This window comes from Leptonotus elevatus, chromosome 5, assembly GCF_054856555.1.
Source record: "Leptonotus elevatus isolate MCC_2025b chromosome 5, RoL_Lele_1.0, whole genome shotgun sequence".
NCBI classification, from domain to species: domain Eukaryota; kingdom Metazoa; phylum Chordata; class Actinopteri; order Syngnathiformes; family Syngnathidae; genus Leptonotus; species Leptonotus elevatus.
This window is the reverse complement of record NC_141243.1, coordinates 13,375,163-13,518,064: the sequence shown is the minus strand read 5'-3', so window position 1 is coordinate 13,518,064 and position 142,902 is coordinate 13,375,163. Positions and strand designations below refer to the sequence as shown.

At 39.5% G+C, this 142,902-nt stretch overlaps 10 protein-coding genes across 18 annotated transcripts in view; 3 read left to right on the top strand and 7 right to left on the bottom strand.

Annotated features, from left to right (window-relative positions):
• Positions 1–34,253, bottom strand: part of pcsk5b (proprotein convertase subtilisin/kexin type 5b) — an 85,562-nt gene extending 51,309 nt beyond the window's left edge. For both annotated transcript variants that reach the window (XM_086075972.1, XM_086075973.1), the window contains exons 1-9: positions 33,721–34,253; positions 25,323–25,427; positions 16,205–16,360; positions 13,589–13,732; positions 12,136–12,212; positions 8,801–8,889; positions 7,295–7,467; positions 3,067–3,279; positions 613–713 (exon numbers count right to left, since the gene is read on the bottom strand). In XM_086075972.1, coding sequence (XP_085932098.1) covers positions 613–713; positions 3,067–3,279; positions 7,295–7,467; positions 8,801–8,889; positions 12,136–12,212; positions 13,589–13,732; positions 16,205–16,360; positions 25,323–25,427; positions 33,721–33,885 — 1,223 coding nt within the window. In that variant the 5' untranslated portion in view covers positions 33,886–34,253. The remainder of the gene's footprint in view (positions 1–612; positions 714–3,066; positions 3,280–7,294; positions 7,468–8,800; positions 8,890–12,135; positions 12,213–13,588; positions 13,733–16,204; positions 16,361–25,322; positions 25,428–33,720) is intronic.
• A 4,629-nt stretch (positions 34,254–38,882) lies between these two features.
• On the bottom strand, positions 38,883–58,703 carry LOC147173756 (ubiquitin-associated protein 2-like). Of its 6 annotated transcripts, none has more exons than XM_086076350.1 (29): positions 58,619–58,703; positions 56,989–57,133; positions 55,687–55,764; positions 55,493–55,609; positions 55,244–55,403; positions 54,661–54,738; positions 52,479–52,539; positions 52,222–52,301; positions 51,528–51,592; positions 51,401–51,450; positions 51,124–51,307; positions 50,617–50,872; positions 50,228–50,365; positions 49,861–49,997; positions 49,031–49,260; positions 48,709–48,943; positions 48,350–48,389; positions 48,149–48,272; positions 47,583–47,640; positions 47,273–47,492; positions 45,957–46,048; positions 45,823–45,873; positions 45,653–45,731; positions 44,982–45,176; positions 44,726–44,899; positions 41,911–42,018; positions 41,534–41,607; positions 40,088–40,279; positions 38,883–39,567 (listed from the first exon to the last, which is right to left on the bottom strand). In XM_086076350.1, the coding sequence occupies exons 2-29, from the start codon at positions 57,088–57,090 to the stop codon at positions 39,472–39,474; spliced, it is 3,474 nt and encodes a 1,157-aa protein (XP_085932476.1). In that variant the 5' UTR covers positions 57,091–57,133; positions 58,619–58,703; the 3' UTR covers positions 38,883–39,471. The 6 variants fall into 6 exon arrangements, with proteins under 6 accessions (XP_085932476.1, XP_085932481.1, XP_085932478.1 ...); XM_086076355.1 differs by having other exon boundaries at positions 47,351–47,492; XM_086076352.1 differs by having other exon boundaries at positions 51,540–51,592.
• A 1,230-nt stretch (positions 58,704–59,933) lies between these two features.
• LOC147173754 (uncharacterized) lies at positions 59,934–76,198 on the bottom strand. Of its 2 annotated transcripts, none has more exons than XM_086075643.1 (14): positions 76,082–76,198; positions 69,970–70,061; positions 69,466–69,906; positions 68,534–68,696; positions 68,350–68,447; positions 67,378–67,590; positions 66,921–67,008; positions 66,677–66,798; positions 65,976–66,081; positions 65,606–65,677; positions 65,412–65,521; positions 62,529–64,439; positions 60,342–60,435; positions 59,934–60,255 (listed from the first exon to the last, which is right to left on the bottom strand). In XM_086075643.1, exons 1-14 carry the CDS (start codon positions 76,085–76,087, stop codon positions 60,109–60,111), a joined length of 3,663 nt encoding a protein of 1,220 aa, XP_085931769.1. In that variant the 5' UTR covers positions 76,088–76,198; the 3' UTR covers positions 59,934–60,108. The 2 variants fall into 2 exon arrangements, with proteins under 2 accessions (XP_085931769.1, XP_085931770.1); XM_086075644.1 differs by lacking the exon at positions 76,082–76,198 and adding an exon at positions 71,408–71,862.
• On the top strand, positions 71,625–74,514 carry LOC147173755 (Rieske domain-containing protein-like). 2 transcript variants are annotated; one of them, XM_086075650.1, is made up of 4 exons: positions 71,625–71,781; positions 73,176–73,406; positions 73,813–73,847; positions 73,928–74,514. In XM_086075650.1, the coding sequence occupies exons 2-4, from the start codon at positions 73,202–73,204 to the stop codon at positions 74,201–74,203; spliced, it is 516 nt and encodes a 171-aa protein (XP_085931776.1). In that variant the 5' UTR covers positions 71,625–71,781; positions 73,176–73,201; the 3' UTR covers positions 74,204–74,514. The 2 variants fall into 2 exon arrangements, with proteins under 2 accessions (XP_085931776.1, XP_085931775.1); XM_086075649.1 differs by lacking the exon at positions 71,625–71,781 and adding an exon at positions 71,933–72,131.
• gtf2h3 (general transcription factor IIH, polypeptide 3) lies at positions 75,454–82,377 on the top strand. The gene is made up of 13 exons (XM_086075646.1): positions 75,454–75,654; positions 75,737–75,816; positions 75,889–75,995; positions 76,102–76,244; positions 77,105–77,167; positions 78,267–78,296; positions 78,366–78,394; positions 78,487–78,561; positions 79,039–79,092; positions 79,701–79,769; positions 79,854–79,989; positions 80,652–80,688; positions 80,781–82,377. Exons 1-13 carry the CDS (start codon positions 75,645–75,647, stop codon positions 80,845–80,847), a joined length of 900 nt encoding a protein of 299 aa, XP_085931772.1. The 5' UTR covers positions 75,454–75,644; the 3' UTR covers positions 80,848–82,377.
• On the bottom strand, positions 80,992–82,900 carry psmd9 (proteasome 26S subunit, non-ATPase 9). Its single transcript, XM_086075648.1, has 6 exons — positions 82,731–82,900; positions 82,567–82,666; positions 81,564–81,757; positions 81,392–81,493; positions 81,133–81,221; positions 80,992–81,063 (listed from the first exon to the last, which is right to left on the bottom strand). The coding sequence occupies exons 1-6, from the start codon at positions 82,848–82,850 to the stop codon at positions 81,033–81,035; spliced, it is 636 nt and encodes a 211-aa protein (XP_085931774.1). The 5' UTR covers positions 82,851–82,900; the 3' UTR covers positions 80,992–81,032.
• Positions 82,901–83,297: 397 nt separating this feature from the next.
• LOC147173751 (rab5 GDP/GTP exchange factor-like) lies at positions 83,298–88,102 on the bottom strand. Its single transcript, XM_086075645.1, has 8 exons — positions 88,037–88,102; positions 87,045–87,227; positions 86,730–86,854; positions 86,387–86,538; positions 86,245–86,314; positions 85,176–85,311; positions 84,254–84,605; positions 83,298–84,121 (listed from the first exon to the last, which is right to left on the bottom strand). The coding sequence occupies exons 2-8, from the start codon at positions 87,197–87,199 to the stop codon at positions 83,735–83,737; spliced, it is 1,377 nt and encodes a 458-aa protein (XP_085931771.1). The 5' UTR covers positions 87,200–87,227; positions 88,037–88,102; the 3' UTR covers positions 83,298–83,734.
• A 795-nt stretch (positions 88,103–88,897) lies between these two features.
• LOC147173750 (melanopsin-A-like) lies at positions 88,898–100,390 on the bottom strand. The gene is made up of 9 exons (XM_086076180.1): positions 99,743–100,390; positions 96,164–96,297; positions 95,882–96,085; positions 94,910–95,081; positions 94,335–94,496; positions 92,476–92,583; positions 91,819–91,993; positions 90,655–90,795; positions 88,898–90,538 (listed from the first exon to the last, which is right to left on the bottom strand). The coding sequence occupies exons 1-9, from the start codon at positions 99,910–99,912 to the stop codon at positions 90,089–90,091; spliced, it is 1,716 nt and encodes a 571-aa protein (XP_085932306.1). The 5' UTR covers positions 99,913–100,390; the 3' UTR covers positions 88,898–90,088.
• Positions 100,391–109,749: 9,359 nt separating this feature from the next.
• On the bottom strand, positions 109,750–132,894 carry egflam (EGF-like, fibronectin type III and laminin G domains). The gene is made up of 25 exons (XM_086076898.1): positions 132,646–132,894; positions 130,278–130,387; positions 126,642–126,728; positions 126,228–126,254; positions 125,880–125,997; positions 125,657–125,792; positions 123,820–123,986; positions 120,694–120,806; positions 119,940–120,181; positions 119,699–119,868; positions 119,357–119,457; positions 119,161–119,261; positions 118,216–118,360; positions 117,751–117,940; positions 117,531–117,656; positions 116,859–117,102; positions 116,603–116,714; positions 116,389–116,505; positions 115,222–115,402; positions 114,830–114,853; positions 114,602–114,680; positions 113,589–113,732; positions 113,422–113,505; positions 111,653–111,756; positions 109,750–111,578 (listed from the first exon to the last, which is right to left on the bottom strand). Exons 1-25 carry the CDS (start codon positions 132,779–132,781, stop codon positions 111,427–111,429), a joined length of 3,210 nt encoding a protein of 1,069 aa, XP_085933024.1. The 5' UTR covers positions 132,782–132,894; the 3' UTR covers positions 109,750–111,426.
• A 3,731-nt stretch (positions 132,895–136,625) lies between these two features.
• LOC147173748 (glial cell line-derived neurotrophic factor-like) lies at positions 136,626–139,935 on the top strand. Its single transcript, XM_086076633.1, has 2 exons — positions 136,626–136,951; positions 138,124–139,935. The coding sequence occupies exons 1-2, from the start codon at positions 136,768–136,770 to the stop codon at positions 138,618–138,620; spliced, it is 681 nt and encodes a 226-aa protein (XP_085932759.1). The 5' UTR covers positions 136,626–136,767; the 3' UTR covers positions 138,621–139,935.
• Positions 139,936–142,902: the final 2,967 nt, after the last annotated feature.

Below are 142,902 nucleotides of genomic sequence, written 5' to 3'. Positions count from 1 at the left end.
TCCAGTCCCCAAGGGCCCCTATCCTGCATGGCGTCGATGTTTCCCTCCTCCAACAAACCTGATTACAATGATCAGATCATCAGCAAGATCCGCAGAAGCCTGATACGATAACAATCCTGACCATTTTAATCAGGTGTGTTGGAGGAGGGAAACATCTAAAACATGCAGGACAGGGACCCTCAAGGACCAGAGTTGGTGTCGAAGACGATGGCATATAATACTGCTAAGAATCAACTCCAGGGGACACTGACATTACCTTACGCTAACAAACAACAATAATGGAGAATGAGAGTTTCTTGTATTTACTTTGACATATTAGCTGTTTGTCATGGTAAGGAGAAATTTTATTTAAGGCAAGAATGAGGGAAACTGTGGAATATAAAATGCAGCCTAACATCCACTTTGTGACAACTTTTGAAAACAATTGAAATCAGTTGAATTGTGCAAGTGTGTGCCAAATGTACCGGACTTTAGGCGTTATTTGGACCAGGCATGGTTCAAATGGCTTGTTGTTCCACTCAAATGCATGCCATTACAAGCCCATGCAAGACTTCCCGACGTGTGTTCCGCAAAAGGAATGATGGGGAAGGGATGCAGTTAAGTGGATCTTACTTTGCTTCGAGGGCCAGAGCGATGATGGCGGCGGCCATTGGAGCTGAAGCCGACGTCCCGGTGTGACTGTCCGTGCAGCGGTGCCTCAGGTCTGTAGTGATCTGCATGGTGAGGGAGAGAAAGTGATTTACTTGGCCCCTCAAATTCTATCTTTGACCAAATGACTCAGAGTCAGTGATTTTCTACGCAAAAGTATTTTAAAGAATTTAGTACATAGGGATCAAGCCACAAATAGCTGAGAACCGTGAGTAAATGACCTTGCCCCACCCCACTAAATGTTTAGAATAGCTTCTGTTACCGTATTTATAATATAACACAAACAAATGATCCAAAAACAGTTTAATGTTATTTCAAACTTAGCATACATTACTCTGTGTAATTTGGCGAAGACCATTTCTTAACTTTTTCTGGTCCCGAGGCTGAACTTCGCTCCATCCCAACATATAAAGCTTGTCATCTAGTTGAGATCACTTCAACAACTGTCTTTGACATCAAACCATCCTATTTAATGCTGCGGCCAGACCAAACATGAGTTAAGCTTTTCTCTACATCTTAAGTCATTGGACTTTGCACAGATAGGCAAAAATCTGTGCTTGTTGACGACGCAAGTGGGGACAGGTACCCAAGACAGCCAACTTCCAATACAAGCCTGGACCAAGACAAAAAGTATAGGGAGAGGTGTGTCTAAAAAATGTCACGTTTTTGAGGTCCACATATATATGCGACATTTTCACATGTTTTGTCCACAGATTTGGAAAGGCTCAAAGTAATTTGTGTAACAAATAAAGCAATTCAGTAATCAGGTGTAGAAATGACAGGCACTTGTCATTTAGGGTCACCCTGTACAGCTACCAAGCTATTCTCTTCATTTTGTAGCTTTTCTCTTGGCTGCACTGCTTGCAATACTGCTTGAGGATGTTACGATTCACGGCAGGTCTTGGTCCTTAACCTCAGTGAAAAGGGAGGGTTCATTGTAGTTGGATCATGGCAAGCTTTGTCCAAATCATATGGACTTCTAGAGCGTGGCAGTCTGCGAGCCAAGAGAAAGTTTGGCCAGCTCCTCGTCTGAGCCCTCATCAAAGGACCTTTGCTGGACTGAAAAGTTGGAGGGATTATCCCAACACAAACACACAAGCACTAAAAATGTGCTGCAGCACAGAATGTGTTCAAGTCGATTAGAGTGACGCGCAAAAATGGCTCATTTGTACAAAGCAACCGGGTTACTGTGTGTGTCCACTGGTAGCGCCGATGCGAGGAATGTAGCAGGACGGTGCCAGACAAGGTAGCTAACATTGGCTAACTGGCACTTTTCATCCCAGTGGACCGCGGTTACGATGCGGTAGAAGTGGTTCAAGCCGAGTGAGGTACAAAATAACTTTTGGTCCAAAGCTTTTCAGTCCAAAGCTTTGAGCTACAATTAAAAAAAGTTTCAACATACAGTCCTTTTGAAACCAAATAAATTCAATCCACTTAAAGGTGAAAATGAGTCCAATAGTTTTGCTCATTTGAAAAGAAGATCCATTTTTTTCTGGTCAAAAAGCCATGGGTCCACTTCAAACTCCCATTATTTTTAATACAGAAATGCAATTTTGACAGGCAGCATGAATTCATTGTGATTCCTGGTGCAATATTGCCAAGTTGAATTTGTGTCAGTGCAGTTTCAATATTTACATTCTTTAACCACACAGAAGGCGGCAAGATCTTCACACCAGACCAAAATGTGTGTGTCAAGCCAACATACCACGTATTTCATAAAAAAAGACAAAAAAAGCAGTAAAAAAGGTCAAACGTCAACTTCAACCCATCATTCCATACCTTTAAGCAAAGAACAGCGACACCAAGGAAAACAAAGCGGACTACAAGATACCTACTAAATTATAGTCCTGGTAACTCCCAAGATAGGGCCCGACACTTCCTAAGTTTGTTATCAAACACCTTCAAAGGCATACTCTACATCCGCCCAAGTTAATACCCCCAATACCGCCTCGTAAGTTAGGGCCCCTGCTAACTACTAAGTTAAGGCTTCCGATGCCTCCTAAGTTAGGTCGCAGTTAGTCTTAGGGTCCTGATTTGTCCTCCAAAGTTAGGACACCCTAAACCTCATAAGTCAGGGCCCGATTCCCATAAAGTTGCGGCTTCCATACCTCCAAATCTTTGACACGATACATTTTAGGATAAAAAATAAGTGGCCCTGACACCGCTCAAGAGAGAGGTCCTGATACCACTTAAGTTTCTGTGTCAGTGCTGTTTGTAGAGACCCCAGAGAACAAGCGGACAAATGCCAGCTGTCAAGGATATTTGATAAACTTTTAAGGGACTTTAGCCCCTCGCATTCATTTGTAACTATACCTAGACCACCTTGTAGTGAGACTGATTGATTTGGTGTGCACTCGGATCCGACTAGATGGACTTCAAATTCCCTCATTACCCAACCATTCCAATGTTCCAGCTTACAATCTTCCGGTCGTAGTTCTCGCCGCTGCTATAGGTGGTGGTGAGCGTGGATGAGCACTCCTCCAGGTACCAGGGCTTGCGTCCGCTCTCCGCCGTGCTCGAGATGGAGATGGTGTAGATGGAGTTGGTGTAGCCATCGCACGAACAGTGGTCACGGCTTCGGCCGCCGTTGCCTGAGGCCCACACGAAGATAGAGCCCAGGCCCTTCCGCCCCTGCAAAGGGGAAGAAAGAAAAAAAAACACAGCATGCTTGCTTACCTTACTCATTGTAAGCTTTTTAGTTTAGAGTTGCTCAGAGTTACAGGCTCTATGGATCACAGTGATCAAGGAGAATAATTATCTTTATTTGTCATGTACACACATGTACGTGAAATTTGACCTGTGCATTTCATCCATCAAAGTAGTGGACACGGCAAACACACAGTTATTGGCACACACTGGTGCAGGGGAACACTTAAGCGCTCGGGGAGCAGTTTGGGGTATCGGTATCTTGCAAAGTGTCTTGAAAGTGAAAGATCAGACGAGCTCTCCGGAGGGATTTGGATGGGGGGGCATAATGTAGTGGGGTTTTAATTTGCTTTGCTTTGTTGTTGTCAGCGGGATGCATTTTTCATGCGGTCCGCAACTGCCACTGGCAAGATTTACTGTAGCTTTAACAAATAACTCAGCCGTAAGACTCAACAAAACATTTTATTGAGTCACCTCCAGAAGAAATGCTGCTCAAATAAAGTTCTTACGAGACAAAAAGAGTGACTGAGTAGCAGTGGTGGGAAGTAAAGAATAAATACCTGGCAATAGTAATTGAATAACATTTTATTTTTACAGCATAGTGTATCTTTTAGGGATAGACCGATTATTAGCCAGACCGATCATCAGCATTTTGAAAAATATCGGCATCAGCCTTTTAAAAAAAATTAGATGTGAAGGCCGATAATAGATCAATTTACAACTGTTATTTAAATGTTCATTTAACTTTATAAAATATGCTGCTGACCATGGAAACTCTCCTTCTGTTTTTGTTTGAAATTAACTAAGTGAAAATTTTGCATTTCAGATATTTGGAAATTTTGGAAAACTTAATTGACGGGAAAAAAAAAACTATAGGGACAGGAGCCATTTAATTGTTTAAATTACATACAAGTTCCCTGAACTTTTTGTTAGAATTTTAAAACAAAGATGCCTAACATAAAAAACAACAACATTTTGCAAATCTGAAAGATTGTTCAAGAAACATACAGTAATTTCTGGACTATAAGGCGCACCTGACTATTAGCCACGCTGGCTGGCTAAATTTGAGCAATACTCGAGTTTGTTACACATATAAGCCGCACCCGACTGTAACCCACAGGTGTTTTAATGTTACCGCACTGGGTTCCCGCTACTTTCTTTTCCATAATGATGCAAATTGTCTCGCTCTCGTTCTGTCTCTCTTACTGTAATTGGGCTTGCTTGGTTTGTTTTGCTCTGCCTGCCACTCTTGCGCTTCCTTTATACTGCGCCCCCTTGTGATCTGATGGATAAGCCGCACCTTTGTATTAGCCGCAGGGTCGAATGCAAGTGAAAAAAGTAGCGGCTTATAGTCCAGAAATCACTGTTATGCTTAGTGAAAATGCAAAATTCAGCATCTCAATAAATTAAGACTATTACACACAAAAAACTATCAAGATGATTTTTACAACAGAAATTAGGTAGGAATTGTTTCAATGAGTTTGTATCATTTGAGTTTCAATTGAATATACTTTATATCTAACTCACAAAATAAACCTACTTCTACAATATTCAGAGAGGCACCTGTATCCATGCATCTTCTAGACCCTGGATGCGTAGCTAACCAATTTTAGAGAACATACTGGTTTAGACAAATGAGCATTCACACCCAAGGACAAATAAAAGTCTTAAACGAACCTAACAGAGTGCATGTTGTTGGCATGTGGAAGGATAGCAGAAAAGAAAAAAAGATGGAGAAAACCCACGCAAGCACGGGGAGAACACGCAAACTCCACACAAGAAGCCCAGAGCGCAAATTCAAACTCCCAAGCACAGAACTAATATGTCCCCTTTAAGGTTTGTTTGCAGGATTTGGAAATAGAAATACTTAGCTAATGATTTTTTTCCCCCCACTTGTGTTAACACTGTAGGCAATTTTCAACATTTTTCCTTAATTTCCCTGTGAATAATACATGAATCTTAACGACAAGCTTTTGCATCTATTTTGCATTATTTATGATGCAAATAATATTCAAGATAGTCTCCATGTTTCATTTGAAATTCTCTTTTCAACTTTTATTCAAGAGTCTTAAAAGAAGATCAAGCATTTATACACTTTTCCTGTACAGCCAAGGTAGGAAATCGCTAGCCTGGAAACCAGATGCATCACTGTACCAGCAACTGAAGTCTCATCAAAACGCATTTGTGACATCAGAAAAGCGACTTGTGGGCATTTTGACCCAGTATAGTTGCCATAGTTGGAGAACAAATATGGCCAACCGTATAGCTATGGCTCCTTGCATAGGTGTCTTGACACACGTCTTTTGAAATACAGTGGTCCCTCGCTACTTCACAGTTCACTTATTGCGGAGTCACTACATTGTGGATTTGTATTTGGGTCCAAAATTCCTATATTACAGGGTTTATATCTTGAGTTGTACCGCACTATTTTACAGATTTTTCAGAGATTATTAAGAAAGTACATGTGGCTTGCCAAGCTCGGAAATTGCCCCAACTGTGCATGTTTTCACAAAGTAAATCCCGCAATCAACTATTTGGATGCATGGCAACATCAAAGGCAATGACTTTCACAACAGTAGGGCAGGAGAAGCCAGCGTCAAATTTTACACTTCTCACCAGGCATTCCCTTAGACACAGACGCCACCCTGCACCTGTTGCGGCGCTGGTATTACCAACAAAGATTGGAAAATTGCCTCGTTGACTTTGTCTGCAACTGAGCTAATTTTTAGATAGTTTGTACGGAAAGGGGCTAATGTGAGTCTGTAGCTTTTTTTTTTGTGGTAATTGAGCTTTTTACTGTACATTACAGACTGTAAAGTAAAATGAAAGTAATGTACCGTTAGTTGAATCAGTTTAATTAATACATTTATTTATTTATTCCTTTTGGGGGAGGGGGGGGGGATTTTGTGGTTTTGTATTATTTTGCCTTTTACATCTAGCATTTGTGAGGTTTTCCACCCTTTTCCTGTTTGTCAACATTGTAGCTGTACGAGCTTAAAAACAAGGAGAGAAGTTTCTGCCTTTTATGGCTTTAGCAAGCAGAGAACTGAAACTCCTGTTTGAGTCACACGTGCAGCTGCAAAGTCCAAAGGCTGCGACCCTTGTCAGGCATGTCTCAAACGACACAACAGCTTTGTCCAGTAAAATGTCCTTTTGCATTGTTGCAGAACTCCATGCTAGGCTCAAAAAGCCATTTCCGTTTAGAGTCAAGAGAATGGCAAGACATGAAGGTCTAAGACATCCGACAATGACCTTTGACACATTCTTCCAAGCTCAAGCTTCCACTAGCCAACTTTGTCAATGTGTGACATTTGACTTGTTCGCCTAAATCTCGACTAGAAGACTGTGTGACTTAAAAGCTGCTGGAATGCTCCTTAGCTCGTAATATTCAAAATTTTCAGGACAAATACGATTCTAAAGATGGACGTAAATACTCCTGGACCTCCATATCCTTTCCTCTGAGCTCTACAAGTGGCTTTTTCTTTGGCTTAAGTTTTTCCTCTCATAGAACCCTAAGTTTTTAATTTAAGATTTAGTTTTTTTGTCCGGACTTCTCAGTACAAGTGTCAAAATGAAGGACTGTACCCAGGATTATAAATGAATGCCTACCAACCTGCCAAATCTGGGTTTAAATTTGTTTTGGTGATTGTTGATAAAAACGTAATCAGCAGTTGGGCCGGTGATACATGAGGCAATCGTTTCCGTCAGATATGCTTAAATTGATGGATTCATCCAAAAATAACTGGTTAGCGTCTCGATTTAAACCAGGGGTGTCCAAACTTTGAAGGGCCAAATAAGGACATCATTCATTTAACACTAAACCAAAATCATCAGCGTAGATAAAGATATGTAAAGCTATAATATTATAACAGTTTTTTTTCTTTACATTCTCTAATATACAGCAAGTCTTTTTTGTGTGCATTTTTTGTAGTACCAGTGTAGCAGTCATCTTTTTGTATCATATTTTTCATGATTTGGTCTGGGAAAACCAGTTCCTCACCATGCGGATACCGTTCTCAAAAGCCTGCCTGGCCAGAGCTGCGGGTCCGTCCACTGTCTTGCCGTCATCATCGGGTCCCCAGCTGGCACTGTATATGTCAATATGCTGCGGCTGCAAGCTCAGAGACTTGGCCTCCACCATGTCCGTCACATCCCCGTCCAGCATGCGCACACCTGGTGCACAAACAAACACACCGCGAGGGATGAAATAGGTTACTAATGAAACATAACATTTTAGTTTGTATTAGGTCTTCCAATTTTCCCATTTATCTTCTTCTCCCATTGTGTGATGTTTTTAATTAGCAAGCAGAATCTCACTCAATAGAGCAGAGTAAAAGCACTGTTTCTTCTTAACAAATATGCAAGGTAAAAACTACAGTATACAATATTGCATTAAAACTACTCTACAAGTACATTTTGTCCAAAAAATTACTTGAATAACTGTAACTAAGCAAATGTAGCGTATTACTACCGAGCTCGAGTCAAGACTTATTGACTTTCTTGGCTAAAACTTATGAAATAGTCAACATTTTGCATTTCAACAACAAGAGATGCAACAAATCAATATCTAATGTCATCCCTCACCAAACAACTCACAAAAGCAGGTCAACTACATCAGCATCACAACATTAAGTTTCCTGTCCGCCATGCGTTTAAGTAAAAAGACAAAATACGGAGACCACTAAGAACTATGTGATCGTGACAATGTTAAAACAGCTGATGCTGACATAAAGGATCACACTACAGTGCTACTGATAACCTTCCGATGTCATTTTTTAGTGCCACTTTGTTGCTTTCTGTTGTTGACACTGTTGATAGCACTAAAAAAAATTAAAGACAGATTCCTTGCGCCAAAAACTGCACTACTTACTGTAGGTAAATTGTTATAATAGCTAATCTAACTTGCTATAACATATCATAAATAAAAATACATTTTAATTTTTGTTTATGGGTAAAGGTTTTTAACATGGTCAGCAGAGCAAAACAAGCAAAATGTTTAATCTAATAACAAAGAGGGCAATTTTCATTTATTTCACATTATACCATGTGAGTGCCTCTAAATGAGCCTCCCAAATACGTTTTTAGATTAAAGTAAAGAGGAACCAGGAGGATTGCAGATTTTTTTGCTGCATTATTTTGAATGACTACATTTTTGTTATGGATGTTTACAATACAACTTAATTCACCATTAGCCAGGTTAGCTACACGTTCATTTTTATTTCACAAAACACATACAAATGATTGTGACTATTATGCTGCTTGTTTCTGTTTTAGCACAAATTTCAGATTTTCGCAGGGGGTGGGGGGGAGGACAGACAGACAGATAAATAGATATTCGACTCGCTTAACCCAACTGAGGCATTGTTATAAAAATACTTATTTTGCTAACTACAACCGTGATATAAAATGGAAAATATCATACCTATCTGAATGTAAATTGCTGACATACCTCTGCTTAATGAACCAAATAGAAGATATAAATAGACGAAAACACAGATAAGCCCACCTCCTATCCTGGCGTTGTAGGCAATTCCCACAATACAGTGCGAGTTGTTTGCGGACGCAGCCACTTCTCCTGCACACCGCGTCCCGTGTCTGGGAAGAGACCACATGCAAGTTATTAGACCGACTAACACACGGCATGTCTCACCAGGGCAGCTGTGTCAAATGCACGAGTAGATACACATACACGCTAACATGTCAACACACACATACAACAGAATAACATTCCACCAGTCATTGCAGCAGTGACAATCGTCAAAAACCTTTAAAAAAAAACGGTACTTCCAGATACAAACAGACACACACAGCAGCATGGTTCAAATGTCAGAGTGCTCATCTCCCAACCCAAATTGTATACGTTCAATCCAGAGTGACTGTGACCATGTTGAAGTGTTCTTGAGCAAGATGCTGATTCCTGAGGTGCTCTTGATGCTGAGTGTGTCATCATTAGGTGAATGATGATAGAGTTAAAGTGCTCTGAGTACCTTTAAAGGTAGAAACATGCTGTACACGTAGTCCATTTACACACACTCAAACAAAGAGAGAGAGAGAGAGAGAGAGAGGGGGAGAGAAAGAGAGAGGACACACACACACACAGAGATGTGCACGTAACCACCCACACACACACACACACAAAGCCAATAATCAAACAAGTGCAACTCATAATTCAAAGAACTGATAAGTTGGGTGCTTGAGACTCATGATACAACTTGCATAAATGACGTCAATGGTGAACCAGCATCCTGAAACACATTGTGTTCCACCTTTGAGGTATTGCTTTATGCATGTGTGGCCTAAATATTTAAGGTTTCCCACATGTTGGCACTGATTTTTCCCATTTGAGCATCTGGGATGGAAGACATGACGTTGCACCCGAGCAAGGATGACGTTAGCCGAGCAGAGGTCGCTTTGATCATGCTGGCAGTCACGCGTTGACTCACTCGTGTCCACGGAGGGAAAAATGAACATAAAGCCTATTTTGAATGAAAGTTGAGCATTTTTGTAACAATTTTAAATCACTAGCAGTCCCCTTGGCGGAGCTTAATGAGCCAAACTGGCTTCAGTCGTCTTCCCTCACTTCATTTCACTTTACTAATCCATAAAATCTTCGGTCTGGCCGCCGTTCCGCTCTTTGTACTTTGCTCGTATTTTCCATTTTCCGCACATCTGCGTCTCACTTGTTTCGAGTGATGAAGCCAGAATAGAGTTGGGGCTGCCATAGATTTGCAGTCGGTGGAACAACAGGCACGCTCCCCTCACACCAGGTGACCTCACACTTATGCTTTGCTGTGTCATTCTGTCATCTTACAATATCTCAAGCCCATAAAAGAGGTGAAAAAAAATGACTTGGGGCAACTACAGTAAAGTCGTGGACAAAGTTTTTTTTGTCTAGGCACATTAAATATCACAGACATAAAATGAAATCAGGCTAATTAAAGTGGCATCTGTCCGCCGCATGTCTCTTTAAAAACACGTTTACACATACACACACATACAGTAAAGAATGGGCTGTGTCCAAATGTGCACACTATTGTGCACAAGCATGGGGTCACGCCATTTTGTAGGGGTGTCCAACTGGCAAAAAGAAAAAATGTAGTGCACTCAAAATTATCCACAATGCGCTTTGAAAAGTAGTGAACATCGATGGTCACTCAACCGGTTGTTATAGACCACAATGCATTGTGAGTATGAAAAAAAATGACGCAAGTGGTACATTATACACTACGTAAATAATTAATTCACTTTAATTGAAAATACGTACAACGAAGGAAATAAAAAATAAACGCATATAAAATTTGAGGTGGCACCCTAATTTCCGGGCACATCAAGTTTTAAAACCTTACCCTTTTAAAACCTTAAGTTAAATGTCACTTTTAACTGCAATTACGGTATTACATCTAGACAGAAACATGTCCCGTTATTCACAGAAAAAAACTCACCTACACTATTCATGTTTTCATGCAGTTTCTGAAATGTCCTAAGATACCACAAGAGGTTGTCAAAGCCCTGCCTAAATAGGAAAGTGGACCTGCGTGTATCACTAATGTTCTGGGACTGGTGTCACAAATCAAATACTAAATTTCAAACAGACTACAAACTGAGTTTTTTCCTTCAATGTGTGCCAGCAATCAATCACCCAGCATGTCGTTTGTTGCTTTGTTGATCACAAAAGATGAGGGAAAAGTTGTGGCAAGACAGCTCGCGGCTTCTTCATCATGACAACACACCAGTTTACAATGTCCCGATTATCAAACAATTCTTGGCCAAGAAGATCCGTGCTGAAACAATCCACTTACTTAACCTGTTTGTTCCCCTCATTCTCAAGCTCAAGGGGGTCTCAAGGGGACCCTTTTAGAAGACGAGGATGCCATAAACATGACTGTGAAAACAGCACAGCTGACGAGCCCGGAAGAATTGTGTAAAGCCCAGATTTAACTACTGTAATTAGTCGAGAATAACATATGCAATCGTATTATACGCACCCGCCCAAAATCGCCATTCAAAAGCTGATTTACTTTTGTACTTGTGTAGTAATTTGACAAATTTTTATTTCTCGTGTTCAGTCGTGTATTTTTGGTGTAAAGAGAAGTAAGTGCTCTTACCTTGCTAACAGTATCGACTGTCAACACTCGAGCCTTCCTCTGGGCTGTCAGCGTTTCCTGCTGGGGGACAAAGCCCTCTCGCGTGATGTCACAAAAACGAAGAAGAAAAAAAACTGATATGTGCCGAATGTCTCTGAAGATTACTGAGCAATATAAAAAAGTTGACGTGGCGAAAAAGACTCAATTTAGAAAATACTTCTAGCCGTGCGGGTAACCTACTTTTATGCACGACATCACGCAAGACTTGTTTGTTTTTGTTTGCGGCCATTTCCTTGTTCACCCCCACACCCTCCCACCTGTTACGGGACAAATCCACTCATGAGGCCGTCATGATTCTTGGTGAGCAGTGCCAGTTATGCTATATGAGTTTATAAAATTCGACATTACATATATTGGAATGAAAGTACACCCTTTTCTAAACCTATAGATACCAGTTAACCTTTACAATATGCTAAATTTCTATTTTGTGTATTTTCTCATGTAATAGTTCCTCACGACTTTTGAGCAAAAAAAAAAGTGTTTTTCTCGAAAAATTACAGTATTTATTTAGGTGCTTGTAAACATTGAGGACATCAATTTCTGTGGATATTTCACTATTTGCGGCAGGGCTTGGTTTGCTGTAAATGAGGGAGGTGTTAATTTTTCAATATGGTTACACACCGATTGGACTCCTGGCAATCGCTGCAGTTAAGAGTAATACATACAATGATTCAAAGTTTTTTTTTCATACTCTTACTTGTTCTCGTTGGTTGCGTCATAGCGTGGCATGGGATCCAAGTCATTACCGTTCACATCAAAGCTGGCTTGGTGGTCCTGGAGAAGAAGACACTGTTGTTAGGGTGAGGAAGAGGAAAAGAAGAATGAAAATGGGGAGGAGGAGAAGAAGAAGGAGAAGAATTGGGAAAAGGCGAACGAGAATAAGGACAAAATACTAGAGATGTTGTGACCAACAATCATCTGCACGTGTGCTGTCATAGAAAAAGGTAGAGTTTACGTCGGCATCAAACTAAAGCTCAGCCTTTAGCGTCAACACATTCAACAAAGAGTGTGAATCATTTTTGTCTCACCTACAGCCTCGGGCCAACAACTTCTAATCGGGCCTTTCAGTGTGAGTGTGTATGCGCATGTATTCGACATACCTCAACATGCACGTACAGCGTAACCGCAAACGCACACGAGGAGTCACACACCACATACCTGCACACCCACAAGTATGAAGATCGCAATGTAAGCTGGAAGTCACTGATTCAAAATAAAGCAATTTTACAACAAACTATGAATTTCTATGATTTGGGGACGCCAATAGACACAGTGTTGTTCTGAAGAGTTGTCATGTATCATAGAAGTGGGGTGAATGTCATGGGCACACAGACAAGTAAAACACAACATGTGCAGTGTATATACTGTATTGCTATCACTTGGCAGCACGTTGTGGCCGACTTGTATCCCGGAAATTTATATTTCAGCATGAAATCTTGTGTCAGAACTCTGCACCCTGCACGAATGTGAAGTGGAGTTCCGCTGCATCACACCAGCTCTTGCCCATGCCACAGGCATTAACAATACTATCACAGATGCTGGCTTTTGAACTTTGCGCTGATGGCAATCCCTATTTTTCTTATTTGGCCCACAGGACACAACGTCCACAATTTCCCAAAATAATTTGAAATGTGCACTCAGAACCCAGCACGCTTTCACACTTTTGCGTTAGTCCATCACAGATGAGCTTGGGCCCAGAGAAGCCAGGGGCGTTTATATGTTGTTGATATGGCTTTTGCTTTGCATGGAAGCGTTTTAAATCATATAGATTTAGCAACAAACAGCATTAACTGTCTTTTCTGAAGTGTCCCTGGGCCCACGGCAATAGTCATTACACAACGATGCCAGTTTTTGACACATGACAAGACCAAAAAAAAAAAAGATAAAAAGAAAAACAACAAATTGAATGACCTAATGAGAGCTCATACCTCTAAAAAAAAAAAATTCGACCTAATTTCCCCTTTTAAGGGCAGTGTTTATTCTTCTGAAGTGGATGATGCAAAGGGGGCGAAGCTCACTTGGTCACTTTCTGCACTAAATGTCCACACACACAAAGACGCGCGCGCACACACACACACACACACACACACACACACACACACACACACACACACACACACACACACACACTGGCATACATACACACTCACGTAGTTCTGAGCAAGGTCTGGGTGGTTGCGCTCGATGCCGTCGTCCAAGATGGTCACCACCACACCTTTGCCCGTGTAGCCCCGCTTCCATGCTCCCATGATATTCATGTCCGATTGGCAGTTGTGCACGTCATCATTGCAGTGCTGTAGCAGCCAAAATACGTAAAAAATTGTGTCAATGGTCAAATGAAGAAATAATCAGGCAAGTGAGGATAAGTGTATGGGACATGCCGCGGACCAAGGTTTGAATTAGGGCTGGCCAATTAATTGACATTTTAATATTTTTTGGCTTGTCAAGATCTTAAAAACATTATAATTGATAAACGATTAACGTGCTGACCAGTACAGGGTGTTTGAAGGTTACAGATGTTGTGACAGCACTATGACTGCACCACATTGCTTTTGCAGCAAACGTTACAAGCATGTAATTTTGCCCTCCCTGAGTGTGCTAAAACTCTTTCATGATACGCCAGATGGAGTTAATGAAAAATAAACACACAAGAAAAAGAATTACACACATTGTACATTTAACAAGACATGCTTCATTTTAAAAAGATCAATCGTCATTTTAAAAAGATCAATCGTCATTTTAAAAAGATCAATCGTCAGTGCTTATGTTAAGTAAATGTTAAATCTAGGGGTGCACCAATAATAACAAACCAATCTTTTCCAGCGATCTCATCTCCCTCCTCAGAGGTCTGAAAAAGTCAGCCACTGTCCTCTTTTGCTGAGATGACTAATAGGCTTTTCATTTTTATTTGAAAGAACTGCTTCATGTGCAGTTAAAGCAACAGTTTGTATTATTTCACAGATATTGTTTAATGTTTTCCAATAAAATAAGATTGGGACTGTGAAGGTATATGCTTTCTTATGAAAAAAAATTGAGATCGGCAGGTCAGACTTTTTAAAAGATCAGATATCGGTGATCGGCCAGAAAATTGTGATCGGTGAACCCCCAGTAAAATCACATTGGCATGCAAACAGGAAATTAGCATCAACTTCCGGGAATAATATTCCTGCAAACAACAAATATTCACATACATACATACATACAGCCGGGTAATATAACAATACTCAAAAGCCCTATTTGTATTTAATCTGTGAAAAATGAGTTATATTAATTTAGCTCAATCGCAACTTTCTTCTTTGACTTTTCTCATCTCATTGTATGCGTGTATTCATGCATACGAGGCCAATGCGTGCACAGCAAGAACAACCGGTAGTTAATATTATTTATCGGCTGGGGGGGGGGTTGGGGTTGCAATTATTTTAGTATATTCTTACCGGTATCTTATTTTACTCAATTTATTTTAAGGATTCAAGGAATTTTGTCGTACCAACACACATACACATATGGCAGATAATACGATATTTGAGGTCCCAGGTTAGCCAAATAAGCCTCAACACTTGTGAAAATAAAAATGTAATAGCAAAGTAAGATAAAACAAATAACGGTGTGGATAAAACAGAAGGAAAATGCAAGAGGCTTGAATTTCACACGATAACTACACGGCCATTTTTGCACATGTCAAAAAGAATAGAGTTTTCAAGAGTAAAGTGTTCAACGTGTAGGGATGAATGGGCATCAGGGTATGATGGTAGTTTTGGCAGTTGAATAGATATGTTTTTAAATCAATTCATAATTGTATTTATTAATTGTTATTTTAATATCAATGAAAATAATCGTGATTATTAATTTTTTATTTTCTAGTTTGAATGTGTGTTTGAATACTTCATGTTGAGGTCGCTCTTTCTTTCAGCATGTGGCTAAAAAAGCCAGAGAAAAAGAAAACTGCGGTACACCGAGATGTCAAGCAATCAGATGAGAGCGAACACACAAAATAGCACTTTCGAACACTGAGGTTTTGTGTGTGAGGTGTATTCAGTAGTTTTTAATCGTACCACATAATTTTTTTAATAAACTGATAAAGCGCATATGAACCACCCTTCTCAAAGTAAGCATCAAAATGTGTATGAAACGCCCCCCCCCCCCCCACCACCACCACCACACACACACACACACACACACACACACCTACACACACACACACACACACACACAATACAGTTCAGAGAATTCTGTTCAAAAGCCAGAAAAATATTAAAGTATATGGTCAAAGTATTAGCACTTATCTACACAACATCAACCATTGACAGAGCTGAGAAATACTAACGGCAGAGAAAGAGCAATGATCTGAAGGGGTGCGCAAACAACTTGCGATAAGCAGCTCAAATCTCTGCTGTGTCGATCTAAGCTGCCTTGTTTAAAACTGAAAAGAATACGGCATAGTTCTCTTTATTATTTCCTTCAGAATATTTGTGTACATTTCATCTGATTGTGTTTTTTGTAATATTTGAGTTTTTTTCAAATATTTTTGTATGTTTTATCATATCTGTTTTTAGGGAGGAAGTCCACCACCATCCTAGAGCGGATGGCGTTTGACTGTTCTATGCCCCAACTTATCTTTCATTCACAAAAAAAAAAAAAAATCCTTCAGCTCCTCTGACCCAGCACTAATCGGAGACCGAGAAACGACCTCAACTGAACTTTGACCTACAAACCAGCTTGACGGTTGACAAAGGGAAAAAAATGTTTGGGTGGCTTGACGTACTCACAATGTACCACATACTGCTCCACTTGGCGTCGTTGTAGAAGATGTTGTTGGGAAAGGTTGGGCTGCTGTGGGTGTGGCTGGACAGAGAGAGGGGCGGAGCCTGCTTGTAATCCCTCTTGATCCTCCTCTTCACCACCTGCTGCTGGATCCACTCCACCTGAAACATTCCATTAGAGTCCAAAGTCATCCAACAGCACGTTGTAAACCTCAGCTCAAGAAATGTATCTGTTCTGTAACTGTTTGCAAACCGAAACCTTTGCCAGCCAAGATAATGTTTCTCATCCAAATTATTGCAATGAATATGTTCTGGCCTCAGGATGAAGTTTTATTTAGCTTGTTTTTACAGCACAAAAAAAGAAGTGAAAAAACACAATATTTAGAAATAACAGCACATACATTAATTAGCTAACTGTTGCGCAACGTCATTTTTGCATATGGTACTTTATGCGTTGGGAACCTTATTGTATTGCATTGGGATGTGCTGGGCCGCTACTGGCAGCTATTATTATTAAATGTTGTGACCTTGGAGGCCGACTGATGTAATATATAGCAGATTAGGAGTATTTATATAAGACCTGGTCTAAGTGAAACCAAGACATGTCTGCCATCTACTGGTCAATTGTGACATTACAACTGAAAATGACAGTTGACCCCTACATACTCGCAATTCGTCGCCCACACATATTCACTGATTTTGTTTCAGAATTTAAAAAAAAAGTTATTTCAGTATCTGGATTTGTAAAAAAAAATACAAATAAAAACGTATCCTTTTGTATATAGAATATTTTTTCTCTTATTGAAAATTAATAAAGGGACCAAACAATTTAGTCGGGGTCACACACAGCCCAACATTTACCCATCCCTGGTTTACACATTTGTTTATTTGTTTTGAAACTAGCCGAGCCGCTATCGAGGGTGGGCTGTCCAGACCCATTTTTATTGTGTAGAAAGGGTTTGTCTTGCCAGGCTAAATCGACCCATATACTGTACCATATTTCATGTTGCCGAATGAAACAGGTTTCTAGGGCTGAGTTTTCAATGAATTCCAGGGGTGAAATTATTACACAGTCACAGGAAAAAAAAGGCAATTTTCCGTAACAGCATGACCACCATATGGTTTAAAATTCAGCCAGCCTAAAATTTTATATATTTTTAAATTTAGAGAATATTTTTAAAAAGAGGAACTTTTAAAACATTTTTATTACAACTTTTTTTTTTTTTCAAAATTAGTTTACCGGTAATTAAAATCTAAAATGTCCAGTAAATGTTATTTAAGTCTAGTTTGAATGACAGACATTTTTGCATTTCCATTATTTCCTAAAGGAAAACATGACAATACATCAAACCCAGAAGCTTGACGGGTTTTTTTTTATACTTTTTTCACCGTCTCTATTCACTCTCCGGAATTATGCCACGGTCGGCATCTAATGATGAAGGTGATGCAGAACTTTAGACCACAAAGAGAATAATTTCCAGGCAGCACAAGTAATTCTTCTTCCCGAACAATTTCTACGCGCATAAAAAGCTGGAGCGTTTTTCAACACGTCGATACGACTTGAGAGCGAGACTGACATAATGACTGCGGCGTGATTATCCGCTTTCATGCGCAGAAACAATTTGCCAGCTTCTCTGGAGGGTTGGGAGGCGGCGAGACGAGATAAAGCCGGGAGAAGAGGAGGCTTGAGGAGAATGAGTCCCTGGGGAGTCCAAGAAAAGAAGAGAAAAGACTCCAATGGAGTGAAAACAAATAGCTGGAGAAAGAGAATTGATTTTATAAATAAGGGTGACTTAATAACTCAATTGGGTAGCTCTCTACAGAGGCGTTCAGGTCTCTTCTATGTAGGAAAAAATGAAGACGAGGCCACCTGGGAGAGAACAAGAGTTGAATACCGACTCAGATAGTCATTATTAGCCTAATGCCGCTACGCTATATCTCTGCGTCTGCCTGAAAAACACAATAGTGTTCATTAAAATATGCTTGTCTACTTAAAACCACTGGTGTATGATTGCAATTTGCATACATTAGCATTTAAATTCCATCCGTGCCATAACTCCGGGGGGACAGTGAAGGCGTCGTTGCTTTATCAGCACACAGTAAAGACGAACACGACTGCCACAAACCCGCTTCGACAGCACCTCACATCTATTCTCAGTAGTTTTCATTTGTGTGAATGCTGTAGTGTTTGCTTATTTCGCAATGCCTCTTGAGACTTTGCTAAGCAACATTAACTTTTATACATGCAAATAAAAGTAAAATGATTTTTGGGGCCAGAAATCCTTTGTGTTTATAGGCTACAATTGCTCCACCATGACGGAGGTCAGGTACACTTGTCTAGTGGCATTACAAATGGCGGGTAAAATAAAGCATGGCACTTTGTGATGGGGACAATAACCAATTAGGCGGTCTCGGACGTTGTGGAGTTTTGATATTAGAGTTTTGTGTTTCCTGGTGACTCATCAAACAAGTGTTTCTCAATTTAGCGTCACCCATATGTCTAGTATACATGGTTCAAATTGGGTAGCAATTGGGGGTTGGGGGGGACGAGTTTGTTTCAGAGGGAACTCTGAAAATAGCCAAAACGATTCTAAACCAAAATGTGTCACAGTGTGCATAACATATAGCTTTTCACTAGTGGCCAACCGTCGGCAAATAGTTTTGCTTCGATTTGAAAATTTTGTTACATGGCTCAAATTCGGTAGCAACTGGACAGAATCTCTGCAAAAAGTTGAACGTTGGACCATGGACCCCTTTAAAAGTCCAAAATTACCCTAAAATGGGCACTTCAACAAACAAACAAAAATTGGAAGACTTCGTCTTCACAGGCATTGGGTCTACTCATACCCCCCCCCCCCAAAAAAAAACCATTCATGTGGCCATGTAAACCTGGCTTTGGGAACTCAATGTTCTATTAAAGAAAGAAAGAAAGAAAGAAAGAAAGAAAGAAAGAAAGAAAGAAAGAAAGAAAGAAAGAAAGAAAGAAAGAAAGAAAGAAAAGACTCAATGTTCATTGGTGGGGCGCAAAAGTTGGGCTGGTCCTATGTTGCAATGCTCCACAGTGGTGCCTCTTGACTTAAACCTTTTATTTTTTGCCTTGTGTTGCAAGGCAAAATTTGACGTACGATCGAGCATCAGATATGCTGCCGCTTGAGCGAAGTGAAAAGGAGCATTCACAGGAATGCAGACTGCCCCTAAGTGGCTTTTTCTTTTTTTTTATGATTGTTTTTCAGTATCCCACTAAAATATGAGGAGCGTGTCGTATCTTTTTTTACTCAGGTGCTAGTTATTTACACGGCTCTAGAACATGACATTTTTGGTACACTACACAGTTGCTTTTTTTTGTAAAGCCCTTATCTATGGCATCTAATCGCAACAGAGTTGGAAAAAGGAAACACTAACATTGTGGCACATGAATGTGACCAGATGGATGCCATTATCATTATTTTGCTCCCAAGCACTAACAAAGTCAGTTTGGATAAACTTAAACTTTTCAAACAGTTTTGAGCTTTTAATTGACAATAATTTTGTGCTGTACAGGACATTGCTTTAAAAACAAATATTGCATTGGGTGTTCTTAAGGGTTAAAAAAATATACTTTGATCGATGTAACGGACAATCAACTCCTACAGACGACCCTGGCCCCCTAATTAGTTTGTTAAATTGTGCTTCCACTGTATTCTACTGCTGGGTCATACAGACAGGTTAACACAGGGGTGTCAAACGCACGAGATGATCTTGTAAGGTAAAAAAAATGAGTAATGTCGGACGACCAAAATCAAAACGTATAAATTTGTAATTTCATAAGCAACCCTCAGATGAGCAATGCAACTTGTACACAGAATTGACCTGGATGTCATTATTTTACACACAAGTGCAACCTTAAGTTACAGTTTGTTGGAAAAATAAATAAAAACATAGACCAACATAAAACAAACATAAACGTGCTGAATATGACACGCATTCAGCTACTGGTAACACAAATACATATGACATGGATTAACGTCCTATAACTTCATTAAATGCGCCACACAATGCATTCTGGGAACAATCTCTCTGCAAAACAGGTAAATATAACACGCCCGGAACTCATATGGGCCAAGTGTTGCTGCCTGCATTTGCATATGTGTTGTTTTTTGGAACAATATATTAACAGTTGAGCCCCGCTATTTAGAGCTGGCCTGCACATCTCCGTATAACTGATGCCAATTGTTTTTAAGTTATATACCATGATTTTACTGGTCTGGCCCACATGAAGAAAAAACATTTTCCTTCATGTGGCCCCTGAGCTAATACCAGTTTGCCCCCCCCCCCCCCCAACTGCAAATTCATACCAATACTAATGATAATTATAAATAAATAAATTCTAAACAATAAGAAATAATTTGTGAGGTAGCTCAATTCTGTTGCTGCTCAGAAGAGTGGCTTTGCACTTTTCAACAAAGATTTCAGCACAGTTGAATCAATTTTCTGGATGATCTACCGCAGACAAAAACCTTCCACTGTATCGGATGCCAATGACACGCTTTGTTCCCCCCGATAAAAGTCGTCACTTATAGCAATGTGGATACGTCAAATTATGTCCAAATGCATACAAAAAGACAATATCGTGCTCCGCTTCTACCAGAGTATCATCACCCCTTTGTTGGCTTGCCAGAATGTGAGACACAGGTGTTGGGCACACTCCATTCTGTTTAGTTTTACTCCAGCAATGACTTTCTGCTTGGCCAGCTCGCATTCACTCTAATTTTCTCATCTTTAATTTGTTTGGGAGCTTGTTTGTGTAGTCTCAAAGACCCCCACCCCGCACAACACCCCACACACACATACACTTCCACCTCCTCCCACACAGACTGTACGATTGCAGGTGGTTCGCCTGGGTCAGTAACCACAGGGGAAAGTGGGGAAGAGTTCAAACCAGAGCAAATAAGGACAAATTGATCCACTGGTGTTTTCGTGATTGAGTTTTTATCATTTTACTCACAACCTTTCGGTTGCCTGTTATTCGTATGCAAAGATTCCTGATGAACATTCTTTCCACGTTTGATCATCGCATTTAGTTTGATTAAAAATGAAATTAAAGTAGTTTGCATTCAGTGCTTGCATTATGACAAAAGTAGAGGTGGGGGGATTCAAGTGCAGACCACGTAGTACCGCGCTTAGATGGCTTTTGGTCTCGTCGACTCAAACCCTCCGAGACGCAAATGTCCTCCGGCAACAAACACCAGTCGCATTTTTTTTTTTTACCCTCCACAAAGCTGAATGTGCACAGACTTTAAAAAGGGGGTAGTGCCACCAAGAGATAATGACCACAAACTGTTGGTTACAATTAATCTGATCATGCAATAAATGCATTGCAATTTAATGAAACAACATTTGATTAACACTAAACCAAAACATGCAGCCATTTAAGATCACTTTATTTCACCAATTAAAAAAAAGAAAAAGAAGAAGCTTACTTTCAGTCATTTAGCCAGAAAACATGAATTAATTAAACATTAATGGTGGCGGTTCAAGATCCTGAAACCCCTTTCACATTGACCATCTTTTTACTGCAACACTGTCCTGTGTTTACCGTAAGACTAAACATGGCAACATATTGTAATAATGGAGGGGTGCAGAGCTGGCAGAGGCATCAACGCTGTGCTTAAAGCCTGCCGACTGCCGCACACTGCTGTGCTCGATCCGCGTAATTTTCTCACAAGACCTTTAGGCGAATATCTAACATGTTTGATCCATTTCATCTCATGGTCAAAAAAAAAAAACTCACTGTGTGAGTAAGCACGACTTGTGCAGTTTCCAATCAAAACACATACACCAATCAAATGATTTGAAAAAGGAAGCACCCTGCAAAGTTATCAGCGATCACATATTGAGAAGATAAATTTGTCCGTAGGTGGCGTGCGCCCAGGCAAGCTTTTTGGAACCATCTCTGTGGTTTTTCTTCTTCTTCTTCTTCCTTTTATAGTTGTCTCGGCGTTTGATTCTCAGTTTTGCTATTGAATGTGTATTAATGAGGCGCAAAATACAAATGTTGACCCACAAACCGCAATGTGAAAAGCTTATTTCAAGCCTTGCATTTATGTATAGCTACATCTATGATGTAGTATTTGTAAACACAAAAACAAACAGGCTTGGGGAGTAACGGAATACATGTACCGTCGTTACGTAATCAGATTACAATTTATTTTAACTATTCTGTTACAGGAAAATAGATGTAATCAGATTACATTTATTAAAAATGGGGATTATTTTGAGGGATTACAATTTCTACGATGAGATAGAGAGTGAGGGCGAGAGCGACGGAGAGAGCGCGTGTGCGCGAGAGGAACCGTTGCTACTGGAGCTGTAGCCAACATGTCGGGGAGGTGAGGACGAACTGACTAGTCGTGTCCTCCACACACGAGCAGTTTAAAAAAGCTTCACAGACAGAAAAAGCTTACTGTCGGAGCGAAGGTTTGAGCTGAGAGTCCAGCGGCATGCTACACGCTGCAGCTTTTTGAAAGCCTACAACCATAATATGAGTTACACCTTCCGAACAAATCTTCCTCCCACCAATTCACTATTTAAACATCATACACAACAACCTGTCACATTACTACTTAGTGCAATTCCTCAGCGTCATTAAATGAAGGTAAAAATCTATACTCATCAACACAGAAATGCTCTTTGACCCGAAAGAGGCATGTAACGTCGGTGTTAAACCCATGCCATAAAGTGACATGTTGTCAAGGTAACCAGGGGCGTACCGCTGTACAGTTTATGTGTTGCAACAAGTTGACGGCGGCACTACGCCCCATCTGACTCATTTACACACAGAGTGAGATGTCATAGCGGCGTAGCAGACTAGCCCTCGAGCTGATCCCACAGATTAGCCAGACATCGCCCGCCTAACCACTCGGCACGCCACCTTCCCTTTATTTGGCTTAATCCAGCCCTCAGCCCTCGCAGCCGCCATCGCACACAATGGAAACGAACAGAGTGCCTTGAAATGAGCCACATGGCTGTGGTGATGCAGTGTTGTTACACCATAAGGTGTTGATCAAAATGCTATTGTTCATCTAGCCAATTATGATAACCACCACCGGGCATGCTCAAAGCACATTTTAACAACTTGAAATAAGCCATTAAGTCAAGAAACCTATGGTATTGCGGTACCGTATTATTAACTGCTGAACGAGTTCATAACTTAAACAAGGTACCGCAATACTACGGTCGTTTCCCACACCATGTAAGACACAAGTCCTAAAGTTGGGGGCTAAAGTCTTACTCCAGTCGAGTCATGTGACTCAAATTCCCCGTCTCCTATATATTGGTAACAATAATACATCACAATGACGACAGTACATGGAAATTAGAGAGCCACATCTTTGCTTTTCAACAGACAGAAAAGAGCCTTGATATTTAATCCTAGTGTATCAATATCATATCGCATCAGACAGCGATAAAATCAATATGAAATATCGAGCAGAGTGTTGATATTCAGTTTACCTTCGAGGAACATAAATGAACTGTACCATCAAAACATACCTCACAAAAACATCAGCAAATTTCAGTCAAATTACAGCACATTTTCACAACAGCATCCACATTTTCACTCCGAAGGAAATATTCCACAGAAGCTCATTAAAAAACAGCCACACTCATGATGATGATAGCATCTATGAATGCAGAGGATGTCGGGATGAGCATAAATGAAAAAGTTTAGCAGTCGTTGGGAACACTTCTAGTTGGTCACTGTGCATTTCAATGAAGTCGATAACTCTCTGGTTAATCAGCCTTGCACGATGTATTGTCGTTGACAAAGGCGGTGGGCACAGGAGCAGTGTGGCGTTTGGGCTCCGCCAATAATGAAGTCAGGGTATGCCGCATGACCTGCTGCAGCACTCTGAGGTTTAATTCCAAGTGAATTAAAGGATTTATGGAATAGGTGGGAAACGAGTCAAACTTAAACACACCTATTTTAGGACTTGGGTCTTGCTTTGCTAAGATATATAGAAGACTTGACCTGAACTCTGACCTGGTATTCATGAGACTCAACTTGAACTATATGGCAAGTCTCGCCCATTTACGGTTGAAAATAGATAGATAGCGTACCTTTTGTTTTGTTTAGAAACAAAAATAATTTTTTTGTGTGGAGTGCACATAAACAAAATATTTCAGACGTAGCATTGGTTTCAAAGTATTATTATTGTTAATACTGTACCTTATTTCGTTTATCTGACAGTTGTGGTAGTCTTTCGACTTTTCCCAATCTGCCACAACAGCAAAGAAATGCCAAAAAAGAAGAAGTTAGTTGCATACAAAGTACCCAGGGTACAGCAATATTTTTTACTGTGTTATATTTTTAGCCAATGTTTTTATTTTATTTTAATATGCGTGTATTTTCCATGTAATATTTGTACATTTTTGTCAGATGTTTATTTGATATTTCTTTCTATTTTTTAAAATAGGCTATTGTTTTTTCTTGACTGTCTTTTTTTGTATTTTTAATCTAATTTGTCTTTTGTATTATAATTCTAACATTTCAGTTTTTCTGATACGTTTGTCTAAATATTTGTCAGTTTTTAATACTTGTTGTATAAAGTTGTATATTTCTAAAATGTGATTTCCTCCCCTCCCAATACATAGTATGTATTTTCTAATGTTTGGATATTTATGTTATTTGTGTTTTCAACTGTATTTTTTTTTTATCTTATATTTTAGTTTTTTGTCAAATATTTCAAATCCTTTTCAAATATTTTGTGCATTTTTAGTTCAAATTAGTCTTTTTGTGTGATATTTGTTTTTTTTTCTGTATGTATATATTTTGTTGTTAATACTTTAGCACTGGACATTGACATTGATACTTAACAGATTTGTGTGCAATCTTTACGATAGATGAACATAATAATGGTTTAATCGATTGTCATTTAATCTAAAAGTCTTGGGACTAAAAGGGGAGCACGAGGGAGCAGCAGAGCCTTCAGGCTCAAATACGTTTGCTGCCTAAAGATGAGGTAAACTGCTAACAGAAAGTTTTGCAACAACTCCGTTCCCACCACAGCAAAAGTCTCATCAACATCAAAACAACACAGGCGTGAAAAGAGCATTTTGAGATCAATCCGAAAGACAACGTACTTACCTTGGGCTCCATGGAGATGAAACTGTGGCGACCACGACTGGACAAAGTGGACCTCTTAATGGTACGACTATGAAAGAAGTGGTAGTGGTCTTTCAAATCCCCAATCTGCAAAGAGCACAAAACGACAGTTAAAACAACACAAAAACGGCTGTCCTGCAGAAATGCTAAGATTAGCAAGAATCAAGGTTGTTTGGGGGGAGCAAATAAGTCATAGAAACATAACCTACAAACATGGACATGTATCAGTATGTGAACGACAGGGTCTATATGCAATAACATAATTAGACTTTTTATCAGTTTTCTCCTATTTGACGGAGGCGATTGTCTTAAGTAGATGATACGCTTTGGTGATTAGTCTATTATTTGGGGATGAAGACTATTGGTATGTGAGAAAATATAAAAAGAAAAGAAGACCAAAAAGTTGTATGCTTGCTTTCTTTCTTTTATTTATTCCAGACACATCAAAAACCACATGAAAAAAAAAAAAGAAGCGACACATACAGTCGTGATCAAAAGTTTACACACACTTGTAAAGGACATAATTGTCATAGCTCACCTGAGCTTCCAGTTATTTCTACAACTCAGATTTTTGTCTGATAGAGTAATTGGAACGGATACTAGTCACAAAAAAGATTCATGAATTTTTGTTCTTTTATGATTTTATTCGGGTTTAACAGAAAAAGTAAGAAAATCTGTTGGGTCAAAAATATACATACAACAGCAATGCTCATTTTTGGTTACATGTCTCTTGGCCATGTTCACTTCAATTAGGTGCTTTAATAGCCATCCACAAGCTTCTGGTAATCTTCTGCTTGAATCTTTGACCACTCCTTGACAGAATTGGTGCAGTTCAGTTAAATTTGTCTGCTTGCTGACAGGGCCCTTCTTTAGCATTGTCCACATGTTCTCAATGGGGTTTATTAAGTCAGGACTTTGGGAAGGCCATTCTAAAGCCTTAATTCTAGCTTAATTTAGCCATTTCATTACCGCTTTTGATGTGTGTTTGGCTCATTGTGCTGCTGGAACACCCAACAGTGCCCAAAACCCAAACTTTGAGGTGATGATTTTTGAAAGAAAAAAAAAAAAGGAAGTTAATCCTCCTCCTTTATTGTCCCATTTATCCTGTGTAAAGCACCAGTTCTACGGGCAGCAAAACAGCCCCACAGCATAACTACGAGCACCACCGTGCTTGACGGTAGGCATGGTGTTCTTTGGGTTAAGGCCTCACCTTTTCTCCTCCAAACTTATTGCTGGGCTTTGTGGCGGGCAAACAGCTCATTTTTTGTTTTGTCTGACCACAGAACTTTCCTCCAGAAGGGCTTATCTTTGCCCATATGATCAGCAGCAATTTTCAGTCGAGCCCTAAGGTGCTGCTTTTGGAGCAAGAGCTTCCTTCTCGCACGGCAGCCTCCCAGTCCATGGTGATGCTAAAACACGCTTGACTGTGGACACTGACGGCTGTATTCCAGCAGCTTCTAATTCATGGCAAATCTGCGTTTGGTGGTTCTTGGTTGACTCTTCCCCCTTCTGACCAATTTTTTTCTCAGCAACAGGTGAAAGCTTGCATTTTCTTCCTGATCATGGCAGTGATAAACAGTGCCATGCACTTTATATTTGCAAACAATTGCTTACACTGTTGGTCTTGGGACCTGCAGCTGCTTTGAAATGGCTCCAAGCAACTTTCCTCACTTGTTCAAGTCAATGATTTGTGTTTTCAGATCACAGCTGTATCAATTAATACACCTCCTACACATACGTCCTTTAACCGTACCTGAAAAGCGGTATGAAGAAGTACAACTTGCGGATTCCTATTTTCTACTATTCTAGCATTCATTGATTACCAATAATAATAATAATGATGATGATGATGCTGATTCCTCTGAGTCTTGTAAATGAATGCTACAAACAACATGTTTTTGTTTTAAACATAAATACACACACACACTCCAAGTACCATAAGATTTATTTGTGCTAACTACCTGTTAATTTACCCCGTATTTACATCCCTGACTATACTTATTGAAAATACTCAGTTTCTTAAACAGACTCATACTTCGACAATGGACAACGCTTGAACTAATCTCTAACAACAATAATAGTAAACAGTGGCAGGGAGTAGGGGGATGTGAAGTGGAGGCCAGCTGCTCGCAAGGTGATTCGTTTTAATAATTGATAAAGACCACACAATCCCTCACATGATCAGAGCGTCATGGCTGCCAAGGCTCCCGTCGTGTGTCACTTATCCGAGGCCAGCCCCACACCACACAGTCCATAAGATCAACTTTCGGCTGGTACACCACACGGGTTTTTGAATTAACTATGACAAAGCTGCAACAACATTTATGTATTATGATGGGGTGGTAACATCTCATGCAAATGAGCCACTGCTCACCGTACCTACCACTTCTGCAGGGCCAACATGGAACCTGGGGGGTCTTGCCAAAAGCATTAAATATATATAAAAATTTGTGCCAAACTGCAAGTGTGTGGCGGTCGACTGTATATTAAAATTTTATAAAAACTTTTTTGTAATAAACATTAGGGAGCTATTCATATGTTAGTTTCCATTTAACTTTAAGACATGCAGCAGTGGTTGGTCATTTGCAATATTTGGTGGCAATGGGCCAAAACCTCTTATCTCCAAATCTGGTCAATTTAATATTTTTTTTTACAGACATATTAATCAGTCCCCATGTGCCACAGTTATATATATATTTTTTATACTTATTATTAAGCAATCCACAGTGTTGTAAATGGCTTTTTGCTCTCACCATGCAACGTTAATGACTTCTTCTTTTTTTCTGAAAAGTGATGATTTTGAACATTGTGCACGAGGATTCTGCATATTGCCAGTGATATGTATATAAAAATGAGGAACAGTATCTATGTATCATTGAGTCAAAAACATAACATAATATTAATCGAAAATCTTCACTGATTGGTATATTTACAGGGTCTGATTCTGTGACATACGGTATATGCCAGCTTCCTTTTTCCCCCAAAATAAATGATCTGTAAGTCATTATTTTTAATGTTGTAAAAATATATTAAAGGTCATACATGGTTTGGGGTATTTTAACAATTTAATCTAATAACAAGGCCAATACCAAAACAAAGGTTATTAGGGGCTTCTATTATTGGCAAATTTTTAATTTTAGATACAAATAAAAACAGCCTGTAACAAAGGTTTAATGATGGTCAATGGTTGCAGTTTGACTTTGAAATATGTGATTATGGTCAAACTTCATCTTACTACACACTTCAGGAATTTAGTGTCCCTAAACTAAAACAAACAGTAGGTCTTATTCAAATTCTGTAATAATAGCTTCAAGTTTAAGCCATTTTGAGCTGTTTATCTCTCAAAGTGTTTCTGTACTGAGCCACAGAGGCAAAGCCTGACTCTTTGCTTACTTGGAAGTTGGAACCATGACACAACTATCACCACTGGGAAGTCAATCACGTGCTGTCGTGCTGATACTGGATTATGCGTCACTTTGATCATAATCCTGTAATTGCAAAAAGAGCTCTTTTTGGTTTTACCACCCGCTGGGTATATTTAAATGAGGCTTTCCGAGTCGGAGCAACAAGTCGGTGATTTGCCTGAACTAGTGCGCTGACACTTTAAATACCTATTTGCCTTTACATTTTTTTGAACATACAGTACTGTATGTCCATTTTTAATGAACATACAGTACTGTGACCGTCATAGCTACACTGTCTACTGGGATTTGGCGATTAGAGAAAAAAGTAATCATGATTATCTTAGATTGATATTGAAATCATAATCATGATTAATAAAAACTATTATTCATTGACTTAGTATTTATTCAATCACCAAAATTAATAAGAAGGTGTGTAACAAAAAAACGTTTCAACCAAAAAATCTTATTTTAATTTAAAGGATGCTGGTGCATCGAACCAAACTGAATCATATCATTCCACTATGAAATTGAGATGCGTATTGAATCGTCTTTTATTTATTTATCCTGTCCAACTGAGCCGTACACCATATTTAATAAGCGAAGTGTGCATCTCGACTGCACGGTGCATTATGGGTAGCGGCGTGGTGCATTGTGGGTAGGCTAAACTACCATACGGTCATTGTAAATTAAATGGATCCAATGGAATGAGCTCTGAATTTTGAAAGTTTCAACCCCTGGAAAGTTTCTGTTTTTTTATTTAATGTATTTTAAAGACTTCGGGGGTTGACTTGCAAGGTTAAAGGTGTACAGTTACGCAAAGACTGTCACCACTCTAATCTCCGCCCTTTAAATGACGGTTAGTTGGTAGCCTTGTTTTTTTTTTTTTTCACACATGCGCAGACGTAATGCGCAATTCGCTTATGAATCATAATCGCCCTGAATCGAACCATTCTACTTTAAAATTACATGGATGACGTAATAAAGGCAATAAATGTTACACTTGTCAGGCGAGTTCAATAAACTGAGTCTATGCAGTGTGCATGGTTTCTGAAACAGTATGAATTTGTGTGTGTGAGGGTTGACTTAAGACGCCTTACCCCTTGGACGCTTCTGAGGTTACCAGTGTTTGTGACATTTTTGTTTGGTGGAGGGTTTTCTAATGTGAAATTCAGTTTGCGCCTTGGCTCAATAAAGATTGGGAAACACTGCTCTATTGGACCCAGGTGCCAGGAGTGCATGAAGAGCAGGCATGACAAACCACCAAATCTAATTGTCAAGAGTATTTGGGAAAACAACCACTTAGCATGGTTTCCTCCGGCTGCAAGCAGATCTTGTCCATGGACCCCCTCCCCCACACCCACTATTCCCCAAGACCCTCATCCATCTCCAAGCACTTCAAAAACAACACTTTGAAGAGACATTGTGTCTGTCAGCTGATTTAGACTCCATTTGAGCCACTAATGTTTGGGAAGGGGGTTCCACGCATAAGAGGATCACCCAGAATTTCCCAACAAGGTGCTCACTTCTCTGGATGCCAACCCCTTTCATACATCCATCATCCCTTATTCTTTAACTGCCAGATCCTTGTGTGCTGCCTCACCCTTACAGTTCTGTCATGGAGGCCATATGGTCTTCCTGTCACCATTTCCCATCCAGACCCCACAAGCACCACCGCGTCACTCACATCTTGCTTCCCGGCACAACTTCAAGGTCTATTCTTCAAGACCTCCGTTCAGTGAGCATCACAGGTTAACTCTTGACCCCCAGGTGTTAATCCATACACATCCATCATCCATGGACCACCCAATTTTGCTACAGCTCTTTTATACTTTTAAACTAGTGCCAAAGGCAGAATATTTGCGGGATGGCTTTGTCCCCCCATTCCAAGATAGTTTCTACTGAACACCGACGTGAAAAATGTGTGGCAAATCCCATCTTTAACAGGTTAGGCTTGATTCTCAATTTTGTTTTTGTTTTTATAGAGGAAATCTGGGGGGCTTTTTCTGTACAAAATACAGCTTTATTTATTTCTGAAGAAAATAATTCTGGAATTTACATGTAAAACAATACTCAAAATTATAAAAAAAAATATTTTTAGGTTCCAAAATCTCAATGTCCTAAAGATTACAGAATTGTGGGGAAAATAAGTTGCTTTCATTAGATTGCATTTTTTGCAACAACAAAAAAAACTAAAACTAAAAAAACTATTACCATAAGATAGTTCTTAAAAAAAAAAAACTTTTATTTAAAAAATGTCATTTAAAAAAAAAATTAAGTAGCATAAAGCTCATGTATGATTACAACTTTGTGCATGAAAAAATTACTCAAAAATATTTGTACAAAATGATGACATTTTATCTCAAACATATGTTTCTCATGAAATTAAGACATTGGAAAAATCTATTTTTTTGTGTTGCAGTCCTTGATGCTACATTCCACACTGCAAACAAGGCGAACATTGGCTGACAACCTCGATTGATACGTCTTAAGTCGTGATCCATTAGCGCCACTCCAACCTTGGAGGATTCCATGGGGGTGGAAGTCAAAATACAACCTCGAGTTAGACACCCCCAGCCCACATACACCAGGAAGTGAAGTAAAATGGTCAACTATGAGGTGTCGATATCCAATGAACACAACATATTGACATGGAAATGAGGGCGAATGGATTAGGGGTGGTGGTACACTCCACAGGGGAATTCCTATGGTGAGCTAGATGAATGGGGGTATGGGTGAGTGAGTGGTGGTGTTGGGGGGGGGGGGGGGCTCTACACGTTTAGTTCCCGTCAAAGAGAGGGGGATAAACGAGAACATTAAGGCTCTTCTCTCTGGGGAGTGTAGTGGGTGGGCGGGCCGGGCAAAGAGGAAGAGCGGAGGCAATGAGTGGTGGGTTCAATAGCTGTTGACTAGGCTACCACACAACAACCTGTCAGAATGCCCCCCCCCCCCCCCTTCATGCCGGCAAGTGCGGGCTTGAACTATATTTTGGTGTGAGGAGTATGTGTGAGGTCCACGCTGGAAGGGGTGTATATCTTTACCCCCACCCCCCACAAAAGGCTCTTTAACTGTGTCCAAACATGTCACCCCCCCCCCCCCCACACACACACACACACCCCAGCCCAACACCACCACTGTCTATGCAAAGATCTTGTTTATGGATGTATGCCTCATTGTGGTCTTTACTGACAATAGTACACATGAAGGAGGAAATGCACTGCAGGTCTCGTTCCAAATGAACCTTGAAAAGTGTGAACGTGACCATCTTGTTGGAAATAATGACCCATTTTGAAATGAGAGCAAATTGTTCATTTTACGCCAGCCCAAGTAAATTGAAGGAAGCCACGTTTAAGACTTTGATGACATTTTGAAGCTACTTTGTCCTATTTAAGAAACCAAATGTCGTCATGTTGCAAATAACTAAGCCCATAACAGAAGCGAGCAAAATAATCAATATCTCTATCATTAGGTATCAATCGTTCACATGTTGAAAATATTGAGGAAAAATGGAGTGCAATGCTTGGATGTAACCAGTCTAAACTAGTTTGCTGTCTAAACAAGTAATTGCAAGGTCAGCTGTGGGATAATGAAATAGGTCCAGTCAACAACACAATATGACATGACTTGACCTTGCAGCAATACTACAATATTATCATTTGTAATTTGTAATTTGACAAAATACAAACATTAACGAGTGGCAGATCCTCAGAAGGTGTCAATGTCAATGTACCACTGTATTCTTATAAGATTGATGTTTTTTAACAACTTTTTATCTTGGAAAAAAGCTCAATGATAAATGTGGAGCTGCCTTTGCTTGGATGTAGCTCAACCACGGACCTACAGTACAATGGATTCACAATGCCGCCTACTCACCGTAGCAAGAAGGGAAGCCACCATCTTGCGTTGCCACTAGCTAAACTTGACTAAGTCAGTTGATTTCACCACAGTATTTTGCAAAAAAAACCACCATGCGTGGCGTACAGTTGTACCAGTACGTCTGGAAAAAGCGCTACATATACATTACATTGGCAAACAGTGAAGTTCGTTGTTCGAGAGGCTCTTGTTACTCCATACAGGGATCCTGGTGTAATTTACGCAATGATAACAGTGCTTTCAGCAAAAAAAACTACAAAAGTTGTCATTAACAGTGGCAATGCAAGATGGCTACCCTCTAGCTACATCTGCAAGAGACCAACTGAGTCCATCACTTGTCCGACCATGCCATCGCTTGGATGGAGCTAAACTGTTTATGTTCTTCTTCATCTGAAATTTTTTTTGTGAGTGACTCTACAATGTCTCTGCAGGTCACAGTGAGGTAGTGCACTCATTTTACCTGCAAATCAACAATTGAGATTGCTTATTGACAATTCTGAGCTTACGTCACAGGACAAAATGGCGGTCTTACTCGGTGAAATGACGTTCCCCGCTCAATGAAAAGCAGTGGGCTTTGGAATATTGTAATTTGATTTGTGACTATTATTTGATTTCAAAACGTGGTTATTTGATTTCAAAACGTGGTTATTTGAACAGGCAATAGCAATACAATCCGCCATTTGTTTTCACCATATAAAGAAAGCATTTGCATTGCGTTATATTGGGGAAATATCAGAATTGCCCGGATGTTCGGAATGGTTCTCTCCTTTTCTACCTTGACACCTGTGGGATAATAGCCCACTTTTAGTAATAAAATGTGTTGGGGGGGGGGGGGGGGGTCCCCTCAGTCTCAGTCTGAAGTGCCCCATGAAGCTTTAGTCGATAGGCGTCTCACCGGTGTGTGAAAAGAGCCAAGCACATGAGAATTCTCCCGGCCCTGGGAGGCAGAAGCACCTGTTGTGCGGTCCGGCTCCGTCCCACCACGCGCTTAAGCGAACTTTTCGTCGGTTCAAAAAACATTTGGACTAGTTTTGGTTTGTGGTCTTGCCTCCGTCACACTTTGACAACTTGGTACGACCGAAGCAAAGGAGAGGAATGTCGCCTACCTGTCCCATGTTTCTGTAGCCGTATTTCTCCGCTATCCGCTCGGCCACCGCGGCCCCACCGGCTATCCTGACCGCCCAGTGGTTGGTGTAAATCCGTGCGTGGCAAGGCGACGGCGGCGTGAGGAAGCCGAAGCTGAGCGCCAGGACGCACAGCAGACGGACCATCTTCCCCCCGCTAACTTTTCTTTTCTCCTCCTCCTTCTTTTTCTTCCACCCCCCCCCAAAAAAAACAACTAACTTCGGTCGAGCGCGGATCTCATGGACGACTGAAGCGGGAGAAGGACCGAGGAAGGGACCGAGAGTAGTGGTGGTCGTGGGAAGTTCCCCTTTCACCTCAAAGCTCTTATAATGTCCACATGGGAGAGTTGGAAGTTTACTCCTGGGGTAACGGTAGTAGATTGAGGCTCCTCCGAAGCGGTTGGCTCCACGAGCACTCCCCGGAGATAAGTGTCCACACGGCGGCTCCTCGATAACGACTAACTAGCTGGAGCAGCCTGGTCGGCGGAGCACCAGACTGGAGCAGAGAGTCCAAGCCAAGTGGTGGTGGGGTTGTGTGGCGGGGGTGGGGGTGGGGGTGGGGGTGGGGGTGGGGGTGGTGGTGGCGGAGGTTATCCTACCGCTGCGCCGCCGGGTCCTAAAGAGAGTTGTGTTAAAGGCCGACACAACAACAGAGTAGCGAGGGGCTGTGGTGTCCTGGAGGGGATAAGGGAGTCAATCCGGGCCACTTGAAAGGTCTTTATAATTACAAACAAAAAAAAAGGCGCAGTTTTTTTGTTTTTTTTTATAAATAAGAAACCACCACATTCAAAGAACAACAACCTGTAAGAGACAGAAGGCGTGAATTGTTACCTCATGAAGAGGAGACTGAAGGGGGAAAACGCCCAGAAAAAAACATAGGACAGACCTAGGTCGCAATTAATATCTAATGTGAACGATTATGCACAAACATTTTTATTTCACAACAACAACAAATCTGAATTGAGCATTAAGACCAGCAGTACACAGCAAATTCTGAAGGGTTAAATTGAGTTAAAAATCTAGTGTTGATTATTTCGAGTCACTGGGTGTTATTTGAACACTCACAGTGAAGAAAAGGCTTATGGGTGGTGTTATTTCAGCGAGTCAAGCTAATTGACTCCAGGCTGAGTTACCTTATGCATCCAGACTCTTTTCTCCTGCAAGGCAGCTACGTTTTTTCCCTGGATTTTAATGACAACTCTGGGTCTGGACTATTTGGTTTTATAAGGCAAGGATAAAATGATAAAATGAGACTGTGTATGAACCGAGCCATATTTTCAATGGCAACGGGTCTGGACTTCTGGCAAACCTTTTACTTACACATTTACGTGCAGAATGTGGCTTGGCATTATTTGGCTGAAATAAACAGAGATGTCCCTGAAAAAGATGTCTCTTTGGCATCATAATAATCCAAAATCTGGATGGATTTATTGGGAGCCAACATACCCTCATATCATAGATGCTGTTTGAAAAAAAAAATAATAATAATTTGCACTGATGGCAATCCTGATGGTCCTTTACCTATTTGGACACAAAAACAATTAAACATGTGGACTCGTCAGGCCGCATTTCAATTTTTCACTTTGCATCAGCCCAGGTAGTGTTTGGGCCCAGAGAAGCTGCAATCCTGAGCCCACGTGGTAATATCCTCATAATGCCGGTTAATGCAGACCGCCTCTGGCGTCGAAGGTCACAGACATTCAATGTTAGTTTTTGGCCTTGCCACTTACATGCAGACATCACTCCATATTTGTTTTAATCTTTTGATAAAATTATTGACCGCAGATGATAAGATCCCCAAATTCCTTGCAATTGTAAGTTGAGAAATATTGCTGCTAAACTGCTCATGCAGTTCTTCACAAAGTGTTGAACATCACCTCACCCTTACTTGTCAACAACTGTGCCTTTCAGAGATGCTGCTTTTATACAGTCATGACATCTACCTGTTTCCAATTAAACTGTTCACCTGTGGAATGTTCCAAACACTTGTTTTTTTTGTTTAGTATTTCTCAACTTTACCAGTCTTTAATTGCCCTTTTTTTGTCTCAGCATTCCAAATGAGGAAATATTTGCCGAAAAAACGTGAATCAGTTTGAACATTAAATATTTTGTATTTGCAGAATATTCAATTGAATGAAAACTGAAAGGATTAGCAAATTATTGTATTCTGTTTTGTACGTTTTACACAACATCCCAACACCATTGTAATTGCAGTTTGTACCACACCCATTTTGATACCTTTGCACAAAACCCCAAAACAAAATTCTCTAGTACTTTCCATCTTTTATTAACTTGCATAGGGCTTGTACAGAAAAGAAAAACAAAGAGTTTTCATAAGCCACAGCTTTGCTAATGTTTTGAACTAACGGTAAACAAATAAATAAATAAATAAACCAAAAATAGCAAATAGACAACTGAAAGAAAAAACACTATACCTTTATGCGTATTTTTTATTAAAGATTTTGTTTTAGGCTAGCACAAGACATAACACTTTTCTATAAATAAACAGTTTTGTTACTCTCCATCATAAAAAAAACAAAAAACTTATTTAGTCATCTACGTAACGAGCCTATTTTGACCATGAAATAAAACAAACACAGGCCAAACAATAAGTTAGGTTCATTGAAAACGAAATTGTCCAAAGCTGTGAATGTTTTTGAGAATGTATGTTTATCCGCCCTGTGATTAGCTGGCAACCAGTCCTGGGTTTACCTTGACTTTCACCCAAATCCAAAGGGGGATAAACTCCAGATCACTGATCACCCATGACCCTGATGATAAGTGATAGAAAATATATAGATATATAATAAATATAAGTGATAGACAAGTGATAGAAAATGGCTGGACGGATTGTTGCCAAGTCACTTGTTGCTAGGCCAAGTTCAGAGGGCTCATGCATAACTGCCCCATAAACTAAAAGAAAAAGGCTTATGCCAGACATGCACACTTGGAATGACAACCAAGCGGCCTCTGGAAGAGGAAGCCAGACAGTGAGTGAGTAAGTGGGAGAGAAGTGGGAGAGTATTGGGGCACTGGGTGGGAATTGACCCCTACGGTCTTCGTGAAATGCGTGTACCACGAAACACTCATACTACAGTACCGTATCGGAAAGAAAGGAAAAACAGAGCCACCTGCTGGATGTGATTGAGCACCACAGGTGCAACTCTTGGGCTTTTTGGATTGCTAAGTCAGTCTGTCAGCCAGTTCCTTGTTATTAAGTCAGTCTGTTTGTTTGTTTAGTTTTTTTGTTACATGGGGTCTGATTTAATAAGATCACAAATAGCGGGTGCTAAATTGTGTGTACTCTCACTCTACAGGAGCCGATTTACACCTGTAAAAAGAGGTGGAAATTCCATATATAATTTAATAAATCAATCGCTCCAATATTTTTGTGAAAGCCAGTAGCTGCATAAAAGCAAAGTTTGTTTTATTTGACCCATCGTGAGCGCATGGGAATTCAATCTTTTTTATATATGTTTTGCCTATCGAGCAGACGAAATCCTGCATGTGCTCAGTTGCACATAAATTTAGGTGAGCGATTAAGTTTGTGCATGATTGGGCATGCGCAACCCTTAAGTAAATCAGACTCTTCGGTTATTCAGCCAGTAGGTAGCATTGGGGCCAAATAGAGGAGTGACCCTTCACAACCAGCAGATAAAGCTGTGGTGAAAAACATGTTGGTGTTTTGCATTTGGCAGCAATGAGTAATGAGCACTATCGCCACCCACAGGACTGGAATGAGATTATCTGCTCAAAATTGTTTGATGCTTCTGTTTTGTTTGTTTATTTTTTTAATTCTGCGGTTATCATCCTCCATCTTTTCCAAGACAGGTATACTTTTGTGGTGGCATTACACACACCCGCGCGCACGCACACCAAACATCTTGATGAGACGTGCTGCTGAATGTGAGCCTTGTCAGTGGGCTGCTTTATATTGACACACATACCAGAGCAGAGCGAGCTCAACTATGACCTCCACCTTACACAACACTCAACTAAATTGCACACATTCCCCCTCCCACCCCCAAGTCACCACTATCTTCATCTGCTAAAAAGCTAAATAGTTTTAAAAATACCAGAATGGATTCTTTGATGGATGCTTGCCTAACTGAGGTTTTGGGAATTGTTCCCCCAATAATACAGAGCAATCAAGTAAGGGTCAATCATTTTAGAAACTAATGCTAACATATCACTAGTTTGACCCTATTAGTGAAGGTGCGGCTGGCCCAATCGTCCATGAATGGGGGTGGGGCACACTCCCCCCGCCTTTCATATGTCATTTAAAATATTGCCTGTAGTTACTAAAGGCTTCATTACTTTTTCCATTCAGCGTCTTAAAGGGGATCATGTTCCAATTTTGAGGTTTTTTTTGCTGCATATTTACTCTAGATGTTATGTCCAAATACACCCCACCACCCCCACCCCAGGTCACAGCTGACTAAACGCTGTCATTGTGGAATGTGCCAACTATTATCCGACCATTCACCGTTGAGTGACATTTTTGTCACCCTCCTGTCCCAAAAAGCTGGAAGGAAAGACTTATAATTGCATGCTAATTGCAGCTCAGTTCCTCCAGCCAATGAATACGACAAGCGTGTCAGGCACTATACTCCCATTCCAGGATGGAGATAAAAGGAAATACAGGATTTTTTTTATATTTTTTTTTTACACACCGAGGCCTACAAAAGCAGACTAAAATAGACCCCACCACCCAAATCCTCCAATAGACGAGAACCCAGTGAACCCTAAGAAAATGTCAATAAACACTGAGGGACATTCCTGTGCCGCTTGGGGGCAATAACAGGGCGCATCATGGGCTGTCATCTAGTGGTGACAAGCTTATATTACAAACTAGAATTAAAAGAGTCAAGCAACATATACGGCAATAAACCATCATGCAATTTGCGTTTTCATTTTTGTCTGGGTCTCAAAAATGTGTTTGCATAGAATAATTCCGCCAAAACCAATAGGGACCTCTAAGCAGTCGCTGCTCAAGCCCTTAAAAAAATAAAAACTTGCAGTAACACCCTTTGTCAGTTATAAGCATGCACTATCAAAGCATTACCTCAAACAGCAGCTCACTTCGTTAGACCATCCTAAGGATTAACGTTAATAAAGACCATCTTTTAAGGACATGAGTCGAGTTAAACTTTCAACATCTCAGAACCTTTATTTGGAGGGCAATGAGGATTAAAATTAAATTAAAATATAAAATTTGGGTGGGCGGGTTGCGTCTTGACAAGAGGGGGGGAGCTTACAAAATGAAAAGTGGGGTAGTTTTGTGTGTGTATAATTCATATGTGTAAATATAAAAAAAGTAAAATAAAGAGAATCGCAGTAGTTTTAGTGAAGCCCCTCGCCCCCACCAGAACAGTCCTCATGTGTCAATCAGTGCTGTCGTTCGGCTTGTTTTTCCTGTAACTTTCTTCTCTTCCTGCAGTGTTCAAACTTAACCCAAATAAATTGTCCTTCAATATAATGCAGCTACCACATCATCAAGTTCTACTATTTCATATACAGTATATATCTATATTTATATAAATACATAAATATCTTACACGAGCAACCAATTTGGAGGCGGGAGGAGGAAGAGAACTATTATGAGGACATATGGAGGTGGGGGCGAGGCCAGGGCCTGTATGGTTGCTTGACATTCCTTTTTGTTCCTTTTTAGCACACAAGGGATGGGCAGGGGTTTGGGTTATTGAGGGTGTGGTGTTTTAGAAGCAATCCTCAGTTGCCCCAATAGGGGGAGCTGCCGTAACTGGACTTGCTGCCTTGGCTTTTCTGCTGCATGCTGCTTGACTGATTGCGCTGACCCGGACCGCCCTGGAAAGGGAGACAAACCACACCACTTCATGAGTCACTTACTTCCTTCCTTAAGTGGTCCCAATTGAGTGTCTGAAGAAGAGTGGGGAAAAAAAACTGAAGCCCACAACCATAGTTGATATATTTCTGCTAATAGTGGTTTTAAAAGACACCTGGTCCAAATTCAACACACAAGGGTGAATGGGAGCAAACAAAAGCCATCCAATGCCATATATTGTAGTACATGTATGTCCTGAAATAAAGTCTCTGCTTTAAGAGAAGCTGCAAAATATACCGGCATGTAAATAAAAACAATGATTTGCAAACCCTTTTAAATCTATATCAAATTTAATACACTACAAAGAGAAGATAGTTAATGTTCTAACTGATGACGATTGTGGGTTTTTTTTAGTTTTTTTTATTTGATGCCTGAAACATGTTCCAAAAAAAGCTTTCAATTGCAATTGGTTTGTTTTTGTTTACAATTTCACATAAGGTCCCAAATTACATTGGAATTGGGATTTGTGCTACTTGGCATTACCTGTGTGTCCTGTGTGAGGTGGTGATGTAGCAGCTGCGAATGGGGCTGCTGATGTGGGGGCAAAATGTGCAGGAAGGGGGCTGGCGCGTAGCCCGGTGCACCCCCGGGGTTCATGGGTCCTGCGCCACCCAGGGCCGAGGGTAGGCTGAAGGGCGGTGGCGTCCCCGTGTGGAAGCCCTGCTTGTCAAACGACTGGTTTCAAAAAAGGAGAAGACAAAAAAAACAATTTAACAAAAGAGGTCCATTTGTTGTGACACTGAATGTTCTTGTTTTGAAACGTTCTGGGCTCCTTTTTTCCCATGCTATGAGTTGCACAGTAACATATGTTGATCTTTACATAGCCAACATGATATATATATATATTTTTTTTTTAGACAGCAATATAGGTATACAGTACTACAGTAACTCCCCGCATATTTGCATTTTTATCTTGTGGATCATATCCCCAGCAATTCGCTCAAAAACTCAAGACAGTATTTGCTGTTTTCATAATCTTTCTAAAGCACAGAAAGCTGTCCCTAAATCCCTGTCGTACTAGGAATTGGTGTCAAAGAAGTATGTTTAAGTAATACATCGACCTATCAACAACTTTTATATGTAGAGGAGCAAAGTTTTGCTTGGGTTGTTAGTGTAAGTTACAAAGTCTTTGCCACATGTACACGCAGCACCTATGGCGCACATTTGTTCCCCCGAAGACCAAATCACATGAAAGCCATTTACTTTGAGGGGGAATGCTGTAAAATTAGTTTTCCATGATGGGAGAGTTTTGGGTTCATCATCCGTAGTATATTTATACTCTAAGCTTAAAGCGACCATGTAGAATTTTTGGCCACTAGTGGTGAGTTAATAGAATGCAATGACCTAAGTTCGAAGCACGCGCACTACGACGCCTCACACTTCACAAGCCTATCAACAATTACTACGTTCGCCAAGTTCTTACTCCGGTATCCGTAGCAGAAAGATGGCGGCGAAACATGTCAGCCTTCTGTAAGGTGAGACGTGACCGATGTAATATAATGGTGATTACTAGGTTACATAAATACTATGATTATATGAAAACATGCACGTCGATGTAATAGAACACTTTTCCTGCATATTATGTAATTAGTGTTTTTTAAATTGAACATTGAAAATGAATGTTTAAAAAAAATCTACACACTGTCACTTTAACGTATGCAAATGTGCTTTAATTTTTTCTTCTTCAACCATCACGTATTCCCGTGCTATTTGCGGGGCGTGGCCCTGCTGCAAATGCCGAAATACTGCAGAGAAAGTGAGAAGAGGCGCAAAGGATTTCTTAAATATCAGCTAAAGGTCTCCCGATTGCAGATTTTCACCTATTGCAGGTGGCTCTGGTAGGCATCACCCGCAATAAATGGGTGTTCACTGTATTACTACAATATCCTCGAGAAAATGCTTGCTAAAAGTGAAGTAGTGAGAAGTCACCTGTGTTTTGCTGTAAATGGACGCACTCATGTCAGGTACTCCTCCACCGCTGCCCGATCCGGACATTCCAGGTGCTGAGAGGAAAAGGGAAAGTGACAGGTGTTACAAATGGGAACATCAGTGCCACGCGTATGCATAGTCAATAAGTAAATAAGGTGTTGGGAGGGGTAGTTCGCAGGTAAAAGGTCAGCCAGTAGGAAGATGCGGATTAATGAAGTTGAGGCACTGCACAAGCAGGAAGCAGACTGCTTTACTGACGTGAATGGAGTGCAAACACACACACACACAGCATCCTCTTGCGTGTTTTTTTTTTTAAACCCCACTGACTTGATATGTGTGTGTATGTGTGCGCGCACGTGCATAGTTGGCGCATGTACCTTTCCCAGGGCCGCTGCCCGCCGACTTGGCGACTTGAGACTGGGCAGAGCCTCCGTACCCTCCCTTATTGTACTCCCCAGCGTGGGCTTGAGACAGGTCATCAAAGGCTGAAGGAGGAAGACGAAGTAAAGAAAAAGAAGAAGAGCAGATAGGACAGATGAGGTGGAGAGAAGGTGAAGAGGGCGGGGAGAAAGGCAGTAAGGTAACCTGACTACAATGGCAGCTGTGTCTATATTGAGGCGACCTCTGCAAAGGGGTGGTGCGTGGCGGTGATGATGTGTTGGGGGCGTTGAGCTATTCATGCAGTACAAGCCTAACAGACACGCGCACACAAAAAAAAGGCCCAACTCCCAACAACCCACACACACAGTGTGTACAACGTTAACCTTGCATAATCAATAGAAGGCAACCAGACTAAAATCCGTCCAGTTGCCTTCCATTCAACTTCACTGAAACACACCGAAATTGGTCATTCTTCACATTTGACCTACCTGCAGTAAATACACCCAAGTTGTGTTGCTCATGGACAAAATAATAAAAATAATAATAATAATAAAAGAGCCTAAAGTCCATCTACTCCAACACCTTGGGCGACATCTTGTTCAAATAGTCCATCTTGGTGTCAGTCAACATGTTTTGATGATATTTTTTACAATTAGTGTAAAAAGCAGTTGGGCACTATTAAGACAATATTTATAACGTGTACTCAACTTAATTAAAAAAAAAAAGGGGGGGGGGGGGAGAAACTGTCAAATCCACCATAAAAAACATTAACTGATGCAGCACATATCATGGTTGACCTCGATTATTTTCAAGTCAAATTGTCATATTCATAAAACCAATGTCTGAGATAGTTTTATAGTCAACTAGTATATTAAAGGTACTGAACGGAGAATATTACATTTTGAATTGCTACTGCCACCTGCTGACGAAAAATGAAACTGCACATACCGTTCTTCACGTACACACCACACACACGTCACATCCGCAAACAGGGCGCGGGAAATTCTAACCCGAATCCAGTCTGAAAACTATTGACCGGAGGTTTACAGGAGTACCCATTGTGAACAGCTAAGGTGTTAATCTACTAATTAGAAGGCATTTCAGTCATAAATGGTCAAATAAAAAGCTTACTGTAAAATAACTCTGTAAACTTTAGTTATTTTTGGGAAAAAGTTCCATATTGCAGCTTTAAGGAAAGAACTAAACCCCCCAAAAAAAAGAAAGGTCAACTTTATCCAGTCAACCTTTTTATTCAAACAGGAATAACAAAAACGGTGGCGCAATTGTAATGTCTCACGAGATAGTTAGCTGTCATACAAGTGTAAAAATTGAACAGTGCCTAATGTTAACAAAAAAACGATTACCCGTTTACGCATTGACATATGGTCCTGAAAATAAAGACTTAATGATTTTTAGGAAAGGAGAATTGTGACTTTTCTGACAGATATTGCGATTGATTCAACTCACAATTTTCTTCAAATCAAGCTTCAGCTCTATATTCACTATGCACAGTAAATATGACAAAGTATATCATACCATCAAAACAAAAACTATTATAATATAGCAAGGACACTAAATAGGCGGTGTGAGGGAGGCAGTCTTAAGTTTGTAAAATATTTCTATAAAGCAAGACCTACTGCTTGCCATCATACATGTATAAAATATGCAAATATATGTACAGTAATAGTAAGTAAAAAAACCAAAAACTTAAATGTTGTACATGTTCTTTGTACATAAATATTTTTGTCAGCAACTTAACTGCTTCAAACAGGGTTTAAGCAATACCTGAAATTCATATTGTATAAATTGAATTGCTTCACAATGGTGAGTGTCAAGTGTGAAAATCATAAATTAAAAAATAAATACATACAATTATTTATAAATGGTTATTTAAATGCGAAAGGCAAATATTTCCTGTTAAAGGGGTCAGAAGTTTTCATGTAAATATGGCATTTATGTAATCAATTTAAAGCTATAGTGATTAAAAAGAAAAGAAAAGAAAGAACGTGTACATCTTTAACCTCAGTACCTTGTGGTGCAAAATCGTGCAAACACAGTTATTGACCTTTTAAGCGCCTGGTCTTGGCTGACGTCAGCCATGAATTGACTAATTCACATCCGGTTTACAAGCGTGTTTATTATGTAGTTGTTTTATCTCAACATCTTTATTAATTGTAATACTTTTTGCTGTTCATAGCTGATTGTTCTCCCGTTTTAGCCAAACTTCTGCAAAAAGTGTAATGTACATCTAAGCACTTATTGTATTCTTTCGTGCCTCTACATTTCACATTAGTTGAGCAATTAGCGTCTCCATTCCCTCATGTTCACTTGTTGCATGCTTGCTTGGGCTACTCATTGTCCACCTTTAATGATAGCACTACTTGTTAGAATTATATCTTATTTTCCACAACAGAGGTGAGGATTAGTTACTTTAAGGAGATGATCCACACTGCGAAGCTCATAGCTGCCGCCCATAGACATTGTGCAGAGCAAGTTAGCTTAGTGCCTAGCATCGCAAGCAGCTGGTAAAGCAGGGACTCGGGGAACGGAAAACTGCGTGATGTGGATACAATGTTTGTTTTTTAAACCAGCTGGGAACTGATTGGTTAGTGTGACCTGTCCATGAGTAGCATGGCAATTCTGATTGTGAGCTTGGGTGAGGTTACAGCGCTTCAAAAATCTGCAGCTTTGGCGATCACGAAACCTCGTCTGAAATGACGATTTCAACTCCAAAACGCTAAATTGGTCAACCCCAGTGAATATTGCGGAAAACAAGTTTAGTACAAGTTTGTCCTGTGTTGTGCGTCTTACCTGTGCCATATGCATGCTGTCCATAGGTGGGCTGATGCTGTTGGTGGTGGTACTGATTGGAAGGGTTGGCCAGGCCGATGGTGGCCTGCTTGGCCGAAGTCGGAGGCACAAAGACAGTGGGGCCGTATTGGAAGGCTGAGGGGACGCCAGGCATGCCCGCGTAATACGGCAGACCTGACACACAAACAAAACATGGCTTAGTGTAAAAACAAAACAAAAATCAATGTTGATTATGAAGCATGTCAGCTATATGTACCAGCGTATCCATAGCCAGGTGGTAGCGGGGGGTTGAGAAAGGCCTGGTTCTGGTTCTGCTGGCCCTGGCTCTGGCCTTGCCCCTGCGTACCGGCCTGCGGCGCCTGCTGGGCCTGCGACTGAACACATCCTGTAGACAGGCTGGTGGGCGGAGCTGGGGACGAAGAGTCATTCCTGCCAAACTTCGTCGCCTCACCTGGACGAGTGGAGAGCACAATACTTTGTTGAGCTAGTTAAGCCCTGTTTGCAAACTGTGGGTACATTTACACAGCGAGAAAAGGTGAAAGACTCCCCTATGTAACTTCAAGGCCTTACTGGTATACCATTTGGACAATTTTATTGAGGTGTATTACATTTATCTCAGGAGATATTTCCCAGCCAGACACATCGCGAAACGCTAACATCAACAATATAGACACCATTGTACCGTTCTGCCAGCATTCCATAAACATCTGTAGCTGTGGCTCTATTTTCCCCCCACATCCAAGGACATTGCATTAAGTATACTGCTAAAACAAATTATTACTGCCCAAAAAAAAAAAAAAAAAGTACAAGAATGAAGAACCTTGAGGGAACACTAGTTGCTGTTGCCAGGATGCTACCACATAGTGCCAAGCGCTGTCTTATAGAACGTCATCCAGACTGACTTACACCTAACCCACCACCACTTACCCGAATAAGGATTGGTGGCCAGGCCGTCTCTTCCGGGCATAGTTGCCGTAGTACCAGGGAATGCTACACCATAGTAGTCCTGCATAGATGGAGAGAACCTGGCTGTAATGCAATTGTCAGCATGCAATAGAACCTTTAAATGATCATATGCGCTCTCTAATGAGACTCACAATAGGAAGGCGAGACTGCAACATCTGCAGGTCCTCGTAACCATAGATCTGCTATTGGGATTAACATACATGACAAGATCAACACATTTGTCTCATTTTTATACATCTGTATTTGACATGTACTGTATTTTTACCGGGTAGGCAGGAAGCAAGCCACCAGGGCCCATGATGTACTGACTGGCCAGGAGAGGGGGTACTCCTTGGGCCAAGTTGGGGGGAGTTTTACCTGGAGGGGAGAAAATGCTGTCAAATCAAAATCACATTGAGTTTCAAACCATTATACACTATATTTACATATTTTTAAATGAAGGTTAACACCAATTTTCCGCAAATAAACGCACATTTTTTCCCGCGCATCAGAAAGTGTGTAATAACTAGTTATCCGGATTAATGGACATTATTGTTCAACAATCTTCAACTACAGAGATCATTTGAACACGGTTGCAAGCCAAAATAGCGGCACCTACAGCCCACATCAACAACCTGTCAGATGAATTAAAGTATTTAAGCATACAACTCAAGTTCACTGGGCAACATAATGCTGACCCTTACATTATGCAGAGCTGGCGTAGCAACATGGCCACTTCACAATAATGTATGTTTCATGTATTGATATTTGTTCCGCCCAGTCTAGCTTAGTTGTCCACATTTCTCCATAATAGTCTGTTTTACAGCCAGGTTTAATGGTCACCTAACAGATGACTCCTAACTGTGGTTGATTAAACTGTCGCCATTCAGTAATCTGCATTTGTGCGGCTCACTATTCAATTCAACCATCGGCGTTTTTTGTGTTCTTTTTTGAAAAGCCCTTGTTACCACCGAAGCCGAAGCGAAGCAAGTACGGCGAACCACGATATTGAGGTAGACATATACCAACCCCACCACCAGGAGGTAAAAATGCATGATAGAGAGCATACAGATTTTTTCCTTTTAGTTTTCACACTCACATGCGCTTTAAACACATTCAAAATGAGCAGTTTAAACAATATAAACGACTGTACGCAGTATAATGCTTGTACATGCGTCAAAGAAGTGTGTTGAAGTGTTACATCTTGACGAAGATAGGTTTCGCACGTTGAGGAGCTAAGGTTAGCCGCCTTGGTTATTAGTGGAAGTTACAGAGAGTGTTCACTGCATGTTCATGTACAGGCAAAATGATTTTTTCAAAATAACACAATATTTGTAAGGCTGTTAACCTGAAGGGAAATGTAATACGAGTTTGAAATAAGTGTTTCGGGATCAGTTTTTTTTCATAAACATTTTCAGGAGTCATTAATTCCTCGCAGTTCGTTGCTATTTGTGGCAGGACTCAGACCCTACTGTACTGTTCTGAGAATAACAGTATAACAAGTACAACTATACAGCTGCCCCCTTTTCTGAAGAATAAAACAAGCGATAGAAGGCATGCTTTTCACTTCTAGTCAGCAGTTCAGTTTTTTGGCGTGCTTACCAGCGGTGGTGCTGAGTAGCAGCGCGCTGCGGCTATTTGCAGCTGAAAGAGAACCATTTGTGCCGTTCTGGGTCAGACCTGGCGCTCCGGTCAGGTGTGTAGCACTGTTGGTGTTCGAACTGGTGACAGACAGTGGGGCTGAAGAAGTTGCATTGTGGGGCAGGCTGGACGGCGCAGAGAAGGGGTGGAGATTGCCACCAACGCTCTCCTCATTACTTGTCTAAGGAAAACAAAGTCAAAGAAAGAATGAGGCCAAGTCTTCTATAAACGATTTTCTCTTTTAAATCAGTGGGAGGACATCCACACTTACTGGCAGAGATGAGCTTGTGGTGTGGGTCAGTCCAGATGAATGAGAACCGCTCACGTGGCTGGAATGCAAATAACACGCATTAAAATTTCCCAGCTTTTCATTTAAACTTCTTGTCTAGTAATCTGGTATCATCAATACTTTAGCTCATAGCAAGCATTTAAACCACAACAGAAGGTGAAGGCAAAGAGGTGATGAAAACCTTAGAATTTTAACATATGTTTTGGGGTTATGAATGATGCTCAAAGTATAGCGCAGTGGTGTAAGAATACTCCACACAGCAGCCTTATTAAATATTAATCGATGTTTTTTTTTTTATATTCCAGTCCATTGTAAACCGAGGACTCCCTGTATTTCCCACTTGAAAAACTGACCAAGGCTACGTTCACACTGCAGGCCAATGCGACCCAGATCGGATTTTTTTGCCCAACTGACCTGTATCTGACTTTTTTTCAGGGAGGCACGATAATATCGGTGGCCGATAATTATAGGCAATTATCGACGAATTTTACATCAAACAGACAAACCAGATAAAAAAATGTGCCGATAATTTAAGTGAGCCTCTCTACCTGTTGAGTGAAGGAATGGGCACTGTGTGGGTGGTGGTAGCTGCGGGAGAAAGAGCGTGGTGGGCGAGGCCGCTGTCACTCATTATAGGAGACTCCGTTCTCATAGTTCTCTGTGACGGTGCAGCTAAAATGAAAATACAAAAAATACATTTGAGATTTTGATCGTGTGAATTTGACAGCAGTTTGGAGTCACAAACTTACCATCCTGTGTGCTTTGCGCCTTCATGCCACAGTAACCATTCTATTAGAAAAAGAATAAATAATTTAAGAAGAAAAAAAAACATCACTCAAGGATGCATTTTCTCATAACATGTTGAAAGCTGTTGGCCATTTACATTTAGAATAATTGTTACACAAGTTAATTGCAACTGCTGCCATGTAGTCAAAGAGCATTTATTGTTGTTCTGTCACTATACACCGATGGCATTAGTAGATGGAAAAAAAGACTAATCTGTAGTAAATAATTTTCAGACTAATTAAGTGAAACTAAACAATTACCCACGGCACACTAATGTGCCACAACACATTACATACATTGGGTATCACCGCTCCAACATTACCGTGAGGGGGGCTACAGAAGGTGGGCTCTCTTTACTATGAGAGAAAGCCAGGTGGGGAGGCAGTGATCTGGGTACGCCACTCTCCACACGTTTTCCAGGGGCCGACACTGTGGAGGAGGGTGGGACAGCCGCACCGGGTAGGACCAGGGAAGGGGAGGCCGTTGCGCTGGGTAAGCCCAAGGATGGAGAGGGGAAAACAGAATCTGGCATGGTGGGTATGTTGCTCATGTGTTCGCTGTTGGGATAACGAAGAGGGAATATTTCTCAATAAAAAAGGTAGATATTTAAAAAGTCCACATGCATGCAGTTACGTCACACTCACCTCATAGATGCAGGTTTGGAAAAACTCTGCGGTTGCTGTGCCGGCGTGGCAGTAACGGGGACAGACATTGCTGTCACTGCTGGAGGTGCCAACGGTGCTTGCTCCCGGGTTGACTCCTTTGGGGCTACGTCAATGGCGCCCGCCTCTGAACCAAAGTCCAGCGCGCCGAACTGGACATTAAAGCCAGAGACGTCAGACAAGCCCGGCATCTCCACTGCTGACGAGGGAATCTGATGATAAGGAAGAAGTCTAGTGTTAACATACATTTAAGTTACAAGTTAAATTTAACAGATGCCGTAGATCTCGATGCATTTTAGTGGCGACAATATAAATTTGAAATGTTTCTTATGGTCTCTAGATAGTTTGTGGAGTTTGACAATTCTTTACTCACAACTGCCACCTCTGGCCTAAAGCGTAACTACAGCCTCTATGTCAAGCTCGTGCACTGTGCGTGCTCGAATATCTTTTTTTTCTTTCTTTTTCTCAGAGTCTGAGCTGGAGTTTAGGCTATGCTCAAAGCCAGCCTCTAGTTTGTTTTTTCCAGTTTTCAAACAGGGATCACTCTATTAGTAACTTACTTGTACAAGAGGATACTCAGTTTTTGACAAGCATTCCATTCCTACAGCAACAAGGTAATCCAAATTAGAAAATTGGAGCGCACCATAGTCTATCGCCAACCTATTCTAAAGGAGTAGTTAAGTCCTAATTAGAGTAAATAAATCAGATGATCACAAATATCCATATGCAAACGTATCAAGATCCAATGCAAACAAAAAAACTAACCATTATGACACTAGTCGAAGACAACCATAGCATTTATATTGGGGCACCTTGGATGGGGGAGGAACTCTGCGCTTCTGTGTCTTGAGCTGTCGCATGGGAGGTTCTGTGATAGGAGAGTCCCCGCCAGGCAGCTTCATTCCTGGAGAGGCTCCATCTCTTACAGGCAGGACTGCCGACTCGTGACCTTAAGTATAGTGGAAAAATCTAACCAACTGCAATTTTTCCAACATACTGTGATTATGATTTGTTTCAGTAAGTTGTTTTCACTATTTGGGGAGGGGGGGTTTAAAAATATAAACTGCAGCTTTGACTATCACAAAATCATGCTGAGATCACAAATTCACTCCCAAAACGATAAATCGTTCAGCCCTAGTGGGTAGAACAGAAGAGTGTGTAGAGGACAGACAATTATACCTGGTGGTGTGGGCACTTGTGGGCCATGTGAATGGGACAGAACAAGAGGCTCCGTGGTGGGAAGGATGGAAGATTGTTGGTGCCTGTGTGCTAGCTGGCTGAGCACCGCGGAGGGTTCTGGTTGAATCTTCATTTCCACTACGGCAAAAATGAAAAATTTTAAAAGGAGATATGCATGGTAACCCTAACCCTACCACATGCATAATCTGTCATGTTCCTGACATTTGGGAAAACGGGCAGTCCAAATATTTACTTGGTTGCGTAATTCCACACATTAAGAGTGGGAGAGCACTATAGACAACTATTTGTATACAAGTTATTAAATATTTGAACATTTTACATAACATCCCCATTAAAGAGAAAATAAACTACTTTGTTTACTAACTTACTGTGTAGGCCTGTTATAGGTCCGTTGTCCAATCTCTGAGGTTTAATTTCAACAGAGGGCGAGGGAGCGGCTGCAGGGCTCGGTACCGCGGGCGGTACCACATCTTTGGAAACACTACCGGCGATGGCCGCGGGAGCGGCCGGGATTTGACTCGCTCTCTGACCAAGCCGAGGCCCGTTGAGCTGATCTGCTGTCCTGGCATCCAGTACGGGTGCCGGCTTGGGTGTGTTAAGAGACCCAAAACCCGGGCCTGAAGACTGAAAAAAATAAAAATAAAAATAAAATGTGAATTGGTGCGGTGCCGTGTTTGAGAAATGTTGCAATGTTGGAAGGACATTTTGAGCATTCACCAGATTAAACTGTTTTATAAACATCATTGAGCTGAGAATAAACACACACCTACTTTTGGCCCACAACCGTGTACAATTAAAAATATATATATTTATTTTAAAATCAACAACTATGGCATGCAGCAGTGCTGGTTAGCTGATGGCATGCTCATATGTACCAGTGCAGCGTGCGCGTAGGTGGTGCTAGCAGAGGCAGCGTGGGCGTAGCTGTGCGTGGTCGTGCGCCCATTATGGTGAGAGTTGGTGAAGACCAAGCTTTGGCCCAGATCCTCGGCAGAGGGCCCGTCGACCAGGTCTGACTCCACAGACACTCCCTTTGGAAGGAGGCCTGACAGGTCCACACTGGGGGGAAATAAATAAGCGTGTGGGGGGGGGGGGGGGGATTATTCAAATGAAACAATGTTCTAAATGGTGTATATCAGTAAAGGGGCTCACTTGTGGTTTCCCGGAGTGGAAGAGGAAGTGAACACTTTGGTCTCAGATAACTGAGAATGAGCAGATAAAAAAAAAAGTCAACTAAATTATGAAAAACCTCTAATCCAATCGTTGCCATGATCATGACCTGCCTACTCACGTCTTCGTTCCAGTCTTCTGTAGTCCAATCTTCTGGGTTGCCTCCCCACGTTGCTGGAAAAACAGCAGAAGCCATGTCAATGATGCAAAGCTGGAATAAATTCACTTATTAACAGCAACTGCCGCACTTCACGAACAGAAACGCAATTATTTTGGTAGCAATTGTATGCAGTCCATTCATGTACAGTGCAACTCATGTAACACGACTCAATCAAATGCTTATTTTCCCAGGACTGCATTGCAAGTTGGTAAATTCAAGGTAGACAGATGTCACAAAAATGGCAGTAAAGGTATTTAGTTTAGTTCAGATTGCTGAATGAGTTATTCCCATTGCATTTCTTAATATTTACATTTTCAAGCACTTTTTGATGCGGTATAAATCTAAAGGTGACATTTATCATTTTTTTCACAATTTAAAAATACTTCCCAGGTGTCAAAGTCTTTTACATTCTTTTGTAGTCAAAAACAGCAACACCTGTTTTGGGGCCAGCGCGCCGTTGGAAAATTTGCCAATTTCACTTTTCTGGTCAAATAATTTTTTTTTTTTTTCACGACAAATTATGTCTTTGTTCAGCTATCTATGGCTGGTAGTTATTGTGACAGGCAGAAAAATGTAATGCATTTCAACAAGCCTCTGTAGCTTTCAATGAATGAGCTCTGTTCAGGTCTGTCATGTTCCTTACTGGATGCTTCAGCAGTTTCGTTGGCATCGCCCTCCCAATTCTCGTGGCGACCGGCAGCACAGTCCGCAGGATTGAAGGTGCTGAGAGAGGAAGCAGGTAGACGTGACTAAATGGACGAAATTACCGCTAATAAGCTAAATTTCAAGAATAGGTTCAGAAAGTTTTTTCTCCACATGGTTAGGATTGAGATATGTGCTTGTAATAAACATCACCACCTTTGTCAGCTTTCATACGTGCTGAGCACAAGTTGTCCTTACCCCATAGCCTGGGAGATCCTTGTGCCGGCAGCTGCTCTTCCGCGACCCCGGCCGCCTGCCCCTGAGAGCATACAGAATGTACCATGAGAGGTTTTTAAACACAGGTTTCAGAGCTGTTATTTGGGAAGTTGATTAACATATTCCAAAAACATGCATTATTGGTTGATTGAAGACTAACTTGTCTGTGGGTATGATTGTGAATGGTTGGTGACAGTCGTTATATATGCACTGTGATTGGCAAGTGAACAGTTCAGTGTGTATGTACCCCGCCTCGCACCAATCAGTCATAACAGGCTCCACCACACCCATGACCCGTAAGTGAGGATAAGGAGAATGAATGGATGGATGAAAGTATTTTATCCGTTTATCCAGAGTTAATTTTATTTTTTTTTATTTTTAGCAGCTTTCATAATTACAAGTCCTTGTTGCCAAGCAGTGTTATACACCAATAAAGCCGCAAACGTGGAGCTAGGTTTTAAAAAGAGTCAGTGATGTCAACTTATGTACTTTCCTGCTATATTTACTTTGCATACAAATGAATATTTTTTTTAAAAAAGCAACGAGCGACTCATTCCTGCTGAGAAACATAAAATGGCTAGACATTTTCTTACATCGTTTTCATATGACAAGGAGCCCAAGTGAACGAGTGAGTGGTACAGAAAATCTAGACATTGCAAACACTGATTTAGGCACATGTTGGAAACTTAACCTCACATGTGCTTGATATTTTGCAGAGGTTGCTTTGCCTCACCTGTAGGGACGTAACGATATCCAAACATCACAATACCATATCACGATACGATAATTATCACAATATTGTGGGGAGGTTGGCGATACAAAAAAGGTCACAATATTGTTAAAAATAAATAAATAAAAGAAAGAAAAATAGCCCATACTAAAAAAAATTATATATTCTTTATTCTAAATTATTTATTCTATTATTTCTGAGGAAGTTCATGCAAGTTAACATATAGGACAAGCTTTTTGTTATCAGGAGAAATAAAGCAAATCACGGGGGTGGGGGTACAAAACTTGGTTTAAATGTCAGCAAAGGAGTTGTGCTTTCAAAAAATACAATAAAAAAAATAGCGTAACTACCAAACGATGACCATAAATTTACAGCAAACAGACGTTTCACACACGTTTCCATACAGATTTAGGCAAGCTCTGGATAGAAGGCAGCCCTGTTAGCAGTGCCCCCTTTTACTCTATGGGTGGCAGCTGCAAGACCTAAGCACTGCACAAATGCCGAGTGATGAAATATTTCACGGGCTTGCCGACACAAATAGATGGTGGTTGAGATGACACAATCCAGCTAAAGAAGAAAAGGCCATCAAAGGTGGGATATTTCCATCATTTGACCACATCTCAGTTATAAAGACTTTCCTGCATTTTTTCAATGACTTTTGTGTATAACGACATGAAATAGGAGGACAACTCTGCAATTTTTCCCCTACAGAGTCAGTCTCAGGTCCGTAACAGAGACAAAGCATCACAGAAGTGTGAAGTCGTCTCATCTGTCCAGTAACTTTGTATGTCACGCCAGACATTTAAAACAGTAAGTATCTCGCTTATTGTCCACGTCACTGTTCTGTATAAACAGCACCAACGGCAGAAGTCAAAGTTGACATGGTCATTTCCGACCTTGAAGTATCAGAAAGACTGCATGGCTACCTTATGTTGGGAACTGGCAGAAAGGCAGAATAACACCTGACAACTCACTTCTCTCGCCCTGTTTGGATGCCATGTCGTGCTGTGAAAGCACCTAAAGCTGTAACAGAATGCCAAGCAGGGATCTGTGTAGAAGTCATGTGCAGACAATTTACTGTTTTTGTTACACCAATTGGATGTCCATGGTGAGTCTGCAAATTAATAGCATCACGCAATGATGCAAAGGTTCCCCTTGATTTATGCTAACGGCACAAACCAAAAAGTCTCATCAGTTATGCTTTGGTTCAGACTGAAATATCGCATTGCCCCACGCGTCTCATGTGCATTTGTTAGTACGAGATCAACAGGGGTGATGCTTCGAGCAAGTTTGAATATCGGCAGTCAATCTGGTGGCCAGTGCCTCAACTACTGGCTTGTACCAGTTCGCACAAACTACATCGATTTTGAAATTGCGGCGCCAGAAATGCTCAACTTGCATTTGGTCTGACCACAGTACTAGAATGTTGGTTACCTCTGCCTCGTCCTCTGCGTCCACGGTCTCCCCCCCTCTCTCCAGGCACCACCTCAAAGCCATTCTCCTCGGCACGACCTGGAAGCCAACAGTTCAAGGGTACGGGATGAGCAAGATGTCCACCCCACCCTCCAAAACACCATCATGGACGCGCACAATATTGTAAGACGACCACACGTCAAGGTCTACTGGACAAGCCAAGTCTCTGCATTACATACTGTTTTTCGTGCAACAATACAACATTGAAACTTCGCGTTTCGGTAAGTGCGGTTTGGTTCGAAGGGCTTAGCACAAAATAAAATAAAATGAAATGGTGTGCTGAGTACTGTTGTTTATGTGTGGGAAAACAGCATCTATGAGTATGTGTAAAATCATCCCAGTTATAAGTTGTTGTTTTTTTTAACATTCTTTGATACTGCTTTTTTGAGTAGCAACAGAGGTCCAAAACAGTTAACTTGCTGGAGTGTGAACAGTGGCATCTATGAACACTCCTCCACATGTTAAAGTTAAACACATTCAAACTTTTAGACAAACTCACCAGCTATCATTAAAATAAGTGTTTGACTCCATCGCTGGCTTTTACCTTCGCGGCCTCTGCTGATTCCGCGGCCTCTCCTGTTGGGGCCGCCTCGCCCGCGACTAGCCTCCCGTTCGCCTCCCTTCTTCTCGCGGCTCTCCTTTACCTCTGAGGCGCCTCCCTCTTTCCCAAGGCTCCGCTTCTTCCCAACAGTCTCCCAGGAGTTCTGATCACACATGCAAAAAATAAATAAAATAAATCCAACGATGTGTGAGCCAAACAAGTAGAAAGACGACAACTAAACAGGATACGGACTCTCACTGTGTCAGAGGTGCTCTCCAGTAGGAAATTGATGGCTCTGTTGACATCTTCATTGCAGTCGTGAAGGGCGACCATGCACTCGTCTTGAGTCTTGCCAGTGACCTCAATCAGCTGTGCACGTGGAAAGTACATGGTGTCATCAATAACACTCCAAGCAAAATAAAGCAAACAACCAATAGAAACAACACCTGTTTGACTTTGTCCTCAAAGACTGCGTCATTTTTGTCGTAGATCATCTGAGCCAAACGGATCTGTTCTGCTGTTGCCTGGTATGCACAAAGACTTCAGTGAGAAACAGCAACAAGCACCAATGCACAATATCAACTCAACTAAATATTCCAATACAAAAGATTCAACAAAGATTTTACAAAATACGAAGAGAACAGTGGATCCACTTAAGTGAAACAATCCAAAATATGGAGTTCCATGGGTCAAACAGCCGCAACGTGGCGCCAACTACTGGACTTAATTTTCATTTAGTTATAAATATCGGAAATGGTTTACACATTCAGTCTTAGGGATGTGCAATTAATCGAAATTCAACAACAATTAATTATTACACAAAAGTTTTACGTCAACACACTTTCGAGCGCTACTGAATGATAAACTGTCTTTTACTTTTGATTGGTAGAGTATTTTGATTTATCACAAAGATAAAGAGTCCGCTCTCATGGGGGAATAAAGAAATCAGATAACCACGGAAAAGATGAAATTCCAAGCATTTGGACAATTTTGAAAAAATAAAAAGGTATCCAAATGATGAATCAATTTAAAAAATAATTGTCGATTAAATTGATAATCAATTAATTGTCGATTGTTAATGATTACTTTTGTATTAAATTAAATGTACTTTTTCTAAGTTTATTATGACATTTACTGTTAATATTTCAGAAAAAGATCAGTTTTCCAAAATAAAAGCAGATGCCTGTAAAGCCTTATTTTGATTAAACAAAAGATAAGCATTCTGCTTTCCCGAAGGACTATAGAAATAACAGCATATTTATTGTTGAGGATGAAAACAAGAGGAACTGAGCAATTTTGCACTATTTTTCTTGCACAAGAATACTATGGATGACTGTCAATATTTACGCGGTTTTGTGTTTGCCATGTTTGTTATTATTTTGATATGTTATTTGCGATGACAAATAAATATTGAATCGAGTTAAACATAATGGCTGTACACCAGACCAAGGGAAATTCACTAACACTGCAGTACATACAGTAATTACACTTAAAACATTTCCTTCACATTCACTTTTAGTATTGTTTTTATACAATAAAGTGCTACTTTTCTTAAAAACATACCATTTGTGTTTTTTGGAGAGCCAGAACGTTTTGACGGCATTTTCGATCATATTTGACAAAAGAGTAATAGAGTTACAAGCTTGGTCATTAAACTTGTGAGTCAAAGTACCACTACATTTGGATTTATTTTTAAGTCAAACTAACCATTTCCCATCTGCCCAAAAATGCATACAGCAACCACCCACCTGTATGTGTTTCTGTGGCTGTGTGGTTTGTGTGGTGGTGGTTGTGGGCAGCGTTCTGTCCCGAGTCCCCCGGGTTTGATTGCTGACCAAAGAAGTCATCATATACAGTATATACAAAACAATGTATGTACAAAATAGAAAAAATCTGGAAACGGAAAGAGACAAAGGAAAAATCATCAGCCTCCTGGAAAAAACAGCAACGAGATCAACAATAATGACAAGTCAAAAGCACAGTACATCATTACAATTAAATTAACTCATTTTTGTTTTATGCATCAGTACAGAAAACGTCAACCAGGAGTAACCAAAACAGCTCGAAGCTTGGCTCAATTTTCAAAATGATTGGTGCGTTGTACTCAGGATGAAATGGCTATTCCAACCAGACCCTGGATTTTGACAGTCATTTTGGGAAATTCTTGCTAATTGGAGAGCAATAAAGTGAGCACCGACGCTAACGAAAACGTAAAAACTCATGTTAATATATTTGTGGGAGTTGAAGTGTGTGAGAAAGGAAAAATATATTTTCGCCTATTGTAGGTGGATCTGGAACACCCATGATAACCTCGGGTTCACTGTTTATACATACCAACAAGAGTCCATTTTACATATCATGTCCCCTAAAAGTAAATATGCAAGGGGACTGGTGGGTTGGAGTATACCATGTAAGTGTATAACTCCATCTGTCACCCACCTACCTCTTAGAGTTAAATATAGAACTCCAGAGGGGACAGTTGAGGTGTCATCTTACAAACACCCCCTCCACACTCTCACCCACACAAAAACACGACCACTGACCAGCAACTAAGCAATTGCATAATACAAATAAATACATAAATTACATTTTAATTCGACGTGTATTAGCAGCGACGTATTGGGCATAAAGTTGACAAAATGGTCGCCTGGCAGAATACATTCGACATTAAACAAAGCACAAATTATGTCAGGAGACAGTTAGATACGGCATCATGTTAACACTTATTAATAGTAGTATTCGGTTAATGTATGTAAAGGAAGCTCGTTTATTAGCAAATTGGAGCCGCATCGGGCTAATGCCAACGTTAGCTTAGCTTAGCATTTAGCTGCCACTCCGTCTTTGTTTCGTGCGTGAGACTCTCACACGATACCCCGTCCATATCAAACTGCAGAGTAGCGATAAAACCCACACTTTCGTCGATAATAATCCAATTTTGCGCGAAGTAATCACTTTTGGGAGGGAATTTAACAACAAAACAACCTTTTTGAGACAAGTGCGTCAAGAACTCGCTTATTGTCAACGCCGCGAGACTGGAGTCGATGGAAGCTAACACAAGCGGCGAGCTAACAAGCGTGACCAAAGACAGTCCCTTCCACTTTATAAATGTGGTTGAAACACCTCACAGCGAATGTGAAAGGTATTCGTTGGAGATATGTTGAGAATAACACCTTAATATAACACATTTCGGGAGAATGCCCCAAACGGCCTGCTCACAGTCAGAATAAAACATAGGCTTGGTTTACGTTTTATCTAGAGGGTAAATGACAGATAACACAAGAGGTCTTCGGTCACGGTCGCTTCCCTCAAACTAAAGCTTGAAGCGCTAACACTATTACAAAAAAAATAATAATCTTCTCTCCGTGTCTTTTTCCTTACCTGCTAACACGCTCCGCACAGCCCAGCAGCAGCAGAAGTCACGTGACCCACGCGCCGTTGTTCCGTTGTGAAAAGCTCTTCCGTTTTTTTTCTCTCCATATTGCTTTATTGATCACAGTGCAAGTTAACACGAAGCGAGTGCTTTCCCCACCAATCAGGCAGCAGCCGTGTGGATCACATGGTTCCACCGACAGACAAAAACAAAACATAAAAAAATCTGCGTGCCAGTAGCTTTATTTGATTTATAAAGTAAATACATAAATCAATTAGCACATTTAAATATTTAAGTGTATTAATTCTTTTTTATATGAAAAGTAGCGATATAAAAAAGAACAATTCCCGTTTAAATGTGTCATCTTATGTAAATTAACATTTAAATGGACTTTTCTGTAATTAGATTTGTCAGAAAAATCATCGTGTAAGGCCAAAATGATTCACTTACCCTTCTAAATAATTTAAATAAAGTATTACAATTACTTACCACCACAGGTAAAGTTTGGTGGCGGTAGGATTATGGTGTGGGGTTGTTTTTTAATGAGCTGAGTTTGGCTCAAGATAAATGAATCATTGAATGCTTTTGCCCATAATTGTTATATTTGAGGTGAATTATGATGATTATAAGCTGTAGTGTTATATAGCACCTTTATTTAGTTCTCTTTCAAAGTAGCAGTGTACGTCAATCTTCACACATCAAACAAATACACATTCCGGAGCACCTATCTTTGTGGGGCCCTCCCATTGACATAATGCATTTCCTAGCCCCTTCCCCTAACCCCAACCATCACAAATGATTGTCTAACCCCAACCCTTACTTTAACCCCAACCATAACACATTTCAAACCTAAACTCTAAAACCAAATCTTGACCTTCAAAAAGAGGTCTAAGTTTGTGGGCCCACAACTCTGTAAAATCCCAGAATATGGGCCCCAACACACCAGGCCTGCCAAAAACATTTATATATATTTTTTTAGATTTAGCACCCAAAGTTGTACATTTCACCTAGATCTAGGTGCTTAAACTAACAAGAAGTCAGACACTTTGATTTTACTATGGATTTTTGCACCATTTTTTTTGCCATTTATAGAGGTCATATTTTAATGAACTCCTCCTAGAGAACTTAGCCGATCATCTTCAAACTTGTTTCATCTAAAGATGCTTGATGCAAAAAGACTGTTTTTGAGGGTGTACACCTGGACGAATGTATGTGCCAATACCCAGATGTGGCCAGGCGTGTGACGGCCCTTCACATAATCTCGCAGCTCTAGCTTTGATTACAATTTATTCCTCATGAGGTAAAAACATAAAACCACAATCATGAATTTAAATTGTACGTCGATTTTATTAATTTGAGTAAAACCAGCCATACAATCAAACATTAAATTATTAAACAAAATGTGGAACATCGTAAATTTTAAATAAAGATGTGAGTTTTATTTCTGCGTGAAAAATGTAAACACTCACTTATGACCCTGCTTTATTCAAGCCGCTGCTTAACAACTGTGTGACTCTTGTTTGTGCTCGGGCTCAGAAAAGGAGTTTGTCATACGATATAAGCGAAGCTTGGATCTCATGCTGCGCAGACACTGAGCATTCCGATCCAGGATATCCTCCAGCTTGTCCACATATTCCACAAATGCCTATTAAAAAAAGCAGGAAGTCCACCATAGTTGAATTACATTACATAGATCTACAATGCAGTAAAAAGCAGAATTTTAACTCTGACCATATGAGGTTGCTTGCATAGAAGCGTCTGCTCCTCATGCAGTAACGGCTCCATCTTCCTCAGTTTTTCCCAGTGGGCCTGGATGACACGCCATCTTGAAAAGAAGTTTGGAATGTTGTACAGTGTTTTACACAAACATAGGCAATAATTTTAGCATTACAGGACTGAAGCACCAACCATTCAAAAGTAGGGAAGGGTGGGGGGTATTAATTACTTATACTTTGAGACCTGTTTTTTTTTTGTTTGTTTTTGGGAATGCTGAAGCATTCACTGCAAAAAGGACTGTAGAAAATTAAGAAAAAATATATAGTAAAAATAAGAAAATTATTACTTCAAATAAGCAAAATTATCTGCCAACAGAACAAGAAAATTGTACTTAAATTTACATGTAAGATTTAGAAAAATAAGAAAATAATACTAGGCCCATATTAACCACTGCGGTCTTGAAAATAATATTTTCAGACTAAAAACCAGTCATGTTTTTTCAAGCTGTAATAAATAGAACTATTTTCTTAAAATACATGAGTTGAGGTTTTTTTTTACACTTGGATAACTTAGCCTGAGTGTCAAGCAGATAACAGGTCCCATTTTCTTTGTCATGACCTAGCCAGGAATTGAACCCACAACCTTCAAGGTTGAGGGAAGGCACTCTACCACTAGACCACTGAGATGGTACTGAGAGAAGGAAAAATTAGCTTAGTAGATATAACGAAATGAACCATATTGCACTCGTCTGATTGTTTTCATACTTGTATTTTTTTTTCCATTTATCTTATTACTAGATTATGCAAAATCTTAAAATAAGAAAACTCATGAAACCCCAGTTCAGAGTCTTTGATGTTGGTTAGTTGTCCTCTTAAAATGTGGGAAATGCTTGTTTTAATCCTCACAGTACTTAAAACTGTCTGTTAACACTCAATGACAAGACTGCTTGATCAAATAAGATAATTAAGTAATAAGTATCTTAAAATAAGCACAATGATCTTGCCTGACAATTTCATTTTAAGTAAAAATAACTTTGTCAAATCAAAATAAGCAAATTTAGGTTCAATTTAAGAAATTATATCTTACTTAAGATTTTAGTTTTTGCAGTGTATTTCCGATTTACACCGTTAAAATTTCAAGTTGCTTAAAAAAATCATGCGGGGTATATATATATTGTCTGATTTCACATTATTTACATCATTGGCACAATTTAACGCTAAATAGCAACTTTTCCCCATTCATTTTCAATGGGACTAACATTAAACTTTTTCTAAGTACCACTGTCCACGCCCACTTCCATGCATACAATTGATCAGCATTGCCAGGCATCTGATACTGCTCGGTGGCGCAGTTGGTAAAGTGCATTGTCCAATAACCAGGGGGTTGCAGGTTTGAATCCCACCTCCGAAAGTACATTACAAATATATCCATGGCAATTATGCTAAGTGATATACATGCATACCAACTATCAGGAAATGGATTATAATTTCACTGAAATGATTAAATGCGTGTTAGCATTCAGCATCAGACGACACTTTTCAAAATAAATACGCCATTAGCCATGAATTTCAACAAGTCAAGTTAGGTCAGTCCTTAGAGCAACTGGCTCATACCACAGAGAACCTGGGTTCAAACCCCGCTTGGACCACCTTTTAGTACATTCGATGGTTTGATACCAACTCACTATCATATCAGGAAATGGATTATAATTTCTCTGAAATTATTAAATCCCACTTTAGACAGATTGCAGTTAAAGTTTTCTTTTTTATTAATTTGTCATTTAACTACAATTAAAAATTTGTAATTTTCACGCAATTTATCTTTCAATTTACTTCATAAGCACAATGCACATGCATTCAAATCTTAGCATTCATTTTTTTCAGCATTCCCATGTAATTTCTGCAGAAATGTCACTTTGTCTAGTTAAAAATCATGTTGATAGTGTTTTAATTTAAAGTCCTACAGAAGCATAACAAGTTTGTCTTCAAAAATGGCCCGTCCTTTGTTTTCTTTTGGCCAATTTGGCATTAAAGACTGTAGGCCGGAGGCCCAATGTGGTTGGAACAAAACAAAAACTATCCAACACAATGTCAGAGCATGTCATCTGAAGTGTGTAAGTGTTATCACTATTAACCACCTTTGTACGTGCAAAGAAATATTACCCATCTCCCGATTTTGAACACAGTTTGTCATGTTACTTACTTGGCATGATCCATTGTTAGGGAAAACTCTGGGTTGCAGGGACTTTCTTTACAGTGCAACTCTACTGGATCATCCATTTGGAGTTTACAAGATTTGCATGGGTGTTCTGGTCCTGGTGTGGCCCGACTGGTCCGAAGATTTGGTGTGGTGGTGTCACTTTTATTCAAAGACGGTGACATGGCGTTCTTTGGTGCACATGAGGTTTCACGCGTCAGCTCCGTAAAATTTGCTGCGTCAGAAGTGGGCGACCAGAGATCCTCTGGTAGGCAGAGGTTTGCGTCCTCATCGTTTCTATGTGTGAGATGTTCTAAATTGTAATTATTAGCCAATTTGGTGTCAGAAAATGGAAACCAAAGGTCTTTTGGGACACAGAGGTCTGAGTCTTCCTCCTTTGCATTCATGAAATGATCCTTTATTATGCACTCATTGGTCAATTTGGTGTTAGAGGTGGGAGACCAGAGGTAACATTCTCGATGTTTAGACTTTGCATGTGGGATTTGCCCCTTCATTGTGCACTCCAATTTTGTGTCAGAAGTGGGAGACTGGATATTCATTGGGAGGCAGATCTCCGCGTCATCCTTTGCGTGTGTGAGATGGTCCCGTTTGCACTTACTAGTCAATTTGGCGTCAACAGTAGTTGATCTAAAGTACATTTTCTCATCTTTATTTTTTGCATGTGTGAGCTGCTCTTTTGTGTACTTTTTTGCCAATTTGCTGGCAGAAGTGGGAGACTGGAAATCCTGTGGGTGGCATAAGCCAGAATCCTCATCCTTTGCGTGGGTTAGCTCCTTTGTGTATTTTTTGGCCAACTTGGTGTCACAAGTAGAAGACTGGAAGTTGAATTGTCTGTCTTTATTTTTTGCATATGTGAGTGGCTCCTTTTTTCTCCCAAATGGACAGAGGTGGCTGTTGGCCCGATCTCCTTGAACCAGTAAGGCTGTGGCGGCCTCAGGTTGGCAGATGCTTGAGGCATCATCCTTAGATGTTTTTGCTTTATCTTCTGGATGCTTGTGTACCTGAGTAGGATTTTTCAACAGTCCAGGTTGCTTTTTCCTTTCCTGTAAGGTTCGGACTAAGAATGGATGGACAGATTGTGCTTCCTGATGTAGCGGTTCAACCGGCGGGGAGCTGCAGAGTGTCCTGTGGACCGACATTAAACAGTCCGTCCACAGCCCGTCGAGCGATGGGTCCATTTCCAGCGAGTCCTCTCCGTTCTCTCCGGTGTTGAAGGACACGTCTCCATCCAGCGCGGGGTCAGCCTGTTGTAAATTAGTCAGCCACCTCATCTCTGCCCTCTGCGGTGCGTCTTCTCTGAACGATTCACTGCTTCCGACCCCGCTGTCGTACACGGGTGGCGTGCTTTTCGTACCGGGACGGGCAGAAACCGCGAGATGGCTGGTGGATGATGCGGAGGAGCGGAGGGATCGGTGGCCGTAGGAAGGCGGCGAGACGGAGAAGGGCTTGAACATTTGCAGCTGCCGGTGATAATGTCGCAGGTGCTGCTGCATCTCCTTGTCCACCGTTACATCTTCTCTACTTTCTTCTGTTGACTCTTCCACGTTCTCATTTTGGCTTCCTTCACTCGGCCCTTCCTTACACGACATGCTGAAGCGCCCATTTTCTTTGTCGCAACCGTGCCCTCCATCGCCCATTTCCTGGGAGTTCCTTGCGTTGCTCAGTCTGACCCCGTGTTTGCCTCGTGCAGCTCTTTCGTCCGCATCTCTGCTTGGCGCGGAACAGTTGACGGGACACCCCGCGGGTTTCTTCGGGGTGGGTGAAACGGCGGCAAAAGACGCTCTGGGTGTCGTTATCTTTGTGTTCTTTGGGGGATTCTTCCCAGCGGCACTGCCTTTGGAAGGCGGTGTGGCTTTGCAATCTTGTCCTGCGCCGCGACCCCTCAACTCTTTCACACTGTGGAAAATAAAGCACACAGTAATTCTATAGAGTAAATTTGACTCTATTAAGAGTGAATTTGACTCTAATTAGAGTGAGACCAAAATGACTCAATTTTAGAGTAATATTTACAGAGAGTGAAATAAAGAATTTAAAAAAAAGTCACTCAATGGTTAAGAAACAAACTCACAACCTTCGCCTTGAGAGAGAAATCACCTGAGCTATGCCCCTCCTGCTGTTTGCTTATATCTAAGAGGAGACCAAAAACATCAAAGATTCCATCTAACACGAGCGATATACTAACACACAGCAGGAGGTGCGTCACTTAGAAATGTCATGCTTTGCTTGGTCTGTGGTATAGTTTCAGTTGAAACCAGTGGTTCTCAACCTAGTCCTCAAGTACCCCCTTATCCAGCTTGTTCTCCAGGTCTCCAACAGCCAACACAGGTGTTTCAAACAATCAGCTAATCAGCAAGCTCTGTATGAGGCCTGATAACGATCCTCATATGTGTTGGCTGAAGGATTAATTACTCATGTTGTTTTGTAATTCACAGCAGGGATCAGGATAATTATAAGACATTATGAATAGCACGCCATGAAGTTTGTATAGTTGATTTGATCACGTGTCATAAAAAGCCACAGTTCCCAACATACTTATTTTTATACAAATAGTTTTATACAAATATGGCCAAGATGTTCACCCCCCCCCCCCCCCCCCCCCCTTGAAACTCTATGTCTCCAGACTAGGTCACGTCTTATCATAACAGTTGGCACGAAAAACTAAGCTTCAAGCAGACATGTTGGGGGAATTTCAGGGCTTGTTCTTTGACATACTCCTATAACAATTGGACTAATGTTGACAAATGTTTCCTTTATTTAATTCAGTTTCCTTTTTTTAACCAGGTTAGGGTTAATTGAGATTAATAATCTCTTTTCCAAGAGTGTCCTGGACTCACACAAATAACATAATTTGCCATTATGAACACTTACCGATCGGCATATCTCAGTGTGTTCAGAGTGTGCTCTGTGGCCACGTTACCGGGTGAAATGTTGGCAATCATGCAAGTCATGGAGTTGCCAACAAATGAATCTTTCAGGACCTTAGCGCAAAAAAAAAAAAAAACCTCAAGAGTTTAGCGTAATGTAAACAACATTACAGAAAGGCTGCAATGAGGTCTGAGTACCTGTGTGAGTTTACTTTGTCTGAAAGGTGTGTGCCGCTGCTCTTGATCAAGGGAGCGGATACATTCTTTAAGCTGAGGGAGGGAAAATCACAAAATTATTTCAGGTCTCCCGCTTCTGATGCCAAAATTGTCTAAAAGGCACACACAGGAACACCTAAACCTGCAACAGATGAGGACACAGACTTTCCCCTTCCATCCCCCACTTTTGATGCCAAAATTGCCCAATAAGTCATACAACAAAGGAGAATCCAACAAATGCAAAGGAAATAGAGGAGCATTGGACACATGCCAAGGATCAGGAGGGCTCTCTGGAACGTCTGAGGCCAAATTGGCCAATAAGTACATAAATCAGTGTGCTGTTGTATCTTACAGCCAACAGACTCTGGTTGATCTCAGCTCCCTCCATACGAGTCTGCCAGTCCGTTGCTGTGGTGTCCGATGCCCGCTCACTTCCCGCCAAGTCGATGAACCACATTCTTAAAGAAACAGTATTAGTACACTTGTTATGTGTTTCATAAGTAAAATGTATGCAGTATGTACACTCAACAAAAATATAAACGCAACACTTCTGTTTTTGCTCCCATTTTTTATGAAATGAACTCATAAAACTAAAACTTTTTTCAGAAAACATTATGAGTGCACAGGTGTGCCTTAGACTGCCCACAATAAACGACCACTCTGAAAGGTGCAGTTTTGTCAGTCAGTCCCTGACTGTTTTTTTTTGAGTCCCCAGACCCCCCTCTACTCCAATAAAACAAAACTGCACCTTTCAGAGTGGCCTTTTATCGTGAACAGTCTAAGGCACACTTTATGGTGTCTAATCAGCATCTTGATATGGCATACCTGTGAGGTGGGATGAATTATTTTGGCAAAGGAGAATTCCTCACTATCACAGATTTAGACTTTTTGGTTTGTGAATAATATTGGAGAGAAATGGTGATATTGCGTATGTGGAAGAAGTTTTCGATTTTTGAGTTCATCTCATAAAAAATGGGAGCAAAAACAAAAGTGTTGCATTTATATTTGTTGTTGATATAGATAAAAGTCTGACAGTTCAATGTAGCGGGTCACCTGCCAATGATGTACTGGTTGGGGGATCTGAGCTGAATCTGAAGCAAAGCGTGGGACCTAGACGACAGCGGATTGACACCACTGACCCTTTTTGTGCGTGCCGCTAAACCCTGCGAAATCACCTTGATACACAAAATAATAAATAAATAAATAAATAAAAAGGGACAAATATGGCATTATTCTATACAGTAGATACAGAAAGACCCTCATTTGTCTTAATAGTCAGAGGCAGTTGTTTACCGACCTTCAGCAGCGAGTTGACTGATTCCACTCTGACATCACAAAGTCCTGCAATGTGCACCACACTGTTGCCATCCTCCCTCACAAACAATCTAAAAAAAGATCAAAAGAAGAGTGAGAACATTATAGAGTTACACCCATCCTATCACAGTGCTATGATTACAGTAAAAAACAATTGTACCTCCCACTTTTGATGCCAAATTGGCCATTATACAGAAGTAAAATTCACACAACCAAAGAATGACATTCCACCATTCTACCCCTTTAAAGACGTACGGTTTTGCCACTTCTCAAGACAAATTGGCCAACAAATATATTTTAAAAATAGCTGCATCTTGCATCATGAAAACACGCGGACTGAGAATTCTGTCACCAAAGGGACCTCTGCTTTTCCGCCTCTGACGCCAAGGTGGCCAAGAAGTAATATCCCATTTTCAGCTATGCAAAAAAACAAAGAGCACCTTTTCCTATTGTTGAGCAAGTCGTAGACCTGACGACAGTAGATCTCACAGAAGCTGACGTACACCAGCATTGGGCTGCGCGTTGCCGACAGGTGGGCAAAGATATCCTGGACCGCCAGCACATATAACCCCGCTTCTCCGGGAGTGGAACCCATCATGGTATGCGTTTTGCCTGCACCCGTCTGGCCAAATGCAAAGCAAGTGGCTTTGCCCCTAAATATACACATACAATTTGTCTAATTAGTACCATTAAATACTGGAAGTCAACCTTAAATATTTCTTAGATATGTGACCTCACTAGTCTAAACTTAGTTGACATTCTGATAAATATTACATTTGTGGAATATGAGTTATGAAGCAAAGTCCGGCAGTTTTTAATCAATATCAGAAGGAGGCCATTTTGCCACTTGCTGTCAAATGAAGATGACATCGAAGTTGCTCAGTTCTCCGGCAACAACTAATCACAGCTCATGGCTTCAGAAAACAGATGAGCTGCGATTGGTCATTGCGGGAGCCTTGAGCAACTTTGATGGAATCTTCAGTTGACAGCAAGTGACAATATGGCCGCTCTCTGAGATGGATAAAAACGGCTGGATTTTGCTTCTTAACTCATATTCCATTAACGCAATATTATACCGTATTTAGACTAGTGGGACTGCATAGAATATATTATTGTCAAAAATATTAGGGGGTTGACTTCCCCTTTAAAAAATGCTTCTTTTTTTTTTTTACTATAACAGCCCAGATCAGTAAATATTGCTCAAAATTCTGGCTGGAGGGAGCCCTTTAAAATGTTTAATGAAATAAAATAAAAACATTATGCAAAAAAACCCAATGATAATAATAATAATAATAATAATAATAATAATAATAATAATAATAATAATAATAATAATAATAATAATAATAGACTGGGGAAAAAAAGGTGAATTGATAAATGAAAGGAAACAAGTGGACAATTTGACACCTTACCCATCAAGCAAGTGCTGCACCAGAGGATATGCCGTTTTCTTATATACTTCCTCATTGGAATGATAATCTCCAAAAACTTGGTCAAAGTAGAATGGGTGCTACAAAACAAATCAGACAATGAAAAATAAGCGTTATGGAGATAATCTCATTATGGTTTCAAAACGAAAATTTTGAATTGTTGTACCTGTAGAATGTATTGGGTAAGATCCACGGCTTCTTTGCCTTCTTCCACAATCACGCACTCTGCGCTGGGTGTTATCACCACATCCGCCTCACCCTTCCTTCTCTCGGCCTGTGTCAGAGGTCGTTTCCTCACGCAAACGGTGATCCTCGGCCCATGGGTTTGCCTACGAACGAGAGTCCAAATGAAAGAAAATTGAAGCAACGACAATGAAATGTTGCCATCATTTCCCAACTGTTTATTACTCCTGATGCATGTTTGGTACTAGAGTGGCTCAAATTATCGTAGACAACTTCCATGTATGTTTTTCACACTTGGCCAATAAAGACAATTCTGATTTGGTGTGCCATCCATTTTAACATCTGACGTCAATAATTCATTTGAACGATTTCTATTAGTTTAAATTTTTTTTCCACTTTTGTTAACAAGAGTATGAAAACCTAAAAAAAAAAAAGATTATACATTTAGAACAGATATAAAATTTGTGATAAATTGTGAGTTAACTAGTGAAGTCATGCAATTAATTACGAAAAATTTTCATCGCCTGACACCCCTAATTTTGAATAATCTTTTCTTTTTTCTTTTTTTAAAAAAGTAATTTTAATTAATTTATTTTTTTCTTTTTAATAATTTTTTCTTTCCTTTTTTATTTAAAGAAAATATTGTTAAAAATTACGGGTGTAATTAAAAAAATAATAATAATTAATCGTATGACTTCACTAGTTAACTCCCGATTAATCACACATTTTATATCTGTTTTTAATGTACAATAAAAAAAATCTAGGTTTTCATACTCTTGTTAACAAAAGAGGGAAAAATGTTAAACTAATAGAAATAGTTCAAATGAATTTTTGACGTCTATAGCCGTCAATTGCAATGAATGAGTTAAGCATAACTGGAAGGACATTCACTGGACTGTACAATCATTCACTCACTTTTTTGCAGAAACTGCCTGAAGAGGAAGCCCGTAGTTGTACCCTGGTTTTCTCTTAGCTTCATAAACAGGCATTGGATGGTTTGCTTTATCTGTGCACCTCTTGGCTGCAGCTCTGGGTCTCGGGCGCAGGTGGTTGTGATGGTGGGACGCAGCATTCCTCTGGGGTGGTAGTGTGGAGTACGTATTATACATGGCTAATCGTTTAGTAATATCTGGCCTGGCTCTGTGGGTGCTGTACTGCGCAGGACGCTTGTGGGATGTGTCCTGGTCATCTGCCTCTTCTTCAAGTCTCACCCCCTCCTTCTCCAGCGTATTGACGAGATGGACCAGCTTGAAGAGGCGGCTTTTATCTTCCGCCGTGTGGATCTCCAGGAGGGGCAGATCCTCAGAAGTGAGGGTTACGAGATGGGCCGTGTGGCGGATCCCCATAGAGGTGAAGCTGAAAAGTACATGGAGGAATGAGGGATGCAGTCCGAGTTCGGGTTTAAGATCTTGTAGTTACCGCTCATGAAGACGCTGAAGGCCCACCATCTTGAGGCACTCAAACAGGCTCAGTGTCATGATTGGATGGTCTCCCACTTGTCTCCACAGACCCTGGTGGGAGCCAATCACTCATGTTTGTGATCAATTATGCATTGAAACTTGAAATCAACACGATAATACAAATTCCCCACATTTTCGCGGTTCATGATTCACAAATTAACCTATTCGCACCTCAACTTCAGGAAAAGCGTTGTATGTCGGGGAGGAGGCAAGTTTAGCCTGGGTTATTAGCTGAAGAAGGGGGAAAATTGTTGCCGCCTGAGAATATCCAGGCACACTCATGCACACTATCATCTAGTTTCATCCCTCCCACACGTCGTAAACACACGGTCATTTAAATACACTTTTTGACCTCAGGGAACCTGTGCTCATTGAATCTCATTTAAGACGCCCACATTGTCATCACAAAACTACTGAGGTGCAAAACAAAGCGCAAGACACAATTATATTAGGAATGAGGTTGTAACATATCAAAATATAGAAAAAGTATAACAATATAACCATAACCAGTTGCTCAGGGCCAGCAAGGACCTCTCTGCTAGCATAAACAAACTAAAAGTAGCACAAACATACATTTACAACCTAAATTCTAATATTTGTTCCATACAATTACAGTACATTATACTTATAACAGTATATTCTCTTCATGTTATATCCTTTCTCATGGCTAAACTTCCAGTACATGCATGTTTGTAGATTTTTGTCCAATCAGATGTCAGTCTCTGTGTAGAGATAGCATTGTCAATCTAATTTCGCCAGGGATTTAAAAATCTGTAGTGTTGGACAATGTTCTTTAAAGTTTAAACTCAATTAGCAATGGCACTGTTTCATTAACCAATCAGATTTCACACTCATCCTTCCTCACAAGGTCAGCTTTTTGTTCTGGTGACTTGATCATTTTTATCCTCTGATTTGTTGGTCAGAGCAAAACTTGTTAGTCAATTTGGACGAGCAAGACACATTTGCATTGATCTGAACACGTTGGTTAGTTAGTTGGTTGATTGGTTAGTTAGTTAATTCTCTCGCGTTATTAAATAAATACTGATCCTGATCCACTCCCGAAGAATGTACGTGCCACAGCGCAGAGTCGTGATAGTGGCGGTATTAAGAGTTTAATTAAATCGGGTAAATCTCCAACTCGCTTAAATCCCAAGATCCGTCTCAAGATCCAGGTTCAAATGCACAGACCGCCACTGATTGAGAATAGACTGTGCAAGCGCATAAATAAACATTATAATAAAAAAACATGCATGCAATTAATGGACCATATTTAAATGCATTTACCCAATTGAAAATCACAAAATTGAGACCCTATTTCCCCGACCGTGACCCTGTCATTTTAGCAAATTTTTAGTTTTGTAAAGTCACACATATAAAACGCAAATAAATAAACTTACCAGTGTGAGTTCCGTTTAAACACAAGATGCACATTGAAGAAGGCCGAAGAAAAAAGTGTGAGCACGTTTCTGAAGTCCGATGATGTTTGAAAAGTGCACTGGACGCCACAGAGGGGCGTCGTGATATGCGAGCCTTCTGACTCAAAAACGAATTAACGGTGCTAATTTGTTGCTAGCACAGGATTAAAAGACACATTATAAGTGGTTCCCTTGTGACAATTAACGTTGACATGTATCGCTATGTCCGCACACTTCACTTGGGTCTCCATGGCGACGGCTGCCGCGGATGAGCACGAAAAAGATGATAATCCAATAAAACAAGATTAGATCAATCAGTCACGAAGTTTTAAGGGATGTGGACCGGAACGATTAATGTAAATATTGTGATTATTATTGATACTCAGAGCGTTTATAAGCAGTACTATACTGTTCTATCAAAGCACAGTAGCGCTCAATGTTTTGCTTTTAATAAATACGGAAATTAAATATCTGCCGAGGTTGATTCGTGTTTTATACGGACGGTAATAGAAGTGACACAATCTCCTAGCCATTCTCGGAGTTATATATAATTTTCATATGTAATATTTCACATTTTATTTGATATGTAAATCCATGGCGGCATTAAGTGTCCAGGTTATTTTTTAGACGTCCGTGGGCGATTGACGGTGTTTTACAGGGGGATAGTATTAGTGGTAACACACAACATGCTGAGCATCGTTAGCAGGTTGTGCTAATTTTTATCGGTTGTGGCAGTTATATTTTTGTAAAACTGAAAATATTGTCAATATACTGTGTATATACACAACTCAATAGACATGTATTGTAACCTTTAATATACAAACCGAAAGTAGACACGGTGTTAGATGTCAAGTTAGCGTGGAGTTTATGCTAAAGTTACAGTTTGACACTAACTCAACTGTTTGTTACCGTTCATGGTGATAAAGTGACTGTATGCTTGAGCAACTCTATTCGTGGCCACATACGAGAGCATTACATTTTGCACTAACTTGTTTTAAACAAGCGGCTTTAGAGAGGGGTTATATTTTATTTATAAATGTTTATTTCATTGAGGTTATGAATTTAGGTTTGGATTCCTCTTCAGCTTTCACCTCATTCTTGTACTAGGCATAGGTTCCATCAACAGCATAGTTTTACTTAATTCACCAACATTCATTCTGCCTTACTTTGTCATCTTTCCCCAGTGTACATTTAACATATTTTTGTAGCTTCGTTCACCAGCCGCCATATAGTGCTTATTCACAAACAGCCCTCTCTTCATCTTCTGTCGCTTCTTTCACCACATTTGGTTTAATTTTACCAGCATAGCTCTTTTTTTTCCGCATTGGATAATCTTCCTATTAGTTGACTTCTTATGGGAGAATAGTTTTCCCTTTTCCAGCCTAGCTTTATCCCCATCTTTTGTCACCTTCTTTCATCAACACAGCTTCCTTTTCATCTTTCTGTAGCCTCTTCATTGTTCTCCATTGCTTTTCACATTCTGCTAGCATAGTTTCCCGTTTTTTTGTACTGTCCTGTTACGGCACTTTCTTATGCCGTCAGTTTCCCCCCCTTTTTTTTTTAATTTTCCAGCGTAGCTTTTGCTTCATCTTTCGCCAATTTATTTCACCAGCATATTATCGTCCACTTCACCATTCTTGAGCTTCTTTCGCCAGCATATTGCCTCTATTTGTACATTTTTGCTAGTTTTAATGGTAAATGCACCAGTAAGGATGACCTATGACCTTTAATGATTCTTTTTTTTGAACAGAAATGCCCCTCTAGCAAGTAACCAACATGTCCTTCGAGGAGAAAACTTGGCAGATCTCGTCCTCCTCATCTGCTCCTCTATCTACTCCTCCAACCCCTTCCTCTCACTTCGTCGGGAAACGTGATGACATCATCAGATGCGGCCGTGTGACCAAGCTGGTGAATGGATGTCGGGATGTCCTAGTTGTGTACCACCAGGGGGAATTCCATGCGATGGACATGCGTTGTTACCGTAAGAAAGAGTCTTTCAGATGAATACAAGAACTTTTCTAGGTTATTTTTCATCTCACGGCTGCTTCTTTCACCAATATAGTTAATTCTTTCTCCGGCGTAGCTTATTTATCAACTTTCAGCAGCTTCTTTTGCAACTATAGTTTCTACTTTTGCCAGGATAGTTTTGTCTTCATCATTCTGCCGCTTCTTTCAGCAGCATGGCTTCCTCGCCATCACTTCAGCTTTACTTTCTCTGGCAGAGCTTACTCTTCATCTTTCAGCAGCTTCTTTTGCCATCAAAGTTTCCCCCTCTTTAAACAGCATAGCTTTCTCTTGATCTCTTTGTAAACCATAAATAATTGTACGCTGTGTTAAATTATGAAGGAAAAAAAGCGAGCTAACATGAATTGCTTTTGTGTCTACAGATGCAGGCGGTGCTTTAGAACAAGGAGACATTGAGGTGCGCTTTTAAACATCTGCATTTTGTAGTTAGTTGTGATCAATATTACATCTCAGCCTCACATCATATTTATCCATCAGGAGTTCAACGGGCGCGTGTGCATTGTCTGTCCATGGCACAAGTACAAGATCACGCTGTTGGAAGGCGAGGGACTGTACCAAGCCGTGGACAACCCCACCGTCAAACCTCTGAGAACTCACTGGCGCTCCAAGGGCGTCAAACAGAGGGTCCACAAAGTCACTGAAGTGAATGAGGACATATATATTACACTAAACGACTCCAAAGAGGCTGTTGAGTCTGATTACTACCAAACTGACGCATACAGGACCAATTTATGCATCAAAAAAGTCCACTGACAAGAAAATATTGCGTGTGTTTGTATGTACATTATGTCTGCAGAGTATCATGTGACGTGCTATTTTATGGCTGCGAAGTGATTCACAATAATCAAGTCAAATCATTATTTAATGAGTACAGTGGATCTCTGCTATTTGCATGGGATAGAGACTGGGCTGTATATTTTGAAAATATACCTGCAAATCCACGTTCCAAATCATGAGTATGCGGCAGTCCACTAACTCAAATGCTTTGTTAGCAAGCAATTACCGTGTTAGATACAATGAATGAACAGGTCATGAAGTAATAAAACAATTTTTTTGTAAACCCATCCATCCATTCTGTACACTTCTTACGCTATTTGGGTCGCAGGGTGTTGGAGCTGATTCAAGCTGACTTTGAGCCAAATAAGAACTGGTCGCCAGGCAGTCGCACGCAATAGAGACAGGCAACCATTCAGACTCGCATTCAGACCAAATTCAGGCGAATGTGCCACTACACCATCAGAAACTATTTTGAATAAATACAATCATAAAATATAATGAAATTTATAAATCAGACTTGCAATAAATTATTACAAAAATATGTATTTCTTATGTTTCATTTCATCACACCATCTAGTTTTGGCACAAACAATCTTCCATACTTATGGAAATGGCATTAAATAAAAAGGTCAATGGGACATGTGTACAGTAGTGTCATGAAATTAATAATTAAATAGGTAGAAGATAATATTGAATATATTCCACAGCTTGATTAAGTAGTGGAACATTTTATAAATTGTGTATTTAATTAGCGTTATATTTCTAGCACAAACATGCATATAATATAAAGTATTCATTAAAATGCCATGAAATAATGAAAAATGTCATGATTTTCGCTTATATCACAACTAAATGCACACCCTTACAAATTATTTCACATTTTAATAAACTTTAATTTGATATGTTAATGAGTTTTAATTATCTATTTAACTGATATCGTATTTATTTAACGTTGGCACAAACAACCAGCAATATAAATTGCATTAAATAATTAAAAATAGCCATTAAACTGATTTAAAAAAAAACACAATAATTTTGGATACAAAAATATACATTGTTAAAGGTGAGTACTAGTTTGACGGTTGATATTTTTATGCCGTCTTCAATGGCGGTTCCACCACAAATAATATAATGGTATGAGTCGTCGTCGTTTTAAAAGCAAAACTACTCCGTGCGATAGGTGGCAGCAGCGCGCCATTTAACTGTCAAAGAACACAGATAAGACAAAAGAAGAGGCAGAAGCGTCATAACATGCGACAAGAGTTAATAATATTACGCTAAATGCACACAAATCAGATTTCACAAATTTATTTTAGCACGTGCATTCTCACTTAGACTTCCTTATTCTTCGGTTTTTGTAGCTACTGATGAAATATGGACGATAAATCAGGATAAAACTTAACATCGAGCCATCGTGATGGCAACAGGTTCGTTTTGATTGGGGACCAGAATGACTGACTTTTCATGTTTTCTGTTAATGATGTGTAATCCCCCCACCCCTCCCTGCAGAAGAGGAAATCAGCTTGTTGGTCATCGTCGTGGACGTTAACCCGATATGGTGGGGCCAGCAATCCCAGCGTGAGCCGCAGGTTCGAGAACGATGACACCAAACCTAACAATTATAATGATATTCCTAATAAAGTGTTTTCGTGTGGCCCTAGTTCACACTGTCCAACTGTATGGATGCTGTTATGGTGATGGCGAACTCTCACGTGGCCATGAGCAGGAATAACAAGCTGGCCATCATCGCCAGCCACTGTCAAGACAGGTCACACATCTATCTATCGATCTATCCAGCTAATCTAATTTTTTCTTGATTTGATAGAAACGATTTGTATATGAATACATACTCACTGTCATGCATTTTGCTTCAGTCACTTCCTGTATCCCAGTAAGAGTCAGCCAGGCAGCGATGGCACCCCAGACGAAGTGTGCTCGAGTGGTGACGGCAAGTACGAACTGCTGTCCTTCGCCAACGGCATCATAGCTGAACAGATCAGAAACTTGATGTCCAACAGTAGGTCAACATCATTACTAAATAATGATTTCATTCAAATGTGTTATACATTAATTTAATAAAAAAAAAAAAATGCTTACATTAATGCTTGACAACAAACAGTTCTTAGATTAAACGCAAATATATTGTAGTAAAAAGTCAAGTACAACTGAATTGCATTTAACAAATAGACTGTTGTCGATTTTTAAAAAAGGTAAAATGAACATTTATTCAATTGATTATACCACTAGAGGAAGCCCAAGTACTATTAGTACCACATTTTGAGACCAACAAAATTTGGCCCAACAAACCCCATTCAGAAGCAGGTACTAAGACAGAAGCCAAGCTTTTTTTGATTGAAAGCTTGATAATTATTTCGTGTCTCGTGAAAAAAGTGGTGTGTGGGCATATTTGTTGCTGATCCCAGCATTAATTATTCTTTTGACAAATGAACAACCTTTTAGGGGCATCAACGTACACCTAAATGCATCTTTTTTCTTTTTTTACAAGCCCTTGTTTCCAGGTTAAAATGCATGGATTTTACGGGTCCTCAACAGGACTCAGTCGTGCTGTGCCACCTGGAACGTTAGAAAAATAAATCTGCCCTGATACCAGTTTTACATTTTACCCATCAAAGCAAAATTAGTTGGATATATCTATCTTGACAGGAACCACAAAAAGAAGTCTCAAGTACCCATGCACGGAATTGTTTAGGAAGTCAGCCATTTTGGAAGAATATCAGGGCTAGGAAATTTGTCTAAATGAGCCTAAGTGGGGCATTGCATCACAGTTTGACGATCATTTTGAGGAGTCGCAATGAAAGAGGGGGGCACAGGGGGCTTTAATGGCTTCATTGTATTTTGTGTATGTTCACTTTGCAGTTGAGGTGACGGGAGGTTCCACGGACACTTTGCTGGCCGGATCCCTCGCCAAAGCTCTGTGCTGTATCCTTCACCTGCAATCTGCACGTTTGCTATTAGGACTATGACACTCAGGGGGGAAAAACAAACTGATTAAGTATATCCAAGGTACTTAATCATTTTGACAAATTATAAAGCACTAGAAATTGATTGCCCTGCGATTGGCTGGCAACCAGTACAGGGTGTACCCCGCCTACTGCCCGAAGCCAGCTGGGATAGGCTCCAGCAACCCCGCGACCCTTGTGAGGACAAGCGGTACAGAAAATGGATGGATGGATGGACTAGAAATTGATTAAATAATACATTAATATTATTACACATAAAAAGTAAGCACATATTGACAAACTAGAAAATAGGAATGAAACAGTACAATAAAATAAAAACAGACAATTTGAAAAAAAAACCTATAGAAAATGGATGCAATGCAAAATGTAATAAGACACATTAATATTTTTGGGGGAGAAAATATATATCATGAAATAATTTAAATAAAATAATACAATATAAGCCAAAACATCAGTAATATTTATATTTTTTGGTGGGGCAAACTACAAAATCATACAAATAGAAAAATAAACGTCATACAACAAAGAATAGTAATATAAAATATTATACTAATGAAATAATGTAAATTAAGAACAGACATTTTCAAAAAACAAAATGTGCAAACTAAGTCAAGTTGAGAAACTAGAAAATCGAAAATATTGATAGTAATGAAAGAATATAATATAAAATATAGATTTGTTTACAAACATACTGTATATAAATATAAACAATACGATGGAAGAGAAATTAATAATTAATTTAAAAAAAATAAACAAATTATACCAATTAATAAATACTATGAATAAAATAGAAACAGACACTTTGACAGACTTAAAATAATCCAAACAAAATCATACAATATCAAAACAGACAGTACATTTTAAAATAATTTTGACTAACTGTAAGAGAATATAAATGAAACAATACAGTATAAAATAAAAGGACAGGAAAAACGTCCGTCTAAATGAAAAAAAACTTTTTTAAATTTAATAATAAAAATACTATATAAAATATGAAAACACTAATTGCATAATCTTTCCTTTTTTCAGCCATTAATTTCTTAATGATTTCAACTCAGATATCAACAGAGTCTCAAAGGAACTTGAAGGTACTTTTATTTATGACTATTGTATTCATAAATTATTTTGCATGAGTAATATTTGTTATGTTTTTTCAGTGGGACAGGAGGTCAAGTCTCGAATTTTGGTAAACTTTGTTTTTTTTAAAAACATATCTACCTGTAAAATGAATCTTGTTCTTATTCATTGAAATCGGAATGGACCTAATGTGCTTGATAGGTGATAAAGGCAGCGGACGACTGCGCCCTGCAGTACATGAACTTCATGAATGTGATCTTTGCCGCCCAGAAGCAGGTCAGAACATGATTCATTTGTTTCATCTTACCATATTTGGGATGATTAGGATATTGTTTTTATTATTTATTTCCCAACAAGTGTGTTTGTTGGTTATGTCTGTGATGTTTGTTTTATGTGTTGTGATGGATTGTATTCGCTTTGTTAAAATAGTCTTTTTTTTAGTTTGTCAGATTGTCTTTGTCTTGTGTTTTTATTTGAAAGAAAAGGAGACAAATTGTTAAAATAGGAATGTGCACGTGTTTAAAGTATATATGTGTATGTCTTTCGTTATTATATTGGAGTTGGGTAATATTGATAGATGGCTTTGGAACGTCAGGTTTACCTGTTTGTTCATCAATCTGTATTTCATTTTCTTTTTGGTCATTTTTTAACTGCAAAATATTATTATTTTATATATATAATATATATATTTTTAAAAACAGCTCAACATATTTTATTAACACTTTGCAATGTTTATTTTTTATTTCAAAACAGAGCATCCTGATAGATGCGTGCGTGCTGGAGTCAGACTCGGGGCTCCTACAGCAAGTACTGTCTAATATTTTTATTACACACACTCACCTAATATTAACATTCACTGCCATTAACGACTATAGACGTCAAACATTCATTTGAACTATTTCTATTAGTTGACATTTTTTCCCCACTTCTGTTAACAAGAGTATGAAAACCTAGAAAAAAATATTGTACATTTAGAACAGATATCAAATTTTTGATTAATCGTGAGTCATGCGATTAATTAAAATACATTTTTTTTTATTGCCTGACGCCCCTAATTTTTAACACCCCCCAAAAAACGATTATAAAAAATAAAATAAAAATTCATACTCTTGTTAACAAAAGTGGGAATTTTTTTTTTAACTAATACAAATAGTTTAAAAAAAATTGTTTACATTTATAGGCGTCAATGGCAGTGAATGAGTTAATGAAACACAAATGAGCAGAAAACTGATGAGAAATGCATATATCTACCACAAAAAAAAACTGGATTAAAATATTTTTACCAATATTACTTGAAAAGATTATGGCCATTACTTAATACCGTACGTAGTAAGGGTAACAAAAATATGAAATGCTAGTTCACATACTGTAGGGGGCAAACTTGATTGTTCTTTGTCTCCTTTCTGAACCGACAGGCTTGCGATATAACTGGAGGCTTGTACCTGAAGATCCCCCAGAAGGCGGCCCTGGCTCAGTACCTGCTGGTGACCGCCGCCACTCAATGCATTGATAGTGAATACACACGTTTGTTGGTAATTGACATCAATGTGTTGGACTTTACGGCACAGTGGGTGTTCCTGCCTGACGGTGAGCAGCGTTCACAGCTGCTGCTGCCACCGCCAGCCCATGTGGACTACAGGGCAGCGTGCTTCTGCCACCGCAACCTCATCCAGATTGGTTACGTCTGCTCCGTCTGCCTGTCAAGTAAGTGCTTGCGTTCATTGCATACTTACAATAACAAGTCTTGTTTTTAAGAAAAAAAAGTGACAAGAATAAGATTTTTTTCCCCCTCCAGAAAAAAACACAATTTAATGGTCATATTTGTTTCCCCCCATTAAAAAAAAAAAAAAGGCTTAACACGAGTCAGATTTTTTCAACATTACTCAACTTTATTGAAGCCATTTTTAAAGTACAATATTGACAATGGCCATTTTTTCCAGACCAAATGTAGAGAATGATGTGAAACCCACCACCCCACCCCCAGTAATAAAATCTTATTGGTTCAAAACTGAAGTAATAATATAAGAATATTCCAAGAAAAAAAGTTGGAATATGCAAATAAAGTTGCCTTTGTGGAAAATAGTCTGAACATCTTCGAATAAAGTTGTATTAAACATCTAACTGCAGACTTTTTTTAAGGGGAAAAAAAATAAATTGCATGAGAATAGTGTTTTTTTTTCTTCTTTTTCTTCATGAAAAATTACTATTTTAACAGAAAAGTATTTGTTTTTTTATGGGGGGGGGGGGGCTTGTTGCCCTAAGTTCTATTTATTACATTTAGTATACAGCAGCATTTTTTATAGTTAAGAAAAGTCTTTAGTATTCATTTTCATTTTATACTTGTGCTACTTCTTTTTCCACCACAGTATTCTGCAACTTTAGCCCCATCTGTACAACCTGCGAGTAAGTAAAAAAAACAACAACCTTTTTATCACATTTATACTTTTAAATATATATTTTTTTGTACTGAATATTTGTATGTGTGTGTTTTGTAGGACGGCTTTCAAAATCCCGCTCCCGCAAATGGTCAAAGGCAAAAAGAAAAAATTCAAAGCATCATGATATTTATTTGTATTACCTCTGCAGCCAAATTATTCTTGTATAAAACAATTGTTTAAACCTTTACAATTAAATTTTTGGGATAATGCTTATACAGAAAAGATTTTTTTTTTCAAATGTAGAAACTAAAAAAAAACATACAATGTCTGAATCTGAAAAGTCTTTATTCACATGAAGGTCATTGGAGTTCACGGTGGCGGCATGGGCACAATCTTACAGCTGGCAAGAAAACAATGAGAATGTGTAACCAGCCATTGTACAAATGCATTTGTGTTGTTATGGACTTACCCCATCAGACCTTGGCCAGACCATCGCTGCGGAGTCAAGCTAATGTGGGCTTTCTGACCTCCGCGGACCACCGTCACTCGTAGCGGCTTCTACCAAAAAAATTAACATATTGGCAAAAATCCCTTTTTTTACAGTTGGCATAAATGGTGGCCATGTTATCTCGTCGGGGTGGCTGTGTTAGCATGTTTGGGTAGACTTGTCACATTAAGTCAGCCATCTTAGCTTCTTGACATGTTGAGACGTCCATCTTGAGTCTTACCCCTTCGCTGTGCTGCACTACAGAGGCAATGTTGTGGAGATTTTGGAAGTTGCCTGTGTTAACGGAACCAAACCCGATGACTTCATCTCCCACTTTGAGGCCCTTTTGCAAAAAGACAAGAAGTCAAGAAAGGCTCTCAAATATCAGAGCCAAAATGTCTCCCGGCACTCACGGCTACGGAGGCGGGAGAACCCTGCGTGACGGCATCCACCCGCGCAAAGGCGGGCGGGAGCGTGTCCTGGTACTCCATGGCCTCCTCGAAAGCTTCCGTCTGGTCGTGCTGCCGCTTGGCTTTCTCCCGAGCGTGCAGCCTGTGCAAGGCATCCTCGATCTCCAACATGATGGCCTTGTGGTCGTTCTGCAGGCCTGCCACCACAATCGAGATATGCGAAAATATCTATTACTGTAGAGCTTGCGACGTATACAGGTGAAGCTCTTACTGCACTGAACGCCAGGAGTTTTCAAAGGATGAGTAGTTTTATTTTGGTTCAGCTTAATTAGTAATGTGTAAGTGTTTTATATTTCTGTACTTTTGCTAGGATTTGTAAAAAAAAGTATTTACTTAACAGTTCAGCATTAGATTTTTGTAAATAATTCTAATGTTTAAACATTTTCTTCCCGTGTACTTTTTACTCTAAGAATGTAGCACAGTATTTGTCTAAATTTGAGGACAAGCGGTTAAGAAAATGGATGCTAAATTTTTTTTGACAGTATTTGGTTTTTTCCATCTAAGCAGGTAAATATCTCTAATGTTTTTATATTTTTTTTCTAGTGCCAAACTTGTATTTTAATTCTTTAAGATTATACTTTATAATACTGTACTTTTGTATATCTTACATGTAATATTTGGGTGTAATTTTTCGAGGGACGTTTTTGTCTAATATTTGTGTCTAATTACACCCCAAAATACTGTTTGAGTACCGTCTTTGTTTCGTGTAAAGACTGGAACTTTCAAATCTGCATAATTAAAATAAAATAATAGTCAAGTATTTGTCTGTTTTTGAAAAAAAAAAAAGAAGTAGTTCCCCATTTTTAAAATGAACATTTAGTTTTGTATCCGTGATCATTTTGCTGACTAGTGAACTTGTTTTGGTATGCCTAATGACGTGTCCAGTGAGCTACCATTGCGTCGCCACGTAGAAAGGGCTAGAAAGAAAACACGCTGAGCTACTTACATGAAATATTGTGTCTTGCGGTTCTAATCTGGTACAAATTGACGTCGGCTCTCGGGTAGCCTTCTGCGTCCACTAAGGGACCATCAAGTCCAACGCCTTGCTGTAAAAACAAGAACTTCAAGACACAAACACTGCACAACATGAGCGACTGGCTCTAAACTTACATCTTCCAGGACGTCGTAGTACGCTTTAATTTGCTCTTCAATGTCATCTTTCTTTTTAATAAGGTTTTTAACATCATCCATGAACGTCTCTGGATTGTTTTCGTTTGTTGTCATCTTCATGGTGACTTCCTGGTTGTGTACAGCACATTCGTGTCCGGGCGGATATTCTTATCAAGGCGGAACTGTCTTCTTACGGTATCGTCGACTTGTGTGTGTTGCACCGCATTGTGTCCGGTTGGATTTATAACTAGACGCGGATTTTTATTTTATTTTAATTAATATACATATTTGTTCGTTGACTTGATTAGCATTCAATATATTTGATTTATATAACACTTTTCAAGGGACCTACACAAAATATTGTAACTTTTCTGGCTCTGAGTGAGGCCCAAGAAGGGTTACTGATGTGATGCTAAAAAGATAATAGATAGGCCTACATGGACAAAATAACATTTCAGATTAAACCCGAGCTAAAATCAGGGCGTGTGTTTGTGTGAGTAAAAAAATCAGAATAAATAAATAAATATCAAAATAAAATCTGTTCTGAAATATTTCTTAACAAGGGGGTCATGAAACAAATCACATCAAATTTAATATCGAATTTATGACAAAGCCCAACCTTTTTGATTATTATGCAAACCCTTCAAAAGCAAAAATATGCATGTAAACAGTGCAATTATACGTGCAATAAGAGGTTGCTTAGTTATTTCACGTGCCCATACAGCAGTATTGCAGACCAACATAGATTTTTTATAAAGTCCTCCTTTTTATATACAGTATTATAAATTCTTTTTTTGGGAAAAACAATCAAAGTGCTACGTTATCACAGTTGCTCCTAATCACAGAATGGATGTAAAACTTTCTTCATTTTGCACACATTAATAGCAAACAAGTGTAAACGATTCACATGTACAAAGTGGAAGCACAACCTGTGCCTTTGTGATCAAGTGTTAAAGTTAGTGCAGAAGGCTTAAAGATAAAACAAGTACCTTCAGGGATCGGGATTAACAGTCTGTATCGGGAGGCCCCGCATTTTGATCCGTTAGTACCAGCTGCTCTATGACAGCTGAATTCGAGGAAGATGATGCTGATGAAGAGAGCTCCGTCACTTCCGCTTGCACCAAGGCCAGTTGGGACGTGGCTTGGTCTATCTGGGCGTGAACTGCCTGCACCCACGTCCGCAGATCCACATTGAGGGCGCCCACGCCGAGGTCCAGCCGCTCCTGCCGCAACGTCAGCTCGTCCAGCAGGTGGCGCGTCTCAGAAGACGCCTCACGCAGCCCGTCTCCCGCCACCGGGGCCCGCCGACGCCGCATGTAGCCCTCGAACTCCTCCGGGCTCAGGTTGAGCGAGGGGCCGTCTAGTTTTTCGATGAAGGCCACCGCGCAGGACTGGAAGCAAATGATAGCAACGGGGTCATTTGAGAAAGGGTAAAAGTACTCACAGTCTGTATTTGTGGAGGAGTACAAATACTTCTGTAAAAAAAATACTCTGGTAAAAGCAGAAATTCTGATTCAACTTACCAGGTTGGTGAAATAGTAGCCACTCTCTCCGGCCATGAGGCTGTGCGGGAGGCCAAAGCGAATGACGTATTGCATGTTGGAGTGCAGGCGAGGCGGGTTGGCCTTGAGCACCACGTACACCAGGGCGGACAGGAAGTCGTCGGCGTTGGCCGGCTCGCTGTTGGAAACTGAGAGCGCCTCGAAGACGTGCTGGCTGCACTTGGACACGCACACCAGCTTGTCCTGAGGAGCCCGCTTGGCGTCCATCTCGATAATGGCCGTTATAGCGGGAAGAAAGGGGTCGCCCGTGACGGCGCTCTGCACGTCCGGGAAAGGTACGCTGAGCATCTGCGGGGTGATCCAGTTTAAAGAACTGCCAAAAAGCAACAAAATAGAGGCAAAACGTCTTATAAGACCACCAGAGCAGTTGTGATAGTATCAATGCGCTAAAAAAGAAATGACTTGAATGAGAACATCCACAAGAATGCTGCACAGGACAGCTCCAGTCTTTATGGGGTCATTTTAACCTTCATTTTAATGTTTCTTTTTATTTGGATAAATACAAGCATTCTTTTTTTATTTTTCGAGAGAAATAAATACAAGCATTTTTAATGCCGTAATTTTAAAATTGGAAAACGTATTCATCATTTACGGTGTAATTTTGACATTAGAAATCACTTTTCATCTGTCCATTTTCTCTACAATTAAAATTATTTAAAAATTCCACAATTTGAAATATCTTCATGCTGCACTTTTTATGTTAAACATGACAAACATTCCTTACAATGTCATATATAGAAAGAATGTAACTAAATCTGTATATGAACACCCAGTAAAGAACCCACCCCCACAAAAAAAAAAAGGTTGATGAATCAAAAAGTGTTCGCAGCCAACTAAACAAACCTCAAACATCTAAAACAACCAACTGTAAGTCAAAACTAACCGTATCCTCCTCTGCAAGGTCAGGTCCTTCTGCTCGTCGTCACAGCTGTCATGGCAGAAGGCCCACTTGTGCAAGCGCGTCATGATGAGCTTCTCCACATGCTCCATCGTCTGAGTAAGCTCGGCTTCTGAAAAACCTGAAAAAAAAACAAAACATCATCTGAGGTTGGCCTAAATCAGGGCTAAGCAACCTTTACTGTCAAAAGAGCCATTTTAGGCCCAAAAAAAAGAAAAAGGACTCTGGAGCTGCAAAACCTTTGAACATTGTAATGAACAAAACTGTATATTAACATTATATTATATAACTGTAAATTTTTGCCTCTCTTCTTCCTTTTTGGACATTTTATGGCTATTTTTGACATTTTTGCTATAATTTTCTGACACTTTTGGCAATTTTCTGGACATTTTATGGTAATTTTGGAGATTTTTTGAGAATTTTAGTCACTTTTTAAACGTTTTATTTTCTGACTTTAAAAAAAAATCGGACTTTTTGGCAATTTTGTGTACATTATAAAATAATTTTAGGGTTTTCTTTTCTGTTTTGTTTTATTGTTATTTTTTGGCAATTGCAAAGACATTTTATGTTAGCTTTCGGGATTTCTTCTATTGTTTTTGGACATTTTATTGTTACTTTTTGAACATAATCTTTTCTTCCTTCTTTAAAATCAATTTTCTAACTTTTTTTGTCAATTTTGTGTACATTATATGGAAATTTTCTGCTCTTATTGGACATTTTATGGTCACTATTGGGACATTTTTAGGTATTTTTAAAAACCTTTTCATCTACCTTTGGTCTCTTTTTTTGACAACTTACAAATTTGGACTCTGACATATTTTGAATATTTAATTTGTAATTTTTTAAAATCTAAATCATTAATTCATTCAAAGAATATTTCATAAAAATAATAAATATGTAAAAATAACAATAATAATTTATTTTTCTGATTTTTAGAGCTTCACAGGAGCCAAAAGAGAGGGACTAAAGAGCCACAAGTGGCTCCAGCGCCGCAGGTTGTAGAATCCTGGCCTAAATTGATGACTTGAATGGCAGTGAAGCGATGGGTACTCACTGCTGAAATATTCGGCAAATGACTGGTAGAAGTCTTGCACGAGGTCCGACTGCTTCTGCACTGGCAGATCCTGCAGAAAAATTATTCAGTCAGAACAACCCGACAGTATCTTCTCTTAATATGACCGAATGATGGTGATTACATGGTAAGCTTCCATTGTGTTCAGGAAGGCTGTGCAGCGCGACTGCAGACGCTGTGAGGACGGGCTGCGAAGGGTTTTTAAGAAACCGGTGAAGTCTCCGGGTTCCAGATTCTGGAAGGCTTTTAACACATTCATCTGCTTGTCGGAGGGTTCTAATGGGAGAGGTGGGAGCAAAAACAACCAAGCAAGTTTAGTAGCTGGAGGAGGAAGAACCTCCATTTTGTGCTTTTGTTACGTATACGTTAAGGCCTGCAGACAAACATTTGGAAGCCAGTTTTAAGTTGCATTGCAACGTTACATTTTTGCAATACAGTGGAATTAGATATTTAGATGTAGTGCCAACCAGCTTTGGGAGGGGACGGGCCGCCCCAAAAGAGTCTTCTCATGGTGTTGATACGACGACCCTTCTCCATATTCTTCTTCTCCTCGAATTTGGAGAAGGTCGGTGGTGTGCCGTCGGCAGTCGCTCTGCAAGAACCTCAGTTCAGCGAGAATCAAACGTTTTTTTTGTTTTTTTACTTAAGAATTTATTTTTTATTTGTCTTTTGTAATCCCAAAAAGAATAATTACAGTAATGCCCTAGCATGTGAGAAAAGAGAGCCACAGTATATGACTTTTAGGAGAGAACTTCTCTGAAAATGTTGCCTGTACAGTTCACCTGGCATCTTGTCGGCGGGCTTCGGCAGGCCGCACTCGCTCCCTCCAGCACTTGGAGCAGAAGCCCTGCCACACGGGGTTGCCATAGTAACCGCAGGAGTTCTTGCACAGGAGCTCCTGCTGAGAGAGTCGGATTCCTCGCTTGTCCGTCCACATTACGCCGCGTCGTGCGAATCAATCACTCCTATGGGAGATTTAATCATGCTTCTTGGTGGACATATGAAACTACAAACAAATTACAACATTTTGGAGGTGCACGATAGTGACGATAGCTTAGTGCTATGATCTTTTGATAGTAACACACGAAATTGTTGATGATTTCAAATTTGTACTAAGGCAACTTAGAAAAACAAAACAAAATTATTATTCATAATTAATATAGCTATATATTATATAAAATATTACAGTTTACCATACATTAAGAAATATTTAATACTCTACAAGGCAAAAAAAAAAGGTCAAATACAATTTAAAAATATATATATTAATAAATGTATGGACTCATTTTTAATAAAACTTTTTTTTTGCAAAATGATTTGATCCAGGCATTGAGACCAAAGTAAAAAAAAGAAAAAAGAAGAAGAGAGGATCATGAAGGAAAAAAGAAAGAAAGTTGACTAAATAGCGCTTCCGGGTTTCCACAACAACGTCCTCGTACAACAAACCAGTGTTAACTAAATTTTAAGACTTTGCCAAGCTACACACTTGACCGCATCGTATTTCAAGCCTGCTTCAAGTGAGCGAAAAAACGTCCAAAGTGTTGAGAAAGTCTGTTCGCGTCTTGTTAGCATTGCTACTTGTTAGCATCCAAAGTAAGCAGCTGACTGTCATCTGAGCCGGAGTGAGGTAAGAGTTACCTAAAGCTGTAAATTACTGATTAAACTATTTTGGTTCAAAGATTTTTACCCATTTTGATGCTAAATAGCAGTTTTTGTTCAGTTTAAGTTAGCAGTTAATAATTTAAACCATACTTGTGTGAGTAGTACTACTTGCCTGTCAGAAACCGAGATGGTGTAGAAAGAGTTTCGGACGCAGCAGTAGTCCAGCCGACGACGCAGCCTGGAGAGTGACGTCATAAAAAGGCGACCGAGTTGTTGGTATTTTCTTATATTTTATTTAGGAAGTCAGAACATAGAGGCAAAGAAGTATATTAGAAAAAAAATATTAGAAAAAGCATATAAATACTAAGTTTTGACCAATAAAGCCAATATATTGCTTGACTTCAGTTTCAAACTTGTAAAAAATATATATGTTTCTGATGAATGTTTCGACATTTATGAATATGTCGTTTAGTCAACATTATACAATAAGATTAATAATATAAAATGTATCCCCCCCCCCTCATAATTATATAAATAAATAAATAAGTAAATAAATAAATAAAAGTAACAAGCCTCGCACAATTATAAATTCAGCGTTCCAGAAAACATTCACACATGGTGTTATTTTGTAGAAGATTCTCTGATTTGTTTGTTAGTACTTTTTTTTCTGACAATGTGTGTGTGAAAACACATATGTAGTGTTTTGCACACATTGCTGTGACAGTTATACGTTTAATAATAATCAATTTGGGTGAATTAGGTTTATTTACAATTTTATTTAAATGTTTTATGAGTTATAAAAAATATTTGATTGTGTGTATATGATATACATTTCACATTGTGGTGTGTTGTTATATTGCTTTTTTGTATTCATTTTTTGCTTTTTTTTATGGTGTTTATAATTGTAACATGATATAGTGGTGGTGTTAAGAGATGTTGCACAAACCCTTATTGTCTAAATGCATGTCCCAACACTGTCCTTTTATATTAATTAATAAAATAAACTAATTCAGTGCTCAATTAAATTCGGAAAGAAAGTGTTTTACCATTTATTATGCATGCAGGAAACATGGATAACAACAACACAGCAGCATGTCATAGGAGAAAATGTGCTTTATAAAATAGCATTGTGGATAATGTGCAAACATTTGTCTTGTTTCAAGAAAGAAAAAAAGACTTGTATCAAATAATTTAAACCCAAAAAAATTTAACTGTTGCAATAAAGCTTACATAGTGAGCTGTGTGGAACAGGTGATTTTTTTTTTTCAATTGGAGTCAGCTAATGAATAGTTATCTAGTCATCTGTTGTTTTATTAAATTGAACATCTTCGTCTGTCTGACTGTAAAAGTGGTAACATACTGTACACTTTAAAAGCAAAAAAAAAAGTCATGATATTAAAAAAAAAATGTACACAGACAATAATGGTGAGTTATACATCGCATCTGCACAATGGGCTCAACATTAGAGGACATCATAAAATAAATAACCGTATCCACAGCTGATTTGTATTAATAGTCTCTTTATGATTGTCTCTCCCAAAAGGTCCATAATGGAAAAGGAATGCTAACAAGACAACAGTGACATATTTATTTTTTGTTTTGTTTCATCCACTGGCATACAAGTTAATAGCCATGTCTATCATGACAGGTCAGGGATAAATAAATAAAAAGTCTCAAATACACATGCTGTGAATCACATAGGAAGTCGGCAGACATTTTGATTGGCTTTTGATTTCATACTTTAATGACTTGAAGAGCGTTGACTCGATAGCTGTCAAATTCAAATCAGATACAGTAGATGGCGACACTAAATTGTGAGGTTTTTGGGAGTTGATTCCCACCATCCCACCCCCCACTAAATAAAATTCGACATGGTCAGCCAGTACGAAAAGTTTGTGTGATGGAGAAATTGTCCATAATTGATCACAGCGCCCGTGACAATGATGTCAATTACATAGTTTATACTGTACGTTCAAAATTGCATTCCCTAACCTAAAGCTAACATACCTGATTTGGCGTGGAACGGATTTTTGCCCAACCACAAACACCCGATAGTTCACTGACAAATAGTCCAAGGTTTGGAGTTTGAGGCTCAGGGCAGTAGCTATGCTTTGACTTGAACTTGAACTTGGAAGACGAAGCCTTTAAAAAAAAAAAAAAAAGTCGTCCGTAGCAGCGAATAAACGTGGAAGGTGGAGAAGAGCGGAATCTGTCCTTCAACAAGTCAGGATAGCAACTCCACTGCTTCCAACACCTCAGACGAGAAGTTCAGACTAACCAAAACGTTGTTTGCCATCGCCTCCTCCAGGCAGAGGCTGTCCTGTTGGACTAGTCTGCTCTCGGATGTGGGACTGATGACGACAATGCGAGGGACGCCCTGCTGCTGCTGCTGCTGCTGCTGCTGCTGCTGCTGCTGCTGCTGCTGCTGCTGATGCTGCGACGTCGGCGGCGGCTCGGCGGTCGCGGCTTGTCCGACGCACAGGGAGTCCGCCGAGTTGCTCTTGCAGCCTTGCGGCCTCTCGGGAACGGTTTTGTCCCTTTTTGAGTCTTTGTGGGTCAGACTGCGACTACGCCTCCTGGTAAGAACTAATAGGGGGAGAGTGGCGCTGGTGAGAGTGCTAGAAACCAGTTCATGGTCACAGTTGCCGGATGACTCAGTCATGGTACATGGATGCTGGTGGTGAAAACAAAACAAAACAAAAACAAAACAGACAAATATACGTGCATGAGCAAAAGAATGTGAGAGTACATGCAATGATACAAACGACTACTGTATTTGCTCAAACCTACCTTCTCCACTTTATGGGTGGTCTTCCGCTCTGACGGCCGTCTGCAGGAACTGCCTCTGCTGGACTGATGGTAGGATGACATACTTCTGAAGGAATCGCCAGACTTCCTGCCCAAAGGCTCCATTACCACATCCCTCGGAACCTGCAGTCGGTATGTGGACATTAAGAAGCTGTACTTCCATTAATGATACCACTTTCACTTTTGTTTATATTGCTTAAAATGTTTTAATAAAGTTGAGATTTGCGTGTTTTTTGGGTATGTTTTGTTATCATTTTCTTTTCCATGGATTTTTAGTTTGTTTCTTGTAGCACAATGGAAATACTTATGCTGCATTCGAGGATGGTCAGAAGTCGGACTTTTCCGAGTTCAAACCAGGAAGTGTGTACGGGAACGCTTCCTTGAAAACAGAAATTCCACTTTCGAAGTCGGGGGGAAAAAGCTTCACGACGGACTATACTGTGACGTCACTCTACAATGGCGACCCCTTTGGAAACACAGACTGTGAATGGTAAAACACAATTTACTCGAGTTTAAAACTAGATAGCTTTCTTCATTCATAAATATTCGACAACTTCACGTAACGCAACGTAGGTGACAGTATGCCGATATCTACCTGCATAAAATTATACGGGGTACTACTGAACTGTATGAAATGCTTATGAAATAAGATAAAAACAATAAATGAAGCGAAATTGCAAGAAGGCAAGTTTTCTGGAGGTCAAAATGACTTTTGAGGACCAAAATATATATATTTTTTATCTCTATCCCCCATTTTGGTTGTTTACTTTCGCCTCGAACACTTACAGGTCGGAACCGGGAAAAACCAACTCGGATATATCCGACTTCCGACCACCCTCGAATGCAGCATTAAAGCTGCTGAATGCAGAAATTTCCATTTTGAATCGCTACTGCCACCTGTGGCCAAAAATGAAACTGCAACCCCCTTTTTCACATACACAATGTGCACATGACATCATATCCGCAGTCAGAGGGCAGGAAATTCAAGCCTGAATCCAGTCTGAAAACTATTGGCCCAGACTAGAGGCTTGCAGGAGTACCCATTGATAACAGCTAAGGTGTTAATCTTACTCATTAGAAGATAAAAATATTTGTTGGGCAAATTGTTACAAAGAGCAGCTTTTATTCATATTCATATTTATCTACCATGCCAGTCTGTTTGGAGGATGTGCTGATGAAGTGAGTCCTGGATGCTGTGGACTGGCGACTGATGATGGAGTCCCTGAAGGACGACTCGCTAATGGATGAAGAGGAGATGCACTCCTTTCGACGGGTAGGAGACAGAAACCACAAGCAGGGGAACTTCTCTGCCAGAGTCATCCTGAATAAAACACATATAGACAATGCAAAATTTACAGCACGCGAGATGATCTTTATTTATACAAATGCTACAAGGAGAGTGACACATAGCTAGTGAGATTAGCACTTGCTGCTAGGTGCTAAAACCGTGTAGTTGGCTAGCATTGTGTTTGATGTGTTTGTTCATTTAGCAATGAGTTTCTTTCGATGTATGGAAATGGAAATAATACATTGTGTATCATTGTGTACGTCAGACAGAAGAGATGTACTTAAGGTTTAGAACTACCTGAGAAAATGTAGCTTCTGTGGATGCTAACACTTTGTGATCATCAAAGTGTCAACACAGTTGGTCTGCACAGGATTTTTTTTTTTTTTAAATCGATTTTTTCAAGCAACAAATGATTATAGAAAAAGTCATGGGTTTGTTTTTAGTGATTAATCGAGGAATGTGTCTGTTAGCGTGAAGGCTCCTGTGAGGATTTATGGTGGCAGGCTGTGGTTTACCTGTATTTATCATGAATGATGGCATAGATGAAAGGGTTGTAGATAGTGGAGGCTTTTGCTATGATAGCAGGAACAGCCTTGGAATATGGCGACAAGATGTTAGCATGCCTGGATAAAACAGAGGGATGAAATGAGATTAAATCATATATTTTCCATTGGAGATACAAAAGGTTAACACCAGTTAAATGTGTCCAGCATGAAAGAAAATGAGTCCGACAGCTCAAAGTTACCCTGATCTCTTGATGTTTTGTTACATAATCAAAGGGTCACGCGCGTTCAGGGATTATCTGAAAATGTGCCTTAAACCCATCTGTGTGTTGGTGATTTCCCATTTGAATGAACAGAAAGCAGATATCAAGTAATATATTCATATATTGTTCACAATTTCACCAACTGTGCAAAGGTTGTTTGAGAGGTTAAAAACACTTGAACAATTTTGCCATCTGCTCCGGTTCATAAATCGTCCTGGGAATGCATGGCCCCATTATTGCATAATATATTCTGTGTTGTTTTGGAAATTTCCCTAAAAATTCAATTCCTTTGAGCAAACTTGCTGCAAACACATGGTAGCATGGAACCTTATTTGGTAACTTTTCCAAAAGGAATGTCAACCAGCACAGAGAGGTAATGATGTATGCACCGTGGATATCATAAGTCTAACATTCCATATTTCAATGCCAGGTTTTTGTGATGAAAATGAGACCAAGATAAATCATCTGAAAACCTTTTCAACCATTCACTATGCAACCAGCCGCTCTGGATAGGAGTAAAAATTCATATATTTTGTTACATATTTATTTAAATTTTTAGTAGCGCTGTCAAAGTTAAAGCGTTAACTAATTAATTAATCACAAAATATTATCCCATTAATCACTATTAGTTCTGACCGCAGATGATGTCAGTGGATGGTTACGTTAAAGGTAGCACAGGTTGTGTTTGAGCAAAAAAAATAACATAATTACATGCATTTAAGTAAAGAATTTATTAAATGTTACGTATGACATTCAGAATATTTGTTTATGTCAAACTATTGGGGCCATTTTTTTTCATTTTAAATTATGCAAGTAATCAACTGATTACAAAAAGAGGAGGATGATGAGCATGCAGTAGATATTTTTTTTGGAAGATGTCCTCATAACATTAAATGTCGAAAAAAAATAACAAATAACGGTTGCTGGCCGGCAAAAAAATGTTGATGAAAAAAAACCTTTTAATTAAGCGATAAATCATGATTAATCAAAATTATAAAATGTGATTAATCTGATTTTAAAATGTAATTGTTTGACAGCTCTAATTTTTAGGTAAAATATTCTTTAAATGAATTAATGATTTAGATTTAAAAAAACAATATTAATAATTAAATATTCAAAATAAAGGCAGAGTCCAAATTTTAAATTGTCAGAAAAAGTGAGATGAATGTTAGACGAAAAGGTTCTAAAAATTACCTAAAAATGTCCAAAAGTGACCATAAAACTTTCAAAAAGAAGAGGAAAGGCATAAAATTACTATAAAATGTCAATGAGATTGACTAAAATGTCAGAAAATTGAATTAAAAAAGGAGGAAAAGAAAACATTTAAAATGTAACCATAAAATGTAAAAAAAAAAGAAGAGAAAATTACCATAAAATGCCCCCCCCCCCAATTTTTTTTTAAAAAGGCAGAAAAGGAAACATTCAAAAAGTAACTATAAAATGTCCTAAACAAAAATTTCAAGTGGGTAAATAAAAATAACCAATTGAGATAATGTGGCTGCATAAGAGTCAGCGTACCCTAAAATACATGTATTTCAATTTATTGTGTGAACAAAGTAATTCATTACCAATTGCGACTTTATATACGGTAGTTTAAATCAGTCTCACCCGGCCCATGAAATGAGCGTGACGCAGGCGTATGGCGACCAGGAGAGGACATAAACCACAATGACCACAAAAGCGATCTTGGCCAGCTTCCATTCGCTCCTGATGGATTTCTGATGCATTAATGTGGATTTCCTCACCTGGGTGCCCAGTCTCTCCACCTCCCTGAAGACAAGCATATTAGTTCATCCTTAAATAGTTCATTGACACCTTGGGTTTAACTGGCTCCGTGACCATGCTCGTGATTCAAATCACTTGTATCTCAAATCAACTTTCTCCAATGTAATGAATGCAAATGCATTTAATCTGTTCCAGATGCCAAAAACAACGTTTTTGAAATAAGAAATATCGCATGTTGCAACATACATACAGTAATAACAATGTACAATGTAATACAACGCAATAAAATAAACTATTTGTCTTTAATGTTTCTTTATTTATTTATTTTTTTTTGGGGGGGGGGGGTGCCTGAATCTCGCTAGCAGGTAAAACATTTTGCTGACAACAAGAAGCAAAATATCGATTTGAAACTCCCAAGTCAAGCTATGGCACAAAAATGCTTTCGGTCAACGGCTCACCTGCTGGTCTTCCTGACAGCCAGAAACATGAAGATGTAGCAGTAGAAGATGATGAGAAGCGGGATGAAGAAGACAAAGCAGCACAGCATCATGGTGTAGCTCCTGTTGGCCGCTGTGTATGTGACGTAATCCCAAGTGCATGATGTCATCAGGCCCTCGGGGATGTAAGAGCCTACACAAAGTCAAATTGAAAGTAAGTACTATGTATCTGTTATAACTAATAAATTGCATTTAGCAAAACCTTTAATCTGTTTGTCAACACAAAATCTCCTGTGTTTTTGTTTGTTGTAAATTGTAGCTTGTGTTCACCAAATTGTGATCCACAGCTTTTATGTCCCTTTGCAAATTATTTTGCCTATTATAAAGAATAGTGCTCACTTGCCAAATAGTGAGTCCACAATTATTGGTAAAAAACAAAAAAACAAAAACGGTATTCTGTGCTTGCCAAATAGTGAGATCACTGCTGAAGTTCCACTCTTTTGCCCATTAGAGCAGTAGTTTGTACTTTACAGCACGTTACATCATTTTGTTATATTTACCAATGTGTTTGCCAAATAGTGAGCCTACAGCTAATGTTACATAATTTTGCCTTGTTTTAATTAGTAGTGTATACTTGCTAAATAGTGAGCACTGATACAACCTCTTGTAAACACCAGCTTTTGATTGCCAAATAGTGCACCCACAACTGAAGCCGCATCATTGTGCTTGTTATAAATAGCGTGTAGCGCTTGCCAAAAAGTGAGCCAACAGCAATGTTTAGTTTTTTTGCCGGTTAAACGGTAGCGTAGGCTTGCCAAGTACTAGTGTGCCCACAGCTAAAATTACATCATTTCCCTGCTATATAAATAGTATCACGTGCTTGCCAAATAGTGAGCCCAAACAAAGTTTCACGTTTTTTTTCTTGCTTGTATTTTTGCGTGGCTGAGTTCACGCGCTTTATTTGACGTCGATGATTTGACGTAAGGGACTCACTCCATCCGACGAGAGGAGCCAGACTCCAGGCCAGTGAGTAGAGCCAGACGGAGATGATGGCCAGCGTGGTCCTTTTTTTGGAGCTCCAGTGGATGGTCTGCAGCGGTTTTGTGATCACCAGGTAGCGGTCGACGGAGATGGCCAGCAGGTTTATCATGGAGGCGATGCCGAACAATGCGCCGCAGAACGCATACATCTTACAACCTGCGTGGCCAATCGGGATGTTTAATACTTTGGATGTTAGATGGAAGTGCATATTATGTAGGATGGAATCCGAATTACCCATCTCGCCAAACACCCACTCCTTGTAGAGGCAGTTGATGAAGAAGATTGGTGACTGCGTGAAGGCCATGAGGAAGTCGCTTACTGCCAAGTTCATGATGAAGTAGTTTGGCAGGCTGCGAAGCTTTTTGTTGCTACACGCAAACACACAAGTGAGATGTGCTTCAGGTACAATTTATTCGAACCAAATGAGAACAAGGAGGTGCTTAACCACTTTTATGGTTCGGGAGCGCAGAGCGCTACCAGTGAGCTAAAAAAAAAAAAACGGACGGGATTTTTTCTGTAAAAGAAAGAAAATATTTGTTTAAATATATAACAATAATAATGCGCACACACACAAAAAGCCGCCTTTTTTCTCCCGACACCCCTCGCGATCGACTTGGGAGCACGGTTGATCAGCCGTGGGAACAACACCGCGTACTCCGCTTCCTATTTGTCGCACAATGAAAACCGGACATTTTCACGAATTTATTACCCCCTCCGCCGTCCCAGAAAATATTCACTTTTTTACATCCTGTCCGTGCAAAAACAAATGTTTGGTCACCCTAGAATAATAGTCTGTGACGTCAGCTAAATAATGAGCACGAACATTTTATTAAATTCAAATCAAATATGTGCGTTTGCCAAATAGTCAGCCCACAACTCAGGTTTACATCCTTTTGTTCATTTTTTTAAAAAAGTAATACGTGTTTGCCAAATAGTGATCTTACAGCAAATGTTTGGTCATTTGTAAACAGTAGCTTGTGTTTGTCAAATAGTGAGCCCACAGCAAACTTTATGTCCTGTTTATGAACATGGCCAAATAATTACATAGGCAAATAATGCAAATAATTTATGTGTGCTTTGTTTTATCAAACGCCATAAACAGTAGCCAAATAGTGAGACACGGCCCAAAGGGTGACAGCTGGCAACATTTTTCTGCACAGTCAAGACAGGAGATGAAAAGTGAGTGTTGAGATCAAAATTGGATTAGTGTCATTCTGGGTTAGGCGTTGCTCGTTCTGATGGCCAGCGGTACAATTTGGATTATAATCTAAAACCTGAGTGAGCCACAAACGGCTGGTTGGTGCCACTTTTGAGTGATGGTGACCCAAATGTCAGCATTAGTCAGATCTCGCCGCAACAGTGCTTGCCAAATAGTGAGCCCACAAATAATGTGGCATCATTTTTGTGCATCTAGCATATGTTTGCTAAATAATGTGGCCACAGCTGTTTTAATCACCCATTTACAGTAAATAATATTTTGTGACCACAAATGTTATATTCTCATTACGACAATTATTACTGCCTATTAAAGGTAAAAGATTCTCCAAAATGAGACGCAATTTGTATCAAAAGTAAGAAAAAAATAATAATCGTGTTGTTTTACGGTTAACTGACACATCAACACAGCATAAAAAGTTACCAGCATAACCACCACATCTTAGATAAGAGAAAGACTATTATTGAGGTCACCTAAATCAATGCACATGATCTCACCGTGGTCGTTCTCATGCATGTTTCAGTGTGTGTGGGTGTGTGTGTGTGCGTGCATTGCATTATTCAACCCATTGAAATTAACGCACAGAACCATGTTACACTTCAACCAAAGAGAATGCATTGGCTGTATGAGAATGTGTGATATGTACAATGTGTGTGCATAATGCATGCGTGTGTATGTGTGCCCACGCGTATGATTAACTCATTCACTGCCATTGACGGCTTTAAACGTCAAAAATTAATTTGAACTATTTCTATTAGTTCAACTTTTTTTTTCTTCCACTTTTGTTAACAAGAGTATGAAAACCTAGATTTTTTTTATTGTACATTTAGAACAGATAAGAAATATGTGATTTATCGCGAGTTAACTAGTGAAGTCATGCGATTAATTACGATTAAAAACTTTAATCGCCTGACGCCCCAAATTTTATATATATATATATATATATATATATTTTTTTTTAATTCATTCACTGCCATTGACGTCAAAAATTAATTGGAACTATTTCTATTAGTTAAAAAAAATTTCCCCACTTTTGTTAACAAGAGTATGAAAACCTAGAATTTTTTATTGTACATTTAGAACCGATATAAAATGTGTGATTAATTGTGAGTTAACTAGTGAAGTCATGCGATTAATTACAATTAAAAAATGTAATCGCCTCTTGCCCCAATTTTTTGTAATCTTTAAAAAAAATGAATTTATGGCAGAGTTAAGTTAACCGCAAGTTATCAACACAACACAATGCCAAAACTTTTTCATCTATCTTGTTGTTGCGATGGAGAGAATGAGAACGAAAGGTCCTGACGAGACCACCCCTTAACAGTAACACGCACACACACATGCAGTGAGAGTGCACGCGCACATACCCATTCCCCTTCTGCCCCATTTCCTCTTCCAGCAACCTATTCACATCAGTAGGAACAGGAAATAAAAGGTTTATGCAACCCAATTTTGGTAAATGGACTGCTTTTTATATAGCGCTTTAACTACACTATATGGTGCCCAAAGCGCTTTACAATTTAAGCCTCGCATTCACCCATTCACACAAATATAAATATTTGTGTGAAATTCTATACGGTAATGAACGGAAAATATTGAAGTATTTTTTATTCTCCCACTGAATAAACATTTCAAGACTATTGGTTCATACTGCATACGAAAGAACAAACATTTATTTTGATATTTTATTAATTATTTATTATGAAACTTTTGAAATCAAAGGCCAGTAAAAACTCATATTTATTTTAAAAGGGGGATTGGTAACAAAAAAAGCATTTTTACAAGTGACAAAATTTGTAATTTTAGTATTTGAGCAAAAGTCAATGCACATAATTTGCTTTCACGGGCCACATAAAATGATGTAGCGGCCCGGATCTGGCCCACGGGCCTTGGTTTGACACAGTTCCCATATATGATACATTAGGTTACGTTACATTGGGCCTATTTTTGTATATCTACATTTCTAGCCACTCATTCCAAAACATATTGATTGTACAATATGATACCATTCGCGATGATACAACACGATACCATAAAATATGTCGTGATACAGTAAGATAATATACGGAATAAATTATAACAAGATGAGATAAGAACCGCTAAATTTAGATGGGGTTCAGTAGGATACGCTATAATGCGATAAAATGTGGTATGATGAGATGCGAGGCGATACAATATACTTATAAGCTGTGATAAAATGAGGCTACACTTGGTATGACGCTATGCTAATACGACAAGCGCCGTAAAAATTAGATACAGTAATATAAACTTTTATCAAATTAGATTCGGCGCCGTACGCAAAATATGAAATGTTTGGGTATTAAACAATGCCAGATGATGTAATATAAACCACACTTTAATTTACTTCCTTAAGTCCACCAAAGCAACATGGAAACAAATTACAGTCGACACTCCCCACGATTTGCTTTTTATGAAATTGCAAATACTCCAAAACATACACAGAATTGTTTTACTGAATGATGATTTTTATGTTGAGTTTGAAAGGCTTTTGCCGCCTCATTGCTTGTCAGAACACATACTGCAGGAATGCCAATGAAAATGTGTCAATTATGTCGGCACTCTGCAGCCTGGCTTACCTGTAGAACGCAAACATGACCAGCGCGTTGCCCGCGACGCCCAGCGTGCCGATCACCAGGACGATCGCGGCCACCACGTAATGCGCGTGGTCGGGCACGTCCACCTTGGTGAAGAAGTTGCTCTGGGTGTGCGCTTTCTCGGGCTCCATGCTGTCAGTGGACCGCGTCATGGTCGGCGAGGGGAACACCCGCTTCCTGCGCTCCGGCTTCCATGATGGGATGGTATACGTCTCGCTGCTTCGGGAGGAAAGTTGCGACTTCAAGTCCACAAGTGGTCCGGAGATGAGAAAATGTCCTCAGTGTGGAAGCGTCTTCACATCAGAACTGCTGACGAGCTCCTCCGGCGTGCCTTCACACCAGAAGTGCACCGCTCTCTCTCATCATCATCTCTCTTTCTCTCTCTCTCTGTGTGTCTCTCTCTCTCTCTCTCTCTCTGTGTCTCTCTCTCTCCGTCTGTCTGTCTGTCTCTCTCTCTCTCTCTCTCTCTCTCTCTCTCTGTCTGTCTCTCTCTCCGTCTGTCTGTCTGTCTCTCTTTCTTTCTCTCTCTCTCCGTCTCTCTCTCTCTCTCTCTCTGTCTGTCTCCCTCCCTCTCGTTCTCTCTCTCTCTCCGTCTGTCTCTCGTTCTGTCTGTGTGTCTTTCTCTCATCTCTCTCCCTCTCTCTCTTCGTCTGTGTGTGTGTCTCTCTCTCTTTCTCTTTCCCTCTCCATCTGTCTTTCTGTCTCTCTTTCTCTCTCTCTCTACATCTGTCTCTCTCTCTCTCATTCTCTCTCTCTCCTTCCCTCTTTTTCGCTCTCTCTCCCATCTCTTTCTCTCTCCGTCTCTCCCTATCCATCTGTCTGTCTGTCTCTCTCTCTCTTATTCTCTCTCTCCCTCCCTCTGTCTCTCTCTCTCCGCCTGTCTCTCTCTTTCCCTCTCTCTCTCTCTCTCTCTCTCACCCTCCCCTCCCTCCCTGCCCAGCCCTCATGTCACCAGGCCCAGCCCCGAGCCTTAACACCACCCCTCTCCTCTTTCCCTGGCATGGATGATTACGTAACTGGCATCATGATTTCTATCAAAAAGACGCTGAGCATCATGTCGTCATCGCGGGCCGTGTGGCTCGCGGCCGGGACCGACACGCATGCAAAGAGCACCAATGGAACCAGGCGACTAATTGGCGCAGCCCAATTATTCAGCTTGACTACTGTGCTTTGCTATCATGTACAATGCACGCACTCGGGCTTCGGCTTGTTGTGCACTTGTGAGTATAGGCAGCGCTTGGCCTTTTCACCCTCCGTGCAGCTGTTTAGATTCATTGGAGTCATGCTTCTGTCAACTTTGCCGCAGAAGCCACAGCGGCGGAGCAGAAATATGCGGTTGGTTGTTTTATCTAATGCAGAAAAACTACGTAGGCGCTAAAAGAAAACAAAATGTTTTCAAGACAAGTCAAATTTATTTGTATCTTAATCACTAAAGGAGGAGAGCGCGGAGGAGTGGTTCAAGAGGAGATCTCCTGCATGGACTCCAGTGAGGCCATTATGCTTCCGCCATGTAGACCTGTGTTGAATGTAAAGTGTATACTCCCGCCGTATGAAAAAATGAAGCCGGGCCAGGTTATATCCTTGCCGTTTAATTAAAAAAAAAAAAATTTGAGATCACTGAATGAACAATACTGAGCTCTCTCAAAATAAAGAAAATAATTAATTAATAATAAAAATCAAGTCTGGATGACAGACTTACATCCATAGGCAAGGGATCTGGCGTCTTACTTAATAGTAGCCTAACTCATGGGCGCGAGTGACAGCCTGTCAATGAGGTGACGTAACATCCGCTCCAAGCATGGCAACGAGTATCAAAATTAACAGCCAAATAATTTTGGCAAATACAAGCCATAAAAATGATCATTTTATTCACTTTAATTTTTTTTTTTATTATATATAATTCAAATCTATAATTTTTGGGGGAAATTAGTTTTGATTTCCATGCAATTTTAGCAGCTGTTTGGAGAATAGGCCTGAACGTTGGCAGTTCATTGCTTTTTATGGTGCTGGTAACACCGATAAGGAGAGCCGAAGGGGGAAAAGAGGGAAGTGAAGAATGCAGACCTTAAACCAGTGTGGGCAGGGATAGTCTTAATCTGCACACATGTGGCCCACTGCAATAAAAAAAAAACATGACATCACTCTCAACATGCTTAAATTACCGGTATGTGTATGCAGATGTATATTAACGTGAATATGTACTTCAACACTCAACACACAGCAGATGTGTCCAGGGATTATTTCTCCGCTTGCCACCAGTATTTACCATTGCGTCACAGATATGTCATGCACAATACACTTTATCTAAAGAAACGTGTTCACAGGGAACATTTGCCAAAAGTTGATAGACGATAGCAAGTATAAGCAGACTTTGGTGCACCACTGGACCTTGAACGCCTCACCGAAACCTCCCCAGCCAAGGTGCAATGAAAAGTAAAAATGCCAATTAATATTAGCTCATTCACGTCAAAAATTAATTTGAACTATTTCTATTAGTTGAACATTTTGTTCCACTTTTGCTAACAAGAGTATGAAAAGCTAGAAAAAAATATTGTACATTTAGAATAGATTCAAAATTTGTGATTAATTGTTAGTTAACTAGTGAAGCCATGTCATTAATTACAATTTAAAAAATTAATCGCCTGACGCAACTAATTAAAAAAAAGAACAAAAAAAAAGGGGCATCAGGCGATTACATTTTGTTATCGTAATTAATCGCACAACTTCAATAGTTGACTCACGATTAATATTTTTTTATATCTGTTATAAATGTAAAATATTTTTTCCCCCTAGGTTTTCATAAAAATTAAAGGGAATGAAAAAATGTTAAACCAATAGAAATAGTTTACATGAATTTTTGACGTCTATAGTCGTCAATGGCAGTGAATGAGTTAAAATATCATGACATTGTAGCTCATTACAAAAAGGTGCTCGGGTTACCAAAAACACAAAATTAACAAGACAAAGTAACCAAACAAACTATGAAAAGTTGTTCTTGGGTTGAGGCACGTACGGTAACAAGACGTCAGGTGACAGCGAGGAGCTGACAAGGACTGAAAGAAAGCAGCAATTGAATTCATTTAATGAAAAGGCAACACGGTACTTGGGTATTGAAAAATGCTAAACAAACAAAAGTCATTCCACTCCCTTACATACCACTCATCATTAGTCACATGCTTGAGACTGCTTGGTGGCGCAGTTGTTAAAGTGCATTGTCCAATCACCAGGAGGTTGTGGGTTCGAATTCCACCTCTGACCTTACACTGCAAATGTATCCATTGGCCTTTATGCTTATGCGATCATATTGAGAAATGCATTATGATTTCACTTAAATGATTAAACGCTTAATATGCCCATTCATATTCCATGATAGCTTTCAGTATTATACCACATTATTCAATATAATTATGCTGTGTTTCAGGGCTTTTATCAAGTCAGTTCAGTGGTTAAGTAAATGCTTAGTAGGGTTCGGTTGGAGCTAATTTTAGTTGTATAATAATCATTGTCTAATTAACATTCCTTATATTTAATGCCATTTCACATTACTGAACTTGTTTTCTATATTATTCTATATTTTCAATGACAAAATGAGAAAAAAAGCTTTCAGTATTACACAGTACTGCATTATTCAATACAATTACATACAATGTCACAGATTCTTATGCAACAATAACAATAGCCAAGTGGTTTATATATATATAAAAAAATCATCGTCCAATTATTTAACACATTCACTGCCATTGACGGCTATAGACGTCACAAATTAATTTGAACTATTTCTATTAGTTTAACTTTTTTTTCTCACTTTTGTTAACAAGAGTATGAAAACCTAGAAAAAAATTGTTTTATGGTACATTTAGAACATATATAAAATGTGTGATTAATCGTGAGTTAACTATTGAAGTCATGCGATTAATTACAATCAAAAAATGTAATCACCTGACGCGGCTTAAAGATAATTAAGAATTTGGGGCGCCGCATGACTTCACTAGTTAACTCACAATTAATCACAAATTTTATATCTATTCTGAATGTACAATAAAAAATCTAGGTTTTCATACTAACAAAAGTAGAATATTTTTTTAAACTCATAGAAATAGTTCAAATGAATTTTTGACGTCTATAGCCGTCAATGTCAGTGAATGAGTTAACATCCATTTTCTTCAATGTCATTTCACATTATTATCATGAAGCATTGCGCATGCCTTCAACTGTCTAATTGGTTATTATTATTATTATTATTATTGAAGTCCAGATTGCCAGTCCACCATATTATTAGTGCAGTTAAGCTGACAATATATAAATAAAGATATATTGAAATGTCTCTATATGCCATTTTGTAATGCAATTCCTCAAATGACGGTTGCTGAAGACATCCCTGACCCTGCACTGGATCCATCTTACGTGGCTGCCCGATGACGGAAAAAGTCACCGATGGTGTCGACTTGACGGCGTGGACAATGGAGGTCATCGTTTGGCACGTCACTGAGTGGATCAAGAACAAAAGGGAGCAGCTGATCTGTGCTGGTGTGAATGTCCACTTCAGGCATTACAGTACGCAACGCTGGCCTTTTGTGCCACAGTGTTAGGAGACTAATTACTATTGAGTGATGGGAGCGGGACAACCAGCCTGCAGGCAATCGATACAGTGACCTGTCAGACAAGTGAACCGCCGTATCACAAAAAAATCTAATGGCGGTAAAACTACAGTGATGGGTTAACAGTAAAAATTCACAATTACAAAAAAATGTCCCAAAAAAAAAGGTCAAACACTTTGTCCTTCTTTTCAAGGCTAAGCTGAATCTCAAGTCAAAACAGGAAATGCTGTAATATAGAGTATGGAGCTTTAGAGCTCAACATGTAATGTAAAGAGTCCTTAAGCCTCTTTCAGAATGTGTGTGCGTGCGTGCATGTGGTGTTATCCAAGCCAGCGGGAATGTAGGTTATAGATAAAACGTTTTGGAAAATGCAGGTCAAAGCATACGCTTCCATAAATGGAATGAATTTCAGTCAATATCAGACCCATGGCCTTTTTGGTGATCCCCTCACATGTTTCCTTGACAGGGTTTCACAACCATTATTGTGACAAGGTTCCCGTTTTACGTAACAAAAACAGCACAGGGCATTACCAAACAAAAGAACTACTAAAATAATGATGAGACTGAATAACTGACAAAAGCTTATAGTTTCTTCTGCCCTCTAATGGAAGAGGATCCACTTTTTCTCTATACGTCGTCTATAAGATTTATTCATAATGAATGTCTTTGGACCAATGAGGTTAATTAAATTGGATGATTTTCCAGGGCACGCCTGGATGAGAATCACTGACATATGAAATGAAAGTGAAGAGATGACCATGACGGAAGGGCACCGGACACAACATTAGGCACACCTTTGCTACCGAAATCGTCTCGTTCAAATTTTTTAGACATTTTTATTTTGGTGATTTCGGGTCCCGTTTGGCGACATCATCGTTTGAGTTTGAGGCATATTAGGACTTAATTAAAAAGGGTGAAAAGTCTTCTACAAGAATACAACTTGAATTTGACAAGAAAAAAAATGTGAGGAAAAACACTTTTTATTTTATGATTTTTTTTCATTTATTTTTGCAAAAACTTAATTATTTTTTAATTTTTTTATAAAGTTGTAATGCCCAATCACGGCTCACCTGTATTCTGGTTTTGGTCATGTGATGTTGGCAAGCTGAGCCCTGAGCAACTGTGATGTCATTTTCAGTCAACAGTGGCAAAATGGCCATCCGCTAAGATAAATAAAAATGCTGCTTAATGCATTTTCCACATTTAAAAAAAGAAAAGATTAAAAAAAAAAACATTAAATTTACTTCTTCTTTTTTTTAAAGAAAAAGAAAATATTATAAAAAAATTAAGGGCGTCAGGCGATTTTTCTTTTTTTCGTAATTATTCACATGACTTCACTAGTTAACTCACGATTTATCACACATTTTATATCTGTTCTAAATGTACAATACTTTTTTTTTTTTTAGGTTTTCATGCTCTTGTTAACAAAAGTGGGAAAAAATGTGAAACAAATCGAAATAGTTCAAATGAATTTTTGACGTCTATAGCCGTCAATGGCAGTGAATGAGTGAATATTATGACTTCATGCCCATATTATTACACCTTTTCCTGATATTTTTTAATGTTTATTTTCAGTGTGGGTCTAATGAAAGAGAGCATTCCTAACTTTGTTGTGAGATTTTTTTTAATTCATTAGTGAAGGTGTACCTAATCAATTGTCCAGTGGTCTCATGGTTTGCTGGAGTAAAAGTCGGCTCAGCGTTGACGCTTAAAAGTGGAAAATCAATAGAGTTCACTTGAATGTCACAGGACGTTAAGTTAGGGGAGCATCCTATTAGATCGCACGCTAGTCTCCCACAGCCAATCACAGAGTTCAATGGAACATGGTGAGAAAACAAGAAATGAGGATGAGAGGTTTTCCACCGGCCAGGCCAAGGCTCGCGTCCGTGGCCAGGCCGAGATCTTCCTTTCCCGCGGGGACACAACGCAGTTCAATTGATTGGACACACTGACCGACAAATTGAAAGCTGCAGTTCAAGAAAGAAAACAAGAACAAAAAAAATTCTGCCTGATTGTTATGAAGATAATTGTTGTTTTAATAGACAATAAATTGTAATCTTGCTTGAATTAACTAAAAAAAATCTGGAAAAAAATGTAATTGGGCAAGACTGAAGTTGTGCAGTATTAAAAAAAATACAATAAAAACATTTTTTTTTAAAGAAAATGTCAAACATGACAATTAAAAATTTATAATAATGAAAATCATGACTTTATGAAAGCTTTTTTTAAAAGAGGTTATTTTAAATGACTATCATTTTATCCAGTTCAAATTTGTTTTTTGAAATAAAATTGGAAACTGACAAAAACAAAGTTGTATTGCTTTGCTACTTGAAAAAATATTACAATAAATATAATTTTTGGAGTATGAAAGTTGCGATCTTTTATACTCTTTCGATCTTTTCAAAAAAACAAAAAAAAGCCTGATTGTTATGAAGAGAATTGTTATTTTATCAGACAAAAAGTTGTAATCTTGTTTAAATTAATAAAATTTTCTTCAGAAATAAAATGTCTTTGGGCAAGAATGAAGTTGTGCGGTATAAATATATATATATATATATATATATATATTTTAAATGTCAATCACATGACGATATAAAAATAAGAATGAAAATCCTGAATTTATGAAAAGCTTTTATTTTATAAGAATAAAGTTTTTTTTAAAGGTTATTTTAAATGACTATCATTTTATCCAGTTTGATTATTATTATTATTATTATTATTATTTTTTTTTTATAAAATTGGAAACTGACAAGAACAAAGTTGTTTTGCTTTGCAACTTGAAAAAATATTACAATAAATGGACCCATAAAGTGGATTGGTCCATTTTTGATAAATAATTGGGTTACTTTTGACCCAATTGTTTCTAGAGTGTAGGGTCAGAGGGCTAAAATTACTCGGTACAACTGGCGAAGGAGCCCTGAACCTAAAAAAAAACAACATTTACATTTGTTCCAAAATGAACAGCGTTGGTCACATGATATCTTTTCAGAGCTTTTTGAGACAAATAAAGAATTTGCCCTATGGCTAATAAAACATGTGGTTTGCTATTTGGCATTTTTTAATGCTCTGATAACAAAACAAAAAAAGTGCTTAGAGAATCCATATGATGAAAAAATTGTCATCCTATCAGATGCGTTCATTTATGTAAAATGACTTATTTTCATTCATTTCTTTATGTAAAATGATATTCAGTATATATGCATTATCACACAATGCATGTGACAATTTTTTGTGGAATTTTAGTTGACAAGAAAATATTACTGTATTTATTTAAATATACCATATTTATTTTTACTGTAATTTGTGTTCATTGAACTCTGATTTGTCATTTCAAAAAATACATAGTACACTAAAACTATTTTTGTGCAATAATGTTCCCTCAGAGAGGTGACCCCGCTCCCAATCTTTACTCTGTGTCCCAAATCTCTTTTTCTCATGAGGAAATGCTTTCTTGGAAGTTCACTGTGATCTCTGATCTTTTGTGCAAAGGATTAGCGTCAGACTTAAAAAAAAAAAAAAATTCTGATTTGATTGTACACTGTGTTGTTGTGTGTCCTAAATATAATCAAATCCCTTTTTGTATGGCGTTAGCCAATAAGGTAAAAGGCGACGAGGATTGCGCCACTGTAGAATATAATGGAAATAGTGTAATAAATATGTAATAAACATGTTATAACACATTTTTGGGGTATTTTATTTTTAAAATAAATCTTTCATATTTTTAATATGTACGTAGTTGTTTGCAATAATATTCAATTGTTTTTTAAAAACAAATTCTGATTTGATTGTACACTGTGTTGTGTGTCCTAAATATGATCAAATCCCTTTTTGTATGGCGTGAGCCAATAAGGTAAAAGGCGATGAGGATTGAGCCACTGTAGAATATAATGAAACTAAATTGTGTAATAAATGTGTAATAAACATGTTATAACACTTTTTTTTTGTATTTTCTTAAAAATAAATCTTTCATATTTTTTATTTGTACGTAGTTGTTTGCAATAATATTCAATTGTTTTTTTTAAAACAAATTCTGATTTGATTGTACACTGTTGTGTGTCCTAAATATAATCAAATCCCTTTTTGTATGGCGTTAGCCAATAAGGTAAAAGGCGACGAGTATTGCGCCACTGTAGAATATAATGGAACTAAATAGTGTAATAAATATGTAATAAACATGTTATAACAATTTTTTGGGTATTTTCTTTAAAATAAATATTTCATATTTTTAATTTGTACGTAGTTGTTTGCAATAATATTAAATTGTTGAAATATTCCTCAATATTATTGTGATCATTTTATTAATAAGCATGTAAGTACAGAGGAATAGCCAAGGTTAGATGTTGTCATTGTTTAGACATGTCCAGGGGAGAGTTAGTGAGTATATCAGTAGAAGGGTGAAGAGGATGGAGCTTCCGGAAAAGACAGCAAGAGGAAGGCGTAGGGGAAAGTTGATGGATGTAGTGAGGGAAGACATGAGGGCAGTTGGAAGAAAGACTTTGAGAGAAAAGGATGCATATAGCCCATATAAGGTATTAAAAGATGTATTTGTAAAAGCAATCCTTTGCTCTCATTAGATTGTATCTGGAGTATTAAAGTCCAGACAGTCCATGACATGCTATGTACCACATTGAAGTTTTTGTAACTGCTCTGTTATGCGCGCGTGTGTGTGTATGTGTGACGTAATCTAATCAAACATAACTCAATAGAATATTCCAATGGGCGGCACAGAGTGTATGCAAAGTCAGGCGAGGGATGCTCGGCGCGGGAACCCGTGTAAAGTCAGATTGAGATGTGGGTTAATTAGCTGCTGATCAGCAGCTAACGTCACAAGGTGCTCCGAATTAGACATACTTTTACTTTAACGCGCTCTGAGAAGGACAGATCATGTCTCGAATTCATTAGAAAATCTGAATTGTTTTCTTTAAGTGATGAGATGTGATGTGACGTGTACCTTAGCGTTACATGGACATTGCAGCCACTTCGGTCTTATGTCACCGCTCTGCCTGAACCTGTAGACCCGCATCTTATTGAAAAGAAAAAGAGGAGCAATAAAGGGAGGCTTTTAAAAAAGAAAAAAAGAAAAAAAGGGTGGATTGTGCAAACCTTTAAGTGTTTCTGTAAATTCCTCTTTTCCTCCCGCAGACACAAACAAAACATCGTTGAAGGACCAATTGTCGTTTTCCAATGACGTAAGGGGCCCTAAAATCTCCAGAAGCCAGAGGTAACGTGTCAAGCGCAAGGCTGCGGGTGATGGATGCGCGGGTGTACGACAAATGACTGACACTTCAGTCACACTTTCTGTCTGATTGATTGTTATTCTTCCAGCAAGATGTTTTTCCCCCCTTGCACGTCAAAATTAATTAGAGTTGCAAAAAGAGACCAGGCGGCTGATTTTTTTCCCACTCATCGTTTTACTGGTGTACTACTGTCAGGTCATACTGACGCTTTTACCAAATATGGCAAAAAGCTTTTCTTTTTTTTTTGTAAACTCACCTTTAATTCAAAAATCATATTGAAATAAAAAAGTCTGCTACCACAATTAAAAAAAAAAAAAAACTTTCAAATGAACATTTTGAAAAATGACACATAAAAAAACTAGGATTTTTGTACACATACTGTATCTACAGACATTTTTAATGAAATAAAAACAATGATACAAACCAACAGAAAAATGACTAGCTTTGTTGTCTGCATTGTTTACTGTTCTAGCATCATTTGATTTAGTTTTGACTTCAAATTCAAATAAAAATACAAACGAAATGAGTCGCATGTCGTTTGAGTCGTTCTGTTGGGACATGACAAACTTCTTCAAATGAAATCGGCCAGAGGTGATGGCTGGCATTCGAGTTATTTTGCTGAAAAACTGAAGCTGCCGCGTGCCATGACTCACGAGTGTCAATCCGTCAAGCGTCACCTCGCGTGGCCCGACCAGCTCATTTGGTGGCACTGGAACAGGGCCTGCCATACAGAACTAAAGATCAGGAAATCCAGTCCGTTCCTGTTCCTGCTGATCGTCTGTTCCAGTGGCACAGATTTTGTCATTCAAGCAGCTGAATGACTTTTTTGGGGGAGGAGGGTCGGCCTGTGGGACAATTATGATTGAGCTTGAACAAATCCAACCTGCAAGTGACCGGGAACAGGGACAGGAACTTGAGTCATTCTGCGCTACCAAATCTGCTCACTAGATCTCAATTTGATTTCTGTTGTTCAGTATTAGACTGTATTCAAGTCTGTCTGGCTTCCGGATTGTGTTCCTGTTCCTGCCAACTCTGCCCAGCGACACAGCCTGGCCATGACCAATCCATGCCAATTTTCTCTCGATAGCCTGTGGGTCCATGAGCAGGAACATGAACTTGAGCCATCCTTTTGATCTCTGACGTTTCATGCGCTAGCTAGTTTGATTGCGAATCTGCTCTGACTTCCTGTGAGGCCATTATGATTGCGCCCTTTGACCTCTGAGCCACTGTGTATATCTACAATGTTACTTCCTGTTCCTGGCACAGTCCTGCCCAACCTGTGACCATAACCGCTCAATGTTAAGTTTTTGTTCATCTTTCATTGGCCTGTGAGGCAATTTCAACCACACACGATGAATTCTTCCTAGCAACAAGTGTCCGTGAGCAGGAACAAGAACCTCTGTATCAAAACACAACTAGAAGAAGGAAAAAAAAAAGAAAAGAAGAAGAAGACACAAACGTCGCTATGAGCTCCACTTGGGCCGACTACCGCCTTGTCTACACGAGCACGAGAAGACAGAACAAGGGCTTGAAAAGTGAGACGGTCCCTAAAGGCCCAACCAAAATCCCCTACAAAGAAGTTGATCACCGCGAGCTGCTCTAGGTCAGGCCGCTGAAAACAAACAAACACGCAACGCTTGATCCCGCGGATCAGTCGCTCCTTCCAGCAATCAAATAAGGATTTGCCGTAGAAAAAATAGACGTGTGCTTGGAACCATCCCAGCGAAAAAAAGTCTTTGCAAAGACCCGAATTTGCTTTTTCCCGCCGCTAACCACGATCGTTTCAGTTTTTGGTGACGGAACGAATTCCGAAACGGTGTGTGGCGCGGTCCTAGTTGGAACACGTGTTGATGTTCTTGCCGTCGGCGGCGTCTTCCACCAGCGCCACCTGGTAGTCGGTGGAGAGCGTGAAGTGCGACACGCAGCCCAGCAGGCCGCCCACGTACTGCCGGTTGGTGTGCAAGGCGATCTCCTTCATGCCTCCTAACGCACACACGCAAAGTAACGACGTCATTCTGATCATTTCTATCAGGGCGCCGACATGAGCCGTCACTTACCGACATATAAGGGCCCGTTTATGTTGAGTTGTCGCATCTTGCCTGCCGACAGACCCGTTTTGGCACCGTAGTCGTCCACGGTCAGCTTCCCGGACTGGCCATCCCTACAAACGCCACAGACCATCACTTCAAGGGACAAGTTAACCTTAAACATTTCTTGACAATAATATCTTATATGTGACCTCACTAGTCTAAACATGACATTCTGATTCATATGACATTTGTGGAATACGAGTTATGAAGCAAAATCGAACTGTTTTTAATCCATGTCAGGGGTCGGCCATTTTGCCATTTGCTGACATCACAGTTGCTCAGGGCTCAGGCAATAACCAATCACAGCTCACCTGTTTTCTGTGGGGGTTGGGGTTTTTGTTTGTTATGGGTGTTCTTGTTGATTTTGCCTGTGGTTGGTGTTTTTGTCATGTGTTCCTGGTTTCTTCCCTTGTCTCGTTATGTCTAACCACGTTCACCTGTGTGTGTCTTCCCTTCCCCAGGTGTGTCTCATTTGTGTTGGTGTATTTAGTCTGTTGTGTTTGTCCAGTCGGTCTGGGTGCATTGTCTACGTTACGTGTGGATGTTCGTGTGTCAAGTCTTCGTCACAGCCAAGTCGTCTTCATCACAGCCAAGTCGATCTCGTCACCGCCAAGTCGTCCTCGTCACCGCCAAGTCGTCTTCGTCACAGCCAAGTCGATCTCGTCACAGCCAAGTCGTCCGCGTCACAGCCAAGTCGTCTTCATCACAGCCACGTCGTCCTCGTCACAGCCAAGTCGTCTTCGTCACAGCCAAGTCGATCTCGTCACAGCCAAGTCGATCTCGTCACAGCCAAGTCGTCCGCGTCACAGCCAAGTCGTCTTCATCACAGCCACGTCGTCCTCGTCACAGCCAAGTCGTCTTCGTCACAGCCAAGTCGATCTCGTCACAGCCAAGTCGATCTCGTCACAGCCAAGTCGTCTTCATCACAGCCAAGTCGATCTCGTCACAGCCAAGTCGTCTTCGTCACAGCCCCACAGCAAGGCAAGGCAAATCAGATCCTGTCACGTCACACTCGTTCTGGTCATGGTGACCCGTCTAGTCATTCTCGTTCCAGTCATGGCGACCAGCCTAATCACGTCCTGTCCAGTCATGGCGACCAGTCTAGTCACGTCCTGTCAAGTCATGGTGGCCAGTCTAGTCACGGTGACCATTTTAGTCACTCTCACTGCTCACCTTTTCCCTATGTTTCATTAAAGTACCACACATTGCACTTGATTCATGTTTCACTGCCTTGTTTTCCTGCATTTGGGTCCGCCATCCCTCAATCACTCACGTCCCGGATGACAGATTGGTTGTTACCTGAGACCTGAGCAACTATGATGTCATTTTTACTCGACAGCAAGTGGCAAAATGGCTGCCTTCTGATACTCATAAAAACTGCTGGATTTTGCTGCTTAACTCATATTCCACTAACGCAATATTAACCAGAATACCGTATTTAGACTAGTGTGGCTGCATAAAACATATTATTGTCAGTCAAGAAATGTTTGGGGGGTTGCCTTCCCTTTTAAGTCTGCGTTTGACGATAATTCAGTAGTAATAATCAATCAAAAGCTTCATTAATAGAAGAATATTAAGACAAAATTTACCATAATATAGTTGTAATTTAAAAAATGGATATAAATAATATTGAGAGGAAAAAAATAATTAAATCCTTAAACTCTGATTTGCACCGTATTGTACGAGCAATAATGATAAAAAGTCTTCAATTGTCTTCCTTTGAGCTGCTGTTTCACCTGACAGCCTTGACTCTGTGCCACTTCCCATCAGTGAAGGTTCCGTTGACCACAATGTTAGCCGCACCGCTGCCCAGGTTATAGCTACAGCACAACAACAACAAAACATGTTGACAGTCACGTAGAGTAAAAAAAGAGAGTAAAGCTCAAGGAGGTTGTCCCGCTACCTGAAGATGAGCGCGCCGTTCTGTAGGCCCACGGACAGGAAGTCGCTGTTGGCTCTCATGGGCGTGTCCCCTCGCCACAGCAGCAAGCCGTCGCTGCCAGTGCTCTTGAAGCGCATGAACACGTTGTTCCTTGAACCTGACACCCTTCAACATAAACAACACCTTTAGCCACACCCCCTGGACACAACTTTTGTATTCAGAGCACTCTGAGACTGTCATTCAGATAAATATAGGATCACCAAAATCTTTGTAAACAAAACGGTAGCCCCCTTCTTCAATTTTGATGACGTGAACCTCAATCATGCATGACAGTATACAGACACACACTGTGGTTGGTGGCATCCATGTTTTCCGTTATTTCTATAAGAATCTTGCAGGTGTTAAATAAATAATAAAAATACAATTAAATAAGATGAAAAACCAAATATCTAAATATTTTTAAAATATTTTACAAGACGAATTTTTTTATATAATGAAATGAAAACAATGAAATTAAAATATGAATAAATTATTTGACAAACTGAATGTATTGAAAGATTAATGAATTAGTTTTTTAAAAACCTAAATGAATGAAAAAATTAAAGGAAACCAATTTGAAAATGTCTAAGATCTAATGAAATAAAAATAAATAAATAAAATGTAATTGAAAAATTCAAATGAAGTAGAAAAGATGAAAATAAATAAAAGCAATAAAAGTGTAAAAAAGATGAAAATAAATTTTAAAAAATTATAAAAATTTTAATGAAATTAAAAACACAAAAATTAAATAAATAAAAAATAAATGAATTGAAAATTTGAGGAATTATACAAAAAAAAATTAAGTAATAAATTGGGAAAATATTTTTTTCGTGAATTATAAAAAAAAATCGGAATTAAGTAAACCTGAAGTCTTTAAAAAAAAAAAACAGAAAAGAAAATAACTGGGGGGGAAATGAATACCAAATAAACTGAAAATGGAAATGAAATGAAAAATAAAAAAAAAATCAATCAATTATTTTCCACTTAATCCTGACCTTTTGAGAATGTCCCTGTTATCATACGTGAGGTAACTGCGACCCATGAACTGTGGGATCTCGATGGCTTCCGTCACAGCTGGGACGGACAAGGAGGGAAAACACACGGTGAATGAGCACACCACCAACATGTGACACATCACAAACCACTGCTACATGTGTCCATGGACATAATAATATGTGCTTATTCAAGAAGCCAAACATGACAGATGCATGAGCATGACTTACTGTTCAAGCAGTAGTTTCCACATTCTGCATTAAAAACAAAACAGAACAGAGAAAGCATAGAAAGGTTTAAAAGATTAGCATTAATCCAGGACAGGAGGAGGAAAGATCATGTCATTTGGTTCTAGGCCTGTGAGACCAGTCTTGCCTTCAGGGGCTTACAGAGGGGGCGGAATCCACCTGAGGTAGGGGCACTCTCTCGTAAGAAATATATTATATATTATTTTAAAAATGTAGGTATGAATTTAAAAAAAATTAAATCCTTGTCACATGATTGAAATCACATTCTGCATCACTATCATATGTTCCTCTTGGAAAAGGAGAAAAACAAATCAAATCTCATTCCTCCTTGTTATGTCGTGACAGAACTAAAAGAACGCGTGCAGCCAACGGACCTTTCTGGCAGTGTCTTCCATCGTACCCTAGGGGGCAGTCACACTCGTAGGCGTCCCACTTGGGCCTGCAGGTGCCGCCGTTGGCGCAAGGGCTTTGCACGCACGGGTGCTCCGAGTTGGCCACGTTGACGCCGCCCGACGAGTCGCTTGTGATGGCGATGGTGCGATCGTTCAGGACCAGCTAGGTCGGCACAACAGGCTTTTTTTTAGACGTCAGTTTTTTTTAATGGCAATATTAACTCATTCCCTCCCAGCCAGTTTGACTTCTTTTGACAGATTTTGCAAGGCCCACAGAATGTTGTGTTCTATTGCTATAAAAAACATGGACCTACCAAAAGAAAGAAGAGAGTCTCTTCTTTCATCAGGAAAAAAATATATTTGTAACTGTTTCGGTTTTGCAGCAATTAGCATTAGAATATAGCTAAAGTTTCATCATTATTCACAAATTTGTTTAAACACTGGGGAAAATAGCCTTTTTGTAACATGGCCCTGGGTGATCTCTTATACTCTGCTGCCACCTGCTGGCCGTTTTTTGTAACAACTACCATTTCTTTAAGCGTCCTCTTCAGGTCAGAGGCTGCATCAAAGCCTTCTGCAGCTCTAGCATAAACAAGCATAAAAAACGTATAAATACGATTTTGGGACCATGGCAATATTTAAAATTGAATGTTTTTATACGTTTTTGGGAGCAAATGACTTAAGAATGTTCAAAATGAGATGTAATGTAAACTATCTTCACCATTTAAGTTGTTCTTACGCTCTAACAATAGCGGTGTTTTTAGTGGTTAACATTTTTTAAGCCCTATATAGCATTATTAAAGTTATTAAAATGAGAAACAAAAGAACCTACAATTGCCATTTAAGCTCAAGATGAGTTATTCAGTTTTATTATTTAATTATTCTGTGGTTAATTTACTTTTTACATAATTGAAGATACAGTACTGTACTTTTTTTTTTTTTTACAGAATAATTGTGTTTTATAATTTTTAATTTATTCATAGCAGTTAGTTATTTTTATTTATTTATTTTTAACAATTACATGTCATTATTAGAAATGTAAAAAAAATGCCCTGCATCGCTAAGCATGAGCGTTTCATTCGATTTTTGGGGGGCAAACAGTATGCACACAGTATGTGGGGATTGCACATTTGGAATTGCATATGATACCTTTTGAATAGTTCCTGTGAAGGGCTTCCTGACGCCCGCCGTCCTCTTGGTTTTGTCATATTGTGGCACACCACCGATGTAAAGTGCTGAGCTGCAGTTAATTTGCGTGAAAGCTCCCTGCAGAACACATTTATTATGTTTAGTACTCAGCAATGATTTGAAGAAGACATACAGAGGAGTTTGTCTGCCCCCTTGTGGTCAAAACTGAAAGTACCTCAGCAAATCCTTCCACTGCTTTCTGGCTGTCCACTTGCAGGATTCCACTTTTTGCCGTGCGGGACACCCTCAGCTCGTGCCACGCGTCCATACCGATCTTCTCGTCACTCCTGATACATTACAAAAAAATATGTGATTGTCAATGGGGGGGAAAAGTGCATCAGTGACTCCAAGACAGGGTTGACCACTAGGTGGCAGTGTATGGAATGACAAATTAGCTTTCTTGACTTTTGACATCAAGCCCTATTGGGTACCTTATAGCAGCCCCCCCGGAGCCACAGTCGAATCTGAACTCCACGTATCCGTCCAGCAGGTTGATGGCCAGGAAGTCGCCGCTGCCATCGTCGTCACTGTACAGCAGCGTGCCGTCGGGCGCCGACGGCCGGAAGGTCATCTCAAACTCCATGAAGGACAAATAGCTCTGGGGGGGCTGAGGCCACGGCACCACGGCGTACGACAACATCGTCTCGTTGAAAAGTGGTGAGTACAGAGAGAAGCCTGGAAAATAATAATAATAATACATCATTATTTTTAACTGATTATGATAAATAAAATAAAATGTTAAATACTTAATTTTTACATTACACTAAAACTAAATTCCCAAAGTAATTACATTTTGAATTAAAATTAAATCAAAACAAATTAAATTAAATTAGAGGCAAATTATACACAGTGGCTTGCAGTCCACAATCAATTTTAATTGTCCATAAAATCAAATGAAATCAAATAACCAAAAAACATTAGTTCCATACTATACTAATATCATTATCTTTGTTTTATGTTGTAATGTGTTCATGTGTAAATAAATAGAAAAAAACAATTGATTTTGAGTTGACCGATCAATCAGTCGGGTCCTTGTTAAAAGTAATCAAGTCAAATTGTAATCCCTGTGTGTGACAGAACCAACGGAGAACAAATGGACTCACTGTCTTGGCACAGTGCTCCCGTGAAGCCGAGCGGACAGAGGCAGATGAAGCCGTCGGCGCGGTTGGCAAAGCACACGCCGCCGTTGCCGCAGCCCACCACGTCGCACACGCTGTCGCTGCACTCGCCTGCAAACACACGCGCAACAGCGGCAATGTCGGAAGACATCGGATATTGCGCCACTTGCGTACGCTGTGTATGTACACTACGCGGTCCGCCCACCTACGTCGGCGCCGCTCAGCGCTCTGCCCAGCGGCCACGGTCTGACATCGGTGGCCTTGCCGTTGACGTTGAAACTTTGGACGCAGCCCACGAAGCCTCCGCCGGCACCCGTCGCCCTCGCCAGCCCGTAGGCGCTCGGAGCCCCGCCGATGTACAGCGGCGAGCGGAAGGTTATCTTTGTGTACTGGCCCTGAATAGCAAAACATACTTTTTTTCCCCCACAACTCACTACTTTTCCACAAAGTTCAGTTTGTTTAGGTGCTGCTGTTTTGGTTAGCAATAGCCATATAGTTCAAGTCGGCTTAGTAATTAACTTTTTAATGTCACTCATACTAGTTTAATCTTACATGGAGGCGTCGATTTGAGGAAGTTTTTTTTTTGTCTGTAGTGGATGACACACTCAGAGACCAATTGGGAAATGGCATCAATTCAAGGGACCACTATTTTTGCAGAAAATCAAGTTACCGGGGAGCGACCAGATATGGGCGTGTCGTTGTCCAGTCGCAGCCAACCACTCGTGCCGTCCCTGAAGACGGTGACCGTGTGCCACTGGCCGATGACCACGCGGCTCTCGCTGACGATCTGAGCAGCGCCTGTTCCGCAGTTGAACCTGCAATTGCAAAATTATTAATTGTTAAAAATAGATAAATCTGTGTAATAAGTCAACACTGTAATAATAGATACAAGTCTCTAACATCGCCATGAAATAACAATTAAAGCAGTAGTGGAAATTGTTTTGATCTGTAAAACAAGAAAAGCAATGTATGTAATAACAACATAATAACACTATATTAATCAATGAATCATAAAAGGCAGCAGCATATACCACTACACTACCAATAGCAGTAGTTTATATCGTTATACGAATCAGGAAAACAACAACTGACTTACTTTAGTGAGTAATTACAGTATAATAACAGTGTAATAGCTATAAATGATATCAAATCTTAATTTAACTTCATTGTAGTAGCAGTAGCTGTAGTAGTTATAATAGTAGCACAGGGATACCTTGACCTATGTGTGTCCCGACGTAAGAATTTTTCAAGACAATAGCTGTAGCTTGATCAGCATTTTATTGCTTTATGTCATGAGCAAAAATTTAACTTATGAATGAGTTGCAGCCACTTGGACACTAGATGGCAGCAGCGAACTTGATGACATAATGGCCACCACCAGTTATCAAGTGAGAGTACAGGTAACTGTGATCATTAAGAGATTTAAAAACAAAAAATAACATCTTTTGTACTTAACAGGAAGCCAATGGAGAGACTTTAAAACTGGAGTTGCTTGTTTTTGTTCGAATTCTGGCTACGAATTTAATGAGTTGGTTTTGAATGTACACAATTCAATTGTGTTAGATACCAAAAACGCTATTATTGGCCACGGTGGTGCGTTGGTGTGTGTCATTACCTGTAATGTAGCTTTCCTCGCAGCAGGGCCAAAGAGGTGAAGTCTCCGCGGCCGTGTTCGTTCTCACCGCAGTATAACAGCAAGCCATCCTCGGCGTCCGCCTGCACCGCACGCGCACGCACACACACACACACGATTAGTCTGAACGCAGTCATGGGGAAAAGCAGAAATGACTTCAAAAAACGTTCAGCTTCACCTTGAACTCCACTGAGATCTGAAAAGTCTGGTAGGAGTTCTTCAGAGGTTCAAAGGTCATGTGCGAGTAGCCATAGAACCTCGGAAACTTGACGGACACATCTGAAGAAGAACAGCACAAAACAATCAAGTTTATCCTTATCCAGGGTTTCCCCCGATGTTTTATAAGCGTGGCGGCCCACTTGTTTCGCTTTTACATTTTGTATTATTTTTCCTGTATTTTATGTTTTTTTCATGCTTTTCCATTATTTCTTTTTGTTCATTTGAAGTCATTTTCAGTTCCTTTTTATCCAATCATTTTTAAATGGATTTAAAAAAATGGATGATTCTGGACTTATTTGACCTTGAGAACAAGTGTCGCCGGCACGTCCGAGATTGCAGTGGCATCTGGATCCTCCGCTCTCCAAGTCGGCAAGGCAAAAGCTGTCAGGGGGGCACACGGTGTCGTCGCAGGTCAGTTGGTAGACGCGAGGGGCGTCGCCCTTCCACGGGGACATGGTGGCGGCGGCGGTGCTGGAGAGGATCAGCGAGGGACACTCTGACATTTGGATCATTGACGTTGTTTAAACTTTTTAAGCAGATACCTGGTGGTGGTGTTGGTGGTTGTGACGTCGCGCTTCGAGTTGGTGGGGAAAATCAGATCCGAGAAGTCTGGCAAGATGGCCGACGTAGTGGCGGTGGAGGAAGAAGAGGCCGAAGGTAACGTAGTGGAGTTGGGGGGCGTCACGGTGTTCATGCGGTAAACAACGTTCTGACCTGACGGACCAGAGCGAGAGCGAAGCTGCGACTTGCCGCTGTCTTGGCCAATACCAGGGAACGGCTTCAGCTGAGAACCGTGTGAAAGTTTAAAGATAAATAAATAAATCCACGCGAATAATCGGATACAATTAACTCATTCACTGCCATTGACGGCTATAGACGTCAACATTTTTTTTTAACAATTTCTATTAGTTTAACATATTTTTCTACTTTTGTCAAAAAGAGTATGCAAACCTAGAATTGTTTTTGTTGTACATTTAGAACAGATATAAAATTTGTGGTTAATCGTGAGTTAACTGGTCATGCGATTAATTACGATTGAAAATTTTAATTGCCTGACGCCCCTAATTTTTAATCATCTTTTTTTTGAGTCAATTAATCGCATGACTTCAATAGTTAACTCACGATTAATCACAAATTTTATATCTGTTCTAAATGTACAATAAAAAAAAATTAGGTTTTCATACTCTTGTTAACAAAAGTGGATATTTTTTTTTTAACTAATAGAAATAGTTCAAATGAAATTTTGACGTCTATAGCCGCCAATGGCAGTGAATGAGTTCAATATAGATGACTTACTTCCTCAATAAAGATATCATAGTCAGAGTCGTCCATGTCAAAACTGTCATCGTCCTTGTTTTGCGTATCTGTGAAATAACGTCCGTAATCGCCGCTGCCCACGTCTGAGGCTCCTGCCGGGAGAGACAGGGTTCCGCTGATAAGTGACTTAGACACAAACCCCGCAATGATTATACACCCATAATGCATCAGTGGTGTACCAATGACTAGACATGGGCCAATATATTATATGATGGTATTTTATAACCGTGAGCAGAAATATTCCCGTATCGCAGTAATAAAATTACACTTATAAAATAATATATATTTTTTAATGTATGGGTAAATAGAAACAACATTTTTTTTAAATAAATAAATAAATAAATGTTATCATTCTTCCAATAAATAGCAATAAACATTGTAATGGATGACATTATGGGTATGCTGATGGGCATATTGTATGTATAACTCTCCATCATAAATGCTGCATTAACGCCACATTGAGAAAGCGTCATCTTAACTCATTTAACAATAACACCCCCCCCCCCCCCCCATGACTCTTTGTGCTCTACAATCGTAATCAAAGAGTCATGCTTACATTCAACAGCGTTCAATTGTGATCATGTCAGAGTCTGTTACTTCAAAGTATATTTGATATTGGAAGAGGCAGAGGGAAAAAAACTGCTTTTAATTATGAGAAAATATGCTACAATTTTTGTTTTTTTTTAGCAAGTGCAGACTGGTTGTTCAAAATGCTAATTAGCACAGCCAAGTAACATTAAATCCTGCATACTGAGCACTGGAACAAGGGGAGGGGTCCCCAGAAAACTAATCTGCTGTTGTGTAACACACACACACACACACACACACACACCCACAGACACGCACACACACACACACAATGTTGTGTGAAGGGGAGCCTGGAGAAAAGTATGTCAGTGCGTCAGGGCCACCCTTGACGTCCATTCAAGAAGCAAGGCATTGTGTGTGTGTGAGTGTGTGCGTGCGTGTGTGACAGGCAGAGAAGAGGGTCTGGCATGCCGTCCCTAATCCCGTCTGATGAGACTTGAACGTAACCCGCTTTGGTCCCCCGCTGAGAGACCACGCTCGTCCACCGCGCAGCTTCTGGCCGTTTGTCTGGCCGTCTTTCCCTAACTGGCGTTTTTTTTTTTTTTTCGCTGCTTTTCAGGATCTTTATTGTTATTGACGCCATTCTATTACAGTGGGAACTCGACTTTCCAGTGTCCACGTTTCACGCATTTTTGTGTGACAGCCAATTTCCTGCTTTGTGTCGCAGACCAAAAACAGAGCTGCCAACTGCTAGGGATTGTACGCGTTTTGTTAAATCACTCAGCACTACCTCGTTACGGATATTGTTATGGGTATTTATTTATTTTTTTACAGATCACATTGCTCAACGAGGTTGAAAAAAAGCTTAAACCCTTAGGTGGTAGATAATTGCTGACGCAGCGTTCTTCTGAAGTCACCGCTCATTCATCTGCAAGCAGAGTCGCAAGTTAGCCAAAAGCTACTTGAGGCTAACCGCAATCCCCCCGAGTCTTAATAGATTAATAGTAGCGGTGAGAAACAATTAAGGGTAGTGGCACAAAGTGAAATGTCATCGCCGGATTATTATGTCCAATAATGCGCAGACAACAAGTGGGCTAATGACAACTTTATTGCATGCTTGCGATCCGAGTGAGGAAAATGGATGGATGTAGAAGAAATGCTGAGTCGTTGCTGTCATAACATCCAATTAAGTCGCTCATCCTACTTACTAACTGTTTTGGAATCAGTGGCGTGTCACAGTGGCAGCTGTGAAGGCTGTCAACGGGGTGGGGCGGCTGAGTGCCCCACCTTTTTTGCACACCCCTGTTTGTAAAGTCAGCCATGATGGTGTGACATGGAGAGAAAATAATATTTTCAAGAGGTACATGGATGAATACGGAAGCGTATTGCATTCACTTGAAAAAAAAAACCTCCTGTTTTTCTGACTAATATTTTTGGGGAGTTTTGTTTTTTTGAGTTTTTTTATTTTTTATTTTCTGTTTTTTCTGAATATTTTTTTCTGTTTTACTGAATTTTTTTTCTGTCAAAAAATATTCAGAAAAACAGGGGGAAAATATTTTAAAAATAGAAAAAAATTATTCAAAAAACCTGAAAAAAATATTAAATACTATTAGTAATTATTATTTTATTTTTTACCTCTGAACTCCAAGTGACAAGTGGCTAATAGCGGAAGCGGACACTTTCCCGCATACCTCCATATGCAATAAGATGGTTATGTTTACTTACTGGCTGTCAATAAAGGAATGAATGTGTATACTGTATTGTGGTTTGTTCTCTAATCTCTGCGGGAAAACCCCTTCAAAAAAATATTCAGAAAAACAGGGGGAAAAAAATCTGAAATTAATTTTTTTTAAACAGAAAAGAAATAAATAAAAAAAACAGGGAAAAAATATTCAATAAAACTGAAAAAAAAACCTCAAAGAAACAAAGCTCCCCCAAAAATTAGTCAGAAAAACAGGACTTTTTTTTTTTTCCAAGTGAATGCAATACGCTTCCGTAGATGAACACACCCACACCCAATCAAAATTCCGTCGATCAACTAGCGGAGGCATCACATTTTCTGTACACCACATGTGAGTGTCACATGCGTGTTTTAATATCAATCAGTCCTGCCTGCCCCACCCCCTTCTTCTCTTAACACACACACGCATGCACACACAAACACACTCAATAATAAAGTAAATGGCATTTTTTCATCTGTTTGGTAACACAGTGACCTACTAACACACACTTGTTGATGAATGGTGAGAGCAGTCATCATTATTTCCATCAAATTGTCAGTGTAATAAAGTGTTAGGTCAAAAATAACCCAACTATGGGTCAAAAGTTTACTAATCCTCTACTTGGGTCGATTTGACCCAACTTTGAGTCAAGAAATGGGTCTGAGGGGGTGGGGGGTGGGGGTATTGGTCAGATCCTTTACTTGGGTCAAAAAAGTGGGTGATTTAGTATAAACAACCCAGAAAGTTGTGTCAAATTGACCCATGAAGTGGATCGGTCCATTTTTGACCCATAATTGGGTTACTTTTGACCCAACTGTTTTTAGAGTGTGAAGAAGGGGATGAAGAGGCATCTTACCCAGGGTGCGCACCGGGTTGTTGACGTGGCTTGGTGGGCTTGCCCCGTGCATGTTGACGGCTCGGATGATAAACTGGTATTCGGTCTCGGGTATGAGTCCCTTCATAACCATGGAGTTGCGCTCGATGGGCTCGCGGATGTACGTCCACTCCGTGTCCATTTCCGGCCTTTAAAAGACAAAGATGAGAAGGTCACACAAATCCGCTGCAAAAGGTCTTCCCAATTCAGGGAGTTTTTTGTCAAGTTTCATTACTGCAGATGGGGGCGGGGCTCAATACCAAGGCAGAAGTTCCAGAGAGGAGTAGGCGATTTGAGCACCATATCCACTGACTTTACTAGCTAGCACCTAAATTCTGCTCTATTGCATTCTATATTAGGAGTGTGACGATATATCGATATCGCGATAAATCGTGATACTTTGTCTCACGATAGATTATCGATACGCCTACGCAAAGTATCGCGATATTTGTAGTTAATATACAGCCACTAAACGCCTCCATTGTTCACTCCTTATTGAGCAATTACATGGCAGGCCGCTAGGGGGAGCACCTCATAAGAGTGGTGGGGAAATGTATGGAAGTCTTCAGGCAAAACGGATTCAATTTTGCATACGTAACATTTGAACATATTTTATGGTTCGACTTTTTGAAGCACACAATTTCTGAGGAATATTGATATTGATTTAATATTTAAGTAATTTTATTTATTTACTTTTGCAATGTTACACCAAAAAATCATCACAGTTTATAAAATGAAACAATTCACTATGTAACTGGCTGACATGTTGCATAGTGTTTAAGAAAGACACAAATTTGTTCGCAGAAAGTGGTTTCTGTTAAAAAGACATTTGTGTTTGTTTAAAAAAAAAGTACTTACTGTCAAGAAGACACCAGTTTTAATATTTTGTTTCAGTAACGGTACAAAAAGAAACAATTAGAAAAAACATACATTTATGTCTTGAGTAGTTTTATCGTAGATTATCGTGGAATTATTTCCAGACCAATATATCGATAATCACAGTATCGTCATACCTTGTATCGCATATCGTATCGTATCGTACCCAGAGGTTCCCACCCATATTCTATATCAGAGAACATTTGTATTTATATTGTTTTTTTCTTTGATAAATGACTGAAGTAAATGAATAAAATGAAAATAAAATATCGCCTGCAATAAATGGGGAGGAAGGGGTCACACTGAATGTTTAATATTTTGGTGAATGCGACATGTTCGAATTTCTCACATTTGATTCCTGCCGACCTGCCAGTTTGTCTGTCTGTTCGGAGTTGACGTGCGGTAACGTGAACTGATGTCGCCAGCCTGCAGTTATGTGTGTGTGTGCGTGTGTGCGTGTCTCGCTTGTGAAGAAAGAACATTGACGTAGATCAGTTGTATGTCTGCCGGTGTCAGTCTTTGTCAAGTAAGAAGCAACAGCTGCCTTTATGCTTTTTATATCTCGGCGCGGTGGAGTCACAGCGGGGTGGTACAAAATGTGTGTTTCAAACACAAGCCGCCTTTTTGTCGTCGTCGTCTCAAGCAATCAAGGCATCAAGGGTCATTTGGTGGAAAGTGACGTCTGACTGTAACTTGTCTTGTCTGGACAAAAGAAGCTTCTTTGTCTCACACAAAGATTCTCTCTGATGAACTATTTATACAATAAATACAGTATACACCGAATTTGAACACACAACCTCTGAACTGTGCTAACCATATTATGATAAATAAATATTATAAATGAAAAAAAAATTCAAAATAAAGGTTATTATATAAGTAAAACAGGCAATCAAATAAACTAGCACACTGACACAATGTACGCAAATGATCAGTGACGGCTCACCTGATGTAAGCAACCAGGAAGTGGAGGACAGGCGCGCTGCCCTCGCTCTCCCCTTGCTGCCACGACAACGCCAATTCCGTGTCGGATATCGCCACGACGACGGGCTGGGTCGGGGGCGAGGGCGGCATGCAGGTATCTGATGGCAGATAAGGAATTCAATAAAGCATTTTAACAGCAGACGCAAATGAAAAAATGCTGTCATCTTATTTTTGTTTTCCCTCACCATGCGAGGCTGTGCCGACATCTCGGGGCATACTGGGCCGACCCTCGCCGGCCCAACCGTAGGCACCGACGCTCACTCGGTACTTGGTGTTCACTTTGAGGTTACCGATATCCACATCCTGTACGGTGCATAAAGGACGTTTCAAACAATACTCAGAGATCGAGAACTAAAGCGGGCTAACTCCATTTTTGTCACTTTTTAACCAAAATATAAATCCTGCAGATTTTTATTGCAGCCATTAAACTTCCTCCCCTGCAAAATGACAAAAATTAAGTTACCCCACTTTAGTCCTCAATGGCTCCGATACACTGAAAAAAGAACTATAAATACAAAAATAAATATACTTACAAAGCTTGCCTGTCCATCAAATTGTCCCTTTGGGTAAAAACAAACAACAAAGATACTGATCACTCGTGGGAGGTCGGAATTTAGTTGTTTACACATTATTGTATTTTTACCTCTCAAAAAAAAAATCACTTTTTTTAAATACACTTTCCAGGGTTTTAATTAATTATTTCTAATGGGGGGGGGATAATCACAACTGGAAAAAAACAAAATTGGTGATAAAAATTCAAAATAATATTTAAACTACAATTGCCCTTAAAAATGAATTTAAAATTAAAAAGGTTAAAATATGAATATGATTTTTACAACTTTTAAGCGCTACAATAGAAGCAAACACTAAAAACACTGATATCAAACGCCACGTATCCAACAACACTGCAGCTCTGCTTGCTATTAATATTGACAATAAGGACTCACCGTAGTCAGCATGTCCAAACTAAGAGGGACTTCCATTACAGAGGCTGTACCCATGGGACGGCCATTTTTCATCTCAGTGTAGAATACCTGAAATGCACACAAGGACATCATCTAAAAAAAGAGACCAAAAACCTCTACCAAGGCTCAAATCAATGCGGGAAGAGTCTTTAAGAGCTAAAATGAGGTTTTGTTTTAGTAATCGGCAATAAGATCGGACAATAGCATGAACAGAGATGATGATCTGATTTTAAAGCGATAGAAGCAACTAATCACATTAAATTGGATTTCTCAGGATCCAGGTTAAACTTCACACCGAATGCATTTTCTTTCTGACCCCCCCGCCCCCCACACGCACCCTTACATACATTTTTAACATTATTATGAATTATATGATGACACAATTACAACTAATTAACCTTCTACATATTTTTTTTGGGAAGAATTCACCTAAAGGGACAATACAAAGTCACACAAATAAAATCATAACTTCCTTGGCAGAGGTAACACTGACACATGAAGTTCACGTGGGAGTTGCTTGGAAGGTAAGTGCAGCTCGCTGACTAAAGCCTCTTAGCACGGACATATGGTCAGAGCACACACTGATTCACACTTTGTTAACGAGCGACGGCAATTAGAAAGGACGCATGGAAGGTCAATAGGGTGAGCTGCAATTACTGTACACAAACAAACACTCTGTAATACCGGCACAATAAGTAATTAATTGACCGTTAAGAATGGTCTCAATTGTGCGGGACTGATTGTGGATTCATCGCAATAAGTATTATTCTCCTCAATACGACACTGGCGTGGAAACGGGAGTTTAAAACATTTAGCAACAGGGATTCCTTTTGATTTAATACAATTAAAACATAGTAATCAGGTAGTCAAATGGCCATATTTAATTAACATGCTGTTCTCAAAGGGATTTAGTATGGAATTTGACAAAAAGCAGGAAATATGCACACAAAAAAGGCATTTGCACTATTTAGCTTAATGCAAAAACCATGACAAATTCATCGATTAACAGTGGGATTTTTTTCCCCCAGTCAAACAAAAATGTGTATGAGTAAATAAAAGCTATCTTGCAAGAATTTTTGTGACAAAATGTTTTATATTTCTGAGAAAAAGAATAGCTATTTTGGTGAGGGAAAATGCTATTTTTAAGTATAAAAAATATCTTTAAGAAAGACGTTAAAAAAATCATTATCAAGTGAATTTTGTTTTAGAACTTATGAGAACATTTTAACATTTGTGAAAAAATAAATTTTGATTGTTTTGAATAAAAAACTTTTTGAAAGAAATTAATACATTTTCAAGAAAAAAAGTCAAGTAAGGACAATAATTCTATATTTCTGATAAACATTTTATATTAGGAGGAAAAAACAAAAAAAATTGTAGGGAAAAAAGTAACTTTTTTTTCCTTCAGTGAAAAGTTAATATTTTGTCCAGAATTAATTTGATAACACTACAATTAATACCTTTAAAAAACAAAATTTCCCACTTGTTGTCGACTAAAGATGACATCACCTACGCTGAGGAAGTAGGTAACGACCAATCATGTCTCACCTGTTTCCTGGGTTTGGTCATTAACTGAACCATGATTGGTCGTTACCTATTTCCTCAGCACCAGTGATGTCATCTTCAGTCGACAGCAACTGGAAAAAATAGTTTCTAAAGGTATTAATTGCACATTAAAAAATGATGAAGTTATCACATAAATTATAGACAAAATGTTAACTTTTTACTGCTGAAAATAGCTCAATGAGTCAAGTATCTCTTTAATTGCAAAGGGGGAATACTCAAACGTGGTCCGCTTATCGATAAGTCGTTGTGCTGCGCTCAAGTTATTATGTACATTATGTCTACAAAGAATGGTGTTCATAGCATATACATTTGCAGAGCAGCAGCTGTATATATTGGCAAAGCAAGAAAAAAACAACAATCACACTCGCCCTCAAGGCCGACGTGCCGGCTGGACAGAGCGCGGGACTGGCACGCGTTAATGACGCGTGGAGGGAAAATGGACATCTACGCAGGAAAGTGTCAATTTGATTTGTGACTTTTTCCATTATGTTCGCTCTTGACATCTTTCTATTAGAGTAGCAGCAAAACAGAAAGGGTAGCTGATTGATAAATAGAGTGGCGACCACACATAACACATTACGCTACTTTTTCATCGAGCATATGGTCGCTAGTGTGAAAAGCTAATGTAGTAGTCAATGTCTCAACAGTGTGTTTTTTTTTGTCAAAAAGCACAAATGCAAGCACTCACATTTGAGTCACAGAAGTGAAAAGCTAACCAGTGGGCAGAGTGTTAGCACCGGAAGCTAACATAGCAGTCTCCTTCTTCACTCAGTGCTTTTTGTCAAACAATACTAATGGGTGCCATGCTAATGCTAACACGTAGAGTTAATCCTTTGATGCTGGCTGAAATGAGGTCTAGTGAGGCACCACTTGAGTGCAAGACGCATCCTGGCACAGAGAGCTCAGCCATCAGAAGTCTCTTTTATAAAAGCAGGGCGCTAAAAGGGGGTTCCATCCAATTTGTAAACGCGATTGGATGCCTCAAGGCCACGGCGCCGCTATGGAGCCCGTTTGACAGGCACTTTAAAAAGCCATCTGCGAGGGTGGCTTGCATGGATAGTATAGAAAAGAGTGGAAACTGTCATCTTTATAATTTTTTTTTTGCGATTACGTGAATGGCAGTGCTGAAATGCCCCCCAAAAAAATACTTTCATTTTTTTTTTTATTCTCCTGATTTTTAAAGGGAATCTCATGCATATAGAAGCTTGTTTGTGTACAAAAATAAAATTTAAGGTCAAAGTTAAAGTAGTAGTTCAATTGAGGAAATTAGATTGAACCTATTCAATAGTAATTATTTATATATTTCATGTAATTTTGATTATTAAATGACATTTTAATTTGTGAAATTAAATGGAATGTGTAGGTTTTTCTTTTGTTTTGGATTTTTTTACTAGAAAATGTTATGTATTTGTATTTATTAAAAAAATATTATTTCAATCTGTATACTTATTTTCTTGATTTTTTTATTTATGTTGTGGGTTTATTACATAGCATCTTATATTTATTTTAATTAGCATTTGTTTATTGAATTTTTAATTTATTACCTGATTTACCAGAACTTTGGATATTCCTTTTTTTTTTCTTACAAAAATGTAAATACACAATTTTTAAATAGTATTTATTTAATTGCATTTCAGGTAAATATAAGTATACATTATTGATACAATGAAATGCAATAAATAAATACAAATTCAGTTTAATAATTAAAAAGGTGACTATTAAATACTGCATGTTCAGTATAATTGTTAAATATCAAGTCTTCATATTTAAGTATAAATTATTATTACAATAAAATGCATCAAATAAATACAAATTCAGTTTAATAATTAAAAAGGTGGCTATTAAATGCCGCATGTTCTGTATAATTATTTAATACCAAGTCTTCAAATTTAATAAATAATGGACATTCTGATTCATCATTTCACATTTTAATCATCAAGCAAATTGACCTCATGTAATAACTAAAATGTGATGGTAAAGTTGTGATTTCATCATAGAAAAGGAAATGGAACTCAGCCAGCACGTTGTCCCTGTAATAAAAAGAGTGACAACCTTGTATCCGGTGATTGTGCTGACATGTCGTCGTGGCATCTTCCATCGTACGCTGAAGGCGCTACAGTTGACGCTCTCCAATTGGATGTCCAACGGAGGACTCAGACGATCTGGAAGGCAAACAGGCAAGGACATCAGAATGGCAACCGGATCACAAAGTAGAAACCTAACCAAGAGGTACTGGTTCCTGGTAGTACCTGCTTTTGCCTGGGCCGAATAGGTACTCAGACAGTGTTGCTTTAGGAGTTAATGCTATCTAACTTCCTGTTCCTGTCCTTTATCTGCAGTGTGGGTGTGAGTGCGACCTTTTTTACTGGACAAATAATTTTGTCCCCTTCAATTCTGCCTAGCAACAAGACCACACAAACGGTCTTGGTTTGGGGCTGCATATCACGCAGAACACATAACATTCATCAATCCAGCCCTCCATTCAACAATTCATTCATTCATCATCTTTCATCCAGCCATCATCATTTCATCCACTTCCACTATCATCAAGTCATCATCATCCATTCATCTATCCTTCCATTCATTCATCCCTGATCTATTTATTATTCCATTCATGTATTCATCTGTCCTTGATTCAGCAATCATCCATCCATCCATCCATCCATCCTGGTGATGATTGGTAGCACAGAATATCCCATTCCGTTTGCTCGGCTTACTGAGGAGATCAATAGTGGGCTGGCGGAGCCTTAAAAGCACCAGGACGCCATTTTAATGAGCGTTCAATATTGTGGCGCAGCCTTGATATCGCAAAGAGGGAAATGTCAGCATAAGGACAAAGACTTCAGTTAGGAATCAATAAAAAGGTTGAAAATAGTTTCAACCCAACACCACAAAATTATTGGAGTTTTCGATGCCATAGCATTTCCAGACACTGCCACTAGGGCAGTATATTTGCTATATTTGTTATCAAGGGTGTGTCCCCAAAAATGCTTTAAAACAAAACTGGAACGGATTGTGTTCCACCGAAGAGGATCTTTTTTTGGGACAACAAAATCAGAGAGCAACCAGCACACAACGGATTGTGCCCGACCTCAGACATTCCACTGTTGTGCCCGAAGGCCTCTGCTAACGCTAATGCTAACATTGACGTGATTGATGTGGACTGACACACCAACCACCCCCCTCGTCAAAGACCACCACACAAGTCCAAATGTCAGCAAGCGCCGTGTGACAGTGCGGACTGTGTGGCGAGAAACAACGCAACAGTGTGTGTGTGTGACTCGCATGTAGCCCCGAGGGATCGAACGAGTGAGACGTGATGCGAGGAGAAGGCGGCCGTGATGAAATGGGCGGGCCTACGACGCGAGGAAGATGTTGTGGTGATATGAAAACAAAGAAAGCAGTTAGTGTGTGCCTCGGGGGATACGTTGTTGAAGTGGATTTACGACACAAAATGTGGGCACTTGTGGGACAAAACATTAGGTACACCTGGTGGGAGCTCAGAGCACAATTGTTTACTCAACTGCAGATGGTGTGGGCATCTATGAGCGGGGGGGGGGGGTAGTTCGGGGTAAACTATTAACTATTAAACAATGTAAATGTTAAATAACAATTAACCATTTTCTGAATCAAGGGGAAGTGAAGATTAAAATGCAATTAAGAGGACCATTATGGAGCGCATGACTACATTGTGGAGTAACCACATCTTTAATTGTGGTAAGACTATATGATAACTACTTTACATGCTGCCGTTTTGGTTGGCAACATAACTCAAATGGACTAAAAGGTAAACAACTTGAAGACAGTAGTGTCAACAAGATGGCACAATTGCCTTTTTTTTCTTCCCCCATTCGATGGTAAACAGAGGCACATATTTGAGAGACACCTTGTCCTGAATGAAAGTGCCGTGCATAGCGGAGGTGCGCGTGGGCTAAGGAATGTCATTCGGATCGTGAGATCTTAGGCTCGTTCAGGTGTACCTTTGACTAGGCGAGGGTGGCACATCACAGGTTCATAGGGATGTGGGCAAAAAACATGGTGATAGATAGACAGGTGGACGGACAGACAGACAGATAATATAGATACCATGCATTTTACAAAACCCCATTTCACTATACTATAAAATAATGTGATTAAACCCCTATATTTGTAATTAAATATTTTAACATAATACAATGGAATACATGTACATGTAAACACACATGCTTCACCATAGCCAAATTTAGCAATAAAAATATATCATGCAGCAACAATAATGAACACTATAACATAATAAAATGAATAAATGACCTATTTTAGGCCCACAACCCCCAGTTTGGGACCCCTGGTTGAAGTTGTGATTGGGCATCCAATTAAATGATAAAAAGGAGGTTTTAGGAAAGCAACCCGACGAAGATGACTGATGGTGTACAGTACGTACTAGAATTTGGCTGACCAGCTCTCCTGGCACTGGACCTCCTGGCGGCGGTGCTACGAGTGGCCAAGCAGCAGATCGCAAAGAGGACAAAGTGCAGTAAGAAAGTGGTCCGTGTCCGAGTGCAGCTGCGGCTCGCCATCGCTCCAATTGCTCTCAGATGCTCATCGTACACGCAGCCCCAAAACGCCACCCGCTCCACACGGGACAAATGCCACTAATAATACTACAAAAGTTACGGAGGAGGTGCAGGTGGGGGGGGGGGGGGGGGGTGATGCGCGTCCCCACTGGACGACGAGGAGAGCTGATGAGATTAGGGTCCGAAAGATCAGATCGGGTTGGGCACGTCACTGCGCGCGCGCAAAGAGGCAGACGGTGTTTGAGTGTGTGTGTGGGGGGGCACCTCCGTGCGTAATGCGCGCGATCGATGCGAGATGGGTGGGCATGCTGCGAGCATGACTGTGTTTTATGTCTTTTTTTTCCCTTTTTCTTTAAATGTGTTTATTAGGTGGTTCCTGCGTGTGCGTCCACGAGAGCACATGACAACCCAAGAGCGCATTCAGGAACGTGGAGCCATTTAGGGGCTAAGAGGATAACGAGCGTCTAATCCGCACACCGAAGGCCACGCACGCACGCAGATGGAAGCCACGCGCGTCTTGACCCACAGAATTAGAAACACTACTACAGCCCACACTCGCCCCCAAAACACTCGTTAAAATAACCGAAGAAACTCCCAAGAAAACACATTAAATAAAATAATCAATAGGCTAGTAATACATGTTTTTAAATTACAGAAGAAATATTGCTCCAAATATTTGACAAAGCACACCAAATGTTATTAAAACAACGTTTTAAAAAATATATATATTTACTACTTGAACATGATGCAACTATTTACTAAGCACCTGGTTACTTTGAAATACACTTTGAAGGCGGGCAAGGCATGTAAACAGTCAACAGCGCCCACTGGTGGCAATATTTGCTTCTGCAATACATTTCATTCGGTTTATCTTTTAAAATTATACTCCTACAGTGCTTTACAAGTAGTTAAAATGCTAATATACAATATTTAATTATATCTATTCTTTTTTTTTTTATAATTCAACAAAAAATCCACTATATAGCAAGAAACAGCGTCAAAGTATTGAAAGATATTATAAGAATGCATTTAAATGCAACACTTGTATTAATTCGTTATTGGCCCATGTAAGGAAACTATGTTTTTTGTTTTCATTCAAGTGACAAGTGAAGTCTCTTATTAATTGAGGATGTGGCGTCACAAGCGCCATTATTATTCCTGGTTTAAGAGACCCACCTGACAGCTTTTGGCTGCACAGAGGGGACATTTAGTCATTCACCTGATGAGCCTCCATTGAGCCTTTTTTTTTTTACAAAAACGCAACGCGACGCAAAGACGATTCATCTCGACGCGCTGCATTTAGCATCAGCTGGCTGACGATTGGACTTTCGGGAAACAATACGTCTTCCCTGAATGATCTTGGTGGGAGGGAGGGAGGGAGGGAGGGTTTTGGTAAACAAAAACAAAAATCTTGTACATTCTGGCCTTAAAATGTCATTTCTATACTATATGTCTGTCTATACTTCAGCCAACAGCTGCATGCACTTAGACTTAATTTAAGCTAAATAAACAGCTTTTCATCAGCCCTCTAGGAAGGAAACTTTATTTCCCCCAAAAGTGTAGTCCTCTGTTCCAGACCATATTAGAACATTTAGATGTGATGTTGTAATGCAAAAAAAATGTCAATTAAAACTCAGACAAAGCAAAAGTGCTACTTAGTTGAACTGTGGCGTGTTTGGAGATCAATACTGACACATTGATGTGATTGTGTTGTGTAGTGGATAGCAAATGTAAATATGCTAACATCTAGCACACAGACACAAAATATGCACAAAAAACATTTGTGCGAGCGCATACTTTTTTTCCCCACCTTTGGTGAACTATAGGCCTATAAACTGTTCAACTTAAAATTGAATGAAATAAAAATTTGAAATATTTTCAAGAATGGAAATCACAATAAACGTTTGTGGTTGCAAAATGTGCACACCCTCTTGCTGTATAAGTGGATGCGGCTTTGGTCAGTTAAGCAACCAATTAACCACCTGCCACTATTTAAAGCTAACGCAGAAAATGTCATTTCGAATCTCTACTGCCACTTGTGGCCGAAAAAAGAAACTGCATTTTCCCTTCTTCACATACACAAAACGCACACACGACTCACGTTGGCAAACAGAGGGCGGGAAATTCGAACCTGAATCCAGTCTGATAACTATTAACCAAAGGTTTGCAGGAGTTCCGATTATAAACAGCTAAGGTGTTAATCTACTAATTAAAAAATGCTTCAGTCATAAATGGTCAAATAAGAAGGCTATTGTAATTATATTTTGGGGGAAAATTGTTCCAAAGTGACCCTGATTAAGCTCAAATCAAGGTCAGCTGCTCTCTATAGCAGAAGCCTGAACCTTTTGTGCTAACGCTAGCTGGTGTTTTTGATAAACGCCACAAACATTAATGTCTCGAAGCATGAAGCTCAAAAAAAGCTTACCGCCAAGCTGGGAAATTGATTTGCATCCCCGCAACTAATGATTAAAGGCCCCTTTACCGCAATATTGATGAATATCATGAACATCAAATCTGTGCAATACATGAATGTACTGTAAATAATCGCTCGTCATTTAACCTGTGACAATAAGGATCTAGTCAATTATATTCTGAACTGTTCATAATTAAAACATTTTCCCCAGTTCAACAAAACAAAAACAAAGCATGATGCTACCATCATCATGCTTGACAGCAAGCGTATTAAAAAAAATAATTTTGGGGGGGGGGGGGGGGGTTGAACAGTGTTGTGTTTGTGCCAAACCTACATTTTGGAATTAGGGCAAAAAAAATTTTAGCCTTGATTTGTTCAGACTATAATAACCCAATTTCTCACATGCGTTGGAAGATTTCACGTGTACTTTTAAAAACTCATTCACTCTCAGCAATTTTCACTGAAGCTACCCCCTTCGCTCCTGGCTGTTTTACAGGATTTTGACTGATTTTGCAAAGTCCACAGAATATTGTGCTCTGTTGCTCTTAAAACATGGAACCTACTAAAAGAAAGATTAAAGTCTCTTCTTTCTCCAGAAAAAGAAAGTATATTTGTATCTGTTTCCGCATTAAAAAATACTGTGAATATTTTGCAACATGGTCCTGGTTGATTTCTTATACTCTGCTGCCACCTGCTGGCCGCTTTTACCATTGCTTCAACCGTTCTCTTCAGTTCACATGCGGCATCAAAAAGCCTTCTGTATACTCTAGCATTAAAAAAAACATATAAATACGTCTTTGGGAGCATGGTAAAAATTTAAAATAAGACGTATTTTTACGTTTTTGGGAGCAAACGAGTTACAAAATACAACATTTGACACAATTCTTGCCATTACACGACACTACTGGAAGAAGACGTGAGATTGTTGTTGAAATTCCTGCAAATAATTCACCGCTAATGTTAGCAGTAAGCAGTAGGCCCATGTTAAGTGAGCATTTGAAAGATTAACACCACAAGTGTTGTTGTGTTTGTCTTTTATTTTGCAATACAACTACAGAAAAGGAAATATATAACAACAACAACAACAAAAAGTAAGCTTGCCCCTTTGCTGCAAATGAAATATGGCTTTACAAGTAATGTTTGCTTTGCTGCGATGACACAGAGTCAAAGTCTGAATATGTTGCATCACATATCATATGTATGTGAAGTTGTATATTTCTAATGAGGACGTATCGAATGTCATGAAAAAAAAAAGCAGTGTGAAGGAGCAGCACATGTTATGTCCCACTGATTGGAACCACATTTTTTTACTGACCTGTGGAGTCTCCGCCCACCGGGAATGGATCGCCACACGTCACCAACACACCCCATCCCTCCTCCTCTTCTCGTCCGTCAGTGTGGACTCGAGCTCAGCAGGAATGCACGCCTGACGGAATTCTGCAAAAAAGGGATTTTTATTTTATTTATTTATTTTTTTTTTAGTGGAGGAATTTTCTTCCGGGAAGCGCCATGTCTGCCGGATGAGAGCAGCTGGTTCCGAGGCGCACCATGTCCCTCTGCTGGACCCGAGCGGACCATGACGCTATGGCATAGCCTGACCACTTGTTTGATTGTGCTGGGGGCCGTGCACGCCGGCCCGGGGCCCCCGGAGGTGGTTTTCCTAGCAGAAGAGAGGCCCCTGGAGAGCCCGCCGCTCCGGATTCGCCTGTCAGTCAAGTCGCAGGGCATCAGCGGGAGCCGGGAGGACATGGACGACGCATGTAAGGATGGGCTTGGAAGGCAATCGGTTACTGGGGAATGCTGAGAGAGTCTCGCAGTCACGTTGATGGCAAAAAAAAAATGCGGCAATGCTGAGAGAACAGCTTTTCACACACATTTCAACGGCGGAAAAACAAGTGCCGGGAGATTGCAATCATACAGTTGCAAAGTATTTCAGCCAGAATGCTGAGAGACACATCAAATATTGATAAGGGATAATGGTAATGCTTGAAAGTCAAATATTCATATTACTATGGTTGCTAATGTTGAGACAGAAGCATTCATACTCATGTTACCATGGCTGGAAAAAGTCAAATGCGAATACTGAGAGACAAACATTCACACTGGTTGCATATAAAAGTTTTTTTTTTTTTTATCATAATGCTGAGAGACAAGCATTCCCAAAAATCCAAAGTGTCACTATGGTAAAATATGGTCATGTAAAATACCATTTCCAATGGGAATATGAGACAATTACACTAATGCTACAATAGTAAAAAAAAGAAAAAGAAAAAAAAGAAAGAAGAAGTGGTAATTCCGAGAGAGAAGCATTCTTACTGTTAGTTTGGATTTAAAAAAAGAATGCAGTGAGAAAGACATTCACAGAAGTGTTACTATGGCTAAAAAATGTTCCTTGTTCAAAAGTATTTACATATTGAAGAAGAAACCGTCACAATCCCATGACTATGGTTAAAAATACATAAAATACATTTGAATGCTGAAAGACGAGCATTTCAAAAGTTCAATCGTTTTTCAATGGGAATGTTGAGAAACACGCATCATTTCATAATAATGCTATTGTGGTTTAAAATGGGAGAATGCTGAGAGACAATTAATCACATACAATGTGGAGATGCTGAATTGTTGTGTGTTCAAAGTTGTGCTGAGACACAAAATCACTCCTACATGTCCAAAGTATTTCAGTAGGACTATTAAGACAAGGTCAAAAAAGCTGACAGGAATGCTGAGAGTCAAGCATTCACTCGGTTGCACATCCAAAGTATTTCAGTGATAATGCTGGCATTTGCACACATCAAACTCTGGTGAATGCTGAAAAACGAGCGCTAATGTTACAATGAAACAAAAGAACATGGGAATGCTGAGAGACGAGCACTCACGGATGTTCTCATTCTCTTCAAGACATGATCACTGCAGACATCTGTTTTTCCTTCAGACATCATGGAGGCGCCCGTCCCCGCCCACTTTGACCAGGTGGTGGATTTGATCAAGGTGACCGTGAGCAGAAGACAAGACTCGTCCATCGGGTCCGAGCAGAACCAGATCATCAGGTCTCGGCCCAGACGGCAAAGGATGACCGGGTCGAGCCGGAAAAGGAACCCGGGTGCGAAGGGACGCAAAGCGGGCGGCGGGCGAGCGCCGGGCTGCGCGCTCCAACAGGTCCACCTCAACGTGACCGACCTGGGTCTAGGCTACCGTTCGGGCGAGGAGATGATCTTCAGGTACTGCGCGGGACCCTGCAGGAAGTCGGAGACGAACTACGACAAGATCCTGCGCCACTTGGCCCGCCGTGGGAGGTTGCCCGCTAAGGATGCGCCCCCACAGGCTTGCTGCCGCCCGGTGGCGTTTGACCATAACCTGTCCTTTCTGGACGATCATCTGGTCTACCACACGCTCAGGAAGCACTCGGCCAGAAAGTGTGCTTGTGTCTGAACAACTCTTCAGGCTTGTGTTTGATTGACAGTCCACACCTTCCACTTCATGTGCGAGTCAAACACGAAGGAGGTTTTTACACTCTCTCCGTGTGTCTGCAGTATAGCATATATGTCACTGTCCAATGAAAAAGTATCTCCAAATGTCACGATTTGTTTCTTGTTGACACAGAAAAACAAAAACACTTTTTTTTTGGACGGAATCCATACATAGAAGAGATTTTCAAACAATTAATGAGAACCTAGAACAGTTTTTTTTTTTCAATTGATGAAAACTAGACTTTACACAATCAGGATTTTTTGGGCCGATCAATGAGTTTGAAAAAACGATAACTGGTCACCGTTTTGATCAGAAGATGGAGTAATATATCTATTACAACTTTTATATTTACTTTATAGTCGACGCCACCATTCGCAAGGGATTGAATTTTGGCCCAGTATACGTATAATTGACAGCAATTGAAATGCATGGGGAAGAAAATAATAATAATTATAACCCTCCAAAAATTCTTGAAAAAAAAACACTGATAAAACATTGAATACAGTATAATGCAGTGTCTTATTTTGCAAAGCAGAGCAATGAAATCGAGGGTTAGGATTATACTAAGCTTTCAAAATTAAATCGACAAGTAATTGATTACCAAATTGACAACTATTGTAATAATCGAGTAATTGTTTGGCGCCATTTTTTTATTCAAAAATGTCCAAATCCTCTGATTTCAGCATAGCAACAGTAATTGTTCACTGATTTCTGTAATCCTTCATGAAAGAAGACTGATTATTTTCGGTGTTTAATCAAAATAAGACATTTGCAAACATCTGTTTTTACTTTGGAAAACAGCAACAGAACCGGTAACATAGTACTACATCAACCCCACCGCCCCCTTTTTCTTTTTCTTTTCTTTTTTTATCACTATACGAATACAAAGTACGAAATAAACACCAATCACTGGTTAATAAACCGTAATCATGGAACAAAATGCTTTTGTAATACACGTTTATGCAAAATTAAAATTAATCCGATTAGTTGATTAATCGATTGAATAATCGATAGATGAATCAGTTCTAAAAAATTTCGATAGTAACAGCACTAGATATTAACGATTTTGCATAAAATACAAAATATTGTCCAATCTCGATCCAGCCGTTCAGATTGGTATAAAGTCAAATGAAAACCATGCATCTCCATTTTATTGGATTTTTTTCCCTTTACATATGACTTTTTTTTCCCGCATCTCCAAATTTGTGTAGTCTAAAAAATCCACACACAAAAATTGCATGAACACATGTATGTTCAAATTTTCATTCATCGAGAAACAAAACAAATTCACTTTATTGCTCGAAGCCTTTTGTACCTATTTTCATGCCCCTCAACATTATTTTTTCCCTATATTGTCAAACATGAACAGAATTATGGTGATACACATTTTTTCTGGACAGCAAGCTTACACTATGTATTTATGAAATAATGGCTGTATTAACTTATTCATATTTATTTTTGTTTTTATAAAATTGAAAACATGTGAATTTATTATTGTCGCATCTTTCTTTGCACCAAAGGCGCGCTTCCCGGCAATTCATGTTTCAGTTCTCGTCAATAAAAAGGCAGGAAAAGTCATCCAAAATTCAGCAAAACTAACAAAAAACATCTCCGCTTTGTTATGCTTTATGGAGAAAAGCATCGTGATCCCCCCGTACTTGCTGTGATGCATCAGAACTGAGCTGCTAAGAAACTTAAAATCTTTCCTCTACTGGCCTTTATTAGTGTTCGTCTTTGGAACAAACACATCTTGTTTTCCATAAACAGCAACTCCACAATAAACACTCCCACCTGTTGGGAACCCTTTTTATAAAGCCAAGCTGCGACTTCTTCGGCTCATAACATCAAAAGCTAAAAAAACTAAAAATAAAAAAAATCTACTTTGTGATACTGTAATGCTGTGGATGTCATCACTTAACAAAGTGGAACAAAAATTGCTCATTTTGGCCCATGTTGAGGTCTCGAACACGATCAGAATTCAACTGTAAGCGTTATTCTGCGAACAAAAAATATCGGATTTCGGAATCAGGTGGGTGACGTAATTAAAAGAGACGACAACGAGAGAGCGCAAGAAGGTGATTACTGGTGAAACTAATGAGTGTGGTTTATATTTGATCCGTTGTTAGCTCAGCCGCCTGAGCTCAGTTTTCCTGCCACTAGTGTTGTAGGTTTTGTTGTTGTTGTTTTTTAGGACAGTCGGGCTATGCAAATGTCATCGTCGTTGCCGACGTGTATGTCAAAATGAAATAAATAACATGGCAACTTCTGAAGCTGAGCCGTGATTGGTTACTACGCGAGCCCCGGGCAACTGTGATGTCAACCGACAGCAAGTGGCAAAATGGCCGCCCACATGAGATGGATAAAAACAAGTGGAATTTGCAGCTTAATTCATATTCCGCAAACGCGATATTAATCAGAATGCCGTGTTTAGGCTAGTGGGGCCACGTAGAAAATATGATCATTAATAAATAAATATTATTTTAAGGTCAGATCGCCGAATCCACTGTTACTCCAGGGTGAAGGCTGCATTAGGAGCTGCATTAGCATTCAGCGTGTAAAAGGAGGAGACAATTAGAGAGAAGATGGCGTCATTAGCGCGATGACTCTCTTGCTCTTTTGTTCAGGGTGTCAAACGAGCTTGTAATGAATGATCACGTTTCCGTTAGTGGATCGCCTGGCCAACAGGTGCGGAATACAGATTTTTGTGTGTGTGCCAAACGTTAGCCCAAATTAGCATTCAAATACGTTGTTTTTTCTTTTTTTTACGTTTACAGGTATTAGCACATCATGATCTCGCAAAACCAAGCTGTGGGTTTAGGACAAAAAGAAGAACTTCCTGTATGCTATTGACAGGTGTTGTCGTGAGTCACAGTTGCGGTAACGAAATGCAACCGTATCACCTGTGAGGTGTCACACCGCACCATTAAATATTTAGACGAAACCTAAGAATGTGTTGCACTGGGGGTCCGCCTTACACCTGTACTGCATCTTTTGGATTTTTATTTTTTAGTTTTTACACATACTTAACTTTCATAGTTTAAAGGGAAATTAACATCGGTATACATAAAACTACCAACTATACAGTATTACTAAAAATCTCCCCCCTGAGAGACACTAAAAATGGACAGGGAGCAGAAAGCAGATCTATACTGCCACCTAGTGGTGTTTTATACACAGTAAAATCAAAAAGTGTCAATTTAACTTCCGTGGTGTTAAATTGAACACTTTCCTTGAGTTTATATAGTTCTCACCAGTTTGGAGTTAAATGTACCTATAGTACATATAGGTATTGCTGGAATTAAATAATATGATAGGTTGTAATTTTTCCAGTAAAAAAGTTGGAATCCTACGAGAATCAAGTCGACTTTTTACCCAAAAATAGTGAAATAAATATTTTTGAAAATAATGTATTTTTTCAAGTCAAGTCAAAAGAACATCATATGTTAACAAGTAGAATTAAAAACTGTCCCACAAGCGCCACAAATTAAGTTAGATTTTCTCAAGGGTTTTTTTTTCTTGAGAGAAAATTTAATAAAAAAATGTTAATCGAAAAAACTTGCATTTCATTTGACTTTTTTTTTTCTCGAGAATAAAAAAAAATTTGGGGGAAAAAATGCTTTTTATTTTATTTTAGTCATTTTATATGAATAATATATTTTTCAGTAATGAAAAACATTGACTTTTTCAAGCTGGGCGGGGCGTGGGACGACAATCTTCTAAGAATAACGTAAAATTTTTGAAGAAAAAAAAAAAGCTTATGAAAATAAAATCCTATTTCTACATGAAATAATTGAATTTATTAAGTTTTAGAGTTTGGTCATGTGAGTTTCGCAAGCTGAGCCGTGATTGGTCGTTACCTGAGCCCTGAGCAACTGTGATGCAAGTGGCAAAATGGCCGCTCCCTGAGATGGACATTAACGGGTAGATTATGCCACTTAACTCCGTAAATGCAATATTAATCAGAAAACTGTGTTTAGACTAATTGACATATGATTGTGAAGATTTTTTTTAGGTTGACTTCCCCTTTCAAAATTATGATAATTGTACTGTTCGGATTGTGATGCTATTGCGATTTTTTTGTTTTGGTGACTTTTCCAGAACATTCTGTGTTGAACCTTAACTTCAGTCATACCCAACGAAATGTACCATGAGTGCAAGGTTCACTTACTCGTGTTTGTCATCAAGGCGGCCGTGTGGGAAAAGACAAGTTTGGGCTTAGGAGGATTGGCAGCGGCGTCCCCGC

Bases quoted from the DNA above. Each gene is read 5' to 3' on its own strand.
- LOC147173751 (XM_086075645.1), bottom strand. From the start codon at position 87,199: ATGTGGACGGACAAGCGAGGAATCCGACTCTCTCAGCAGGAGCTCCTG. The intron at 85,312-86,244 runs GTGAGTACCCAT...TTTTTTTTTCAG, and splicing joins ATTTGCCGAATATTTCAGCA to GTTTTTCAGAAGCCGAGCTT. The intron at 84,122-84,253 runs GTAAGTTGAATC...ATTTGCTTCCAG, and splicing joins GCTACTATTTCACCAACCTG to TCCTGCGCGGTGGCCTTCAT.
- gtf2h3 (XM_086075646.1), top strand. The intron at 78,297-78,365 runs GTACTTTTATTT...ATGTTTTTTCAG, and splicing joins AGTCTCAAAGGAACTTGAAG to TGGGACAGGAGGTCAAGTCT. The intron at 78,395-78,486 runs GTAAACTTTGTT...TGTGCTTGATAG, and splicing joins AGGTCAAGTCTCGAATTTTG to GTGATAAAGGCAGCGGACGA.
- LOC147173755 (XM_086075650.1), top strand. From the start codon at position 73,202: ATGTCCTTCGAGGAGAAAACTTGGCAGATCTCGTCCTCCTCATCTGCT. The intron at 73,407-73,812 runs GTAAGAAAGAGT...TTGTGTCTACAG, and splicing joins GATGGACATGCGTTGTTACC to ATGCAGGCGGTGCTTTAGAA. The intron at 73,848-73,927 runs GTGCGCTTTTAA...TTTATCCATCAG, and splicing joins TAGAACAAGGAGACATTGAG to GAGTTCAACGGGCGCGTGTG.
- LOC147173750 (XM_086076180.1), bottom strand. From the start codon at position 99,912: ATGACGCGGTCCACTGACAGCATGGAGCCCGAGAAAGCGCACACCCAG. The intron at 96,298-99,742 runs GTAAGCCAGGCT...GTTTGCGTGTAG, and splicing joins GTCATGTTTGCGTTCTACAG to CAACAAAAAGCTTCGCAGCC. The intron at 90,796-91,818 runs GTAGATAAATAT...TACCGACTGCAG, and splicing joins CCTCCAAACAGACTGGCATG to GTTCCGAGGGATGTGGTAAT.
- psmd9 (XM_086075648.1), bottom strand. From the start codon at position 82,850: ATGAAGATGACAACAAACGAAAACAATCCAGAGACGTTCATGGATGAT. The intron at 81,758-82,566 runs GTAAGTAGCTCA...TTGTGGTGGCAG, and splicing joins CGCAAGACACAATATTTCAT to GCCTGCAGAACGACCACAAG. The intron at 81,064-81,132 runs GTAAGTCCATAA...TTTTCTTGCCAG, and splicing joins TCTGGCCAAGGTCTGATGGG to CTGTAAGATTGTGCCCATGC.
- egflam (XM_086076898.1), bottom strand. From the start codon at position 132,781: ATGGCGAGCCGCAGCTGCACTCGGACACGGACCACTTTCTTACTGCAC. The intron at 120,182-120,693 runs GTAAGTCATCTA...CACGGTTCTCAG, and splicing joins ATGATATCTTTATTGAGGAA to CTGAAGCCGTTCCCTGGTAT. The intron at 114,854-115,221 runs GTCCGTTGGCTG...TTTTTAATGCAG, and splicing joins TGGAAGACACTGCCAGAAAG to AATGTGGAAACTACTGCTTG.
- LOC147173754 (XM_086075643.1), bottom strand. The intron at 67,591-68,349 runs GTAAGGTGTCAA...GTGTATATTTAG, and splicing joins GTGCAGCACTTGCTTGATGG to GGGCAAAGCCACTTGCTTTG. The intron at 60,436-62,528 runs GTAAGTAACATG...CTTCTTTTCAAG, and splicing joins CTAACAATGGATCATGCCAA to ATGGCGTGTCATCCAGGCCC.
- LOC147173748 (XM_086076633.1), top strand. From the start codon at position 136,768: ATGACGCTATGGCATAGCCTGACCACTTGTTTGATTGTGCTGGGGGCC. The intron at 136,952-138,123 runs GTAAGGATGGGC...TTTTTCCTTCAG, and splicing joins GGAGGACATGGACGACGCAT to ACATCATGGAGGCGCCCGTC.
- LOC147173756 (XM_086076350.1), bottom strand. From the start codon at position 57,090: ATGATGACTTCTTTGGTCAGCAATCAAACCCGGGGGACTCGGGACAGA. The intron at 54,739-55,243 runs GTAAAAGCCAGC...GTTGGCTTCCAG, and splicing joins AATCAGCAGAGGCCGCGAAG to GTCGTGCCGAGGAGAATGGC. The intron at 44,900-44,981 runs GTACATATAGCT...TTTGTGTGTCAG, and splicing joins ACCTGGCTATGGATACGCTG to GTCTGCCGTATTACGCGGGC.